This window comes from Eublepharis macularius, chromosome 2 (assembly GCF_028583425.1).
Source record: "Eublepharis macularius isolate TG4126 chromosome 2, MPM_Emac_v1.0, whole genome shotgun sequence".
NCBI classification, from domain to species: Eukaryota; Metazoa; Chordata; class Lepidosauria; order Squamata; family Eublepharidae; genus Eublepharis; species Eublepharis macularius.
This window is the reverse complement of record NC_072791.1, coordinates 2940862-3085040: the sequence shown is the minus strand read 5'-3', so window position 1 is coordinate 3085040 and position 144179 is coordinate 2940862.

The window sequence follows — 144179 nt, the reverse complement described above, 5'->3', positions numbered from 1 at the left end:
ACCAGTTGAAAAACCACTTTTAGGATTAGAAGAGGTGTGACAGTGGCGTCACAGGCACAAACCAATAGGCAGACCACAGTCCATTTCCCCCCTGTTCAGATGGAACAACGTTAACCACCTGTAGAACTGGATAATATTTTTTCAGCGCTGCTTGCCCCATAAAATAAAAACAAACAAGCGTTCTTGTGTGTCTTGGAGACAGCCTTTGTGTTCTCCAGTTCCCTTCTCCTTCCTTAACATGCCTTTGCCCTTGATGAAAAGGATTCCTTGACAGAAACTTCCTAGATTTGGAAGAACTTGCCCAGCCGTGACCCATCTATTTGCAGAAATGTTTAAAATGATTGCTGCCCTTTGCTTAAAGGGCTCAGCGGGCACAACGAAATCCAGTGATCTGTAGATTCCTCTTCAGTAGACACCTGTCTCATTGCTGCTTCCACATGCATGCCCTGGGCCACTTGTTCTTACTCTCCCATGCACTGATTTCCACCCCCTCCCCTTACAAACCTGCCATTAAACTCAGCATTTGAGGGAGGACTTTTTTTCCCTTTTTCTTTTGCATGATTTGTCACTGCTGGGGTGGAAATCTAACATGAAATCTTGTGTCACTGTGTTGGGTTTCTAGTGAGATGGACCTCAAAGAGCGGATGTGTCACAGGGGCTGAAAGTAACTGACAAGCTGGACCTGTGAATTTGCCTTCTGGAAAGCAGCGTGGAAAAACCCGGGAAGAAAAGAGCAATTGACTGAGTGACACAAAATGGTTTTGCTGCCAAAAAACACTGGAGCGGCCAACTCAGGTGGCTGCGTTCCAAACTGTTGTCCTACACACCTGAGTGCTCCGGAAAACAAATTCATGAAGCCGAGATTTAGAGGAGCACAAATAAATAACGGATTGGATGAGTTTAAAGCGAGGCTGCTAATTCAGATGGCTAGTTGTCCAAAAAACCCAAAAATCACATCTTAAAATTAGTCTTAGATGCTCTCGATCTAATGCTAGTTTTCTTTTTAAAAATAAAAATTTTCTAAGGAATTACACCAGATTATTGACTATTTCCTCTTCCTGTATAAGCCAGAAGCCCTCTAGTGGTGAAGTCTGAGTTGTACACAGTGTCCAAAGCCATCAGGCCAAGTTCTTCACTTTCTCCACTTTCGGGGTGATTCCTGAGGCCGAGGTTGGTGGTTTATGTGTTGTCTGAACTACAGCAGCTTGGGTTAGGGACTTGCCCGAATCGCTAGTGTAGAAATGCTCACATTTTTCTCTTTTAGTCATTTTTCTCTTTTAGTCACTTGTTCATGCAAGAAATCATATATACATATACTGTGTACACAAGATGCAAGATGCACAAAAAGAAAGTATACCCTTGGATTCTACAGACCTGTTGGTCTCCTCTGGCCCAGGTTCCCTTTGATGGGTGTAGGCTGTTCCATTGGCAAACAGGCCTCTTAGCGGAAGGTTCCTTGCACCAAAAAAAGTGCCGCTGCTGGCAGAACGGAGCAACAGGATCCAGTCCACTTTATGTAAATGATATAAGCAAATTCTGAAGGGAGCTTTGAGTCTAGTTGGTCCCTAAGGCACTACTGGACGTGAATCTTGCTCTTATAGCTCAAATAGGCCCTACTCATTCCTAACAATGGATTTGCCGTTAATTTTTATTTTATTTATTTTTTCAATTTATATACCACCCATCCCCAGGGGCTCTGGGCGGTGAACAGTTAAAATCGATAAAAACAAAAACTAAAATCAATATACAAATAATAAAACAAATTAACAAGGTGCAGTGTTGGGGAGAACCTTCCCCACCCCAAAGGTGGGAGGCCGACATGGCACTGCCCCCTTCAGTCACCAAACGCCTGGTGGAACAGCTTTGTCTTACAGGCCCGGCGGAACGATAATATGTAATAATAACTGCGCTTCTATACTGCTCTTCTAGACAGATTAGTGCCTCACCCAGAGCAGTGAACAAGTTAGCATTATCATTATCCCCACAATACAGCTGGGGAGTTGGGGCCAAGAGGAGGGGCTTGCCCATGGCCACCTACTGAGCTCATGGCAGTAGTGGGATTCGAACCGGTAGAGTGCTGATTCAAAGCCAAACCACTTAACCACTGTGCTACAGCAGCCTTTAAAGCTAAACCTAGTTTTCCTAGGTACAGAAAGGCTTCCAGACACTGGTTATGGCTAAAAGAAGGGCCAGTTGCCCCCTATTTCCTCTTGTCTGCTTACAGGAGAAGAAATCCAGTTCATGGGTCCTGCAGGTGACTAAAAGGGAGAATGACGGAACACATGAAGCGCATCAGTGCACAGAGAGTGTATCAAAGAGAAGGATGTGGAAATCCAATGCCCGAGAGATAAGCAAGTGGAATTCCAGGACTGCATGGGGCATTTTTCAGCAATGCCAATGAAAACACTGCGTTGAAGGGGGGAAAGGGGAGGCAATTCAAGGTGGCTGTCGCTCCGAAATATGGACCCCCAGGCACACACATTTAGAATTCTTTTAAATTCTTTTTGCCTGTGTTGAAGAAGTCCAAATTCTTACCACTTGAATAAAAAAAAAATAGAGTTGGCCCTTTCACTGAATTTCAGTCAACAGTGTTATTTGTTTTATGGCTGTCATTGTCAGTGTTTCACCGTTTTCAAATTGACTGTAATGTCTCCTGATCTGTTAAATTGTACCACCTCCTCTGGTGTTAACAGGACGAGTCTGCTACTAAGGAATTCTGTTTCCTGGAAAGGGACGCCTGGTTTGCTTTCCTACATTCAGACTCACAGGGACAGTCTTGGGGGCAGACAGGGGAGTTCTGTGTGTGCATTGCAATGGGCCCAATGTGAAGGATTCTAAGAGTTTCTCTGCACAAAACACCTCAGTGCATGTTTGCCAAGTGTACGGAGACACAATGTTAGCTGGGAAGTGTAGTTTTAAAAGACAGAGCCGGCAGAGATCACTCCTCAGAGGGTTTATTAATTTCATCTTTGCCTCCCCAAAGGCTCTGTCAATTTCACCTCTCCAGTCTAAAACTGGGTGGGATCACAATCAGAGGGCAATGAGGAATGGAAATGGGCTGTAGCTGCTTTCCAGAGCTGGGCTTGGACCTGGAGTTTCCCTTCTGGCATTTCCCAGCCCCTTCACACAGCTCCAGTGTATAGCAAAGCCTTTGCCCTGCTGCTGGCTCTGTCTTTTTAAACTACCCTTCCCGGCTACCATTGCATCTCCTGACACATGTTCTTCACGTGTCAAATGTCTCCTGCAGAGAGACTCTAAGCCAAATCTCCCAAGAACATTGCTAAGAATATTGACCTTGGTGCAGAATGGAGTTTCATGGCTCTGGAGCCAGCTGTTCTTTTCTCTTGCCAGGTGAAATTTGGACCTCAGTGATCCAGAGACAAGAAGGCAGGCTGGGGCCAGAGTTCATCCAGGCTAATGCATTGAATGTGCCCTCCTGGCTCCTCTTGCTCTCCTGTTAACCCGAAGAAGGGCCTGAAGTTGTGTAGCAATTATGCCTGGCCTGGAGAAACTCTGAATTGTTTTGGCTTGAGTCCACTTGGACTCTTCTCCAGACTGCATCTGTCAAAATAATGATGGCAGCCCAAATTAAAGAGGACAGAGTAACCATAGGGGAGGGGGCACTCCTAGCCATGAAGTAGTAAGGGGGGGGGGGTGAGATCAAACTTCTGAACTTGGAGGATTTTAAGATAAAGAGTTTCTGTGGGCACTCCAGAGTCCAGCATAGACGTGAAAGCTGATCTTGGCGGAGCAGTCAAGAGCCTAGGGGTTATAGTGGATCCAGAAGCGCTGCTAGAGAAGCAAGTGAATGCAGCTGCTAAAAGGGTTTTCTCCCAACTCAGACTAGCCTGGAAGACGTCCCGTACCTTGACACAGCTGATCTGGCCACCTGGATTCACACCACTGTAACATGGAGACTAGACTACTGTAATGCACTCTACGTAGGTCTCCCCTAGGAGTCAGCTTGGAGACACCTCAGCTTGATTCTATCAGGAGCTAGAATTGCTCCTCCTCACGGGCAAAACCAACAGCTGCCTGCCTGCATGCTTTTCTCTGTGGTAGAATCATAAAACCATAGCATTGGAAGGGACCTCCAGGGTTATCTAGTCCAACCCCCTGCACAATGCAGGAGACTCACAGCTACCTCCCCCCCCCACCCCCGGTGACCCTCCTGTGGAGGTCAGGGAAGCTCCCACTCTCGCGGCTTTCTGCAAACAGCACAGCACTGAGTTATTCAGGAGGGGTTTTTAACTCAGGTCTGTGCTGTAAAAAATGCCTCAAAGAGAGGCTTTGATAAAGGCTCAGGGATTGTAGACTGTACAATTGTTTATTCTCTGTTTAGATAGGCTCCTCCTGGGTGGTTTCAATGTTGTTAAATATGCTGTTTAATTACTTATGTTTTGTTTCAGCATTTTCATCTCTATATCCAGATTTATGCTTGCCTTCAGATTTCGGCAATGCATATTCCATTGCGTTGTTCGTCGAATGTCCTAGCTGTTGATCGTATTTACCTGCACCGTCTAATCCGCCTGGCATCTCAGTAAGAAAGGTGGACTATAACTAACTAGCTAGATAACAAAGGAAGGGAAGGGAAGGGAAGGGAAGGGAAGGGAAGGGAAGGGAAGGGAAAGGAAAGAAAGAAAGAAAGAAAGAAAGAAAGAAAGAAAGAAAGAAAGAAAGAAAGAAAGAAAGAAAGAAAGAAAGAAAGAAAGAAAGAAAGAAAGAAAGAAAGAAAGAAAGAAAGAAAGGACGGAAGGACGGAAGGACGGAAGGACGGAAGGACGGAAGGACGGAAGGACGGAAGGAGATCATTAGGGATGGTCCTTTTGGAACATTAGCCTCTTGGGTTCTTCAAGAAATAGCACATTATCTTGTGCTCTCCCTGTCGGACTCCTTGTGTTAGAGACTAGCTAATAATAATAAATGCACTTATATACCACTCTTCTATACAGATTAGTGTCCCACTCAGAGCAGTGAACAAGTCAGCGTTATTATTATCCCCACAATACAGCAGTGGCTGAGAGGAATGGCTTTCCCAAGGCCACCTACTGAGCTTGTGGCAGTTGTGGGATTTGAACCACACAGCGCAACCACTTAACCACTATGCTACAGCTAGTAACAATACTTAGCATTTGGATAGCATTTTTGAAGTCCAAAGAAACCTTGTGTACATTATCTTGCTGCCATCTCCACAACAGTCCTGTAAGGCAGACCAGTATTTATCCCCCCACATTGCAGTCGAGGCTGAGAGAGTTGCTTGCCTAAATCTCACCGAGAGAGTTCATGGCAAAGGGAACGTTTGAACCGGGAGCCTCCCAGATCACAGCTAATGCCCCTAGCCACTGCGCAGCACCCAAAGGTTTGGCCTGGCTGACTCCAAGCATTTCAGGACTGCCTTGGCTTTCTCTTGGCTAGCTGCTGCCATGTTGGTTTTAAAAAGAGACTATATAAATGTGCAGTGTGCATATGGTGCGAATGGGCAGGAGGGAGCTTGGAGCTGTTTCCTATTTGCTCACAGCTTAGTCTCACCTGGGACATCTCCTGCACAGCAGGGGGGAGAAGAAGAGAGACCATCAAGGTCTGCCCCCGCGCCTGCTGCTGTGTGTAACAACTGCAGCCATAGCTCTGCAAAGGCTTTGATACATCCATAGCCTTGAGATCTCGGTGAGCTGAGATGGCCTTCTCGGTTCCTCCATGGCAGCTTTGCTCATCCGAACAGGGTCTCCTGCAGGTGCCAGCCTGCACATGGGCAAAATCAACAGCTGCCTGTACACGGGCTTCCTCTGTGGTGGCCCCTTCCCTGTGGAACGGCCTGCCTGAGGAGGTCAGGAGAGCCCCCACGCTCCTGGCTTTCTGCAAACAAAGCAAAACCAAATTGTGACACTGAGAGATCTCTGTCTTTTGGCGCTACACCTCTGAAGATGCCAGCCACAGCTGCTGGCGAAACGTCAGGAACTACAATGCCAAGACCACGGCAATACAGCCCGGAAAATCCACAACAACCATCAAAACCGAATTATTCAAAAAGGCCTTTTACTCAGATAGGAGGGCTGTATTGTAGAGAGGGGGTCTCAGAGCCAAGCTACAAGTGATGCCTTACAGACATTGGACACTTGTCAGCTTCCCTCAAGTTTTGATGGGAAATGTAGGCATCCTGGTCTTGCAGCTGTAATGGACAGCCAAGCTGTAAAACCAGGATGCCTACATTTCCCATCAAAACTTGAGGGAAGCTGACAAGTGTCCAACCTGTGTAAGGCGTCACTTGTAGCTTGGCTCTAAGATGCTTTGCTAATGAGTTAGGGACCACAGACTTCACCACTACGTTGCCTTACCTACTGCCTGTTGTCTTAAATACGTGCTCCTATGAGCTACCTGTGCTTCATGTGGTCTAATGTCAGCCCTAGAACTGCTGATGTTCTGTTTCAGCATTTCCTCAACTTTGTACTGAATTTTTACTAACGCTCTGTCTTTGCAAAATGGTGTTTATTTACCCTATGTCATTGTTTATGGAAATGTCCTTCAAATTGACTGTACGAATCTCACGCTGTGTGATCCACCTTGAGTCTCAATGAGAAAGGCAAACTATAAATGACATAAACAAACAAACAAATAAATAAAATTCAAGGACAGGACTTTTTCCTCCAGGCCTGTTGGCAAGTACCTGGTAACCTGATGAACAGTGCGGTGCTAAAATCATTTCCCAGAGTAAGCTTCATTGAATAAGCAAGTGTAGAATTCTTTTATAGGATTTCTCTCTAAAGTAGCTGCATTTCTCCCTCCATGGGCATCTTCGTCCAAACTCTGTATCAAACACCCTTGTGTGAACGTTTCCCTTTCTTTAAAAGGTAGTCACGAGAGACTGCAAAGATGAATTGTGTTTGGCAGGCAGGGAGGTGGGACTGCACTCGCTCCCTTTGGATTCTTCCCCAGATCAGAATCCTTGCCTGCAAGCTGCTTTTTCACCCATGAAGGAGAGAGAGAGAGACTTCCCCATATTTGCTTCCCCCCCACAAACACACCGGAGAATCTGAACTAAAACATAACAGAAACGGAAAGCGCTGAGCTGCCTCTCCCTGCCTGCCCATCTTCCATTCACACTGATAGCCTGCTGAAGATGTTTTGGGTTAAGCAACTGCAGAGGGAAGACGAATTGAACTCTGTTTAATATTTAGCCTTTGCCCTGTCTGGGAGACCATCAAACTAGCAATGCAATAACCACTAGGATACACTCCCCCCCCCAAGCCTCAGCTCTGTGTAAATCAGACTTTTGCTGCCAGCCTTTGAAAGAGAAATCTATTCAAACCTTTAAAATGAATCAAAACCCATCTTCAGAAAGAGTCCAGTAGCACCTTTAAGACTAACCAACTTTATTGTAGCATAAGCTTTCGAGAATCACAGTTCTCTTCGTCAGATGTGATTCTCGAAAGCTTATGCTACAATAAAGTTGGTTAGTCTTAAAGGTGCTACTGGACCCGTTTTGATTTTGCTACTACAGACTAACACGGCTAACTCCTCTGCATCTAAAACCCATCTTGTTTCTTTCGCTCTATATTCTTTTCGGAATGTTTTGGTGGGGGAATTATCCTGTAACCAACTCAGGCCACAGGAAGCTTCCTGTTTTTAGGTGATCACCGTCATCTTGGTTTCCTTGGGCAGGCAGGGAAGAAAATGATTTGCACTGCAATCTCATGCATGTTTACTCAGGAGCAAGCCCCAGTGACTTCTCAGGAGCATGCTCCCTAAAGAGTGAGCTGAGGATTGCAGCACACTTACTTCCCGTACACACTTTGGTCAAAGGAGTAACACAAGCGACTGGTTTCTCCATTTTTATTTTGTGTTTCCATCCATGTTCCTTGGAGCTTTACTTTTGATCTTCAGGTCATTGTTCTTGGCCACCATGTTCTTCTGCCCTTGCACGCGTGCTTCTTCGATGCCGTCCAGTTCATCGGGATGACAGTAGTCCTGTCCATCAAGTGTCTATGGATCTACCAACAACTTGTCATTTACTAGGACTGGCTCTCCGACTTGGGAGGTTTCTTTTCACATCGTTGCATGTTAACCCTGTGGAATTTCGCCCTGGCCTTCTGGAGATGATTGCTGGGTGGGAACTTTGAATGGCCATTTGTCTTCACCGGAGCTTTGTTCAGAAGATGCCTCTGTTTGTTGACTCTGAGATGCCAGAAGCGTACCTGTCTTCACGTTCATCCAGGTTCCTTGCTCCGAGGAGACAACGGCGTATATCTGCGCAGGTCCGTCTTCCATGTCTGGAGAGTCGATGCTCAGCAGAGTAGCTTCACTCAGCCGGCTACACACCAGCTTCTCAAGATCATCGGGATTTGGGAGTTCTTCTTCCGTAGGTTGCACTGTGATGAGCTGGGACCTGTCCTCCTGATCTTGCTGACTGCCCCGTCGAGATTCCTCACCGGAAGGTTTTGCTACATCTGCTTCCACGTCCTGCTGGAAACACTGATTCATGCCGGCACGGGCACCGTCCATCCCAGTAGGTGTGGAGGCTTCTGCTGCCGTCCCGGACTCTCCCACAGCCTTTCCACACTCCTTGGGAACTGAGATTTCACTTGTCTGCTGCCTGTGGCTTACCAATAGTTTGCCGGTCTTTCTGTTCATCCAGATTCCATCTTCGAAGGAAATCATGCTGTACGTCTGCTGGACTTTATCATCCCCTTCTGTGTACAGTGACGAGCCCTCAGATGAAAGATTGCTTTCGAGCTCATCGGGCCACTTGGCAGGGAGGTTGTCATCTACAGCTTGCAGGCTGCCCCGTCGGGATTCCTGCCCCACGCTCTTCGGGGACTCTTGCCCGCCCGCCTGTTGGCTGCCCCTTCGGGATCCCTGCTGCAGAAGCTCTTGCGTCTCCAGCGTCTCTTCATCTCCACCACGACTCGAGGGCTCTTTCTCTTCAGCACGCTCTGCTTCGGCTGTTTGTAAATTACAGATGGTAGACAAGATGGACATGGTCGAGAAGCTAGACAAGGCATCCAGATCGAAGAGGAATTCTGCACCGTAGACGTCGCCGCACTGAGAGCACTTGTGCACATCTGGCTCCGTGTGGCTTTGCTTGTGGACTCTGAGAGCCAGCTTTAGCCTGTTTGTTTTGCACCGCTGAAGAAAGCTTTCGTCTGTCTGTTGGCTGATGCATCTCTTGATCTTTTGGCTCTTTGAGGCAAAATACTGGAGCCAACTTTGATCCGTCTGCTGGCACTGGTTCCTCACCACTCGGCCTGTTTTCCGGCTTACCCAGGTATCTTCCTCCGCACCACCTGTCTTCTCGGAAGCTTTTCGGTCTAGCTTAGCTGACTCACTTCCGACCTCGGATGGGAGTCGGGAGTCTCGGGACCCATTTTCTTCTGCTGCCTTGGACCTCAGTGATTGCTGGCTGCTTCTTTGAGAGCCGTGTCCAATTAACTCCTGGCTGCTACGCTGAGATCCTTGACCATCTGTTTGCTCAGTTCCACGACCAGAATCTTGCCGCAGGTCCACCAAACTACCTTTCGTGCTTTCAACAACATCCGTCTGCTGACTCCGCTCTGCCAGTTCTTTCTTGATGCTGTCAGCGCTGTCTGTCTGTTGGGCCTGGTCAGTTTTACTTCTCCTTTTTTTCCGGTGCTGTTCTGGTTTTCGTTCTTCCGGCGGCTGGATATTTTGCCAGGATTGCTCTGCTTCCGGATACTGGATGCCGTGCTGTGCATCTTTCATGGGCTCCTGCTCCGTCTTCGCATCACTTTCTTCATCCTCAGTTGTGTCTGACTCTTCAGTTCTGCTGATCTCTGAGTCTGGATTGTAAAAATGCAGAACATCTGAGAGGTTTTTGTATTCCCAGATGAGGCTTGTCTGTTGGGCTTTGCATTTCATTTCTTTGCCTGTTCTTTGGCTGCTCCAATAGGGCTCTTCTTCAGTAGACCTGTATTCCTCAAGGGAAGATTTCTGGTTTGCCAGGGGAGGCTGCTCCGAGGTTTGCTGGCTGCTCCTGCGAACTTCGTATCGTCCCAGCTGTTGCTGGCTGCTGGGCTGGGATCCCTTCCCCACCAGCTGTTTACTACCGTGGCGTGATTCTCTTTCCTTTCCTGTTTCTCCTGAAGAAGTGACCTCATCGGCTGTAGAAAATTCTGACTCTCCACCTCTGTCAGCCTGAGGATCTTGCCTAAATGAACACAGGAAGTCTGAAAGCGTTCTCGGCCCCCAAGTGAGGCTGGTCTGCTGAGCTTTGCTCTTCATTTCCCTGCCCGTTCTTTGGTTGACCCAAGTTAGATCCTCCTCAGCAGCCGTTCCATTGGAGAGACGCACGCGGGAGTACTTTGGGCTTAATGCAGATGGCTGCTCACTGGATCGCTGGCTGCTCCGTCGAGATCCGGATCTCTCTTTGTGTTCTTGGCTACTGTGTTTCGATCCCTTCCCCTCCAGTTGTTTACTGCCATGGCGTGACCCTTGCCCTGTGTATCTTTCGTTTTCTGTTTCTCCAGAAGAAGTGAGTTCTTTTTCGGTAGTAGAGAATTCAGACTCCTTGTCTTTGCTTGGGGTGGATTCTTCACTAGAAGGACACAGTATCTCCGAAAGGGTCTTCCGTTCCCATATGAAGCTCGTTTGCTGACTCCTACATTTCATCACTTTCCCCGTCCTTTGGCTCACCCAAGTGGCCTCCTTCGCGTCAGCGTCATTTATGGACTGCGTCCGAGAAGGCTTCTGGCTCAGCAGAGGCTGTTGGCCACCAGGTTGCTGACTGCTCCGGCGAGATTCTTGGCCTAGAAGTCTCTGGCTGCTTCGGCGGGAAGGCTTCCTGAGAGAAGTGGCGCTACCCTTGACGCTGCCCGAAAGATCTGCCTGCTGGCCTTCATCCCTCCATTCTTTTCTCCGGAAAATGCTTGTTTTGCTCTCAGTTTTCAGGGTCTGGTCTGGCAAGTCTTTGATGGCAGTGGATTTCTTGGGGCTTTCGGGCTCCATGGCGGGGCCATTGTCCCCGCCTTCCTGGTGCTGGAGCGTATCCAGGGCGCCCTCCTCCCCTATTTCAGCGCTGCATTTCTGTTCCCCGAAACTAAGCAGCGGCTCGCTCGCTTCACGGCTTTCCAGGATCATTTGATCAAGGGTGGGCTCTGGGTCATCATCCATGGTTCCTTTGTTTTGTTAAAACCTGGAGGCGCAGTTCTTTGACCCGCTCTGGAGAAGAGTGGAGGAAATGTCTTCCCTTTTGTCCTGTGCTCTTGTTTGAGGCTGAATCCACGACTCCTTCGAAGACAGGAGATCTGCCTCCACTCCTGCGTATGATTTCACCGTTTCCTTTACCCTTCCGTTCTCTGTTCTCATGAGGGCCACAGCTTATATGGAGGCTGAGTCATTGTCCAAAGGGGCAGGTGTCTTCTTTTTACTGACAGCCAGCTGGAAACATGGCCATGAGTTGGAAACAGGGAGCCCTGGTGCTCTGGACTTCTCCTGTCCTGGTGATTGTCTCTCTGGTCTTACTCCAACTGACATTCTGTTCTAGAAACTCCCAAAGAGCGTCATGGAATTTCTATGACCTCATAATGTCTTCTGACATGGATTTGACATCTGGAAAGGTGTTGCTCCTGTCTGCTAACAGAGGGGGAAACTATAGAGCACGTGTGTTTTTAGCTGCCCATATGATAAGGAAGCACATGAAGAGATGATCACACCGTTATTAGGTAAAATCTCTGGTCGCACTGAAAAAGTTAGACTTGATTATCTCCTATCTGATAAGAATGCCAAGCTTACATAACAGGAAGCTAGATATTGCTTGGTGATATTCAGGTCTTGGAAACTATATTGTATTGTAACTAGATCTTAATTTTAAATTGGTTTATTTGCTCCATTGAATTTTCTTTTTGGTGTAAAACAGAGAGCCAGTTTGGTGTAGAGGTTAAGAGCAGCAGGATTCTAATCTGGAGAGCCAGGTTTGATCCCCCACTCCTCCACTTGAAGCCAGCTGGGTGACCTTGGGTCAGTCACAGCTCTCTCAGAGCTCTCTCAGCCCCACCCACTTCACAGAGTGATTGTTATGGAGATAATAACAACACACTTTGTAAACTGCTCTGAGTGGGTGTTAAGTTGTCCAGAAGGGCATTATATAAATTGAATGTTGTTGTTGTTATTATCATCATTATTAAATATGTTATATGATCAGTCAAATGACTGTAAATAAAAAGAATCAAATTGATGCTGATATGACAACTAATATTCACCGGAGGAGGACTTGAAGCAGGGCTTCGGACCTGGATCTTCTTCAAACGATACAGAACTGTGATCCATCTTATACATGCAAAATATTGCTGCTATTACTTTTTGAATGAGAAAAGAGTCCAGTAGCACCTTTAAGACTAACTAACTTTACTGTAGCATAAGCTTTTGAGAACCACAGTTCTCTTCAACAGATGCAAAATACTAAAGTCCAGTAGCACCTTTAAGACTAACCAACTTTATTGTAGCATAAGCTTTTGAGAACCACAGCTCTCTTTGTCAGATGCAGCTCTCTTTGTCAGACTCTTTACTATTTTTCTACTACAGACTAACACGGCTAACTTCTCTGGATATTTGAATTAGAGAATGCTAGGCTGTACCATCCAAAATGGCTCCAGGTGCTCCTGTGCCAATTTCAGCAGTATGACATGCAGAAATTCAACAGATAAACATCTGAAAGAGTTTGATGAATTTCTGCTTTTCCCACTAGTGACAAATGCACAAGTTCTGGGGTTCCGTTGGGGAAGGAGAGAGGCCAACAGCCTCATATCCAGGTTTTCAGATCACATGGGATGATATTTCTGCCTTTTCACCATGTCTTACACAGTGACTATCATGGCATTTTTTCTGGGAAAAGAGGTGGTGGAACTCAGTGGGTTGCCCTCAGAGAAAATGGTCACATGGCTGGTGGCCCCGCCCCCTGATCTCCAGACAGAGGGGAGTTTAGATAGCCCTTCACGCCGCTGAGCGGCGCAGAGGGCAATCGAAACTCCCCTCTGTCTGGAGATCAGGGGGCGGGGCCACCAGCCATGTGATCATTTTCAAGAGGTTCCGGAACTCTGTTACCCCCTGTTCCCCCTGAAAAAAAGCCCTGGTCATGGTAATGAATTCTATGGGTCGGTGTTACAGTGATGCATGCTGGAAGTACAAGCCCCTGGCTTTTAAGAAGGGGCATGGCTATTGGAAGGTTGCTTATGCCGTAGCTATTCTTCAGCAGAGGGCATGGGTCGGTAATGGGGCATATGGTTTCCTTGCAGGAAATTCCCAGTTAGATTCCTGGCCTCTCCAGGTAAAAGGATATTCAGGTGCAACGGTGGGAATTCCTCTGCCAGAGTCCCTGGAAAGTTTCTGTCATTCAGGAGAGACAATTGCAAGCTACGTGGATTAATGGTCAGAAGTCACATAAAGTCATAGGGGGGGGCAGAGAGTGCCCTCAAGACATAGCTGACTTAAGGCAACCCCTACTGGGGTTTTCATGGCAAGAGACTGATAGAGGTGGTTTGCCATTGCCTGCCTCTGCAACCCTGGTCTCTCTTGGAGGTCTCCCATCCAATTACTAACCAAGGCCGACCCAGCTTAGTTTCCGACATTTAATATTGGGGGCTTGCCTGTACTATCCAGGTCAGGGAATAATAACAACAACAATAACAACAACAGCAACATTCGATTTATATACCACCCTTCAGGACAACTTAATGCCCACTCAGAGCAGTTTTCAAAGTATGTTATCATTATCCCCAGAACAAAACACCTGGTGAGGTGGGTGGGGCTGAGAGAGCTCTGAGAGAGCTGTGACCGATCCAAGGTCACCCAGCTGGCTTCAAGTGGAGGAGTGGGGTATCAAACCCAGCTCTCCAGATTAGAGTCCTGCCGCTCTTAACCACTATACCAAACTGGATCTCTCAATCGTTTACAAAGTGTGTTAGTATTATCCCTACAACAATTACCCTGTGAGGTGGGTGGGGCTGAGAAAGCTCTGAGAGAGCTGTGACTTGCCCAAGGTTACCCAGCTGGCTTCAAGTGGAGGAGTCAGGAATCAAACCCAGCTCTCCAGATTAGAGTCCGGCACCCTTAACTGCTACACCAAACTGGAATAAAGTCATATAAAGCATATATAACGTGACTACGCAGTGACCACGTCTACCCATTTTTGTTTTTAAAGAACCTGGATCCATTTATTTTGTTTCCTGAACTGGAATATAGTTTGTGTTCATACGCCAGCTTACAATATAAAAAACTCCTCCTAGCCTCTCGTCACTTCTTTCGCTATCGTGAAACGAGTGAAAAATACGGTGGGCGATTGGAACTCTGGGCTCAATGAGAGGCCGCACCGAGACATGAGCGAAAGGATCCTTCTGCTCCCCCATGCTCCCCAAAGGCTTTGTATCTGGGCCCCAACGCGGGAGTATTCCTGCCAAATTATTAGCTACCTCCAAGCGGCACTCCCCTTTCCCTGCAAGCACTCTCTTATTATGCCAGGCCCCGGAATGAGCGGATCTGCATGAACCGAACCCTTGGAAATGGCGAGGAATAGGGCCATCAGTGAGCGGGCAGGCAGCTCAGCATTGCTCATTAGCTGAACCGTGACAGGTGAGAAGGGACGGCCTCATTCCCCCCTCCAGGGCATGCGCGTGGGCTGCTGGCCTGTTTGCAGGAAGAGACCAATGCCTCAATGAGCAATTCATCAGAACGCTATCTGTTCTGCAAATGACGGCCGCACCAGGGAAGGCAGTAAGGGTTTTTTTCCTAGGGTCATGGGGGAAGCTGGTACTCTAATCATGCTAATAGGAAGATGGTACTTTCCTCTGAAATATCTTGTCGAGGATAACTCTTCCAGGAAACTTTTCATAATCCTTTCAGTCCCAAGTCAAAGTGAGCTGTAATGCCAGAGAGCCCACCCTCCAAAGTAGCCATTTTCTCCAGGGGAACTGGTCTCTGTCATCTGGAGATCAGTTGTAATTCCAGGAGATTTCCATCTACCACCTGGAGGCTAGCAGAACCAAATAAACAACATGCGATGGACTAACGAAACACAATGCAAAGTCTGCTTGTAACAGTGCTTGATTTTCTAATACAGAAATGTAGATGTGGTGATGGTAGAGAGTGCCCTCAAGTTATAGCTGACTTATGGCGACCCCTGGTGGGGTTTTCATGGCAAGAGACTGACAGAGGTTGTTTGCCATTGCCTGTCTCTGTAACTGAAGGTCTCCCCTCTAGACATGAGCACAAATCAAAATACAAATCAAATTTCATGATGAATCGGGATGATTTGTGTTTCGCGGAATGCGTTTCATGGGGCCGCAATTTTCACGAAATCCACAACTCTCGGGGACGTTTCATTCGATTCGTGAATGATTCGCGATGCCAGACAGGCTGGAGCTGATCCATTGATTCCCTAGGCAACATAGGCTCGGAATGTCTGCAGACCTTTTGTTGCCATTGGAAACCCCAATCTTAGCCCACATAACCTTGATAGGCAGCTCTCCCTGCCAAGTGGAGAGCTTCCATTCTGCCCTATACAGCAAGGGGCAGGGGGGTTAATCCCCTAAGCAACTGAGGAGATGGGCCTTCTGTAGCCATGAGAACACCAATCTCATCCCGCCAAACCAGATGGAGGAGATCTGTCTGCCAACCAGAGACCTCCTACTCTGCTCTATGTGAGCATTTCTTATATAAGGCACACTTCTCTGCCTCGTGCCTTTCAGTTCCAGTAAACAGAGGTAGAGGGAGGACCTGTTGCCAGGATTTGGAGTGAGACAGTGGAATCGGGAGGTTTGGGCTGGATTTGCTGCTGCTTTAAAAGAGACTGAAAAGCCTCTTTCTTAGGGCCAAGCTACACATGACGAATGACACTTGAACGGCAAGTGTATTTCTCCCTGTTCACTTGCCCTCCACTCAATCCACTGGCCGTTCAAGTGTCATTCGTCATGTGTAGCTTGGCCCTTATTTTCAGCTCTTGGCCTTGCTGGGAAGGTCATTGGGTGAGGATGCCTTCTTTTCTCCACCCCACCCAACCCCAGTGTAGGGGCATCGCCTGGCTCTGGGGCCTAGCTTGACTGAGGCCTACCTTTTTTTTCCCTTTAATTTTTTTGCTTATATTCTTATTTAGAGCATTTGTTCTTGCTGGTTTATTGGGTGACGGTGGGTGGAGGAGAGCCTGCTGAAGTCTCCCTGCGAGTTTGGCATCTCTGGGTATGAAGGGGGCCATTGAAGTGCCCTGGGTTCTGACGAATCACGAAACTAACAAATCATTTCACGAAATGGGACAATTTCCTGAAAGTTCATGATTTGTGATTCGTGGAATGTGAGGAAACACGAAACACTCGTTTTGGTTTTCCCCCCGTTTCATGCCCATCTCTACTCCCATCCAATTACTAACCAAGGTCGACCCTGCGTAGCTTTGGAGATCTGACGAGATCAGGCTCACCTTGGCTACCCAGGTAAGGTCAAAGGTACAGGCAGACATAACCACAAACCAGAATAATACAAAATACACAGAAAATATTCTCTCCTCAATATCAGTCTTCAGTCTTCAGTCCTTGTGTTGATGAAAACACATCCTACGCACATCTGGTTTTGCCATGTGTTTCAATGCCTTCCTCAGAGTCGCCTTTCACAGGTTGCCTGTGCACAGCAAACCTACGACTTCTTCGCCTGCTTGTAAATTGTTTAGAGCTGTTTGGCCTCTCCTCTCCTTTCATGCAGCACAGTCGATAGCACGGTGTTTATTTGGTACTTCTAACGTTCACACCATGATCCAGTTGTACATAACCACCTGGTAGCTGGTAGCTGGTGTTGCGTATAGGGAGAAATGGTCCTTCAGATATGCAGGCCCCAGGCTGTGTAGGATTTTATCCTGCTTGGAGTGACACAATAGCTTGAATTGATCCTGCTTAAGGACGGAAAAAGAAAAGCAAGAGCCTGAACTCACACGAATGCCAAGGGGAACCTAACCCTGCTGTACCAACCCTAGCAGGTGTCTGGAGAGGTGGCATATCAGTTTTCTTAAATAAATAAACACCCAGCTGTAGAAGTCAGCAAATGCAGTGACATCCCTGGCTGCAGCTGTGTGTGTGCTGTGGGGCATTGCCATCTGCCATATGTCCAGGGATATGAAAGGCACATCCAGGATGGCCCATGGGTAGCACTCACACACCTTACCTGCTGCAGCAGCCCTTGAGAAAACAAAATGCTGCTGGCTTGGCAGACGGGACCTATGCAAGGCACACACAGACCTCCAGTTTCAAGAGTCCACGAGCTCTGGTATGTGCCATGCATAAGGGCCTAAAGTGGATGAAAAATGAGACAGATCCGGTATGATAATTCCAGGGAAGCTGAAGACAAGCTCTCCCTTCCTAACTAGTGCATTGACCTTTCAGTGCCCCGCGGTCGCATTAAGAATCTCAAAGCCATTTGCCTTTCACTTAGAAAAGCACTTTCCGTTTCAAGGATATGGTAATTGAGGGCACCACGCACCCCTGATTTATTCCAATTTGTCGTCTCTGAGGGTTCAGTGGAGAGACCATTCCGAATGGGTGACAGGGCCTGAACTTGCAGAGTTTAAAAGAGCCATGGGCACTGCTGCTTTTTTAACAGAAGTTTGAGGCCTAGGCAATGGTTCTGAGAATATGCATAAGCCGGGAAACTTACTGAGGAGGGATTCTTTGTTCAGTGGATGATGGCTGGCTTTGCACAGAGATGATCTCCAGTTCAATCCCTGGCCCCCTTCTAATTAAGAGTGCCCTGTCCTGGATAGCCCAAGCAAGCCTGATCTCACCAGATCTCAGAAGCTAAGCAGGGTCTGCTTTGGTTAGTAATCAGATGGGAGACCTCCAACAAAGACCGGGGCTGTGGAGTCAGGCAATGGCAAACCACCTCTGTTAGTCTTTTGCCATGAAAACCTCACTAGAGGTCACCATAAGTCAGTTATTACTTGATGGCATTCTCGACCACCACTAATTAAGAGTATTATTTATTTATTCATTTATTTAGTCTGTCTTTCTCACTCAGCTTTTCTGAGGAAGCTTTTTTCCCTCTTGGTTTTCGTTTCTCACTCAGGGCCAAGCTACACATGACGAATGACACTTGAACGGCAAGTGGATTGAGTGGAGGGCAAGTGAACTGGGAGAAATACACTTGCTGTTCAAGTGTCATTCGTCATGTGTAGCTTGGCCCTGAGACTCAAGGCAGATTACACAATGTGAGATTAGTACAATCAGCATCAAGGAAATTTATTATAGTATAGTAGTAGTAGTAGTAGTAGTAGTAGTAGTAGTAGTAGTAGTAATAATACATTAGATTTATATACTGCCCTTCAGGACAACTTAATGCCCACTCAGAGCGGTTTACAAAGTATGTCATTATTATCTCCACAACAAAACACCCTGTGAGGTGGGTGGGGCTGAGAGAGCTCCGAGAGAGCTGTGACTAGCCCAAGGTCACCCAGTTGGCTTCAAGTGGAATCAAACCCAGCTCTCCAGATCAGAGTCCCATGCTCTTAACCACTACACCAAACTGGCTCTCCATAGAGAATCAATGACATTTTCCATACAGAATCAATGATATTTCCATAAATAATGCCGTAGGCAACTAGAGACAAGCTTACAGGGACATAGCATTAGCAAGAATCCAATAGAATCCAGTAGAAGAAATGCTGAAATGGAACATAATCAATTCTTGGACTGACACTAGACAACATGAAGCACAGGTAGTATATAGGAGTACATATTTAAAGCAATAGATAATATGTGGTGAGGTCTATGGTCCCTAACTCATTAGCGAAGCATCTGAGACCCCATCCCTATAATACAACCCTCCGATTTGAGTAAAAATCCATTTTCAATAATCCATTTTGCTTCGTTTGCAGAAAGCCAGGAGCGTGGGGGCTCTCCTGACCTCCTCAGGCAGGCCGTTCCACAGGGTAGGGGCCACCACAGAGAATGCCCATGTACGGGCTGCTGTTGATTTCACCCATGTGCAGCCTGGCACCTGCAGGAGACCCTGTTCAGATGAGTGAAGCTGCCTTGGAGGGACATAGGGAGGGAGGTGGTCCTGTAGGTATGCTATACCAACGCCATGAAAAGCTTTGTATGTAATAACCAGTACCTTGAACTGAGCACGGTAACTGATAGGTAGCCAATGGAGTGACTGCAGGATGGGGGTGGTGTTCATGCTCCTGCTCGCTCCTGATAACAGTCAAGCTGCAGCATTTTGCACCCATTGGAGCCTCCTAGTTAACTTAGACAGGGGACCTATGCATAGTGCATTATGTCATTGTCACGGTAGACTAGGATTGTCAATTTTGGGTTGAGACATTTCTGGAGATGTAGGGGTGTACCTTGGAGAGGGTGGGATTTGGGGAAGGAGATTAGAGGGGATATAATGCCACAGAGCCCACCTTCCAAACCAACCATTTCCTCTGTAGTCTGGAAATCAGTTGTAATTCTGGGAAATGCCCAGGCCCCAACTGGAGGTTGGCAACCCAACAGTACACGCAGTCTGAGACATCTCAATGGCTGCTATTTATTTATCAAACTCTTTCAAAGATCTGGTAGAAGAACATGTAGGAAAAACAATATCTCGGCTTTGTGTTCTGTCCTGCTCACGCTGAGATGAAAGCTGTGGTGGGGCTACTTCCTGGGGAAGATGCGCTCGGCATCAATCAAAGCACAGCAAAACTAAGGTTAAAAGGATGGAAATCCATAACACTTCTGTGAAGGATGCATCGGCCCTGAAAGACACTGCTGAAGAGGCACAGCCAAAAGCCTTTGAAAGAGCAGGGCTGGGGAAACGTCGCGAAGAGCCGCTGCCGCCGAGTGCCCTTCAGCTGATTCATTTGCTTCATTTCGAGTCTGCCTTCTCTCCCAGAGGTCCGAGTGGCAAAGGACGTTCCTGAGCACGGACGAGGAAACCAGGCCCTCGGGATGTATCTCAGGAGACCTCTTCTGTCACCAGCCAACTAACCGGCTGGTTCCCAGAGGCAGCACACCGATGATGATGATGATGATGATGATGATGATGATGATGATGATGATGATGATGATCTGAATCACCACCTTGGGGTCGGGTGGCGGTTTTCCGGTCTGGTTTGGCTAGCAATCCTGGAGGTGTTTCGCCATCTTCAGGGCATGGAGCAGGGGTCACTGGGGCAGTCGCGGGGGGGGGGAGGTAGTTGTGAATCTCCTGCAGTGTGCAGGGGGTTGGACTAGATGACCCTAGGACCCTATGATTCTATGAAGAAGTGAGCTGTGGCTCACGAAAGCTCCTACCCTGCCACTAATTTTGTTAGTCTTATAGGTGCTACTGGACTCTTGCTGTTTTCCACTGCTACAGACTAACATAGCTACCCATCTTGATGATGATGATGATGTGTGTGTTACGTGCCATCAAGTCACCTCTGACCGATGGCGACCCTATGTCAGATGCGCCCTGCTTATCTGCCATGTGTGCCTATGATTCTCTATACTGTATTCTGGGCCTCTGAGAATACGTAAAGAACTATCTGTGTAGCTGTCTAACTGTGTAGCCATGAGTAGCTTATCTTGCAGGTGGCTGCTTTCGCTTTCTCGACAGGTATGGGAAAGTGTCCTTGAAGTGCCGGCCAGAGATGTATCTCCGATACATGAAATGAGCTCATCCTTGTCTTCCCCTCCCCTACCCCCTCCAACCTCCTAGGCCCTGCATGCCTAAATGCTAACGGTCCTTATCCCAGGACGGGAACCTTGCCCTATGATTAACATTGCTTTCCCCCTTTCCGTCACTTCTGCCAATGCTGTCGTCTGAGTGCACTGATACGGATGGATCTCTAATAAAGAAACTTTAACTGGACTCTTGAACTGTCTGCAGTGAAGTAACTAGGGATCTAACTGGCACAGCCTGACACCCTATGAATAAAAGACCTCCAAAACATCCTATCCTTAACAGACTTGCTCAGATCCTGCAAACGGGAAGATGTGGCTTCTTTTATTAAGTCCAGCCATCTTGTTTTGGGTCTTCCTCTTTTCCTACTGCCGTCGACTTTTCCTAGCATTATTGACTTTTCCAGAGAATCTTGTCTTCTCATGATGTGACCAAAGTACGATAGCCTCAGTTTTGTCATTTTAGCTTCTAGGGAGAATATAACAACAACAACAACAACAACAACAACAACAACAACAACAACAACAACAACAACAACAACTGTGCTTATATACCACTCTTCTAGAGAGAGCAGTGCGTCACTCAGAGCGGTGAACAAAGTCAGTGTTGTTGTTATTCCTACAATACAGCTGGGGAGCTGAGGCTGAGAGGACGGGCTGACCCAAGGCCACCTGCAGAGTTCATGGCAGGAGGGGAATTAGAACCAGCAGAGTGCTGACTCGCAACCCAACCACTTACTCACTATGCCACAGTCATAGATCCAGAGGAGTTAGCCATGTTAGTCTGTAGTAGCAAAATAGAAAAGAGTCCAGTAGCACCTTTAAGACTAAGATGCAAGCTGACAAAGAGAACTGTGATTCTTGAAAGCTTATGCTACAGTAAAGTTGGTTAGTCTTAAAGGTGCTACTGGGCTCTTTTCTATTTCGCTATGCCACAGCAGCTCTCACTACAACAAAGGTACCAAAGGCATGCAGCCACGTGGCACACCTGGCTGCCTCTTTGCCACAAGGGTCACCAGGTTGTCAAGTGGCTTGGCGCTCACCTGTTGGGTTGCCAGGCCAACAGACAACTCATGTTGGTGGAATGAGGCACACCTGAGCTGGCTGGGGAGGCAGCCAGGTTGGCCAGTGGGGAGTATGCCTGGGCCTACCAGCGGGGGGGGGGGACACCGGGGCTGGCCAGCCTGGGGCACCAAAGCCCCACAGGTTGGCCTTGTGGTCTCCGCAGCCTGAACAACAGCGCTGGGGCCCTGCAATGGGCAGAGGCGCATTTTGTTCTCATCTGCCAATGTCTTTTGAACCCCATTGGCCAGTATGGCCAGCTCTGACCAAGAAGGGCCTCTGGACCTCTTGGACAGAGAGGGGGGAAATGAGCAGACTAGAAAGGATGGCTTAACTGATTTTTAACTGTGTAGGGCTTAGCTGTGATCCACCCCAGAGTCATTTAGCTTGGGGTGGACCAAACTGCCCTAAGGGTCTCCCTGGAAGACTTCCGTGGGTGCAAAAAGTGTTGAACACTTTGTTCAATGTCACTCCCTTTCTTCTGTCACTCCATTGGCTTCACATCAGTTACCAGGCTCAGTTCAAAGTCATTGCGATCTCATTCAAAGCCCTTCAGGGACTTGGCCCCTCCTATCTGCACAGATCGCCTCTCCCCGTGTTTTAACGTAGCCACTTCACTCATCTGAACAGGGCCCTCCTCTGCTTGCAGCCAGCTGGGAGACCTGGGGTCAGTCACAGCTCTCTCAGAGCTCTCTCAGCCCCTGCCCACCTCACAGGGTGATTGTTGTGGGGATAATAATGACATACTTTGTAAACCATGCTGAGTGGGTATTAAGTTGTCCTGAAGGGCGACATATCAATTGACTGTTATTGTTATTGTTATTGTTATTGTTATTGTTATTGTTATTGTTATTGTTATTGTTATTGTTATTGTTATTGTTATTGTTATTGTTATTGTTATTGTTATTGTTATTGTTATTGTTATTGTTATTGTGCATCACTCCTGGAAGTGACATCATTGTACTGTCCATAGGAGCATTCCTGTGCTCTGTGCAGGGCCGATTCGGCCACTTTGGGGCAAAAATTGGTCCTGAACGAAGCGCAGGAGTGCTTCCTCAGACAGTGCAATGACATCACTTCCAGGAGTGACATCATCACCTGGGAGCACATGACATGCATGTTCTTGGGGTGCCTGCTGGTGGCAAGCGACCTCCGGGGGCTTGCCACCTCACACCGATCACTATGCGGATTGGTGGGCAAGGGTGCAAACCCCTGGGATTTTACCACCATCGGTGGGCACCTGGGAGCCCTACCCTGGTGCCTTTGCCTCACTTGCTGGCCAGAAGAGTAGGGGCAGGGGGCTGGGAGCAGGGGATCCCCCCTCTCCAGTGGAAAACAGCCACTCTAGCACTCATCAAAGGAGACAAATGTTGCTGGCCTTTATTTCCTTTGGAATTCTTAACAAAGATGTTGCGGGCAAGGATCCTGCTGAGGCCGCAGTGCTGAGCCGTTCTCCAGTTCTCTGGTAATAGAAGTTGGCACCATCAGGAAACATTTTCACATTTCCAGCGCGTCTCATTCTGCAGGCCCTGTGTAGACATGGGACCTTGCCAGGGAGGAAAGTTCCTCGGAGAAGAAGTTACAACGTGTCGCTAGGCCTCCCCTGTTGATTCTGCCGTGCATCAAACCGCCAGGGCCCTTGGAGATTTGCCATGTGGATGGCTTTGCTCTTTGCATAACTACACACTAGCAGCAGCCATATGGCACTTGACATCTGAAGGCCTTAATTGACAATTATTGGAAAGGTTGTTTGAGAAATAAAAGATTTTCACAGCTCTGGGTTCTCCCAGGAAATGATTCACTTCCAAGAAGCAACTGTGCTGTTGAACAACTTGTGGCTCTGCTACATTTTAAAATACAGTTTATGCTCCCATCAGTCAAAAAGCCTTTGCTAGTCGTTTGCAAAAGTACACAATGGAGCCTTGAGCTTACCGTTTTCTAGAGGTGTTTCAAGCTAACTTCCAGCCCTGTGATGGGACTGAAACAATTTTGGTCGTGCTGGACCAGGCGAGACACCAGCCAAGTATCCCCCTATTGGTTCGTTAGGCTTTTATTCTCACCGGAATTGCCGAGCGACGCCTGGCAACTGGCAGGAAGGCTGGGAGCAGGACACGGGAGAGGGGGGAGCAACATTACCAACGTCACTCCATCAATTCTGGGTAAAACCATAGAATTTCCAGTGACCCCTAGAACAGTTTGGAGGTCACTCATTCATAGGGTCACCGGAAGCCAGAAGAATCTTGATGGCCTGTAACACACGCAACCTGACGCTCAGACATTGTTTGATTTATGTATTTTTTTATATTATGGTTTTATTCTTGAGGATTTGGTTTGGAATCGAGAATTTGGCCTTAGGTGTTGGGTGGTGAGGGGAGCGGCCTAAAATAACAACATTTGAAAATTGAACTGACCGGGTTGGATGCAGACTAAAAATTTCCAGTGGCAGACTGGAATTTGCCTGCCTCCCCGCTCCTAGTGTACCTTCAGGTTCTCCATGAAATGCTGCTCCTGGAGGATAGCGGACACAGAGGAACAGCATGGCGGGGTTGGGGGAGTCTGTCGTGGGAAGGGGAAATCAGAAATTGTCGATTTCCTCTGATTCCAAACCACCATATGCACAATGTCCACGTTCTCCTGAATTGGCTATCCCCTACACTCATATTGATTGTGTGTGTTATGTGCCGTCAAGTTGCCTCCGACCTATGGAGAACCTATGAATGAGAGACCTCCAAAACATCCTATCATTAACAGACTTGTTCAGATCTTGCAAACTAGAGAATGTGGCCATCTCGTTTTAGGTCTTCCTCTTTTCCTGCTGCCTTCCACTTTTCCTAGCATTATTGACGTTTCCAGAGAATCTTGTCTTCTCATGATGTACCAAAGTACAATAGCCTCAGTTTTGTCCTTTCAGCTTCTAGGGAGAATTCAGGCTTGATGTGATCGAGAACCCACTTATTTGTCTTTTTGGCTGTCCATGGTATCCGCAAAACTCTCCTCCAGCACAACATTTCAAATTAATCCATTTTCTTCCTGTCAGCTTTATTCACAGTCCAACATAGTAATGGGGAATACCATTGTTTGGATTATCTTGATCTTGGTTCCCAGAGAGAGATCTGTATCTTTAAGGATCTTCTCTAGCTCCCTCACAGCTGCTCTTCCAAGCCTCAATCTTCTTCTGATTTCTTGATATTGATTATCTGTTCACAGTTTAAAAGCAAGCAGTGATTTGAATATATTTGCATTTGTGCAGTGGGCTGATTGTCACTGCTGCCACCTGCTCAAAACTTATTGGATGGATGGGGTAAATGGGAACTGAAGTTTTCTTGGTTTTCCAGTTCAATTTGGGAATCCATGAAAATTATCATTCCCATTGATCTTTTGTGCGTATGTGTGCACACGTTGTGTAAGTGTCCTGTCAACAACTTGCAAAACCACTATGCATTTTTCAGCTTTTGATAAGGATCTTGAAAAATCTTGCAAAAAAAAAAGATCTTGCGAACACTTTCAGTTTGCACCTGAGAGGTATTCATCTATCACTTCTGAGTTGGCTTCAATATGCAAGTGACATTCAGATCTCGGTTTCTCCTTGTCATTTGAATCAGATCAGATTAAGAATAGACCACCTTAACTTCTGCTTATAGCCACAAATACAGGCCTTTTTCTTTCTTTTTTTTGCATGGGTGAGTTTTGCTGCTTCTGGCCCCCTACCTCTTTGGGTTTTCTTCTGAATTCTGGCTGCTTAATTCCCTGTTCAGATTTAAAGGTGGCGTTTCAAGGGTTCTCTTCCAAATTTTCTGCAGAAAAATTGAAAACTGGTGCTTTGCCATCTTTTGGGCATAGAGCAAGAGTCACTAGGGGTGTAGGGGGGAGGTAGTTGTGAATTTCCTGCATTGTGCAGGGGGTTGGACTAGATGACCTCGGAGATCCCTTCCAACCCTATGAGTCTATGAAATTTGAAAGAAAACCCGAAGAGGTATGGGGCCAGAAGTTGCAAAAATTGCCCATGCAAAAAAACTGGAGAGCTGGTAACGGGTAACCCAGTATTGACAAAATGGAGATACTCTTGGTATGTGGCAGATATTAGACCACGTAGAAGGGGCTGGCCTTGTATTAACTGGGGTGGCACTCACCCTTAACAATCAGGTCTGCAGCTTGGGCATGCTACTATATCCCAAACCCATTCTGCAGCTGGACATCCAAGGGTATCTGTTGTGTGTTGCACCTTTCACCAGCTTCAGTGACTCCTTCTGACCGGAAAGGAGGACCACAGTTAACTGTACTCTCTGATTTCATTAACATGTAACTGTTGTCATGTGTTCATATGTACGGCTGCCTTTGATGAGTCCATGGGAGCTCTGGGAGGGACAGAACTAGGGCAGCCGTTCTAATGATAAGCCCTGGAGATGGGTTGCTGGGCTTTTTTTTTTTTTAAAAAAAATACATTTAATGTTAATAATTTTAAACTTTTTAAAAATTGCTCCCAATGGTTCATTTTACTGTTCGGTTGGTTTTGTGCTAGTCTCGTTTTTCAAACCAGCTCTTATGTAAGGTTAATAGATGATTTTACGTAATTTATTAATTTTCGGGTAGCCATCTCAGAAGGAGGGGTGATGAAGTGGGATATAAATATTTTAAATGAAATAAAGCTATTTCTCCCCAAACGACTAACCATTTGTCTCTATGCATAATTCTTCGGCTTTGATCCAGAACAGTGCAATCCTAGGAACGCTTTCTTGGGATTAAGCCCCATTGAAGGGCCCTGAGTCGGGCTCTGAGTAGACCTGCTCTCCCCAGTTCAGTTCCAACCCTTTCCTGGGCTCACGGGCGGTCCTTGCTTCCCCTCTTAAGGAATTCTGTCTGTTCGAACTAAATGGCAGATAACATAAGACAGTATTTCTTTGGGCTTTGATAGAAATCCTGCTTGGTAAGGAATACACGGATCGAATGCCTCCTACACGTCCTGCCCCAGAGCGGGTATCCTGAAGCAGCAGCAAAGGGGCGGGAACTTCTTTACAACTTCCATTTTTTCAATCACACCTTTTTTAAAAATAAAAAAAATCACACATGGGGAGAAATTTACACAACCACTCCTACCCATCCAAATGCACATGTTATGTTGAGCCTGGCCAGTGGCTAAAACTGACATCTTTTATTTAGTGGTTGTGGTTTGGTGCCAGGAGGTTGGGGGATTTGAAACTAAATAAACAAATCCTACACCAGTGATTCTGGCCCATCCTGACACTTTAGGAAGATATGATCGTCAGTGCATGTTCCGAAGGGTGCTGCAAGCGTGCCTTTCTGGACAAGTGCTTTTCTGCGGTACATGCATTTGCTTCATTCACACATTATGTTTTTAGGCATACATTTAAAACACCGTACATGCAAATGCCAGGATTTTATTAAGTGCTTTTGGGGAGGGGCTTGGCACATCTTTTTTTGCTTACTATCCAGGGCTTTTTTTCTGGGGAAAGAGGTGGTGGAACTCAGTGGTGTAGTGTGGGTTGCCAGCTCCTGGGACCGCGCGATGATGTCACTTATGGGAAGTGACCTCATCGTACAGGCGCCCAGGGCAACCCAAGTCTGGCCCTTTGCAAGCGCGCACTGCATGCATGCGCTCCCAGAGCTGCGTGATGATGTCACGAAGTGACATCATCATGCAGGGTGGACCGCGCTGCCGGTGTGGCAAGCCAGGTGCCCCGGCGCGCTGTGGAGTTGGAGGAGGCAACGCAGGGGGCTGGGAAGCCGCCTGCGCCATTTGCTTGCCCCACGAATGGTGCGGGTGGCCTCCCAGTCCCCCGTGCTGCAGGACAGGGGGTGCGTGGGAAGCCGGCTGACCCCTGTCCTGTGGGGCAGGCGAAAGGCAGCATGGGGGGCTGGGAGGCCACCCGTGCTGCCGCCCGCGTGCTCCCAGTGGCTGGCAGCTGCGCCCAGCACCCCCTCCTTGGCGGCACCGGGGGCAGACGACCTCCCCTGCCCCCCTCAATCCGGCCCTGCACACAGGGCATGGTCGCCCCCCAGGAATGCTCCTGCAATTCGGGCCTGATCACCGCCCTGTTCCTTACCTGGCATCAATGTCATTGTTGTTGTTGTTATTTACTATATTTATATCCCACCCTCCCCGCAAGCGGGCTCAGGCCAGATCACAACAAAAGATAAAATATACGAAGATAAAATCACAATCAATCAACACAGCTTCTATGTTCCCTCTAAGCGGTGCAGTGTTGTGAGCCAGAAATCTACTTCGTGCGCAACAACTTGAAAGTTTTGGGCACACCTTTTCCAAAACCAGAATCCATTCGATTAAAAGACTTTTGAATTAGATTGCCTGAGGCATTGGTATTGGGTGCCATCCATATGTTGATGACGCCCACTTATGCATGCGGTTCTCGAAAGCTTATGTCTCAGTACAGTTGGTTGGTCTTAAAGGTGCTATTGGACTTTTTACTATTTTGCAACTACAGGCTAACACGGCTGACTCCTCCGGATATTAAAGAGTGCATCTGTAATATACGGAATCTGTAATATATGGAAGGCTTCTCCGGCTCCTGTACCTGCAGCAGAGATGATGTTCGGCTGCCCATCGCCGCCGCCTCCTCCAGCTCTCGGTGTGGGGAAGGAGAGGCCACTCAGCGGGCCCACAGAGAGGCCACATGGGTGCCCACCCTCTGCTGCTGCCTCCTCCACCTCCTGGCACCGGGATGGAGAAGCCGTTCGGTGGGCCCCGCAGCCGCCTCCTTCCAGCTCCAGGTGCTGAGAGGTGCTGGAACAGCATCCCGCCACATTCCGGCAGAAAAAAAGCCCTGCTGAAAACACATCCATGGAGGAAACCTAGAAAAACTGCATGTAGCTTGTAGTCTGTAGTGCCTGTGAATGCATCTGCTTTTGACGCATGCAGGACCCAAGTGTGGTGTGTGTGTGTTGGGGCCAGTTGTCTTGGGGCCAGTCTCTCTCACAGCCTAATCTCAACTCTCACAGGGTTGTTGTTTGTGACAATTTCATTGCTCCTTCATATCCTGACACCTTTCTTTTCTTCACCCCACCCACCTGATTAGTATATAAAGGCCCAGGGATCCCCACTCCTCCTTATATCTGAAGATTGAGCGCTTTGACTCTCAAATGCTTATATCCTCGAAATCTAAAAGAGATCGTTCCCAGGAACAAAGTCCATTGGAATGATTTTCTGCGTAAACTGATTTGAATGGGGTTGGAAAGAACGTCCTTCAGGTTCATGTTTCCAAAGTCTTTCTAACTAAGCAATGTGGCTCAAATAAGAGATGTGCACCCTCGTGAAATACAGAAGGAAAAGATTTGCGATTTGGAACAATTCACTGACCTGCACCGATCTGCACTGTTCTGCCTGTGGAACGGGCTGCAATGCCGCTCACTGCTAAAGGCCTGCCTGCAAGACCTGGGAAAGTTTCCTCAGTGAAAAGCCCCTGAAGGTATGAAAAAAAATGTACAGAATTGGCTCTTTATTCTGCAATTAGCTTGCCATCTCTCAGCGGTAAGATGAAGGCTCCCCAAACGCATGCTCTCCTCTTACTTGTGACGCTTTGGTGAGATCGCCCTCTGTGATCTCCAGGTTTTCATCTCTGAAGAACAAAAGGAAGAGATAAGAGCTTCATGGCCAAAGAGACTCCTGTGATTCATTCCTTTCCTTGTAGCTCTTGCAAATAAAAATAAATCACAGCGGACAGACCCACACATGGAAATTGTCTTCCATCCAAAAACAAATGTCTTTCTTTAGATGCCTGCAACTCAGGCATAGAAGGAGGTTCTGTTCGTTTGTGATTTCACGGAGGTTGACAGCTCCAGGTTGTGAAATTCCTGGAGATTTGGGGGGGGGGTGGAGCCTGGGAAGAGCAGATTGAGGGAAGCTCAGTGGCATATAATGCCACACCGTCTGCCTTCCAAAGCAGCCATTTTCTCCCAGGGAGCTGCTATCTGTAGTCTAGAGATCAGCTGTAATTCTAGGAGATCTCCTGGCCCCACCTGGAGGTTGGCAACCATAGCATCCACCCTCGAGCTGCCCCTGCCTGCCTAAGAGGAGTAGGCATATTAGATGTGGGAGCTGGCAGCAGAGGCCATACACACATGTTCAGGGAAGAGAGGCGAACTCTTTGCTTGAGTCTGCCACGAGAGAGGGAAAATGGGGCTAGATATTACAGTTGCCAAACTCCAGACGGTACAACCTGTTGGAAGGTGGGAAAGCACACACGTAGGAAGGCAAAAATAAATCAAAGAAAAGAAAAAGCAATGAAGGTCAAAGTGAAGGTATATATTGAGTATATTAAGAGTACAGAATTCACATAACCTTCTATACATACACTTACACTACATGGACCATTATACACCAATAAACAATTCACTGAAAAATCTTTGTGCGATCATTAATTATTAACAAGGAAGTTCAACAGGTACAGTAAAGAACTCAAGCTGAGAAGACATCCAATAGGTAAGCTTCCAATTCAACAGGTGCAGCAAGAAACGCCAACTGGGAAGGCCTCCAACAGGTAAGCGTCCACAGTATAATACAATCTGAGACAAGGTAAGTACTATATTTTTATATTTATATGTTCATGTCCTTTACAATAAGTTTCTTTCTTCCTTTTAAGGTGGTACCGGTGGAGTCAGGGTCTCAGAAGATGCTCCCTTATAACATACAGGGCCGGCAGGATATCTGATGTTTTGTTAATGTAACCCCCTCAGGGGTGAAAACTTGATCCACCGTGCAAACATTCCAGGAAAGAAATCCTACATCACCATGAGACAGCGAATCAAACGCGACGTCCTAGCCAGATGGTGGCTGGAGATCTCCCAGAATTACACCTGATCTTCAGGTCATAGAGATCAATTCCCCAGGAGAAAATGGCTGTTTTGGAAGGTGGCCTGTATTATACTCCTCTCCATTCCCTCTCCAAACTCTGCCCTCCCACGGCTCCACCTTCAAAATCTCCAGGAATTTCCCAACCCAGAGCTGGCAACCCTACATACTGTCTGCCATGATGAACAGAGGCAAATTTCTGGATTTCGTAACTTCTGGAAAGCAAACAGGCTGTCGCTGAGAGAGATTTGGGTTCATTCAACACAGAAGGCTCCAAACTCAGTTTCAGGTCGTTCAACACACCAACTCCCTGCCTCCAGCTTCAGTGTCTTGTTCCCAGATCCAGTGAGGTCCTCACTAGCCCTTTTCATGGTACAGTGAACACACACACACCCTGCCTAAATGTGCATGCACCAGTCTGTAAGAAAGAGCCAACATGCATTCACTTCCCAATGAAACGAAGGACCAACACCTGGCTCAACGTGGGGTTTGTTGCTCAACTGTATGTGAGTTGAATGTCACACGAGAATTATTCAATGCATGAACAGTGAACAATCAAGTGTACCCTGTAGAAGGATTGTATGTGTATTCGCTGTATCTTGTGAACAGGGCTGCTAAAATCAATCAACAGCAGCCTATGAAGTTCACGTGAATTGCCTGGGGACTGATTTCTACTTGTAAAGACAATTTCATGTAGTGGCTAAGAGTGGCAGGACTAGAGTCTGGAGAGCCAGTTTTGATTCCCCACTCCTCCACGTGAAGCCAGCTGGGTGACCTTAGGTCAGTCACAGCTCCTTCAGAGCTCTCTCAGCCCCACCCACCTAACAAGAGTCTAGTAGCACCTTTAAGACTAACCAACTTTATTGTAGCATAAGCTTTCGAGAATCACAGTTCTCTTCGTCAGATGCATCTGGCGAAGAGAACTGTGATTCTCGAAAGCTTATGCTACAATAAAGTTGGTTGGTCTTAAAGGTGCTACTGGACTCTTTTTGATTTTGCTACTACAGACTAACACGGCTAACTCTTCTGCATCTGCCACCTAACAAGGTGATTGTTGTGGGGATAATAATGACATACTTTGTAAACTGCTCTGAGTGGATGTTAAGTTGTCCTAAAGGGCAGTATGTAAATACAATGTTGTTGTTGTTGTTATTTTAGTTATTCTGATAATTAAAATGCACTTGAATCCAAAGTCACCTGAATCTGCCTTCGAGTCAGTCCAGACCCTTGGTCTGCTCTAGCTGGCAGTGGCTCTCTTGAGTCTCAGAGTCTCTCTACATGAGACACCTGACATGTGAAGAACACATGTCAGGTGATTCAATGTTAGCTGGGAAGGGTAGTTTAAAAAGACAGAGCCGGCGGCAGGGCAAAGGCTTTGCTGTACACTGGAGCTGCGTGAGGGGGCTGTGCAATGCCAGAAGGAAAACTTCAGCCTATTCTAACCTTTCCAGGTCCAAGCCCGGCTCTGGAAGGCAGCTCCAGCCCATTTCCATTCTTTGGTGCCCTCCGGTTGCCACCCCACACAGTTTTAGACTGGAGAGGTGAAATTGACAGAACCTTCTGAGAGGTGAAGATGAAATTAACAAACCCTCTGAGGAGCGATCTCCGCCAGCTGTCTTTTTAAACGACGCTTCCCAGCTAACATTGGGTCTCTATATTAGACGAACATGTGCCGAAGGCGTCTCGTGTAGAGATTTTTTACATCATCTGCTACTACACTTTTTAAAAAAGGAAAAACTGAGGATTGGACATGAGACCTTCTATATACAAAGCAGATACTGTTCCACTGAGCCATCACTCTATTGGAGGTCATTTTCTCTCTCATGACCCCCTGACCATTGTTTCCACGGTAGCAATAAAGTCCATCCAGATTTAAAAACCCCTTTGTCCCCCTCCCACCCTATCTCCAACATGTGGAATATATTTTCTTTGAAAAAACTGGAGTAAAATGCCACTGGCAGCAACTCTGAAAATAAGGTTCATATAAACTGAATGCAGTGGTTCGTTCTGACATATAAATTTCCATTTAGCTTCTATAAAATTTCTCCCAGAATGCTTTCCCTATCTCTTTTTTAAAGTAGATGAACAATGACCCTGGACAATTTCAGGGGACAAGCAAATGATACCCATCTTTTGTCAATGATTTTTATGTAAACCCGGCAGATTGAACTTCTATTTTATTGTAGTATTTATTTCCCAAGACTTTGCAAAATAATTATTCTTAGGTTTGCCCATCAGTTTCTCATAAAACATATAATTATGCCTTAAGGAAGCCAGTTAGCAGCTGAAAAGCTTTTACAACAATCATAAAAGGAACACAGAGCTGCTCTTCGTAAAGAGCAAATCACCGTTAAAATAACAGAACACGATGGCTGGAATATTGAACTCATTGTGTATTTACCAAGTTAGAATAGTTTGTAGAATATTCAGTCTGCTTCCGAAAGCTGGAATCCGTGCCACTCAATGCGCTCGGCCTCCTGCTCTTCCCACATTAGTAGTTTGCAGCCGCAATGAATTTTGCAGTCTGTAAAGGACAAATGAAATGTCATTTACTTCCTCCACCTTTGCAGAGCCATAAAAATGAAAAGACCCTTTGGTGACACTATCCAAGCTGCTGGCTGTGAGTTTGCAAAGGCTGAGAAACTATTGAGCTGTCTGGGAGCTTCTGATGGAGCGGAACCTTCCCAGACACATGTGCTCCTTCCTCAGCAGCCTCGGTAGTTCTGGGCAACCCATCACTTTTAGACATCATCATCATTGCAAATTTTAACATGGGTCCGCTTTAAAAGTAGAATGTGTTTGGATCTGTTTGAAAAGCACTGGTACAGTTTACACAAGACATAATAGAACCGGGCACTTGAAACACACTGAATTTCTGAAAATTGATCAAGCAGATATCCTGGAGTAGGACCAGGGCTTTTTTTCAGCAGGAACGCGGTGGAACGGAGTTCCAGCACCTCTCGAAAATGGTCACATGGCCGGTGGCTCCACCCCCTGATCTCTGCTGGAGCGGCGCAGAGGGCAATCTAAACTCCCCTCTGTCTGGAGATCAGGGGGCGGGGCCACTGGCCATGGGACCATTTCCGCCAAGGGTGATTTAAACTTTAAAAAACTCCCCCCTTGTTTCAGCTGGCCCAAAGTGACGTCATTGTGCGGTCTTGAGTTCCACCACTGAGTTCCACCACCTCTTTTCCCAGAAAAAAAGCCCTGAGAAGGACCTAATCTTCCTGGGAAATCTTGCTCTAACGGATTCTCTCCCTGCTCCCGCAAACTCTCAAAGGGCACCTTTGGTTCTGTTTCCTGCCAATGCCGAGGAATCTAGACCACACAGACGCACACACACACACCCTCCCAGGAGGGGCATCATGTTCCATGTGGAGTTCTGTTTCTGACCTAGAAAATGCCCACCAGTGGAAAGCAGCGTCCTTCCTGAAACTCCCACTCAAGGATCTTGTCGTTTTATTGATTTGATTTCTATTCTGCTCTGCCCACAAGGGGGCTCAGAGTGGATCACAGCATTTTAAAATATACAATAAATTTGCAGCAATATAAACTGAGCCAGTTTGGTGTAGTGGTTAAGAGCAGCAGGACTCTAATCTGGAGGACAGGGTTTGATTCCCCACTCCTCCATGTGAAGCCAGCTGGGTGACCTTGGCTCAGTCACAGCTCTCTCAGAGCTCTCTCAGCCCCACCCACCTCACAGGGTGTTTTGTTGTGGGGATAATAAATGTAATAATAATAGCTCTGTGTGGGTGTTAAGTTGTTCTGAAAGGCGGTATATAAATCGATTGTTATTGCTATTGCTATTGCTATTGCTATTGTTATTGCTATTGTTAACAATAACAACATCACATCAATTATAAAACAGCCACACACATTTTGCCCTACCACGTCAGTCTACATAGCCCGCAGAGCGGGGTGGCCAGTCATACATGTTTACAGAACCCAAGGGGGGGGGTCTATACTCTCCCCTCTTGGCAGGAGGCCAGTAATACCTCAGGTGGCCCATCCGCCTCAACCACCAAATGCCTGGCGGAACATCTCTGCCTTGCAGGCCCAATGGAAGGATAGCAGATCCGAATGGGCCCATGTTGACACAGACAGAGAGTTCCACCGAGAAAGCCCTGGCCGTGGCTGAGGCAAGGCGAACCTCCTTCCGGTCTGGGATCAACGTTTTCCCATTGAGTCCAGTTCCAAAGGGCCATTCTGCACCGTCGTCATGCATGAAGAAGTCTGTCTATTTATCTGTCCTGAACTTCGTGCCTGAAGCCATTTTCTTTGCCAGGCCCTTCTGTCCAATGCTTTTGAAAAGGAAAGGCCAGCCAGCATAAGGCAGTGGACAGAGACCCAGGCTCAAGTCCCAGGCTGCCATAAAGCTCACTGGACCTTAAGTCAACCAAGGTTGTTGTAGATAAAATGGGGAGAAAGCCATGTCTGCTGCTACCCTGCACCCCTTGGAGACAGGGTAAGAGAAAAAGCTTCTTTGTCCTTTGTCTGTTCTCTCATGATGTAGCTCCATGGCTACCGTCCATGTTGTGCCTGAAACAGCGAGCCCCTTTGCTCCCTTCCCAAGTAGACACAAAGGGCCGGAGTGAAGCGAGTGGTCTATAGAACTTGAATTGCAATGATAGGAGAGAGAACAAAATGCCCAAAATGGTTCCCTCTGGCTCCTCCCTTGAGCAGCAGAGTTTTTAGAGCAATTATGACATCAGAACATCATTGTACCTAATTACAATATGATTGGTTCATAGTTTATGTTGCAATTAGAAATTTTAGTCTGCCTGTCAATTTCTTTTTAGTGCATTTTACACTGCCCATGTGTGATCCTACAGAATAAGTCATTTTCTGAATGTGTTACTTTTCAAGAATTCCTTTCTGCCTGAATATATCTGGCAAATACACAATGTTAGATGTATTGTCGAAGGCTTTCACGGCCGGAGAACGATGGTTGTTGTGGGTTTTCCGGGCTGTATTGCCGTGGTCTTGGCATTGTAGTTCCTGACGTTTCGCCAGCAGCTGTGGCTGGCATCTTCAGAGGTGTAGCACCAAAAGACAGAGATCTCTCAGTGTCACAGTGTGGAAAAGAGAAGAGATGTAGGTCATTTGTATCTACTCAGGAGGGGTGGGGTTGAGCTGAGTCATCCTGTAAGAGTTTCCCAGGGTGTGGAATGCTAATGGCGGGAGGCTTCACTGTATCCTGAGGAGGTACAGGCTAACACAATGTTAGCCTGTACCGTTATCTCTGAGACAGCTCTGAATTCTTGCTTCCAGCACTCAGTGTAACTAAAACACAGCTTCTCAAAGTAACTAAGCAATTGTGTATTGCTTATAGCAGACATATAAGAAATCATTGCTTGTATTAGGTCTACCAGCATTCAATTAATTGTTAACTTTGATGGGAAGGGCAAGAGGAGGGGGGAAAGGAAGTTTTTCTGAATCCAGCCCCAAATTTAGAAAGAGTGCAGTGACATGGCCGGACTCTGCTGCTGTATCTCCTTAAGGCCTCCCCGCTTCCTTTACTGTAAGACTTTGGCAAAACTAAGGATCAGGCCCAGCCCCTCCCCCCTCCCCCTTCCCGAGCAGCCAGCTAATCGATGGCTTTCTCTGGAAAGCTGACACAGTAAATGATCTTTAGAATTGTTTATAATTTAGTTTGGGTTATTAAATGTGTATATATAGTTACGTTTTTTTTAAAAGCGTGCAATTTTCCCATTGTGCTTTATGAACCGTGCACCCTTTCCTTTGAGACGGCGCCTAGCATAAGTGAATTGCTGATTGGATAAACACATTAGCGCCTGGACACCGCCCCCCCCCCTGCAATCTTGCCACCTGTTTAATAAAACTGCAAAGATTGTCACATTTCTGTATGGAAAGGACACCGAAAGGAGTGGCGTTCCAGCACTAAGTCTTTGAGAGAGGGGGCAGCTTTGGTAGACCTCGACGCATCCGAAGGGAGGAACCAGGGCTTGGGCTGCTGCTGGCATCAAATCAATAGGTGGCATCTTAGGGCCAAGCTACAAGTGACGAATGACCCTTGAACAGCAAGTGTATTTCTCCCTGTTCACTTGCCCGCCACTCAATCCACTTGCCGTTCAAGTGTCATTCGTCACTTGTAGCTTGGCCCTAAGTGACGCCTGACACAGCCTGGACACTTGTCAGCTTCCCTCAAGTTTTGATGGGAAATGTAGGCATCCTGGTCTTGCAGCTGTAATGGAGAGCCAAGCTGCAAGACCAGGACGGCTACATTTCCCATCAAAACTTGAGGGAAGCTGACAAGTGTCCAGGCTGTGTCAGGCGTCACTTGTAGCTTGGCTCTTAGGGACCAAGTCAAGCTCCAAGGTGCCACTGGACCCAAATCTTGCTGCTCTACTGCAGACCAACGTGGCTACCTCCCTGAAACTATCTTTAATGTGTCAACACAGTCAGCTTTCCTGTTAAGAAGGAAGCCTGCACTCTTCCCCCTGCCCCCCCCGTGTTTTGGTCCCCTCCCTGATCCTTTCCCTCTGGCCTTCTTCTCTCCCCCTTCCTCATCTTGATCATCTCCAGCTGAATCACTCTTTCCCCCAGCTGCTGCTTGGCTTGGCTTGTGGCCACCATATTTCTTGTTCCCTCTTTCCCTGCTTCTTCGTAAGGATAAACAAAGGTTCTCAGTGGTCTTCTGTGAATTCTCTCTCTCCTGCGTTCAGCTCTTCTCCTGCCTTCGGTTAAACTTGAAGAATTTTTAAGAAATAACTTGCTGCAGTGTTCGGCAGGTCTTACAGATTACTGATGCACCTTAGGAGCACAGCACAGAAAGGAATTTTCATGTAACTGTAGGATTCTTTCTCTCTCTCTCTCTCTTTTCTTTTTTTGCACTGTGATCGCGCCTTGGCTGGCAACTATATGGAGACTGGGGTGGGGGTAGGGATTTACCAAAATGGCAAAATGGAAGTGATTCCAAGATCACTTCCGGCTGCATAACGAGGGTTGCCAGCCCCCAGCTGCAGCCTGGCAATCTCCCAGAAATATCATTGATCTCCAGGCAACAGAGCTCAGTTCCCCTGAAAAAAATGACTGCATGGAGGGTGGACTCAATAGCATCATACCCCTCTATCTCCGGGAATTTTCCAACCCAGAGCGTGCAGCCCTATGCATCACCATAACTGGAAGGGACATCACTGTTGAACTCTAGGATTGCCCCGAAATCTAGAATTCCTCCCTCCCATTTTCCTCCAATACCCCATTGAGTGGCAGCAGGGCATCGAGGCAGAGGGCAGGGCAGGAGGTGGGCAATCTGTTTTCAGAAGAAGCTCAGGGTAAGAGTTGGTCAGGCCCAAAGGGGGAACGAAATCACACACCAGCTAAGGAAAGCCCAGGTGCTCTCCAGTGCGCCTCCTGATCCTCCACTGGCGATGACTGCTGTAGTAGCTGTGAAAACCCTTTTCAGTTGAAAGAGGGCAGCCAATAACGAGCCCTCCCTTGCCAAGGCCCCACCCACTTTCTGAAAACCTCAGCAGGCACCAGGGTAAGGAGTGGGAGGCAACACGTTGGGGACCCCTGCAATTTAGAATCTGAGGGCCAAGCTACACGTGACGAATGACACTTGAACGGCAAGTGGATTGAGCGGAGGGCAAGTGAACAGGGAGAAACACACTTGCCGTTCAAGTGTCATTCGTCATGTGTAGCTTGGCCCTCAGTCCTCGGTTAGACATCCAGAGGAGTTAGCTGTGTTAGTGTCATGTGTGCCAGCATTCCTGCCATGATTGTATTCTGCATTTTATAATGGTCAGTGCTGTGTTTTGTACTGGTCAATGCTATTTGCCAGAATTATATGATGTATTCTGTGTAGATCTGTGTAGGTCATCTGGGAGTGTCTTAACCTCTGATATTACGCGCAGGAGAGCCAGTGGGGCCCCTCCATTATCTGTTGCAAATATGTCCTTTCGCTTCTTCCAGCAAGTGTCCTTGAGGGGAGCTGCTAGCAGCGGACACTGTAACTTTCCCAGAGACCGGGATATTTTCCTTTGTTCTTCATGTAGTCTAAACTAATCTCTTCCCACGCAACCTCTTTGAGGTTTCGCGCCAAAATGTCAACGGACCCAGGGAGGATGGGAAGTTTCCCTATAATTAGTAATGCCTTTGTTTGAATTGTCACTTCTGCCAATTTCCGCACCTTTGAGTGAACACCTGGACTGTATGGATCTCAATAAAGCTACTTCAACTGGAACACCTGCGTGTTAACTGTGGGGGGCTTCAGGGACCTGACTGCCAGGGACTGACAGTTAGTCTGTAATAGCAAAATAGTAGAGAGTCCAGTAGCACCTTTAAGACAAACCAACTTTATTGTAGCATAAGCATCTGACGAAGAGGGCTGTGGCTCTCAAAAGCTTATGCTACAATAAAGTTGGGTCGTCTTAAAGGTGCCACTAGACTCTCTGCTACAGTCCTTGGTTAGGGCTCTGGCTTAGTGGCAAGCAGAAGGTCCCAGGTTCATATCCCAGAATTTCCAGTTAAAGGATCTTGTATGACAGGTGTTGGCACCCTGCCCTCCCCTGTCTGAGACTCTGGAGAGCAGCTGTCTGTCAGGTCTGTTGGCCACTGTCCCTCCATATTGTTCCCCAGCTTAAGATATGTTGCAATAGCCTCATGTACCTGTTCCCTTTTTGCTTTCCAGATTCCAGGACGGGCGAGCCCTTATCTCGGATGGCTCGCCGCAGTGGCCTTGGGACAGCTCCTTCTCTTCCCACTACTGATTGTGTTCGTCTGGGAGAGCCGGAGGGGTGGGAGACATGGGGAAAGGTTGATATAATGTATCATGTACTCAATGCGTCATTCTTAACAAGAGACCTGTGCACAGCCAGACGCCTTTAATTGCTTCTGTGTAACCTATGGACATACGTATGGCGATGCCTGTGATCTCTCAATAAAAATTCATTGACTCAAGAGAGCTTGGATTTCTTGCTGCAAGGGTGGGGAGTCACCTTCAATGTATCCAGACTTCCATAGACTGACACTGTCACTCAGCGCAAGCCATAGGTAGTGAGATGGACCAATGGTCTGTCTCGGTACGGCAGCTTTATGTGATAGATTAACTAGCAACAGAGACTGCAAACTAAGGCTGTAGGACCCAGGGCTCCCAAGAGCCACAAGGTACAAAGATTCCCTCTCGTCCTCCCCCATTTGTCCCCCCAAATAGGAGAGGGGTCTCCTTGTGAGTTGGGAGGATTACAGTGCAATCAATGGGCTTAGAGAGGAGTAACTCTGGTTAGGATTGCTCTATTAGTGTACAAGGAGAAGCAGTGAGAGGGGATAACTAGCAGCATCTCCCCTTATGCCTACACGGATAGTTCCCTCAGGGCCAAGCTACAAGTGACGAATGGCACTTGAACGGCAAGTGGATTGAGTGGAGGGCAAGTGAACAGGGAAACACACTTGCTGTTCAAGTGTCATTCGTCATGTGTAGCTTGGCCCTCAGAGGACGCTCAGTTAAACAGGCAGATGTTCGACAGGAACGGTTTTTGTTAAAGAAGCAGCAAAAGAGCAATGGCACACAAGATACACGCGGCATACACACAGAGCTAACTGAGAAATCAGTGAGGAAGAGGGACAGAGATTCAAGGTGGGGTTATATTTGCCAGTCTAGGAGAGGAGGGTGTCCTAAAAAGGGGGGAGCAAAAGACCAGCGGGGCCTGATCGTTGATCCGGTCCCACACAGAATGCCCTCCCGTCTTTCCCGCTGGTCTCTCGAAGCAGAGAGGGAGCTCACCCCTTGCCCCATTCGTCATCCTGCCTTCTGTTTAGTCCTTCCCTGAAGTATATAAAGTGCTCATACATGAGCTATTGGGATTATTTGCAAAATAGAATTAAGACACCAGGCAAGATTTATTTGGTAAATTAGTTGTCGGTCCACTGAGAAAGAAGGTCGCGCACTTCATTAAAATAGATTAATGTAGAACAACTGCTATCCATTACGGCGGGGTGTCTGCCTGGGCCGCCCCGCTGATTGCGAAGACACCCCTGCTGCGCGTTTGGCTGGCGGGGCACAACAAAGGTGGCTTTCAAAACCCTGCACTCTGCAAGCCGGAACGTGACAGGAAATACATTCTATTTAACCACTCCAACTGTTGATAAATTAGTTCTTGTTTGGAATTGGCATCCTGTCAGGCAGCTGAGAGCCTCCCAGAAGCCAAATCGCTCCCTGCGGAGTGGGCAGCAAGCGGGAGTCCTCTTGCAGTGCCACTGAACATTCCAGCCCAGCTCCATCACAGAGCTCTTCCCCTCTGCATCCTGGGGACGCTGCACTGGGACAGGTGTAGCTTGGCGCAGGGAACAGCTTCTAGGAGGGATGGCCACAAGGGAGGGAAGGGCTTCCTAGCACCTTTCTACCTCCCTTTAAGCTCCAGGGATGAGGAAGCAAGCTGAGTTCTGACTTACGTGGCTTGGTTTTTCTCCCTACCGATCTGTGTACAAGTAGGATCCCGAGTTCCTTGGGTGTAGATCCGGAGGAGATAGCCATGTTAGTCTGTAGGCTCAAAATAGTAAAGAGTCCAGTAGCATCTTTAAGACTAACCAACTTTATTGTAGCATAAGCTTTTGAGAAACACAGATCTCTTCGTCAGATGCACCTGATGATAACAGCAGTTCTCGAAAGCTTATGCTACAATAAAGTTGGTTAGTCTTAAAGGTGCTACTGGAGTTCCTTGGGAGCTGTAGCTCACTTTAGCTAGCGCCAGGTGGCAGACCTGCAAAAAAAACACAGGGTGACAAACCCCCATGCTTTCTGAGTCCCTCCCCTCGGATTATTTGTCTCATCAAAATTTACTGACAGAAAGAAAATAGAAAGCAGCACACAGAAACATTCCTAAATCTTCCAAGAGGTTGGGAGGAACTTCGGCACTGAGCTTAGTGTCATGCAAGGTGGTGATGGAGAAGTTTTCTTTACTTGGTTAGAGGTTCTGAGAAGGGCTTATTATCCAGTCATTTATAACCAACTTAATGCAGTAGCATTCCTGATCCAATTTGGCATTGAATAACTTTTCTAGCCTAAGTTACCTTCTAGCATAAGCTTAACTTGTTTGTCAAGCGTACCGTTACTCTCTTTCCACACCCAGTAAAATCAAGTCAGCATTCTTCAAGGTTATCACTAAAGCACATTCAACAAGGAGGGAGTGTATCAGTAAGTGTCAGTAGCTTTCCATCCTTTCTCCCCTCATAGTATTATAAACAGGCTCCCCCAAACAACAGATAATCCTTAATGCATCTTGTGATCAACTGTTAAGATTGTCACCTGCTGACGGCAGCAAGAGTAATGTTGGAAGTCAGAAAGAAGTCCGTACCTGATGGAATGGAAGAATAAGCTACATGCATATGCGTCAACTGCAAAATTAACATCTTACAGACCCAACAGGCCAATTTCAGAATTTCAAGAAAAATGGAAAGTATTTTTGATGACATACTTGAAAATTAAGAATAATTAAGAACAATTATTATTAGACATGAAGACAGATGGAAAGATATTTAAATAGAAATGAAAAATTAAGAACATATATAAGCAAGTTCTATATAGGTATATGATTTAATTGATGACAATATTATTTAAAGGATAGTAGTTTATTCATTGTGGTTTTTTTTAATATTATCCAGATGATGTGTTTAGGTTTTTATGTATGATCTAGATGATTATTGATGACTGTAGTAGTGGAAGTAGTAGTGAAAGAGCAGCTGTGAGGGAGCTAGATAAGGTCCTTAAAGATGTCTCTCTGAGAACCAAGATCAAGATAATCCAACTATGCTATTCCCCATTGCTATGTATGGAAGTGAATGTTGGACAGTGAACAAAAGCTGACAGGAAGAAAACGGATTCATCTGAAATGTGGTGCTGGAGGAGAGTTTTGTGGATACCATGGACAGCCAAAAAGACAAGTAAGTGGGTTCTAGATCAAATCAAGCCTGAATTCTCCCTAGAAGCTAAAATGACAAAACTGAGGCTATCATACTTTGATCACATCATGAGAAGACAAGATTCTCTGGAAAAGTCAATAATTCTGGGAAAAGTGGAAGGCAGTAGGAAGAGAGGAAGACCTAAAATGAGATGACTGGACTCAATAAAAGAAGCCACGTCCTCCAGTTTGCAGGATCTGAGCAAGTCTGTTAATGATAAGACATTTCGGAGGTCTTTTCTTCTTAGGGTCGCCAGAGGTCAGAGGTGACTTGACAGCACATCACACAGACACACACACAGAGTAGTGGGTGATAGTACAGGTATGATTTAGATGATTGTATGATTGTGTCAAATCTCAGAAGCTAAGCAGGGTCAGCCTTGGTCAGTAATTGGATGGGAGGCCTCCAACGGAGACCAGGGTTGCAGAGGCAGGCGATGGCAAACCACCTCTGTGACTCTCTTGCCATGAAATCCCCGCCAGCGGGCGCCATAAATCAGCTATGACTTGAAGGCACTCTCCACCACATGATTGTAGCCTATGTCTTTATGTGTTTGAATTTATTAATTGAAATACATTTAAAAAAAAAAAAGATTGTCACTTGCCTCCCTTTACCTGAAGAGGACTAAGAAACCAAAGTCACTCCCGGTTCCTCTGATCTCTCCTCCAGCAACTAAACAAAACAACCCACTTTCCCGCAACTGTCACCAGTACTCTGAATCTCTGGCCATAGCATCTTCAGCAGGATCCATTTGTCCTCAATAAACCTCTGAAGTAGGTTGGGATGAGAGAACAAAAGAGGTGCAAGAATTACGGAAGGACCTTTTTGTGACCAACTAGAGATTTGAGCCCTGATCTTCTAGACACCAGGCAACTAAGACCCAGTTTGGTGTAGTGGTTAAGAGCGCGGGACTCTAGTCTGGAGAGCTGGGTTCAATTCCCCACTCCTCCACTTGAAGCCAGCTGGGTGACCTTGGGCTAGTCACAGCTCTCTCAGAGCTCTCTCAGCCACACCCACCTCACAGGGTGATTATTGTTGTGGGGATAATAATGACATAGTTTATAAACTGTTCTGAGTGGGCATTAAGTCGTCCTGAAGGGCGGTATATAAATTGAATGTTATTATTATTAACACTCTAACCTCCACAACACATCATGTCTCCAAGAAATTACATGAAACTGATTTGTTTAAGAGGGCATGTGAAGGTGGATGACGCATAGCAGAGCTTTTTGACCTGGTTTCTTGAACGGCAATCACTTTGACAACAATTAATGGAGCCGAGCTGTAGGACGCAGCCCAGTGAGCATAACAAGCGCCGCTGCCTGAATTAATTCCGAGAATCCTGATTAAGAAGAACGTCTGTAGGGATTTTAGGGGAACCTTTTAAAAAAGATCAACAACCGCTCCTTGTGCCCCCCCCCCAACCTTTAGGCTGAAGAGGTCAGTATGTCTTCCATTGTACTGGTATTCTGCACACAAGGCGGAATTGAATTATTCACTCCCGGAAGCGACATCGTCACGCTGGCCATGGGAGCACTCCCGCGCTCTGGGCAGGGCCGATTAGGCTTGCCTCCTCCTGCCAATCACTGGTGGATTGATTGATTGACTGATTGTTGTTGTGGGTTTTCCGGGCTGTATTGCCGTGGTCTTGGCATTGTAGTTCCTGACATTTTGCCAGCAGCTGTGACTGGCATCTTCAGATGTGTAGCACCAAAAGACAGAGATCTCTCAGTGACACAGTGTGGAAAAGATGTTGGCAGGTATCTCTGTCTTTTGGTGCTACACCTCTGAAGATGCCAGCCACAGCTGCTGGCAAAATGTCAGGAACTACAATGCCAAGACCACGGCAATACAGCCCGGAAAACCCACAACAACCATCGTTCTCCGGCCATGAAAGCTTTCGACAATACATTGATTGATTGATTGTTTAGATGTTTAGCCTGCCCTCCCCGCAAGCAAGCTCAGGGCGGGTTACAATCATAAATAAGTTACAATAGACAAAACCAACAAAATAACATCTCAGTGCAAACGTGAATATCCACATTCCAGATGGGGCACCCTTCCCCCTTCCCCTGCCCACCCTACACAAGGTAAGAAAAGGGTGGAGGCGTGGGTTGGTGAAACTCTAACTCCTCAGGCATGGGGGGGCAGATTGGCAGGAAGGGGGCAAACCTCTGGGAGTCTGCCTGCCCACAGCGGGCACTAGAACTTCCCAATAAAGCTTTTTCCAAACCAGGGGAGTCTTTTGAGGAAATTCTTGGCAGATCCTTACAGAATCATAGAATTGTAGGGTTGGAAGGGACCTCCAGGGTCATCTAGTCCAACCCCTGCACAATGCAGGAAATTCACAACTACCTCCCCCCCCCCGCCACACACACACATTGACCCCTGCCCCATGCCCAGAAGGTGGCAAAACATCATTAGGATCCCTCACCAAACTGGCCTGGGGGAAATTGCTTTACCCTGGGCATGTAAGAAGGGGGAATGAGAACTAGGCACTGATGTAACCCTTCCTGCCCTCCCTCTCATGATCTGACCAGGTTCACAGAATCAGCCTTGCTGTCAGATGTCCGTCTAGCCTCTGCTTAAAAACCTCCAAAGAAGGAGAGCCCACCACCTCCCGAGGAAGCCTGTTCCACTGAGGACCACTCTAACTTTTGTTCCTCCCCTCCATGCACTGACCCCATGTTTCATTATTTTCTGCTTCTTCATATGGAATTTCTGTTGTATAATGTGCACATTTCCAATTTTTATTTATTTGTAAAAATATTTGCATGCCTGCCTTCCTCCAGACAACTGAGCCCTGGGCAGGTAACAGAAATGAAACCATTCGAAGTGCCGAATAAATAAAACGATCAAAACAGGAAGTCAACTATCAAAACTGTTCAGTAAAAGCACAGTTAGCAGAACCCCCCATGCCCAAGAGGTGCCATACGACTCTAACCCCCTGCTAGGGCTGCCAAGGGGCCACGAGAACTAAGCACTGATGCAACCCTTCCTGCCCTCCCTCTCATGCTCTGCCCAGGTTCACAGAATCAGCATTGCTGTCAGGTGGCCATCTGGCCTCTGCTTAAAAACCTCCAAAGAAGGAGAGCCCACCACCTCCCGAGGAAGCCTGTTCCACTGAGGACCACTCTAACTTTTGTTCCTCCCCTCCATGCACTGACCCCATGTTTCATTATTTTCTGCTTCTTCATATGGAATTTCTGTTGTATAATGTGCACATTTCCAATTTTTATTTATTTGTAAAAATATTTGCATGCCTGCCTTCCTCCAGACAACTGAGCCCTGGGCAGGTAACAGAAATGAAACCATTTGAAGTGCCGAATAAATAAAACGATCAAAACAGGAAGTCAACTATCAAAACTGTTCAGTAAAAGCACAGTTAGCAGAACCCCCCATGCCCAAGAGGTGCCATACGACTCTAACCCCCTGCTAGGGCTGCCAAGGGGCCATGAGGACGAAGCACTGATGCAACCCTTCCTGCCCTTCCTCTCATGATCTGCCCAGGTTGTCTTCTTGATCTCCCTCTCTTGATCTTCTGAGGCTTGTGCGTGAAGTTTGAGTAGACTGCCTTAACCCAGCTGGCAGAGTATAGGGACTTGGCAACCCTACGGCCACCACTCACTTGGCCGACAGAGGGGAAAAGGCATTCCAGGACACACACCCAGCACAGCTCGATGATGTCACTTCCAGGAGTGACATCATCGCTTTAGCCCTGGGAGCGCTTCAGCACTTCGCACTAGGACAATTTGGGCCCCAAATGGGCCGATTCCTTAAGAATAAGCCTGGCAGGAAGCACGGGAGCAATCCCAGGACCTGCATGAAGTGACGTCATTGTGCTGCCCCTGGAGCCTGCGTGCACTCTGCGCATGCCTGAGGACACCCAAAAGCTGAGTGCCACCTCCCCTCACCGGGAGGGCAAGGGGACCCCCCAACCCTATTTGAGGACTACGACTTTACTATTGAAAGGGCACTCGGATGACTGGGTCACATCTGGAACACAGCAGCCCGCTCCAGGGACTTAATTTCTGTTTACCGAACCTTGCCACGGAGGAAGCCCTTCTGAGGCCAGCCAGAGAGACTGGTCAGTCCTTGTGAGGCCCAGATAAAATCAAGATTTCCCCCTTCAATGACTTCCCTAGAGGATTGCTGCATTTCAAGACTCCAGCCTGGGGAAAATCTGCAGAGGCCTATAGGACAAATCCAGCTATTTTCTGCATAAGGCATAAAAACAGCGTTACCAGACTCCAAACTCCAGTGGAAGCTTTTTTGTCTGCCCTGCGACTGCTGCTCGTTCAACTTTTCTGCTTCCTAGAGTTCTCCTGCAAAAAGCAATACTTTATGGAGCATCTTTAAGTTCTGAAACAGCCTTGAAGCTCTGCAGACATGAATTATCTGCATCAGAACTGACTTCAGGGGTTCCTACGCCGAGCGAGACCTCTCACCAGTCCTGTGTCTTCGACAGTCAAGAGAAACTACACAGCAACCAGCCTCCACAGCTGCTCAAGGAATTCCCGTGAGTGATGTGTGGCTTACCAAAAATTGCATTCCTGTATTTCTTTTCTCTCTGGGTTTGCATTGGGACTGTGTTCGCTACCTTCCCTCACTGAATATAGGTATTGCATTGCACTCCCTTACTCCTTCTGTTTCGTCTCTAACCTTTTCCCCAAATTGCTTTCTGTCACTGTTTTCTCCTTCCACCCTTTCCTTTTCTCTTCCCCTGTTCCTCAAAACTCAGAGAAAGCCTATGGAGCTTGGAACATCCCTAATTGGAACCAGTTATTGTTGTTTATGGATGTGTCTTTTTAAAAAAAATTACGCCTAAGCTAACTATCCTGTTTTTGAATTCCTGTTTTTGAATGCTGTTTTTGAACTCTGTTTTTGAATTATGCCTAAGTGAACTATCATACGATGATAGCTCCAGAGGAATTATCCAGAAGATATCCAGAGGAGATGCATGATGATGCATCTGACAAAGAGAGCTGTGGTTCTCAAAAGCTTATGCTACAGATGCATCTGACGAAGAGAGCTGTGGTTCTCAAGAGCTTATGCTACAGATGCATCTGACGAAGAGAGCTGTGGTTCTCGAAAGCTTATGCTACAGATGCATCTGACAAAGAGAGCTGTGGTTCTCGAAAGCTTATGCTACAGATGCATCTGACGAAGAGAGCTGTGGTTCTCGAAAGCTTATGCTACACAAGTATCTGACAAAGAGAGCTGTGGTTCTCGAAAGCTTATGCTACAGATGCATCTGATGAAGGCTGTGGTTCTCGAAAGCTTATGCTACAGATGCATCTGACGAAGAGAGCTGTGGTTCTCGAAAGCTTATGCTACAGATGCATCTGACGAAGAGAGCTGTGGTTCTCGAAAGCTTATGCTACAGATGCATCTGATGAAGAGAGCTGTGTTTCTCGAAAGCTTATGCTACAGATGCATCTGATGAAGAGAGCTGTGGTTCTCGAAAGCTTATGCTACAGATGAATCTTACAAAGACAGCGGTGGTTCTTGAAAGCTTATGGTACAGATGCATCTGACAAAGACAGAGGTGGTTTTCGAAAGCTTATGCTACAGATGCATCTGATGAAAACAGCTGTGGTTCTTGAAAGCTTATGCTAAAATAAAGTTGGTTGATCTTAAAGGTGCTACTGGACTCTTTACTATCATATGATGGAACATCAAGGTTCTGGGGAACCCCAACAAGCACTAATAAATATTAAATATCTTTAAAAGGCAACATGCTTGCATTGCCGAACGGCTCATCCTTCTGGGAACTCCAGCAAGGCTAGGGGAGTTGCAATTCCAACACATAAAAATCCCCACTTGAATGGATCCCAGAGCAGTCACTGAAGGGAGAAGTACTTTTCTTTTGTGGTTGTTGTGGGTTTTCCGGGCTGTATTGCCGTGGTCTTGGCATTGTAGTTCCTGACGTTTCGCCAGCAGCTGTGGCTGGCATCTTCAGAGGTGTAGCACCAAAAGACAGAGATCTCTCAGTGTCACAGTGTGGAAAAGATGTAGGTCATTTGTATCTACTCAGGAGGGGTGGGGTTGAGCTGAGTCATCCTGTAAGAGTTTCCCAGGGTGTGGAATGCTAATGGCGGGAGGCTTCACTGTATCCTGAGGAGGTTCTTTTGCATATGGATGGGTGCTTGATGTGCTAATCTTCTCTGCAGGGCTATTGTCGGGTGTGGAGTGTTTTGTTAGCCTGGTGTTTTTCAGAACTGGAAACCATGCTCTGTTCATTCTTAAGGTTTCTTCTTTCCTGTTGAAGTTTCGCTTATGCTTGTGAATTTCAATGGCTTCCCTGTGCAGTCTGACAAAGTAGTTGGAAGTGTTGTCCAGTATTTTGGTGTCCTGGAATAAGATACTGTGCCCTGTTTGAGTTAGGCTATGTTCAGCCACTGCTGATTTTTCAGGTTGTCCAAGTCTGCAGTGTCTTTCATGTTCTTTTATTCTTGTCTGGATGCTACGCTTTGTGGTCCCAATGTAAACTTGTCCACAGCTGCAGGGTATATGGTATACTCCTGCAGAGGTGAGGGGGTCTCTACTGTCTTTTGCTGATCGTAGCATCTGTTGTATTTTTCGGGTGGGTCTGAATACTGCTTGAAGGTTATGCTTTTTCATAAGCTTTCCCATCTGATCAGTAATTCCTTTGATATATGGCAAAAACACTTTTCCTGTAGGAGACTGTTTTTCCTTGGTTGTTTGATTCATCCTGGGTTTGGTTGCTCTTCGGATTTCATTTCTGGAGTAGCCATTTGCCTGAAGTGCGTGGTTTAGATGATTAATTTCCTCATTGAGAAAGTGCGGCTCACATATCCGTCTTGCACGATCCACTAATGTTTTCATTATGCCTCTTTTCTGTCGGGGGTGGTGATTGGAGTTTTTGTGTAAGTACCGATCAGTGTGAGTTGGTTTCCTGTAGACCTTGTGACCTAACTGAAAGTTTGCTTTGCGGATGACCAAGGTATCCAGGAATGGGAGTTTTCCCTCGATTTCTTTCTCCATTGTGAATTGTATGTTCAGGTGGATGTTGTTGAGATGATTCAAAACCCCCATCAATTCTTCCTCCCCATGGCTCCAAATGATAAATGTATCATCCACAAACCGGAACCATACACTAGGTTTGTGGGGTGCTGATTCTAGAGCTATTTTTTCAAAATGTTCCATGTAGAAGTTTGCTATAACTGGGCTGAGTGGGCTCCTTTTCTTCTGTTTAAACAGGAACAACTCACATTTGTGCTGAACAACATCTGTGCACCTATTATAGACAACCCTTCTTTTTTTCACTCTGTTATGGCAGCTCTCAGAGAACTTCTGATCATAGGCAGGGGCTATAATAGAGTAATGGACCCTCTTTTAGGCAAAAGTGGTAGGAGTTTCTGTACCTCAAGCCGATGGAGAGTATCTCTACATGAGATGCCTCGGTGCATATTCGTCAAGTGTAGGGAGATGCAATGTTAGCCAGGAAGCATAGTTTAAAAAGACACAGCCTGCAGAAGTCGCTCCTCAGAAGGTTTGTTAATTTCATCTTCGCCTCGCTGAAGGCTCTGTCAGTTGCATCTCTCCAGTCTAAAATTGTGTGGGATGGCAACCAGAGGGCAGCGAGGAATAGAAATGGGCTGGAGCTGCCTTCCAGAGCTGGGCTTGGACCTGGGGAGGTTCTAATGGGCTGAAGTTTCCTTTCTGGCATTTCACAGCCCCTTCACAAAGCTCCAGTGTATAGCAAAGCCTTTGCCCTGCCGCCAGCTCTGTCTTTTTAAACTACCCTTCCCAGCTACTATTGCATCATCCGACACGTGTCTTCTTTACCTGTCAAATGTTTCATGCAGAGAGACTCCTAGATCTGTCCTGCAAGGCGATACGCTTGACACAAGTTTGTATGGTGCATGGTACTTACTATATCTCTCAGTAGGACTTTTTTCTTGTCTTTGCTCCTCTGCTACCAAAAGCACTTTCTTGCTGTATCGGCATCTGTGTGATTTCTGACCACTCCCCTGTTTCATTGATAGTTTGTCTGGGAGATACTGAAAAGAAACTTGCCTTATGGAGATGAAACACATCCCTGCTCCACAACGAGGCCTTTAAAATGGAATGTATGTCATATATGCCAATATTAGGCACAAGGTCACCTGGCCCATTTTGTGAGATACTCTTAAAGCATACCTCAGAGACGTTATCATTGCATGCCTCTTGCAAAAAAAGTCAACTTGTTGAAAAGCTGAATAAACTAGCCACTAAACTACAAGATGCCACAATCAATTTTAATTCTGATCCTACTTCTGAGAACTACAATAACATGATGAAACCCAGACATGAAATTAACAAACTGCTTTCACTGCAAACTGAATTTGTGTTGCCCTGTATTAAATAAAATTATTGGGAGTCAGGAGAAAAAACTGGCAACCTGCTGGCTTTTAAAATAAGGCAAATATGTACCCGTAACTATATTGCAGCAGTTAAAGATAAGCAAGGACAGGTTCATGTCTCTCCAAAAATCAATTAATAACCAATTCAGAAAGTCTTATTCAGCTCTTTATTCTACAAGCCTTGTAGCTTCTGCAGAGGCAGTTCCAAAGTTTCTGAGCAAGATACACCTACCAGCTTTAGGCAAGCAACTTCAGGAACTTCTGGCAGCTCCTCTAACATAACAACAACAACAACATTTATATACTGCCTTTCAGGACAACTTAATGCCCACTCAGAGTGGTTTACAAAGTATGTCATTATTATCCCCACAACAAAACACCCTGTGAGGTGGGTGGGGCTGAGAGAGCTCCTAGAAGCTGTGACTGGCCCAAGATCACCCAGCTGGCTTCAAGCGGAGGAGTGGGGAATCAAACCCGGCTCTCCAGATGAGAGTCCTGCTGCTCTTAACCACTACACCAAACTGGCTCAGATTTTGAGATTGCAACGAGGATCCAAAATATGAAAAGTGGCAAAGCTCAGGGGCCTGGTGAGGAATCCCGTGAAATGGTATTAAGCTCCCAGCAATGAATTTGTGCCCCTCTTAGTTTGGATTTCAGGAGATGCAGAAGATTCTGGTATTCTGCCAAAGTCAACGCATGAAGCATCCATGACACTTCTGCGCAAACCAGGAGAAGACCCTCGCTCAGTTGGGTCCATATTACTGCCTCTCCCACCCCCACCCCCCCATCCTCAGTCCCTCCTGACTCTCTGCTCTTAGCCGCCTGAGTAGATGGAGCTATTACTTGGTTACATGTTAGGGAATTGTGTGTGTGTGTTGGGGGGGTGGGGTAGTAGGTTACAGGGAGTTTGTTATATTCACTTTCTTATGTGGAAAAACAATAAAAAAACCTATTGGGGAATGTGAAAATACACAGTAACTGGAATAGTAGATGTAATCTTCAGTTTAATATTGATGAACTCTGATTAAGATATGTTTTGTGCACTCCGTATTTTAATAACTCTTGTAGTGCAAAATCTTACTGTTCCTTGGACCCCGTTATCCCCCGTTCTTTTTTCTGTACCCCTCTTTGTTTTGGAAAAAAAACAGCAACACTTATTGGGGGAAAATAGAGATACACGGACAGGACTGGAAGAAGAGGATGTTCATAGATCTTTAAACGTGTGTTCCATTACCGGGCCACCCGACCTGCGGTGCACTCTGAATTAATATCATCATCTAATCAAATATCTAAGTATGTCCCCATATGCATATTTAAATATGTGGCCTGGGGCCACACTGGCAGAAAGGAGAGAGTTCTACAAACTTGGGGGATCCCCCGCAGGTTTGCGAAAATAATCTGAAAGCATTAAAAAAATACATTGGGGAGATTAAATCCCACCCCCACCCCTAAAAACAAGTGTTTTGTCTGAACTTGTAGCGCAATGCACCTGCCCCCTCCTCCATCGGCAGCAAAGTCAGGAACTGTGCATGGCCGGGTGGTGGTGGCCGTGGGAGAGGGGGGCTGAAAATGGAAGTGACGTGGCTCTCTTGTGACATATGAGAGGCCCTGCTTTAAGCTGCTATCAAGCCTGCGAAAGCAGGGAGGGCGGAATATAAATATAATAAATTAAATTAAATTAAATTATGTACATCCAGCTTCTCTCTCCTAGCACCCCTGACAAGGAGGGAAAAAACTCCTTTCTGTGGTTTCTTCTTTTCTGTGGTTTCTTAGTTGCCTAACAAAATCCTGGTATATTTATTGCATACCTTTTAATGGAACAGTCTGTTCCCCCCTCTGATATTTGTGTGAGTTGGTTTAATCTCATGGGGTACAGTCCTTGCTCAGTTAGTTCTGTTTGTTTGTTAGAATAATAGACGAAATGCATTCCCTTGTCCTGAAAGCAGTTGCTCCCGTCCCTCTATCTCCTTGCAAATAAATGGATATTGTTTTGAACACAACTGTCTGTGCTGTGTGAATCTAACAGCAGGAACGTGACGGAGTACCCTATTTCGGATCTGCAAGCATCACAAAAACTGTTACAAATCACGTTCAGGAATGAGCAAAAGTTCCCTTCTTTTTGCATGCATTAATATTTTTTGTCAATGGCTTCAATTGCTTTGCTGTTGCTTTTATTGATTCCTTTGTATTGTGCACACAAGTTTTATGTTTATATATGCCATTGATACAATTTGCAAATACAACATACATCATTTGTATCTATCAATAAAGAACTACGGGCTCTATTTGCAAAGCCAACTGAAACAAGGATTTCTGGATTAAAACAGCAGGGATGAGGTCTGTGAAAGCCACCCTTGAACCTCCTGAATGGCTACATCCTTCCTCTGGTTTGGTACAGCCATAAACTGTGACTTTTAACAGGGTCAAATGACAATTTAGCAACTACCATATAATAAAGAGAGGTTTGGCGTATTCTTCTGCCAAAAATGTCTTCCTCTTCTGAGACTTTAAGGTGGCACTTAGAACAGGGGGGAATTATTCGTGCATTAAAAATCTATCTCCTGCCCATTTAATGGCTCCACTTAGCACTGACCCCATAAATTTGCCTGAAAGCAGGGAGTCTGGCCACTGAGAGATGCCACCTTTCTGATGAGATGCCGCTTGCTAGTCGTTTTGCTTTATCACAGATGTTCAAAGGTTAAGGATCTTCACATCGACAGGAGATGGCTCCAGCCTCAACGCCAGTTTTCGTTCCCTCTAAGGGCTATCAACAGAAAGAGCAGGCGAGGAATGGAATGGGGATCTCTTGCAAGACTGCCACTAAAGGAGGGTTGCCACTCCCCTACTGGGGGCGAGGGATCCCCCACTCCCACCCGCTTACCTGGCTGGTGGAAGAGGCACGAGCGTCCCCGGGCATGCTCTTGGGTGGCATGGCGCATTCCCACGGACCCGATCCGGCCTGATTTAGCCTGAATCAGCCCAGATCAAGTGCTCCAGAGTGCAGGAATGCTCCCACACTCCACAGTGTCCCATTCCAGGCTGATTTGGGCCTGATCTGGTCTGATTTGGGCCCAAATTGGCCCAGATCAGGGTGCTGGGGAGCACGGGAGTGTTCCAGTGCTCCACAATTGGCCTGAAGCCAGCCTGATTCAGGCCTGATCTAGCCCAATTCAGGTTGATTCAGTCCCCCCGCGGAGAGTGGGAGTGCTCTTGGGGGTGGCCGTGGCCCACACGATGATGAAACAACAACAACAACCAATTATGATGGGGCAGGTAGGTACCAAGTCCCCCACCTCCCACCAGGAGACAGGGGGGCCTGGCAACCCATCACTAAAGTAATATTGGAAACGATACTGGGGACCCCTTCTCAGCTGAATGATGCATCTGACAAAGAGAGCTGTGGTTCTCGAAAGCTGTCGATGCATCTGACAAAGAGAGCTGTGGTTCTCGAAAGCTTCTGCTACAGTAAAGTTGGTTAGTCTTAAAGGTGCTACTGGACTCTGTACTATTTTGCTGCTACAGACTAACACGGCTAACTCCTCTGGGTTGATGAGACTGGAGTTGCAATCCAAGCAAGATTTAAAGGCAAATTTGGGAGACTCCTGATTTAGTATCGGAGGAATTTGGAGGGAAGTGAAAAGATTTTTGGAAAGGCCAGGAATACATCCCTCCTTTTGTTAAAAGACCGAAGCGAACCCGGCATGTGTTCTTGATCAGGTTGCCTTGCAACCTCTCTTACAGAAGCTGAGTTTTTATTTCATCTTTATTTCATCTAAAAGTAGCCGCATCGCTCTCAGAAGCAAGAAGTTAAAATGTGAACTCAAAAAGTCTGCTTTTCCCTTGTGGAGCACAGTCTTGTCCTTTTGACCTTGGCAGAAGTCCTCCCTGAGCAGAAAGAGAAAAGAGGAAGCCGAGGACAACGCACCTCTCCAGTTCTATTTAGAGAAATGCTTCAGTGAGCAAGGCGGGGCAGTGAACAACAGCCTTGCCTGACCCCTGGGCATGCAGAAGCAGAGCATGGCAAAAAATGGAGGGGGGGGGACAGGGAGGGGGATTATTTCCTACCGAAAGATGCTGAGCAGAGAATTAGTGGGAGCTTCTCTGGCTCCCACCTGGGGAAACAGCCAACAGATTCTGTCTAAGACATATCTCAGGAAGATGAAATGTTAGAGATTTATCCAACAGCTTTGCTAAGGGAACCTACTTCTACTGCAAGAGAATTTTGCTCTGGAAGAAGGCGCTTGGAGCAAAGGAAGGCAGCACTTTGAGTGGAGGGCAGCAGAGTGCTGGTTATAAACCCTGACATTTATAAAGAAATCCAGTTAGAAGATTAGATGCAGGAATCAAATGGGCAACCAATGAAGAAGATAAACGCACTGAGGTTAATATGAGTTCGGTGCGTTGTGCAAACCACATGTTTGCTTGGTGGTGGTTGTTGATGTTTTCCCTGACAAATGTTAAAGCGAGGAGACATGAGCCTCGACAGTTCAGTGCTGCACTCCACAACTTAATTAATGAAGCCCTGCTCATTGGCAAACTGGGTGTCACCAGCTGAGGTGCATAGCATCCAGGATTTGTCCTCATTACGGAAGTGCTTGACAGTCGTGCTTGCTAAAACACATTGTTCATGTCCATCTGCATATCATTTTATTTCAGTAGAAAAGAAGGAAGTCAAAACTCCAGAGACAGAGAACGCATGCGGTCCGGGGGCTTCTTTTCTGATATATGTCTGCAGAAGATGGTTACCGTTGCAAGGGTGAAAATGTATCTCTGAAAAAACAATCGCCCCTTGCCCCCCACCAAAATGTTACTAACTATGGTGACTCCTAGATTAGAATTACTCACTCAACTTGTTTGGCACTACAGTTACCATGAAGCTCCTTGCTGCAATAACATGCCAGAAAATCAGACATTATTTAAAGGTGTACAGACAAAAGCGTTCTTTTTTTTCACCTGGGAGGACCACTCCAAACACACAAACCTCAAGAAAGATGTCTTTTCCACAGAGAAGGCGTGAAGCTGAGTTTCTGCCTCCCTGGTACGAGCAGCAGATTGCCTGATTCAACAGACCCACTTCAGGTGTTATGATGTTGTCAGTCCTTGGCAAGTAAATCCCCAAGTTCTCCCCAGCAATCACACAGGTGCTTTGGTTGAAGTAACTTTTATTAGAGATCTATCAGGTTCAAGGTGCTCAGACAGTGGAATTGGCAGAAGTGACGTATTGAGGGAAATCATGGTTAGTTATAGGTTAATGTTCCGCCCCCAGGTTAGTAGCCCATTGAAATTCTGGTGCCAGAGACAAAAAGTATCAGAGTTTAGACTAGGATAGGCAACAATAGCAAGTTGGGGATGAAATCATCTCTGTTCTCAGGGAAGATACAATTTAGATTAGCTGCATCTGGCCTCAAGGCCATTGGCTACAGAAGTGGAAGTGTTTAACTTCAAAGAGGAGATAACACACTGAACTTCCAAATAACAGGTACTAGTCAGAACTCTCCATAGGGTCCGAGGATTAATAGGTTGCACATAACAAACCCGTGGCATGTACTGCAGGCAGGCACACATGACATATGTCTCAGTAGGATTTGTTGTGATTGTTTTTTACAACTTTCTCACTGATTTACCTGGTTTTGCTGTTCCAGCCTTATCCCAACTATGAAAATTTTGGCTCGAAGGTAAAGCCACCACCCCACTCTTGCCTACATTTTAAAGCCCCCCCCCCCATTACACTGCTTGGGAGGACTTAGGGAGTGGCAACAAAGGGAACGTAAAGTCAGTCTAATTTTGAAATGGAACCTAGTTCTGTCAGGCAATCTTTGTGGAAGCCTGAGAGGGTCTGGGTCTGTGTGGGCGAGAGAGTAATTCTGTTTTTTTGTGAGTGGAGAAGTTTGTGGAAAATAAGTCTTTGTAACTGAGTCTGTTTATTTCCTTTAGAGGAAGGAAAATGTGTGTGTGTGTGTGTATATATATATATATATATATATATATATATATATATATATATATATCTGTATATAGATTCAGGGCCAAGCTACACATGACGAAAGACACTTGCCTGGCAAGTGGATTGAGTGGAGGGCAAGTGAACAGGGAGAAATACACTTGCTGTTCAAGTGTCATTCGTCATGTGTAGCTTGGCCCATAGATATAGATATAGATATAGATATAGATATAGATATAGATATAGATATAGATATAGATATAGATATAGATATAGATATAGATATAGATATAGATATAGATATAGATATAGATCAGAACATGCACAGACTTCAGATCTTTTACTCTTTACAGATACTTAAAAGTCTTCTGTTTTGAAGCTTTGGTATAGTATATTTCCTTTTAGTATTCTCTGTCCCTTTTGGAGTTAGGAATTCTGGTACCCACTTTCTAGTGCCCCAGTCCCCTTCTCTTCACACACCAATGCTTTCCTTCGGTAGAATATGAAACCTATTGCACTCTCTCTACATGAAATCCCAGGCCCTTACTACTATTGTGGCCATGGGAAAAACTGTCGTTGGAATGGCAGAAGTCAGTAACTTGTCTTACAATGGCCCTGTCCTCTTTTTGAAATGCTCAGCAGGCCCCAAGGGAACAACTAGTCCGTTTGGTGTAAGAGTGGCAGGACTCTAATCTGGGTCCTTTTCACACTGCTTACCTGCTCCCGGAACGATGCGAAATATCGCGCAAAACACGCAGAAGATAGCATCTTCTCGTGAGAGCCGAGCTTGATTCCTCACTCCTCTGCTTGAAGCCCTTTGGGTGACCTTGGGTGAGTCACAGCTCTTTCAGAGCTCTCTCAGCCCCTCCCACCTCACAGGATGACTGTTGTGAGGATAATAATAACACACTTTGTAAACTGCTCTGAGTGGGCATTAAATTGTCCTAAAGGGTGGTATATAAATCGAATGTTATTATTATTATTATTACTGGCAAGCAGCATGTTGCTTACCTGCTCCATGTTGGGGAAATCTGGACTAGATGGGCTTGATTCATCAAGACTTCTGAATTTACTTAGGTAACAACTACCTGCCAGCACAGCAGATAGAAGACTAAATATTTGCCTGGCTGATAAGATACCCCATCTTCCTGCATCCAGCCTTCTCCCAAACATGGTCTTAGGACTTTCCCTCTATATCCTTGGGAGAATGTTGGACACTTCTGTGCCTATAAGTTCTTTCTCCGCTCCACAAGCCAGGAATATTCCCAGCAGTTTTGGTTAATTTAATCATCTCGGATGCCTGAGAGCAAGATTTATTAAAAAGTGATTTGAAAGATACAGTCTTGCCTGTCTTCAAATGGCAGCTACCATGCAGCCGTGTAATAACCAGACGTCAACACATCTGCCTTCCCGAGCACATTCATCTGGAGTGGGTGAGTAGCTCTTAGTTATCGTGATTAGTTTCATCGCCGTTAATTGATCAAGCTCCCAGGCAGAGATGCCAGTCGGCAAATCAGCCTCGGATCCATTGGAAATATAGGCTCTGTTGGCTTCTTTCCCAATAACTCAATTACATGTATTTAGGTTTGAAACCTCAATGGTTGAAGAGGAGCTGCAAATCTCACAGCTGAGCTAAAAGCCCTCCCAGTTCATGGGGAACATACTGTGTTGTGTTAAAAACGTTTTCCTCTTTTGGCTATTTCTCTCTCTCTCTTGTTTCTTTGCTTTCTGTGTGACCCTCAGTTAGCCAGATCTGATCGGCCTTGTTCACGATGCAAGCCCTGATTGGTTTGTGTGACAAATAGGAAGCCCCACAGTCCCAGGGCCTCTGCAAAAATAACCAATGTATTGTGGGTTTTTTTAGGGGCCAGAAAACGATGTTTGTCTGATGAAACATACAAAGAGCAGTAGTTAAGAGGGGGAAAGGGTGTAACAGAAAAAAGACATAGGGAGAGAGCAATACCTAACAGCGTGGAAGCAAAGGCAAATTCACTGAAAGCATTTGGGACCAAGAAGAGATTGGGTTGCCAGCGCTCCCTGGAGCTCTTCTTTTGTGCATGCACGCCTGGCCTCGGAGAGATGGTGCCACTTCTGGAAGTGATGTTATCGCACCGGCCACGGGAGAGTTCACTGGGCTTCAGCACCATGTGAAGTGCGGAAGCACTCCCGAAGCAACAAGATCACTTCCAGAAGTGACGTTGTTGTGCCCCACCAGGAGTGCGGGCACTGCATATTTGCCCAGATTGCTGCACAGGGGCAAACCATCAAGAGTTTGCCTGCACCTGGGAACCTTAGGGAGGGAGGAGCCTCTGACATCTTTTCTGGCAATTCTTTTCCCTTTCCTGTTTCAGGTACCTTTTAAAGCTTGGGTATAGCCAGAGGTGTAAGGCCTTGGGAATCAGAAGAATGGCGAGAATCCCTTGCCTATTGATAAATCTTTAATGGAGGGGCCATGTGGTCACTAGGTGGCTTGTGGTGCATTCCACTGTATCTGTTGAGCTGCTACTCTCTGAGTCTCTCTACATGAGATGCCACAGTGCCTGTTCATCAAGTGTAGGGAGATGCAATGTTAGCCGGGAAGCATAGTTTACAAAGACAGAGCTGGTGGAGATCGTTCCTCAGAGGGTTTGTTCATTTCATCTTCGAGTCCGGGAAGGCTCTGTCAATTTCACCTCTCTAAAACTTGGTGGGATCTCAACCAGAGGGCAGTGAGGAATGGAAATGGGCTGGAGCTGCCTTCCAGAGCCAGGCTTGGACCTGATGAGGTTCTAATGGGCTGAAGTTTCTCTTCTGGCATTTCACAGCCCCTTTACTCAGCTCCAGTGTATAGCAAAGCCTTTGCCCTGCTGCCAGCTCTGTCTTTTAAAACTACCCTTCCCAGCTACCATTACATCTCCCGACACATGTTTTTCACATGTCAGATGTATTGTGTAGAGAGACTCTCTGAGAAATTCCTTCCAATGAGCTTGTGACCTGGGAAGGAATAGTAGATTGTGTTTCTCCCACTGAAACATCCCACCAAAGAAAGCAACCATAGTGTCAGTGTAAGCAAGTGGGCTTGAATGGAATTTGACCAGATCTTTGCTTGTGAGCCGCCTCATCTATAGATCTTTGGTGCTGGCCAGAGGCGGTGCCACTAACACATGCCACGGGCAGCACATGAAGCGCACAGCATAAAGGACAAGGGCCGTTACAGTGAAGAAAAGGATACAACTATCTGGTTAGATACAACAGTGCGCAGGGTATGGAACTGATGTTAATCTGTCATAAATAAGAATGGTTTTGTGGTTATTGAACAACTTTTTTTGTTTTGACTTTTCTTTTAAATGAATACAAAGTACTAAAAGTAAAAAAAAAATATAATAAGGATCAGTCTAAAATGTGTAATCTAGAAGGCTTTAGACATCTATTACAAGACCAATTTACTGTATTTGAACAGAAGATAAGCCTAAAATTATATAATACAAAAACTGAATTGGAAAATAGATTGATTACTTTAGGAAAATGATTGGCTAACTTAAGAGAGCTCAACAGACAAAAATGTTATACAGGAGATGCAGAACATGGAGCTGGACGTGGTAAAACAGGTGCAAGAGTAAAATACGTAGATTTTTTTTAAAAAAACAGGAAGAGAATAGCAAGCAGATTCAAAATGTAGAAGTTAAAATAGAGGCGTTAGAACATAAGAATAAACAGCATAATCTGAAAATTAGAAGACGGAAAGGAAGCTGGAGAAAACTTAGCAGCATTTCTTGCCTTGCTACTGGGGTCGCATTTTAGTGAAAGACCCTTAATTGAACATGCATATAGGAAAGGATCTATCCATTTAAATGTTAAAAATCATGATAGCGATATAATTGTTATCTTTCAGAGTACCTGTGAAGAATCAGTTGCCGAAAGCAGTAAGAAACTCAAGCAGGCTAACAACAGAAAATCAAGAATTACAGTTTCTCCGACCTACCGAGCTCGGTGATACAGAAAAGACATGAATTAAAATTCCTAACTAAGAAGCTTTAATCACAAGGCATTTGCTATAGATGGAGAGTTCCATTTAAACTAATGATTCAGCTTGAAGGGAAGTGGAAAGTCAAAAGAAGTAGACAGAAGGCTGTGAATCTTTTTAAAGCAAATTAAATTGCAGGAATTGGAAGTGATAGCATTAATTGGCAATTAATGAGGCTAAGCCTGTTGAAAATAGTTATCAAATAGAGTTTCAAGAAGTAGCCTCTTTTGATACCTTTGAGGTCACCTGTATCAACTGGCTTTATTGGGAACTTAAAGAGAAAATGTGTCACTACAGTGTAAGTTTATCTCCAAAGTTCGTGAGGAGCCGTCATGTATGCCAGCATCCATGCCATTGTTGTGTTATATGCCATTGTTGTGTTCTGCCAGCATCCATGCCATTGTTATGTTCTGCATTTTATACTAAGCATGATATAAGCATCCATGCTATTGTTATGTTCAGCATCCATGCCATTATTGTGTTCTGCATCTTACATTGAATCTTAAACTCATACTGATATAATGCTAAGGTTAACGACTGTATCTTATGCATTTTATATAAGTCACCTGAAGGTGTCTAGACAGCTAATACTAATTTCCAGAGGAGCAAGTGGCCTCTTTGTTATCTCTAAGAAATATGCGCCTTCACTTTTGAGTGGCCTTGGGCAAAAGCTGCAGCTGTGTGCTGAAATGTATCTTTTCACAGGAGGGAATGATTCCACTCTGTACTTTGTCTAGACTAAATTACTTTTTCCCCATGTAACTTTTTGGGTTTTCGTGCATGAATGCAAACGGTGGGAAACCGCCCCCTATATCAGTAGTCCTATTTAGGGGTGTGCAAGCCAAAAATTTTCGGCTATAGCCGAAAGTAGAAAGCCGAAAGAAGATTCTCTATCGTTAAAGCCGAAAGCCGAAACAAGAATCTCTTTCGGCTTTCGGCTTTCGGGATTCTTTCGGCATTATTTCGGCATTCTTTCGGCTTTTTTCTAAGGGAAAATGCCTCCGTCTTCCAGGACGCCTGGAGGAGGCATTTTCCCACCGAATAAGCCCAAAATTGGTGGGGACCTTCCTCTAACCCTTCTCTAACAACCACCCAAGTTTCAGACAGATTGGACTTTGGGGGGCCATGTTATGGCCCCCCAAAGCAGGTCCCCCCATCCTCCCATAAGAAAGCGAAGGAGCAGCATATTGTTAGCATGCTGCTGCTAATCTTTCTTCATTATTTCCTATGGGGAAAAAATGAAGAGGCAGGCTTCCTTTGCCAGGGGTGGCATTTTGCATGCAAAATGCCCCCCAGCCCTCAGGGGCCCTTCTCCCACCCCTCCTCCCACCCCCCACCAAGGCTCAGCCTGCTCCCACTTGGGGGGGCCATTTCATGGCCTCCCCAAGTAGGTGCTCTAATCTCTACCACTGACAGCTGGGGGAGGCTTGTGTTGCCAGGGGTGGCATTTTGCATGCAAAATGCCCCCCAATCCTCTGGGGCCCTTCTCCCACCCCTCCTCCCACCCCCCACCAAGGCTCAGCCTGCTCCCACTTGGGGGGGCATTTCATGGCCTCCCCAAGTAGGTGCTCTGCTCTCATCTCTACCACTGACAGCTGGGAGAGGCTTGTGTTGCCAGGGGTGGCATTTTGCATGCAAAATGCCCCCCAGCCCTCTGGGGCCCTTCTCCCACCCTTCCTCCCACCCCCCACCAAGGCTCAGACTGCTCCCACTTGGGGGGGCCATTTCATGGCCTCCCCAAGTAGGTCCTCTCAGCCCCTAAAGTCCACCCCTTACAGCCCCACACAAACCCAATTCCCCCCCAGCTGCCACACACAGACCCAAATCCCCACATTAGCCCCTCACAGACCCAAATCCACCCCCACCTGCCCCACACCCATAACCCCAGGAACAGGCTGGCAAAGGCCAGCCCTCTCCCTTTGTTCCCTATGCTGGGAACTTCTAAACTCTCTTTCCCTGGGCAATTCTGCACAGCCCAGGGGTGCCACAATGGTGGGCACACTTCTGAGTGCCAGCTGGTCCCTGTGAAAGAGCACCTGAACCACAGACACCCTCCCTCAAATTCCCCCACCACCTACAGAGATGGCTGGCCAGCCAGCCCCATTGTTCCCTATGATGGGAACCAACTGCACAACAAAGAATAAAACAAGAACAACACAAAATAAAGTTTTAAAAAAATTATTTTCTCCCTTCCAAAGTACAAGTAGGCAAAGCATTATGACACATTACACCAGCAGTCCCCCACACAGAAAAATTAAAACAAAACTCACTTAACATCAGAGAATCACAAAACACGATTCCTGTCAAAAACACTTTATTTCTTGAACAGCTTTAGGTTACACAGCAGGGGGGAACACCAAAGGGCATGGCAGCACTATCTTACACAAAAATAACACAACTCACTTAACATCAGAGAATCACAAAAGCACAATTCATGTCAAAAACACTTTATTTCTTGAACAGCTTTAGGCTACACAGCAGGGGGGGAACACCAAAGGGCATGGAAGCAGTATCTTACACAAAAATAACACAACTCACTTCACATTAAAGAATCACCCCAAAAAATTGCTGTCAAAAGCACTTTATTTCTGTAACTGCTTTAGGTTACACAGTAGGAAGGCACCACAGAGCAGGAAAGCAGTGTACTACACAAAAATAACACAACTCACTTCACATCAGAGAATCACACAAACACAATTGCTGTCAAAAACGGTGAAGTGGGTTGTATCATTTTTTGTAGTACATTGCTATCATGCCCTGTTGTGCCCTCCTACTGTGTAACCTAAAGCTGTTCAAGAAATAAAGTGTTTTTGCCAGGAATTGTGTTTTTGTGATTCTCTGATGTTAAGTGAGTTGTGTTATTTTTGTGTAAGATAGTGCTGCCATGCCCTTTGGTGTTCCCCCCTGCTGTGTAACCTAAAGCTGTTCAAGAAATAAAGTGTTTTTGACAGGAATCATGCTTTGTGATTCTCTGATGTTAAGTGAGTTGTGTTATTTTTCTGTGTGGGGGACTGCTGGTGTAATGTGTCATAATGCTTTGCCTACTTGTACTTTGGAAGGGAGAAAATAATTTTTTAAAAACTTTATTTTGTGTTGTTCTTGTTTTATTCTTTGTTGTGCAGTTGGTTCCCATCATAGGGAACAATGGGGCTGGCTGGCCAGCCATCTCTGTAGGTGGTGGGGGAATTTGAGGGAGGGTGTCTGTGGTTCAGGTGCTCTTTCACAGGGACCAGCTGGCACTCAGAAGTGTGCCCACCATTGTGGCACCCCTGGGCTGTGCAGAATTGCCCAGGGAAAGAGAGTTTAGAAGTTCCCAGCATAGGGAACAAAGGGAGAGGGCTGGCCTTTGCCAGCCTGTTCCTGGGGTTATGGGTGTGGGGCAGGTGGGGGTGGATTTGGGTCTGTGAGGGGCTAATGTGGGGATTTGGGTCTGTGTGTGGCAGCTGGGGGGGAATTGGGTTTGTGTGGGGCTGTAAGGGGTGGACTTTAGGGGCTGAGAGGACCTACTTGGGGAGGCCATGAAATGGCCCCCCCAAGTGGGAGCAGTCTGAGCCTTGGTGGGGGGTGGGAGGAAGGGTGGGAGAAGGGCCCCAGAGGGCTGGGGGGCATTTTGCATGCAAAATGCCACCCCTGGCAACACAAGCCTCCCCCAGCTGTCAGTGGTAGAGATTAGAGCACCTACTTGGGGAGGCCATGAAATGGCCCCCCCAAGTGGGAGCAGGCTGAGCCTTGGTGGGGGGTGGGAGGAGGGGTGGGAGAAGGGCCCCTGAGGGTGAGGGGGCATTTTGCATGCAAAATGCCACCCCTGGCAAAGGAAGCCTGCCTCTTCATTTTTTCCCCATAGGAAATAATGAAGAAGATTAGCAGCAGCATGCTAACAATATGCTGCTCCTTCGCTTTCTTATGGGAGGATGGGGGGACCTGCTTTGGGGGGCCATAACATGGCCCCCCAAAGTCCAATCTGTCTGAAACTTGGGTGGTTGTTAGAGAAGGGTTAGAGGAAGGTCCCCACCAATTTTGGGCTTATTCGGTGGGAAAATGCCTCCCCCAGACGTCCGGGAAGACGGAGGCATTTTCCCATTGAAAAGCCGAAAGAAAGCCGAAAGAATCCCGAAACGTTTCGGCTTTTTTCTTTCGGCTACCCGAAACGTTTCGGCATTCCCCGAAACGTTTCGGCATTCCCCGAAAGAAGCCGAAACACTTTTATTTCGGCATTCTTTCGGCATTCTGAATGCCGAAACGCACATCCCTAGTCCTATTGTTTGAATAATCACTTCTGCCAACTTCTACCTACGAGTGCACACCTGAACTGGATAGATCTCTAAATAAAGTTTCTTCAACCAATGCACCTGCCTGCTTGCTGTGAGGGGCTTGGGGATCTAACTGCCAGGGACTGACACCTTAGGACTGACAGGAGCCTTTTTACCACCTCCCCCTTTGTGTTTTCTAAAACAATACGTGTAAAAGTAATTTGGATTGGTGCATGTTTGTGAGTAATGGGGGGGGGGAGTCATGACTTGGTAAAGTGTAATGTCTCTTAACATCAATGGGTTGAATAAACCTCTGAAGAGGAAGATTGTTTCTAAAAATAAAAAGAATTATGATATTGTCATGTTGCAAGAAAGCCATATATGGAATTACTAGTTTATATATTTAAAAGGGCTGAGATTAGGAGAAGTATATACATCTTCAAGGGAAGAAAAAAAAAGATTTTAATTCTAAATGTAACTTTCAGCTTAATGAATGTAGGAAAGAAAAGACTGGATGTTTCATGATGGTAGTTTTAAGAGTTATTTAACAGGAGCCTGAGGACTTTGGCCTTATTCAGAAGAGAATTCAAGCATGGAGTTATGCACATGAGTAACCCTATGCCCTTTAAAAGAGTTTACTTTCAGCAATGCTTGGATCCTCTGACCTCACAACACATGGCATATACAGAAATCACTTTTGTGTAGGTAGTGATGTGAAACCCAAGGATGATTTTATTTTTGTGTGTGTGCATGTCTTCATGTTCTAGATGTAGATTTCTCAGATCGTCTTGCAGGACATTGCAATTACATAAGATTTTCATGGATGTTACAGCCCAATAAAGGAGCTCTCATAGCTGAATCAAAAAGAGTCCAGTAGCACCTTTAAGACTAACCAATTTTATTGTAGCATAAGCTTTCGAGAATCAAGTTCTCTTCGTCAGATGCCTGATACATAGCTGAAAACTCTTTTAATAGCATTAATAACATTCAATTTATATACAGCCCTTCAGGATAACTTAACACCCACTCAGAGTGGTTTACAAAGTATGTCATTATTATCCCCACAACAAAACCCCCTGTGAGGTGGGTGGGGCTGAGAGAGCTCTGAGAGAGCTGAGACTGACTTAAGGTCACCCAGCTGGCTTCAAGTAGAGGAGTGGGGAATCAAACCCAGTTCTCCAGATTAGAGGCCCATGCTCCTGACCAAACTGGCTCTCTTCTTTTACTTCTTTAACAAAGAAAGCTCCTACTGAGCTACCTTTTGTTTAGAAGTTGTCCTGACATTATTTTACCTCCTTCACCCCTGATTCAGTTAAATATTCAAATGTATTTGAATATTTGCACACATTTCCTAGTTAAAAGTTTGTAACACTCCTTTCAGTGACTCCATTGTCCAAATGCAATAGCAGAAAGCTGAAGCTGCTGTATATTAACTCACAGGTTGGTCTCTAATACAGATTTTGTGAGCATTAAACACAGTTTAATATTCATTTATGCTCCAAATACAAAGTTGGAGCAATTTTTCAAAAAAAAAAATTGAGGAACTGCAATAAGTGAGATAATCTTAGCTAGAGATTTCAGTGTGGGCATGGATGTGAATATAGATCGAAGCACCATAGATTTTTTTTTAAAAACAAATATTCTGCCAAAAATCCTACCGAATAAGATAGAAATTCTTCAGCTTTTATATGCCTGTAGATTTTGTAACTCAACAAAGAGGGATTACCCATTCTCTTCAAGTGCTCCAAATAGTTTAAGTTGACTTTATGTTTTACGCTTCCTATTTCTTGTGCAAGATGTACACAGCATGGAATCATATTATGTGACCGTGTACCTTTTCCAGGAATTGTTAATTTGGGTCAGCATAAATTGGTGATGTAACAATATGATTTTGACATATGTGAATATTCAAAACAGAATATATGGGAGTATTTTGAGTCTTGTAATTCTGATTAAGTTGATTCCCAACTGTGTGGGACACCTGTAATGATTTGATAAGAGGTATTGTTGTTTAAATTAAATCTCAAGAAAGGAAATTAAGGGAGAAAACTAAAATTGAATTACTTATGTTAGTGAACTCATTAGAGAAGCTACACGAGGCAACATCCAATGAGGAAATTAAGCAAAAATTAAGAACTTGCAAAGAACTATTAGATTTATTGAATACATGGGAAATCAACAAAGCCATATGTTACACAAAACAACTTTATTTTGAAAAAGGCAATAAAGCTGACAGATTGCTTGCATATTATTTAGCTCAAAAAAGAAATGACAGATGATCCCACCAGCTCAGTTTGATAATGAGCGACGGTTGACACATAGTGAAAAGGAGACTCAAGAGGAGTCTTCATGAGGTATTACCAGCCACTGTATAGATCTCATGAACCCTGTGTGAGTAAAATACAAATGGCAATAAACTTTCTGATGAAGATCGGGATGTGTTGAATCTTCTTATATTTCCTCATGAAGTTTAGGATACTATTGAACATCTAAAAGTGAATAGGCCCCCATGGCCTGACACCTGAATTCTATAAGTCTGTTTCCTAATTGGTCTGTTAACTAAATCATTTAATGATTTTATGCAGGTGGATAGAGTACCAGATATGTGGCGTGAAGCAAAGGTGATATTAATACAAAAGTCAAATAGGGATCCATCCAAACCAAGTTCCTACAGGCCAATTTCTGATCAGTCAGAATTTATCAAAGGAAGATATTTATCTCAGTACAAGGTGAGAAATTTCAGCCATGAATAAGGAGGAAGAATAGAGGAAGAATATTAATTTTTTTATCAATGCCAAAAAAGCGTTTGATTAAGTCAAAAGGGAATGTGTATCACAAACATTACAGTTGATAAATCTTGGTAATTTGTTTTTGGTAATTTCTTTGGTAATTTGTAAATATGGTAGTTTATGATCAGTCTAAAGTATTTCTAAAAATAAATGGGTTGTTATCGGTATAGATGCAGGCACTAGGCAAAGATGTCTTCTTTTGATTTTACTCTTTGCCATCTGTTTAAAACCTCTTGTCATGTTTGAATGTGCCCATTCGTCCATGCCAGTATTCTGTGCATGGTCCAGAGTTACTTTGGTGCTGTAACTGGTTTTATGTCATAACTGATAAGTACATTCCTTAACTTGCAATAACCACTTTTGTTTTCTCAGGCTCACAGGAAGCTGCAGGCAATCTGTTCTATTGATATGGGGTAGACTGACTTTGAGTGTCTGAAGTGTTGCATTATTCGGTATCTTGTCTGTCTAGTGTGGGAACTTCAGAAATGTTTCCCAGACTAATTCTGTACTCCTCTAGGGGGGAGGAGGTTGGTTGATTATATTGTCCTGTAATAGCCTGAAGCTTTATTCCTTTCAATGAGAAGTCACCAGGCGCATCTGCCTTTTTCTTCACGTACTCCTATGGACCTGTGTATATGGAAAAGATTGAATTCCTGAATAAAGATCATTTAGCCAAGGACATGTGTCATGCTGAAGTGATCCAGGGATCTATCTGCCATAACCTGACATCCATAGTCTGACACCTGTAGCCAAGGATATAAGAAGAGAGACAGCCATAAATGTTGTTGTGCTTGATATTAATTCTAAGATCACTATGTATATTGATGTTATACTGTTAACTCTTACAAATTCACTTAGGTCTTTTACAAAGAATAAAGGATATGGGAGGACTTTCAAGACCAATTTTTTCATGTATTACTTTGCACAGTTACACAATTATACAAGTGTTACACAATTTTAAAAGTTGACAATGAGGAAATTGAAATTTGTCAAGATTTTCAAGATTTTCTATTCCTTGGCTCAATCATCAACCAAAAGGGAGACTGCAATGAAGAAATCAGAAGAAGATTGAGACTTGGAAGAGCAGCTGTGAGGGAGCAAGAGAAGATCCTTAAAGATAAAGATGTCTCTCTGGGAACCAAGATCAAGATAATCCAAACTGTGGGATTCCCCATTACTATGTTGGACTGTGAATAAAGCTGACAGGAAGAAAATGGATTCATTTGAAATGTGGTTCTGGAGGAGAGTTTTGCGGATACCATGGACAGCCAAAAAGACCAATAAGTGGGTGCTAGATCAAATCAAGCCTGACTTCTCCCTAGAAGCTGAAATGACAAAACTGAGGCTATCGTACTTTGGTCACATCACAAGAAGACAAGTTTCTCTGGAAAAGTCAATAATTCTATGAAAAGTTGAAGGTGGTAGGAAGAGAGGAAGACCTAAAATTAGATTGCTTGACTCATTCAAAGAAGCCATGTCCTCCAGTTTGCAGGATCTGAGCAAGTCTGTTAATGAGAGGACGTTTTGAAGTCTTTCTCATAGGGTTGCCATAGGTCAGTGTCTACTTGACAGCACATAACACGCACATACTTTACAGCCATGCTAAAATCCTTTTATAAATGAACTTGGATAAATTGCTCTATGGTACATACTAAAACAGGATAGCTATACGAAACCCTTACCTTTTGGTCCTTAGTATCCATCAGATTATAAACAGAATGTAAACAATTCCTTCCAGCATTCTACTCCAATATTAGAAGAGGGTTTTTTTAGAATTTGGTGCAGCGCTGTAGGCAAAGAGTGGTTATTAGTCCTCCTATTTCCCCCTCGTCAATCTTTTTTTTTTCCCTGCGTATGCACACTCCCGCACCCAATGCACTGACGTCACTTCTAGAAGTGATGTCATCACACGTAGGGACAGGAGCCCAAGTGTGCAAAAGTGTACAAGATCATCTCAGTAGATGCAATAGCTCCCCACCACACACACACTAGTTGCCAGGGAGACCTGGCAAAACCACTTGACAGAGAACTGCTGTAGCACAGTGATTAAGTGTCTGGCCTCCAAGCCAGCACTCTGCTGGTTCAACTCCCACTACGGCCATGAACTCTGAAAATAGCCTTGGATAAGCCCCTCTTCTCAGACCCAGCTCCCCAGCTATACTGTAGGGATAATAATAACAACAACTTTGTTCACTACTCTGATGGAACAACCATCTGTCCAAAAGGGCAGTATATATGCATACCATTGCTATTGTTATTTTTGTTATCATTACTGAGCAAAATGGGAATTGTTTAATGTTTTCTAGTTTAGTCAGTAGGGAACCCAATTTAAAATGGCTTCAATACTTTCAAAATGGCAAAGAGTCCAGTAGATCCCTTAAGACTAACCAACTTTACTGTAGCATAAGCTTTCGAGAACCACAGTTCTCTTCGTCAGATGCATGTGGTTCTTGAAAGCTTATGCTAAAGTAACATTGGTTAGTCTTAAAGGTGCTACTGGACTCTTTGCCATTTTGCTACTACAGACTAACACAGCTAACTTCTCTGCATTAATACTTTCAGTTATGGAACAGCCTCAGGTCAACCGCGAGTAGAATTAACATCTTTTTAAAAAACTGACTTGGAAAGTAAGGAATCCAGGGGTCTTATCTCAGTGATTTATGACATTTTGATAAAAGGCTTGAATGTGGATTTTGCTTGGTTCAACAAGTTTTACAGGAAACATTTCCGACCTGCAGTGGCAATTTATTTTTATTTCATACACTACTTCTGCTACCAACACTTACTTAAAAGAGGATTATTTTAAGGTGATATATCAATAGTATTTAACTTCCCATAGGTTAAATTGAATTTTTAAGACTAAACGATAATGTTTGTTGCAAGTGTGGCTTTCACATTGCTGATTTTGAACATATGTGGTAGAGATGTATAGCAGTAATGCTCTTTTGAGAAAAGTTATATATGAGATAAATTGAATGTAGGCTGTAAGTTACTTGAGGATCCTAATATATAACTTCTAATTGTTTTGAATGACCAAGTTTCTGCTAAGTATAGAAGTAGGGTACAATATATGCCTACTGTAGCCGAGATATTCATTGCTAGTTATTGGAAATCTCCTCAAGAACTGAATATCAAAATTAGATTAAAAAATGTTGGCGGCCGATGAAATTACTCAAACGGATAGAATTGGTACAACTGAGAGATGGGTGTGCAACCCCCCCCCCCTTTTTGTGAGTGGCAATCTTTTATACATTTTAGAGTAAAAAAGTGTATCTCACTTTTGATTTATACAATTGTGCAACATTTTTGTAAGGCTGAACTCTTTGAGTAAAATGTAAGGAGTAACCATAGGAAAATTGTCACCAAGCGCTCTCACATACACTGGATAATACACTCTCAATACACTATAGCGATGATTTGCAAATGGATTTTCCCATTTCACACAGGAAAATGTATCAAAGCATCTTAAGATCAGTACCAATTGTCAGGCAGGAAGGTTAGCGATGAATATTTTAAATCTATAAGGAGAGGTTAAGGAGGCCAGAGTACCGAAAATAAGGGAGGTTTTGGTGAAAGGTACGGGATCAGTAAATGAGAATTGAATGTATTTTATTTGTGTTCGTTTGTTTATTGGCAGTCTGTTTCGCTGAGCCTTGTAAATGTAATGCTTTGAATTATCGCATCTTCTGTTGGACTCATTGAAAATGTGTCTTATTAATTTATATTTTCCCTGGCGTATAGATAATGTAATATGATAGGGTTACTGTTCCCCTCAGAAGGGTGGGGGATCCCCTCCTCCCCTCCTGCACTCCATCATTTCTCATAGGACCATGGGGGGGGGGAGGCACAGAAATAGGCCAAGACCACCCCAGCGTGCACTCCTGCACGTCCCAAAACACTTCTGTATAGCGCCAGGAACGATGTTATTCCCAGGGCGATGCAGAAGTGCAGGATTGTGCCAGGGGCCGATTTGATAAATATCACCCCCACTCTAGACATCACCCCCAAACTCTAGATAGCATGTGCATGAGGTGACTGCTCCAGTCACAACCCCCTCCCCGCGACCCCCTCCAGCCCCCACTTTGAGCCCCAGGGGACCTGGCTACCCTATATTTTGACAATTTATTATTAATTGCTTAGATGCCTCACTGGAGAAGAAACCCCCAAATTAGAAGGTTTTTAAAGATGAAATAGCGATGTCCGTGCGTCTGCTGAAAGAGATGATCCAATTCCCACATGGACCTTTCCTTGGTGAATTACTGGAAAATATTAATATCGTTCGACAGAAAACGCTGCGCTGCTAGCAAAAGGCTTTCACTTGAGGGACATTTCTTCAAGGACAGAAAAGCTGTACACGAAAGGCGTACAGAATATATCATCTGGGGAAGAGAAAGAGAGAGACTCCCCCGCAGTACAAATCTCGGACAGTCCCTTCCTCGCGATGCTACTTCTGCTGCACCAACCTGAAGCTTTAATGTGGGTCTCCAAGGCCCGAACAAGAATGACATTCCAGAGGTAGGTCAAATACTCCAGATATTTCTCTCTGCATCGTACTGCTTTCTTGCAGAGAGCAACCAGGCACTGCAGTGCCCTGGTCTGTTGGCCAGACCTTGCATCGGTTAGTGGAATCCATTCTTACCGGATGAGGGATTCTCAGTTCTCTTCAGGTTTCGGTCTGTAACCCTGGGAAGATAAGGAAGCTCTGTGGTGCAGGCTCTTCCTTGAATTTTGAGCTTTCCTTTCAAGAAACAAAGGAAAACATTCACGCAGCTTTCTGTCCAGCTGCTCAATAAGAACTAAAACTGTTCCCACCTTCCAGCATCCGGACCAATAAATGCAAACGTTGGAAATGATTGACGCCTGCGCCTTGATGCAGTTGACATTAATTATTATGATTAATTTCCATTGGAATCGGTAAAAAGCTGGTTAGCTGTGACTGATATATTTATTTGTATTTATTTTATTTTGCACATTTTGATACTGCCTTTCCACCCAACTCAGGGTCCCCAAATTCCCGCTGCTTTCAACACACGCAGCTGTGTGAAACGGGGCTTGGCTCTTGTGGATTAGGGCCTCCTGAACCCTGAGCAAGGAAAACAGTGCCTGGCCCACCCATCCCTCATTGATGCAAGACGGGGGAGGCAGTGTCTGGTAGTGCTGGCAGATCCCTTGTGCATGAAAGAGGGGGACAGAGGGGCCATAGGGGGCACGACAGGAGAACTTACACGTCACATGTTCGCAGTGCATTTGCTTCCTAACCCCCAAGTGGTGATCGGCATTACCCTGGGTGTGTAAGAAGGGGGCAGGAGGACTAAGCACTGATGTAACCCTTCCTGCCCTCCCGCTCATAATCTGCCATATATCTATAATAATAAAAATATTAGTGTGTCCATCCATCCCCGTGCCCATCTTCCTGTTTTTGGCAGACACATGTCATCTGAAAATAAACTCAGGGTCTCAAAATTGTCCACCAACTCCAGTACAGTTGTGGGAGCTGCCATGTGATGGAAGGAAAGGGACTGTAATCTGGAGAGCTGGGTTTGATTCCCCACTCCTCCATTTGAAGCCAGCCAGGTGACCTTGGCTCAGTCACAGCTCTCTCAGAGCCCTCTCAGCCCCACCCACCTTACAGGGGGATTGTTGTGGGGACAATGATAACATACTTTGAAAACCACCCTGAGTGGGTGTTACGTTGTCCTGAAGGGCAGTATATAAATGAATGTTGTTGTTTTTATTGTTATTGTTGTTGTTACTTACAATAAGATAGGGAGATGAAAGCAGCACAAGGAAGCAGGGAGTAAAATCTCCCCTCTGTTACAAAACAAAGAACTTCCCTTGCCTACCAGAGCCACTGTTGTGCAGTGAGTAGGAGCAAGAAGACCTAAGTTCGAATTCCACTTCCGCCATGGAAGCTTCCTTGAAAACCTTGGGCCAGTCACACCAACCTCACAGGGTTGCTGTTATGAGGATCAAATGGAGGGTAGAGGGTCTATGTAGCCAGTCTGGGTACCCACTGGGGAAAAAGGCGAGGTATGGCATATGTTAAATCTAATTTTGCCTACAGTTTGCTGGAAAAGGATGTCTCTCACTGTTGCTTCATCAGCTGTTGGGAAGATGACTTGCAGCTCTGCTCCCATTTGGAGAATGGTCCGCACCCTGAAAAAGAAGTTATATGATTACTGTACCAGTTGGACTACCTACCTATTATGGTTATGAATTACCTGTTATGGTTATGAATCTGTGATACTTGATTATGTAATAGTACGTGGATGCTATTGATACTGGATTATAATAATTTTTGTATAACTTTTGTATGTGTTTGATACACTTCAGCACTGTGTCTGCACTTTATATATAATCAAAAATTCTTTGATAAAAATTACTAAATATCTTAGAGGAATTGTATTTCCTTTTTGCCTCCTATAGCAGTTGGTTAGTTTGTGCTTCGGTGGAGGCGCCCCGGTTGGATCAGTCATCAGCTGTTGCTGCCAGTCTTTTGGCAGGAGGCAGAACTGCTCGTTCAGGTTTCAGATTTCCCTTAATTGTTGTGATAGCAGTGAGCTACGGGGCTGGCAAGTGGACCAAGCCCCTGGTTGATAATATGCTCTTGACAAAGGCCTTTGGGGTGTATCTTTCCCCGCCTGCCCTCCCTGTTTCTTTGCCTGAATAAACACAAGGCTAAACCAGTCCAAGGTCTTTTGCAAAGGAAGTCAGTAACAATCTGTAAAGATTTGGGGCAAAGTATTTGTGGGGGGAGACAATTGGGAAAGTGTTCACCAAATGAGAACGAGGGACCGAAATTTGACCATCTGAGACATCCTGCAGCTTGCCTTCTCCTTCTGCTGGACTTGTCAGTTTCGAGGGAGGCCAGAGCCAGGCTGTCACTTAACACCCCGAACCTGTCAGTGTGACATGTCCACAGAATCACCCGCAGCTTCGTCTCTTCCACTGCCTGCCGGGAGTTCTTTCCTGATATTTGTCAGTCCTTCGATGTTTCAAGAGCCACCATAATGATGCTTGGGGGGCCAGAGGGGGTCATTTCTTGCCCCCACCCTAAGATCAGGCTCCAAGTAATGTTGGGGAAAAGAGAGTTAAAGTAGCTTAAATTCAGAGTTGCAATGGATCTTGTATCAATAGAGAGATGCTTTGCTTGCTTTTAAAATATTTACTTCTAAAGGGAAAAGGTGCACGGAGTTCCTACAAAACAAAGAATTCTGTTCCCTACATCTTTACAGTATGGAGTATAAACTTAAACTGAGTGAGTAATGGAGATTCTTGTCTTTCTTCTTGACCTTCAGAAAGGAAGTCACCTGACCTATGGACCATTAACAGTTTACAAACACTTCTCAGATTCCCGGGCTTTGAATCAGACAAGACGATTGGCTCTCTGCCAGGTTCTCTTCCAGGTCCAGGGGGGGTTTTGTAGCCACGGGCACTCCAATCTCATCCCTGCATACCCTGATAGGCAGCTCTGACGGCCAAACACAGACCTCCTGCATTGCTCAATGGGACCTGTGCTTATAAATAGCCGTGGGCTCCCAGGCTGGGTTTCACTTTCAGCGAGCAGTGGAGTGGGACAGAGCTCTTGCTTGCCCCTTGCTAGCCTTTGGGGAGAGAGACTGAGAGTATAATTGAGCTTGGATTTTTGTGGGAGTTTCCTGGGGGCCTCGGATTGGAGAGGGTATAACTTCAAAATCCCTTTTGCAATCTTGTCCAAACTTGGGTGATAGCTGTAGGAGAGCCTGCAAAAGACTCCCGGGGAATATGGGCTCTCTAAGTGCCATGGGGGCCATTCTGTGCCCCACGAACCACAAACCGGTTCGGCAACAGAAAATGTTCATTGCAGTTTGCGACTTCGGGATCGTTGTCGGCACCGAACTGCGAACCGCTGGTTCGTTAATTTTTTTTGGTTCGTGCCCATGTCTAGTAATAATCTGAAAGAAAACCTCCCATCTCGCTCAGATAATTGGTTTGAAAGTCCCACTTTCCTTCTTTTCTTCTTCTTTCTCTATCCCCTTTTCTTGAGGTAGCTGCTATCCCAACACAGGCAGGCAGGAAGGAGGTGCCGAGACTGATAAAGATTCAATAGCTTTCTATTTGCCTGATCTGGCAACTGGTCCAGGCAGAGGACAGCAGTGACGTACCAGCCAGGTGACACAACCCACTCTGAAACCAGCCTGGATCAAATAGGACCGCGCAGCTCGTGCAAAATCTACCAGGCAAGAAATGCTTGGCTTAGAACTCAGCCGAGGAGCGTCGTCCTGTCTGAAGTTGCGCCAGGACCCGAGAGCATTGAAGCCAGCTTCAATGAACCTCCAAATCCAATTGATCTCTACCTCAAAGTGAAGATCGCTGTGGTTTTGACAAAAGGGAGCATGGCGTGAGTTAATGGGGTACAGATATGCACAAAGGCTGCAGATGTCGGGAGACATTCTGGTGCCCATTCCGGGTGATCAAAGGCACAGCGGAGATAGACTTGAAAGGCTACAACACATCGGAATGCTGCTCACCTCTGGAATATTAGCTGCCAAAAACCCCCTCAGTTGTAATCTGGGGGCTTTAGCTCACACAGCCCCATTAGAAAATATGCCAAGAAAAGTGCAACCCACGGATGCACAGCAGGGCAATCCTGTCTTCCGGAGTGTTCAGCTTCAACTACCTCTTATCCCTAACCGAGCAGAAGCTCTCAGAGGGAGGAATGGATTTCCAGTGCCCTAGACCGCAGGGCTCATTTCCAGTTCCTTACCTCCAGCAGAGAGACTGCTGAATTGCAACTCATAACGAAGCTCCAGACCCTCCTGGATTGAATGGAGACCTAGGCTTCCTGTCTCATTACCAATGCTGATTTGTCCGCACTCACCACCACCCTTCTGCATACCCCACCCAATCCAATCATGCCTGCTATTGTCATTCACTGGCTAGATGGCCATCTGACAGCAATGCTGATTCTGTGAACCTGGGCAGATCATGAGGGGGAGGGCAGAATGGATTGCATCAGTGTTTAGTTCCTGTGGCCCCCTTCTTACGCATCCAGGGTAATGCCGATCACCAGGTCAAGAAGCAGTCTTTCCCCAGGCCCGTTTGGCTAGGGATTTTGATGGTATTTTGCCATCTTCTGGGTATGGAGCAGGGGTCACTGTGAGTATGGGGAGGAGGCAGTTGTGAATTTCCTGTACTGTGCAGGGGGTTGGACTAGATGACCAGGAGGTACCTTCCAACCCTATGATTCTATTGTAATTCACTTGCTATTGGCATTCAACATATGAAATCAGTCCACCCTCCAAGATATAAGGACAGCTGGACTCACATTCTAGCTGTATCGAAAGAAGTGAGTTGTGACTCTCGAAAGCTCACACCCTACCATAAATGTTGCTAGTCTTATATACGTACTACTGGACTCTTGCTCTTTTCATTGCTACAGACAGACTAACATGGCTACACAGCTTGATTTACCTCCAGGGGCTCCTTTCCACACTGAATTCCTTGCCAAAGACATTGAGGTGGATCCAAAATGAGGATCTTGCAAGGTCCATGTAAAGATCCACAATTTCCCTAATATTCCCTTCCCCCCCACAGTCGTCTCAGATCCCTGGTTCATATGCAGTAACAACCCCGTCAGTCACAGACTGCAGTGAGGAACTTGGAGGTTCCATTTAGCTACGGTAGCCATGTGTCAAGGCCATCAGCTCTTCAGATATCAGCCCACAAAACAGCAGTAAGCCAACTGGATAAATCCATGGAGAGAAGTTTGATCTGAGGCCTAGTAGCCGTGAGAACTGAGCAGAACTTGCGTGCTCTGAGAAAGATGCTGGAAGACAAGCCAATTGACGATGGTGGCCTTCTCACAAGCCCCCTTTGCTTTCACTGTTGTACCAGCACTGAAAACAGGACGCTGCCCCAGGGAACTGCCTCATTCAGGGAAAGCCCCTTTGTTCTTCTTCTTGTTTGTTTCTCTGTGCCTAAAGCTGAGCATGTCCCAATACAGGCCACTGACCAGCACTGGAATCCCTGGAGAAGACCTCACTAGAGTTCAACTGGGAGCCAACAGCAAATGCACCAAACCTTTCCATTTGCCTACATCTGTTAATGCAATTATGGCCGTTTCCAGACGGCTCCCCGCCTCGCGAAACGTCGCGCGTCGTCGCGCGTCGTTGCGCAGAAAACGCGAAATATCGCGTTTTCTCGCGCGAGTTTTGCGCGACGTCGCGCAAAACTCACGCGAGAAAACGCGATATTTCGCGTTTTCTGCGCAACGACGCGCGACGACGCGCGACGTTTCGCGAGGCAGGGGGCCGTCTGGAAACGGCCTATGTGTTTTGTGTCAAGCACTCTCTGGTTGCCCATTGCCTGCAAATTGCGTTGATGGGTCTGCGTGAACCGCAAACAACTCCTAAATCTCTCTTGTTGTTCAAGCGGCAGAGGAACTGAAGAGCCTCATTAGCAAAGAAGTACATATTGTCAGGTCCAGTATATATCTTAACTATACTGACTCCATTTTCTAATGCTTTTAGTGTTTAAGTGTTTTCTCCTCAGGTGCACCAGTTCCCAGGCAGCATTCCCACCAGAGGACTGTTTTGTCTAACACCGTTCCACCAGGCATTGGCCTTGAAGGAGAGCAGCTTCCCAGGACTGAAAGATGTTGTTTTGAGAACTGTGGGGGGAGGCTGTTCCAGATGGGTATTGTTACTCTGTATCCTATGCTTGCTCTTCATTGGTAACAATGATCATGTACCATCCTGAGTCTCCTATTCAGGACAGTGGACTATAATGGACCTTTTCTGCAATAAAACTTCCTTTGCTAGACATTGGACTTATTCTTGCTTCTAAAGGGAATCTTGCAGAGAGTACCTTATCTAGCCACAGTCTGACATTTTGTTACCAATCATGTCTGCGTCGGGCCCAGCGGAATCCAAGGTTGTCCCGGACAGGGATCCTTTGTTTGATCCGTATGCGTCTCCCGACAATCAACCGGTGCAAACCCAAGACTCCCAGGAGCTGGGAGCAACCGGGAACGGAACCGGAGCCTCCACTTCTACCCTGCCTCTCATCGACTTCAGTACTCGAAACGAGACCGAAAGCAATCTCGGGGCAAGGCCGAAAGCAACCGCTCTCCCCTTGATCTCGGTGCCCACCCCGTCGGAGTGGGGAGCCAGACCCCGAGAAACCAGAGAGCGCCGGGCAGGTGGACTCCATCCACGAGTCTCGATGGACGGGCGCCGAAGCCTAGAAACCGTCCCGGAACTAGATAGCAGCCAACCATGGCGATATTGGAACAGGACGTTTGAGCAGATGGAGGGGGACACGTCTCGCCGAGGCGCCCTGAGTTGGGATTATTCCGAACTTGCCCCGTGGAAGGAGCCAACGGAAGTCCCTGAACCAAGTTGGGAGCAGATACGAGGTCGCACCTATGCGGTAGATACCAGCATCTCGGCCGTGACGGGTATGGCCAAGGGAATTCTAGCCGCGAGGTCGCGAATAGTTCAAGGGGACCCTCCTCCGTGGGGCCCTTTCTCCCCGGTGAGTACAGCGAATGAAGGTTCCCTGAGCGAACAACCAGGGCCAAGTCGTATACAACAATTAGAAGCTAAGCTGATGGATATGGAAGAAAGCTTGGCTCACGCCATTCATTTAATTTCCTCAATGGGGGCAGGGGAAAGACTGTCTCCTGAAGAGATGGCGATACAGATAGCTACCCTTCAAAGTGTCATCTCCTATCCGATGGAGGAAGTTCAGCAGCGGTCGTCGCCTACCGGCGGGGGGGGGCACCTATCCTGGCGAATCGGGAGAACAACCCAAGGAACTTCCCCCTCAGCGGGAAACTCCACCGAGAAGGGACCACCCGGTTGTGCCATCCGGTGAGACTCCCATCGAACCTCCTATCACGGGAGGGGATGTGCCGCCAGACGAGACCCCCGTTGAGAGGCCTACGGAAGGGGAGGAAAAGCCAAGTGATACACCGGTGATACCCCCCCATACTTCCCCGAAAACGGTCCGGCCGGACCAAGCGGGAGCACCCGTGGCTCCATCGGGGGGGGGAGCCCCTGGTCAACCGCGCGAAACTGTTCCCGTCGGGCAACCTCCGGGAGATGGTCTACCAGCGCCAAAAGGCCAGCCGACGCTTCCCAGAACAACAACGCCCGGAGGGGCAAGCCCGCGCGGCCTTCCACCCATTCGGCCTTCGCCGCTGCGGCCCCTTCCGCTTCGACCACAACTAACCCCGCCGCTGCAGCCGATACGTTTGCCACTGGAACAACCCGTAAGACCGCCTCCGACCCAACCGATGGGACCTACACCACTGCGACCTACACCCATCCTCTCCCACCCCAACGAACAGTCCCCCTTCATAGTACAGGTCGACGCCAGCGATACGGCGATAGGGGGGGTTTTGCTGCAGAAGGGGGAGGATGGGAAATTGCGGCCTTGTGCATTCTTGTCTAGAAAGTTCTCAGAGGCAGAAAGGAATTGGAATGTGTGGGAGAAGGAGGCCTTTGCAGTGAAAGCAGCTCTCACTAACTGGAGGCATTGGCTGGAGGGGGCGAGATACCCTTTCGAGGTCTGGACAGATCATAAAAATTTGGAGGCCCTCCGAAGCCCCCGCAGACTGAATGCCAAGCAATTGCGGTGGGCGGAATTCTTTTCCAAATTCATGTTGGATTCATGTTGGTACCATCCATTTGTTCAAAAATTACTGGATTTTGTAATTCCCGAGTTGGTAAGACTAGTCCATTGACTAGAGCTGGGGCTATGATATCTCTTGAGCAACCCGAGTCAATAAGAGCTTGCACCCGAATGTGCATTTTTCTCTCTGGGAGAGAAATCACACTCCCCTTAACAGAATTGCTAAAAACCAAAGAGAACGGGGACCAAGCCAAAAAACCCTCTGCTAAACTACAATGGACCCCCGATTGCCAAACGGCCTTCGAATGCCTTAAAAAGCAATTTGTAACGGAACCCATCCTCTCCCACCCCAACGAACAGTCCCCCTTCATAGTACAGGTCGACGCCAGCGATACGGCGATAGGGGGGGTTTTGCTGCAGAAGGGGGAGGATGGGAAATTGCGGCCTTGTGCATTCTTGTCTAGAAAGTTCTCAGAGGCAGAAAGGAATTGGAATGTGTGGGAGAAGGAGGCCTTTGCAGTGAAAGCAGCTCTCACTAACTGGAGGCATTGGCTGGAGGGGGCGAGATACCCTTTCGAGGTCTGGACAGATCATAAAAATTTGGAGGCCCTCCGAAGCCCCCGCAGACTGAATGCCAAGCAATTGCGGTGGGCGGAATTCTTTTCCAAATTCAACTTCACCCTCAATTATCTCCCGGGCAAAACTAATTTTTTGGCGGACGCCCTGTCGCGCATGCCCCAACATAAGAGCAAGCGGGCGGAGACTGTCGACACGGTCTTCTCGCCTAAGCAACTTGGGGGCGTGGTGACTACTCGCAGCCGCGCTAAGCAGCCCCTCCCGGCCGACCAAGAATGGAAATCGAAACTTAAAACTGAAGTGGAGAAGGAGGGGAATAAAGCTCCGCGAAACAAACTAACCCAATCCCCACAGGGGGATTGGCTAGCTGGGAGCAAGTTTTATGTCCCGGACAGCCTTAAGTTGGAAATCTTGCAGCGCTGTCATGATGCTCCCACTGCTGGACATTATGGGTATCTGAAAACTTTACACCTAGTTCAAAGACAATTCTGGTGGCCGGGCATGCGCAAAGACATTTCCCAATACGTTAGTTCCTGCCCTGTTTGCCTCAGCGCTAAAACCAGAAAAGGGAAACCTCCGGGTCTCCTGCAACCATTGGAAACACCGAACAGGCCCTGGGAAGTAATCTCCATGGACTTTATCACTGACCTGCCTCTTTCAAAAGGACATAATTGTATTTTAGTTGTGGTAGATCTGTTCTCCAAACAAGCCCATTTTATCCCCTGTACTACTATACCCTCCGCTCGAAAACTAGCGGATCTGTTTCTAAAACACATCGTAAAATTACATTCTTTTCCGTCCAAGGTGATTTCGGATCGCGGCGGACAGTTCGTTGCCAACTTCTGGCGGGAGCTTTTGAAAATGTTGAATATTGAACAAGGTATCAGTTCAAGCCACCACCCACAAACCGACGGGCAATCCGAAAAAACAAACCAAATATTAGAACAGTTCCTTCGTTGCTACATCAATTTTCAACAAGATAACTGGGTGGACCTTCTCCCTCTAGCTGAATTCTCCTATAACAACAGTGTACACGCTTCAACGGGAGAAGCCCCCTTCAAAATTGTATATGGGACTCACTTCAATCCCTTCCCTTTGGACGCACCCCCTCTCCATTCCTCTAAATTGCCAGATGTATCCTCATGGTGGGGGGAGGCGGTGCAGCAATGGACTATCATTAAGAGACACCTTGAAAAAGCCAAACTGGATTACAAAAAGTACGCAGATCGCCATCGTGTGGCCGAATGGGAATTACAACCAGGAGACCATGTGTATATTTCCACAAAGAACCTAAAGCTAGCTCAGACAAGCCGCAAACTCGCTCTGAAATTCTTAGGACCTTTTCCTGTGCGCAAGGTAATAAATAAAGTGACTGTTGCTGTAACATTGCCCAAGAACCTTCGCCATGTGCATGATACGTTCCATGTCAGCCTTTTGAAGAAAGCTCCCACCGACAACAAATGGCATATCAAAGCTCCACCCATTCCAACTTTAATTGACGACCAAATACACTATGAAGTACAACAAATTTTGGACTCTAAAATCAAGAGAAATCAGCTTTTTTACCTCATTAGGTGGAAGGACTTTGATTCTGGTTACGATGAATGGGTGAACTCTGCACATGTTCATGCTCCTAGATTGACCAAAGCTTTTCATACTCGCTACCCATATAAACCAGGGGGGGATCTATTTTAAGGGGGGCAGAAATGTCAGGTCCAGTATATATCTTAACTATACTGACTCCATTTTCTAATGCTTTTAGTGTTTAAGTGTTTTCTCCTCAGGTGCACCAGTTCCCAGGCAGCATTCCCACCAGAGGACTGTTTTGTCTAACACCGTTCCACCAGGCATTGGCCTTGAAGGAGAGCAGCTTCCCAGGACTGAAAGATGTTGTTTTGAGAACTGTGGGGGGAGGCTGTTCCAGATGGGTATTGTTACTCTGTATCCTATGCTTGCTCTTCATTGGTAACAATGATCATGTACCATCCTGAGTCTCCTATTCAGGACAGTGGACTATAATGGACCTTTTCTGCAATAAAACTTCCTTTGCTAGACATTGGACTTATTCTTGCTTCTAAAGGGAATCTTGCAGAGAGTACCTTATCTAGCCACAGTCTGACACATATTACCCCGGAGTTTTAACCTGGATAATGAATTCCTTTGGAATTTAGTCTTCGGTAATCAAGTTGAGAGAAAGCAAGGTTGGTGTGTGGGTGTCATTCTTTATTTATATATTGGGGAAATATACCCTTCCCACACACACATACCCTTTGGTCTTCTATGGGATCCTCAAGGCAGCTTGCAAAGAAATTCAAAACAATGCAAAGCAATGAGTGGCAGTGGGCGGGGTGGGGGGGAGACCTAAAAAGTAAGCAAAATAAATTACATGAGCCAAAACAACAAACCAATTATCAGCCATCAAGTCAATTCCTTTCCTAACCCATTTTGCGAACCCCAAAGCTCTCATTTAAAAGGACTGGTAATGACCACTGATTGAGAGACTGCCAGGAGAGAATCTCTTGAAGAAAGTCACATGCTTTCTTCCAACTCAGTCTGCCCTGGAAAATGGCCCCCTACTTTGACACGGCTGATCTGGCCACCTGGATCCACACCATGGTAGCACTGAGACTAGACTACTGTAATGCACTCTACGTAGGTCTCCCCTAGAAGTCAACTCGGAGAGTCCAGTTGGAGCAGATTGCCACTAAACATGGGCACGAACCAGAAAAGAACGAACCTCAGACTCATACGGAACTGGCCCCGTTACGAACCAGTTCGTGGTTCATGGGGTTTAAATGCCCCTTTCTGGCAGGGAAAGGGGCGTTTAATCATTTAAAGGGCCCTTTCCTGCAGCTTGCAAGGGGCAGGATCCTTTGAACTATCAGCTGGCAGGTAGGGGAACCCCCCTCGCCGCCTTCCAGCTGATAGTTTAAAGGGACGTGCTGCTGCAGCCAAACTCAAGCCCCCAGCCCTAACCCCCAGCCCCAGCCCCCAGCCCCAGCCCCAGCCCCTCACTTACCTTCCTTCTGATGCTGGGATGGTGGAGGCCTCCTTCGCTGCCCTGCAGGCCCGCACAGCAGAGGAGAAGGCCAAAAAACGCCCTTTCCGTCCCTCAAATGGCAGCTGCGGCTGCCACTTGAGGGGCAGAAAGGCCATTTTTGACCTCCTCCGCTGACTTGCGCACCCACAGGGCAGCAGAGGAGGCCTCCACCATCCCAGCATCAGAAGGAAGATAAGTGGGGGGCTGGGGCTTGGGAGGGGGTTGAGGGGCTGAAGCTGGGGGTTGGGCTGTTTAAAGGGCCCTGCCACTTACAAGCAGCAGGAGAGTTTAAATGGCCATTTCCCCCAGAGAAATGGCCATTTAAACTAGCCCTTTAATCCGAACCAAACGGACCAGTAGTCCAGTTTGTGGAAGTTCGTGGAAACGAGCGTCCATAAACCCTGGTTCGCGAACCCCAATCCGGGCTGGTTCATGGGGTTTTTTGGTCCATATTTAGGTTCGTGCCCATCTCTAATCGCCACAGCTCGGTTATTATCAGGAGCTAGACGGAGCATGCGCATTACTCCCATTCTGCAGCCACTCCACTATCTTCCCATTAGTTCCTGGTTTTAGCTCTCACATTCAAAGCCATTAATGGCCTTGTCTCTCTCCCTGTGCTCTGACATGACCGCTTTGCTTATCTGAACAGGGCCTTTTACACGGTCTTTTACCCCGTGTAAAATGAGCAAAATGGATAACTGCAGATACATGTGCATTCTTTGCTGTGGCCCCACCTTATGGAATGGACCTGAGGTGGTCAGGAAAACTCTCACTCTCGTGGCTTTCTTCAAACTGCGGAAAATTGAATTATTCAGGAGGGTTTTTTTTTTTAAGCAGCCTGGAGGGTTTTACTGTAAGGAAATGGTTCAAAGAGATGCATTAGTAAAGAGACAGGGACTATACATCATACTGCTCTATACTGTCTGTTCCTGTAAGTATGTTCCTACTGGGTAATTTAATAGGTCGTGTTTAATTACTTATGCTTTGTTTCAACCTTGTTTTAACTCTAAACTTGATTTCTGCTTCTTGCCAAATTTCTCTTGCTTTGTTTATTTAACGTCCCAGTTGTTAGTTTTATTGACTTATCCTGTGTATACTTCCTTGAGTCTCAGTGAGAAAGGCAGAATATAATAAGATAACATAAATAAACTAATAATAAAATAATATAAATAAAAATAACATAACGTAACATAAATAAAAATAAAATAAAATCTATTTGTGAGCCCCCCTTACTTGTGGCTATTTGCCCTGTCTCTGACACAGACTGGGAAACACAGAAGAAGATGACTGGGTGGGAGCTGCACATAAACTTCTCAGACCATTCACAACAATGATACGTAGGGGTCCCAGTCCACTGGTAGGGGAGTAGGGGAGGGAATCCCCCCCTCCACTCCTGTTACTCATCCCCACTCAGATTGGCAGCTGGAGAAAAATTTCAAAAATCCTCCAGCATCGTATGCAGCATTACATCACTTCATAGGGTAGTTCTAGGAATCGCCAGAAACTCTTTGGTTTTACTGTAGTTTCCAGTGATTCCTAGAGCTACCTAAGTCACTTCCACGAGGCTCCAGGAAACCACAAACCCCACCATAAGTTCCTGGGAGGCGATAAATAACTGTACAAGACTGGAATCAATTCCTATCTTGACTGTTAGGCCATGTGACACCTAAAGAAGCTTACAAATAAGAACAGTCAATAAACGATGAGCCAGGAAAATTTGATTTTTTTTGTCCAGCCATGAATTCTCGAGTGGGCCTCAAGCCAGTCAGTTTTACTCTGCCTCAGTTTCCCCTGAAGAGCCATCTCATTGGGTGCATTGCAAGAGGGAATGAGATAATTGTTCTAAAGCACTTAGAGAAATAGGACTTCCGGTTTGGGATTCATGGAGGTCTAACGCAGCTCCATTTGCGGAGCTGACCGGATTGCCGTTTTAACCGGCCGGAGGGGTGAAAATAACCCGCGGCCGACTGCTCTCAGGTGGGGAGCAGGCAAAGAACGCTCAAGACCCTAGGGTGAGCTAGATCTCGGACGAGGGGGGGCTCTACACAAGGAGTCTCCCCCCCGATCCTTGAGGTCCCACCTTGCGACGGGTCGGCTATAATCTCTGCGGCAATTTTGGGGCCAATTCGGCTGGCATAAGACCTACATACCCAAGCTTCGATCGGGGAGGGAAGTCGAGAGGAGAATTTAAGATCGAAACAGCGATTACGACCCGAGAAAGTTGAAGAGAAGGTAAAGATCGCTATCTCTTGAAACGGGACAGATTGACAAAAACAGAGAGGAAAGAAAGTAGATTTTTAAACTGCAACAGACTAGTGAAAAGGAGGTGAAGACTCGGCAGGAGTTGTATTTTAAAAGAGACTAAGTTTAAAGAAGTTATTACAAAAATCGGACTATTGTTTTGAATACCTGTGGTTTTGGAGCTGTGGGAAAAAGACACCATCGCGAGACCGGCTGTGGGAAGACGGGAGACAGGAAGTGCGTAACAACAATAGAGTGGCTGGAGGGAAGCGGCCCTTGCCAAGGGACAGGAAGTGGGGAATCGCCATTTTTGAAAGTGGAAGGGTCGTGGCTTCAGCGGAAGAGGAAGTAGGCCATCTTGGATTATAATAACATAGAGAAACCATAGAGAAAAGACGCCCGACATTTTGGATATAAAAAATTAATTTTGGCAAAGATTGAGACATTTGAAAAAAAGGAAAACGTTTAATTATACGCCACGGAGCTGAGGAAGAGAGCAGATTCGTGGGAGCGAGCTAAAGCAAGCCCCACGATGTCGAAAAAAGAGTGGCAATCGGCAATAGAAAATTTGGACAAAAAACTTATAGACATGATGAAAGAACTTAAGGACACGAAATTGGAGCTTATTAAAGAGGTCAAAGAAGTTACACAGACAGTAAAGTCGGAGCTGTCAGAAGTGAAAAAAGGCGTGGAAACGATTAGCAGTGAATTACAAGGAACGAAACAGAGAGTCAAAACAGTAGAAGACGCGATGGAGAATTTAATAGAAACGCAACAAACAGAGATGAGATTGGTAAAGGGGAGGATGTCAGTTGCAGAAACTAAACACATGGAGAAGCAGCTTCGTTTTCGTGGTCTGCCAGAAGTTGAAGGGAAGTCAGCGCAAGAACAGATGACTGAGGTGTTGGCTGAATACCTGGGGAAGGAGGAGGAGGAAATTGTGGCTATCCTAGATGTGGCGTATCGTGTGAACTCGAGAATTGCAACCCAGAGGAAACTACCAAGGGATGTGATCGTGCAGTTTACAACTAGAAATATGAAAGAGAGGATTGTGACAAAACAATTTCAAGATCCATTGGAGATTGATGGCAAGACGATTATCATAATGAAGGAATTGCCCAGATCAGTGTTACTGGACAGGAAAAAATATAGAGTGTTAATTCAGACTTTGAAGGACATGAACATTAGGTACAGATGGGAGTTACCGGAAGGAGTGTCCTTTGAGTTTGGAGGGGCAAAAAAGCGTATCAGATCTGAGCGGGAGATGGAGAGATTTATTAAGGACAATGAAAAAGACTTACCAACAAAACCATGAATATGGAGTGTAAAGTATTATCTTGGAATGTAAATGGACTAAACTCACCGAATAAGAGAAAAAATATTTTTCATTGGCTACTAAAACAAAAATGTGATATTGTTTGTTTGCAGGAGACCCATATTAGAAAACAGGATGTAAAATATTTAAAATCTGGAAAATTGGGCAAAGAATTTGTAGCGGCTTCCAACAAGAAAAAAAGAGGAGTGGTGTTGTATATAAAAGAGGAGCTGCAGCCAAAATTTGTTATGAGAGATGTGGAAGCTAGATTTGTAGCAGTGGAATGTAATTGGAACTTAAAGAGAGTGTTGGTAGTCGGACTTTATGCACCTAACGGTGCAAAGGAAAGCTTCTTTGAGGACTTAAGGAAGCACTTAGACGATCTTGTATATGACCAGATAATTCTTGCTGGAGATTTCAATGGAGTGACAGATTTGGAACTAGACAAAAAGACTACAAAAGCACAAAAGAAAAGAGGACTATTGCCAAAGCTTTTTTTTGAGTTGATTCAACAAGAGACTCTCGAAGACGTATGGAGGAGAGAATATCCTAAAACCAGACAGTTTACTTTTTATTCTGCAAGGCATCTTACATTATCAAGAATTGATATGATCTGGGCCTCAAAGGACTTAGCGTTATGGACTAAGGAGGTAGAAATAATGCCGATGGTAGGCTCAGATCACAACCCAATTATGTGGAAATTTGGAAAAAGGAGAAAAAGGAAAGCCTGGAGAATAAATGAGGACTTGTTACAGGAAAGTGAGAATATGGAAACATTGAGAAGAGAGACTAAGTTTTTTATACAATACAACGTGAATAAAGAAGTACCAACCAATAAAGTTTGGGACGCGTATAAGGCGGTTGTAAGGGGCATATTAATGGACTTAAATGGTAGAGCAAGGAAAAATAAAGAGGAGAAAAGACAAGAGATTGAGGAGAAAATAAAGGCCAAAGAAGTACAGTTAAAAAAGAGACCAGGGAAAAAGAAAATACATCAGGAAATCAAAATTCTTCAAGAACAGTTAACAGCAATGAGTAATAAAGAATTGGAGTGGAACCTTAAAAGACTGAATCAAAAAGCTTTTGAGGGTGCTAATAAACCTGGGAAATATTTGGCATGGCAATTAAAGAAGAAAAGGGAAAAGAAAATAATAAATAAAATTTGTGAAGAAAACAAAACGTATTTGGAGCAGACTACCATTAGCAGAGCCTTTTATAAATTTTACGCTAAGCTGTATAATAAAAAAGAAGTAAACAAAGAATCAATAGCATCATATTTGGAGAAAACCAAACTTCCAGAGATCTCGGAAGCTTGGAGAAATAAGTTGAACAGCGAAGTAACTGACGAGGAAATAAGTATGGCAATACAATCCGCAAATCTAGGAAAGGCGCCAGGGCCAGATGGACTTACGGCTAAATTTTATAAGACAATGGCCAACGAACTGGCACCATTCCTAAAAGAGGTGATGAACGGAGTTTTTAGGGATCAAAGAATTCCAGACACTTGGAGCGAAGCGAATATATCACTGATCCCAAAAGAGGGCCAAGATCTGACTAGCGTGAAAAATTACAGGCCTATATCGTTACTTAACAATGATTATAAAATTTTTGCAAAGATATTGGCGGAGAGATTGAAGGGGTGGCTCTCGGAAGTTATAGAGGAAGAACAAGCAGGTTTTTTGCCGGACAGACAAATAAGAGACAATTTAAGGACAGTGATCAATGCTATTGAATACTATGACAAGCGTTGCGATAAAGAGGTTGGTTTCTTCTTTGTAGACGCTGAAAAAGCGTTTGACAATTTAAACTGGGATTTTTTGTTTGCCACTATGGAAAAGCTACAATTGGGAGAAAGATTCATCAGAGCAATTAAAGAAATATATAGGGACCAGACTGCAGCAATTGTAGTGAATGATGAACTGACCAAGAAATTGACGATTAGTAAAGGAACAAGACAAGGTTGCCCGTTATCTCCATTGTTGTTCATATTAGTATTGGAGATTCTGATGATACAAATACGACAAGACGAGGAAATACGAGGAATAAAAATAAAGGACTATTCATACAAGGTTAGAGCATTTGCAGATGACATAATGTTAATTGTAGAAGATCCATTGGAGAACATGCCAAAAGTGATAGATAAGATTAAGGAGTTTGGTGACTTGGCAGGTTTCTTCATTAATAAAAAGAAGTCAAAGATACTATGTAAAAACATGACTAAGCAGAAACAACAATTGTTAATGGAAACAACGGACTGTGAAGTAACTAGTAAGGTGAAATATTTGGGAGTTGAGCTGACTGCAAAAAATATAGATTTGTTCAAGAATAATTATGAAAAATTATGGACTCAGATAGAGAGAGACTTGATCAAATGGAATAGACTGAATTTGTCATGGTTGGGCAGGATTGCAGCAGTTAAGATGAATGTGTTACCAAGAGTAATGTTTTTGTTACAGACAATACCAATCATCAGAGACTCTAAACAATTTGAAAAATGGCAGAGGAAAATATCAGATTTTGTTTGGGCAGGCAAGAAGCCTCGAGTGAAAGTAAAAGTTCTACAAGATGCAAAGGAGAGAGGCGGAATGCAACTGCCCAATCTGAGACTTTACCATGATGCAATCTGCCTAGTTTGGCTAAAAGAGTGGATGACTTTAAAGAATAAGAAACTATTAGCCCTAGAGGGATATAAAAAAATTTTTGGATGGCACGCATACCTATGGCATGACAAAGTAAAGGTCAACTCGATGTTCCTGCATCATTTTGTAAGGAGAAGTCTATATACAATCTGGAAGAAGTACAGAACTTACCTACAAGAAGGAACCCCCTTGTGGGTGGTTCCATATGAGGTGATAGATCCGAGAGCTGTGGATAATGAACAACAATGTTTAACGTACAAAGAAATAAATAAGATTGAAGTATCTAAACTTAGAATAAAGACGCAAGAGGAACTATCACCTAACTATGATTGGTTCCAGTATAGACAGATTAGAGACTTATACAACTCGGACTTTGCAAAAGGGGGCATACGAACAGAGAACTCGGAACTAGAGCAGACCCTTCTTAAAGAAGACAAGAAAAGAATATCCAAGGTATACCAAGTACTGTTGAAATGGTATACTGAGGATGAGATAGTTAAAACACAGATGGTGAAATGGGCTATAAATTTCAATAAAGAAATAACAATGGAGGCATGGGAATACTTGTGGAAAACTACAATGAAGACAACGACATGCATTAATATTAAAGAGAACATTTTCAAAATGATCTATCGTTGGTACATGACACCAAAGAAGATTGCGCTAGGGAACTTGAATACTTCTAATAAATGCTGGAAATGTAAGAAACATGAGGGCTCCCTCTATCATATGTGGTGGTCGTGTGAGGTAGCTAGGCAGTTCTGGGGGGAAATAATAAGAGAAATGAGTGAAATTTTACAGTTTCAAATAAATAAGAACCCAGAACTCCTGCTGCTAAACTTGGGAATGGAGGGAATTCCAGCCCATCATAGGACGTTGATTTTTTATATGACTGCAGCAGCTAGACTTTTGTATGCGCAGAAATGGAAAGTACAAGAAGTGCCAACTATTGAAGATTGGATCTACAAATTGCTGTATATGGCTGAAATGGACAAGATGACAAGAAAACTGAGAGATCTGGACTCAGGGCAGTTTAACACAGACTGGGAGAAGCTGAAACAATATCTGGAGAAGAAATGGGAGGTGGGAGGAAAACTGTGGCAGTTTGAGAACTACTGAAGTATAATAAAAGTATAAAAGAGAGGGGTGACTTTACCGGGGGAGGAAGAGAAATGTGAATTTATAAGCAGTTAGATTAATTGATTGAGATATATATAGATATGTATAGGTTAACTGATAGAATATTGATAGAGAATAATTAATGATAAGGTTTAAACATGAGGATTGAGTAAATAACAATATTTTCTTTTTTTGATAAGATTTATATGCACCAAACTGAATGTACAGAAGAGTTAAATTGATTGATTATGCGAGGAGTTATATAGAATTACCATAAAAAGTTGAAATGAGTAATATATAGAGAACAAATCAAATTGTTTGATTTAAATGTGGGAAATTTTTATGGTTTATGATATATAGGTTTATATAGAAATACTCAAAACTGGAAAATGGGATAAATTGTTTATCTAAAGACGTATAGTTTGGGTGTATAAGAAGTAAAGGAGTTAAAGATGTACTGCTTAATATAATGGAGACTGTATATCTGTTTTAGACAGAGGAATTTAATAGAAGTAAGGGAAAAGGGACAGAGGGTGGGAAAGCTGTTGGAAGTCAACAAAAGGGGGGGGAAAGGGAGGGGGTTAGAAACGAAAAATTAGGGGAAAATTGACTGTAATGTAAAAATAAAAATGTTCTAACCCAATAAAAAAATTTTCAAAAAAAAAATAAAATAAAGCACTTAGAGAAATAATAAAAAGCACTCCTTGTACATCTCTCTTAGCTTTGCGTCATGTTTTTTAATCAATGGAATCACCCACTTGTAATTAACTTGGCAACAGCGGCCTTGTCAACTGACCTTTCTGTTTGATGGAAGAATTATAATTACTCTGTCACTTCGGTCTGGTTTAACAAACAACCAGAAAATGTTCTTTAATAAGCTGCCACGTTGAGATGGCAGTTTATGGCAGTTTAAAAGAATGTTTAATCTGAGTTAATTAATCCAGTCTAATCTACCAGAACTAATGAAAACTTCCAGTTACACTGGTAGGTTGTGGCCACTGGACTCAACAACACGGTAACATTACAAGCTGCAAGAGGGGAAGGAAAGCAGAGGGCCGTTGATTTTGATATTGTCTTATTGGGTTCTGAAGGCAAGTGCAAAGAATGTTTTACAACAGCTAACAATCTTTACAAAAACTGTAGAGTCAATAATCAGTGAAGTAAATAAGGTTTACCGAATGGCAAACATTTAACCATTCCTCTTTTGTTTTGAGCCTTCGCTGGAAACTTTAACTTTGTACTGAATATATAATGACAAGAGAGTTATACAGATTTATGTTCAACCCTCCTTCTCTCACCCAAAAGAGAGCCAGTTTGGTGTAGTGATTGAGTGATTTTGTCCATGCTATTGTTCATTGCTGTGATGTATTGAAGTATTGAAGTTGGGATGAACATATGTACTGTCACATTGGTGTATCTATTCATATGGTGACCATCCAGAATTAACTGTGCCCAGGAAGAAGTATCATCTATACGAAACGGGAATTGTATAAGATGCTCGCATAATCCCGTCGGCACGTTTGGATTTTACTACAATTTGGACTGGGGTCATCTCTTATCCCATATTGTGACTCTATGTTCAGCCCCTGTGTGGGTTTTCATGTTATTCCCTTTTTGGACATCATTATTCCATGATTAATTGGACACGAGAAACATAAGTTCTTATTGTATTTATTATATTTATTGTTCTGTATCTTTGCACTTTGCACATTGGCACTTTTGCACTATAAAATGAAAATGAATTGTTATTAACTGTTGATTCCCGGAATCGTTGTTTGTTTGTAGTGATTGAGAGCGGCAGGACTCTAATCTGGAGAGCCGGGTTTGATTCCCCACTCCTCCACTTGTAGCCAGCTGGGTGACCTTGGGCCAGTCACAGCTTTTACGGGCTCTCTCAGCCCCACCCACCTCACAAGGTGTTTTGTTGTGGGGATAATAGTAACATACTTTGTAAACCACTCTGAGTGGGCATTAAGTTGTCCTGAAGGGTGGTGTATAAATTGAATGTTGTTGTTGTTGTTGTTGTTGTTGTTGTTGTTAAAACTCAAGGAGTTTCAAACTCATTGCAAAAAAAAAAATGTCCACAATCTTTTAAGCAGACCATTTCACTTTCTTTTGAAAACTGGATAGTTTGGAAGTTTAAGTTATTTTTTCAGGCTTCTACAAAGGATTGCAATGACCATTTTTGCCACAGACGGAAGATCTAATAACACACTGAGATGTAAAGGAATAACGTACTCCCTTTCAAGACCGTCCTCCCCAAACAACTGTTGGAGTTTTTGATTGTTTAGAGCCGACCCTTTGATTAATTTCTAATATGACTTTCTTCCAATAATCTTGGCTGAGGCTGAAGGAACAAAGCCACTACTTTTGCAAGACATCCCCTAAAACCTGCCCACAATCACGATAGCCTGCCTTCTGTATTCTGTCTAATCTGTGAGAGGTGAAGTAGCATAGATACTTTCTAATGGCCCTCTTCTAGGTTCATGCAATGTTGGTCATTGCCTGCTCCTGTATCTGACATGTTTTCCCATTTGTTCTATGGAAAGGGGTTGTACTGCATGGAGGATTTCACCACGGCTTCCCTATACTGCAGACCTCTGGCTGTCCTTCCATGCTGTTTCCAGGAGCCTCCTATCCCTGGGATATTGTGCTGGATCACAGGATGGCAGGTGGGATACGTCTGTTCCTTTGGGGGTTAACGGTTGCCCCAGATTGTTTTTGTGGTGTTGAAAAGTGATTGTATTTGACAGTAGAAGTCACTGTGGGTAACAGCACACATTGTACATTGCCACAAGTCCTGCAAACATAAACACACACATGATTATGTCGTGTGGTGTATGCTTGTACCCCATATGAACCTTCAGTAACTAGTAGCAGTTGTGTGTCTTTCATAAATTTACAAAAGTTGAAAACAGTGACCTCTAAGCGGGCTCCAGTGACTCCAATGGGACTGTGGGCCAAGCTACAAGTGACGAATGACACTTGAACGGCAAGTGTATTCCTCCCAGTTCACTTGCCCTCCACTCAATCCACTTGCCGTTCAAGTGTCATTCGTCACTTGTAGCTTGGCCCTGTGTGACTCCTTGAAGGCAGCCTGACTGGCCCACGTGGTATCTCTGCACTCCAACCTACTTGGCCGGAAGTAAACATGGCTGGGCTGGAAGAGGCATCAGGATGTCACCGGGGTGGGTTGTCAAAAGATACCGACCCACAACTGAGGGGGCAAGAACATCCAACATCAGGCAATTGGTGGTCTCGAAGCAGGCCTGTCTGATATCGGATATAACAGGCATACCAGATATACTGGATAATATGCATATTAGCTAGTCCTATGGTGTTAAAGGGCCCAGACCTCTCAACGCTTTTTACAGTCTATACCAATGCAAGAAACGATTCCCTTAAGAACAGGCATATTCCACATTAGAAAAAAAAGGTCTTGTCTTGGAGATGAAGTGGACTGTGATCTCCCTGACTTATTACTTACTATGTAACTCTTTTACTTTATAGTAAAGAGTCGAGTAGCACCTTTAAGACTAGCCAACTTTATTGTAGCATAAGCTTTTGAGAACCACAGCTCTCTTCATCAGATGCATGGAGGGTATGAAGAAACTGGCCGGAGATATATAGGTGGTGAGGGGAGGGGGGAGAGGGTGCAGGGAGTGAGGGCCATGTAAATGCAAATCAGTTACAAAAAAGTCATGAAAGAGGTGGATTGTGCAATCCAGGCTGGGTGTGACCCCTTCCCTCCATTGCAGAATCTGAATGGAATGCCTGACAGGCAGTTACTTCTGGTAATGAGATAACCATCCAGAGTCTCTATTCAATCCAAGTCTGACTGAGTCAAAATAACATATGAATTCCAATTCAGCAGCTTCCCGTTGGATTTTGTTTTTTCATGCTACAATAAAGTTGGTTAGTCTTAAAGGTGCTACTGGACTCTTTACTATCTTGCATCTGACGAACAGAGCCATGTTAGTCTGTAGTAGCAAAACAGTAAAGAGTCCAGTAGCACCTTTAAGACTAACCAACTTTATTGTAGCATAATCTTTTGAGAACCACAGCTCTCTTCATCAAATGCATCATCAGCTTTCAAGAACCACAGCTCTCTTCGTCAGATGCATCTGACGATGCATCTGAGGAAGAGAGCTGTGGTTCTCAAAAGCTTATGCTACAATAAAGCTGGTTAGTCTAAACGTGCTTCGGGACTTTACTATTTTGCAACTACAGACTAACATGGCTAACTCCTCTGGACCTTTTATTTTAGTGATGGATTGTGTGGCTCTCCAGTGAATGAAGGACAACACAATGCACAAGTCCAGCAATGGGTGCTTGCATTACCATTGGGGACTAATAGGCGAAAGTGGGCTTTCTATCAAGGTGGCATGCACAAGTGGAGGGAAACACAAGCACTTTCAGGCAAGGGGCAGTAGGGGGAACACAGAGATACCGCCTGATGAAGGATGGCTGGACGAGGCTCCCTGGGATCTGCAATATCTGGCTGAGCCATTGAGGGCAGACGCTGCCACTGGCAAGAGGGAAGCCCCCATAGACCAGGCAGAGCACCCCAGTCCCCAAGGAGGCTGACTCGAGAGAGGCACCAAGAGTTAGACCTCCGAGGCTGCTGGACAGAGAGGACCACGAAGGGGAAGAGAGCATGCTGATGTGAGGAACTTTCCCGGGGCCAGGATAGCTGGCAGGGATAGGCTTGGAAAGGAGGAGTTCATGGAGAAGCAGCCAAGGAGAAAACACAGGAGCCACCCTGAAGAATGGAAGGTGAGTCTCCGTTGTGTATGTGACACAAACAACTTGGTATTTTTGTTTCTAAGGAAAGAGCTGAGGGTCAAGCTACAAGTGACGAATGACACTTGAACGGCAAGTGTATTTCTCCTTGTTCACTTGCCCTCCACTCAATCCACTTGCCATTCAAGTGTCATTCGTCACTTGTAGCTTGGCCCTGAGATGACTTTGTACACTAACCCTTAACACGGTGTGGTGTACAAAGTTACAGAAGTACAAAGTTTTAGCAAGAAAACTGCCCTGATGTTCAAGTGAAAGTGTTAAATTTAAGTCTATTGGTAGATTCTACCTCTAACAAAAGGTAATCATTTGATCTTCTCTTTGAGAAGGAGGTTGTTATGATTGCTCTATTTTTGTGATCATGATCGTCGTTGCTATAAGCAGATTTCAAATCAGCTCTTGATCCTGTATGTATTTTTTCCTCCCTGCGGAGAAATGCCCTCCTCCCTAGAATGCACCCCTGTAATCCGACCTTTGCATTACACTGTATCCCTGTCACAGGAAGCCCTCTGTAAATTGGAAGCTGTCAGGAGTGACAAGAATTGGGAACGATGCATCCAGGCCCCAAACGCAGAGCATGCACGCTCATAGTTATGTAAATGGTGCATTGCAGACTATAGTTTGACAATAGGTATTATCATTTTTTTATATAAATTCTAACATAGTACATCCATGTTCAGCCTCAATTTCTGCTTCCAAAAATCGAGAAAAGGTTTCCAAGCACTTGCCAAAGCAAGCATCTGCTATCTGTCTTCTCTCAAACGATGCCACTTCGCTCAGAGAGCTTAGCTACCTGCCAAACTTTGTTTATCCAAGTTTTAATAGTCAGGTGGTTTCTAGGGGGCTTGCCTTTTTTGTTTATTTGTTTGCATGCACCATTTTAGCTGGAGCAAGCACATGCGGAATTGTTTTCCTTTGTATTTTGTAACACGCCCCTGTAGAAAACCTACAAAGAGAATTCTGTGAGCTCTTCAAATTTTAAGACCAATTGTGCCGCTAGCTTCCAAAGCAATTTTCTCCCGAAAGTTTGGCATAACAAAACGTGGCCACTGCATGTGCTTGAGACCCCTTGAGAAGGCTCCATATTTCCAGCCTGTGGAAGTCAGCATTAAAAAAATTGTTTTTAAGTTCCAGGGACCCAAATGTTTCATGTTGATGCAGGTCGCACCAGCGTTCAGTTTCTCTATAGGAGGGAGGGAAGCTGTACTTGGGAGCACTTCTAAGGGTCGGCTCTGAAGGCCTTAGGATAGCAACTAACCTCCACTCTAGCGTTATGCCAAATAGTCCCATGTACATGGAAACCATACTTGAAAACACCCCATGTTGATGCATATCATAGAATTCATTAGCCTGACACTCACAAGCAATTGTTATAATTTATTACTTTTTATGGTACAGTATTTTAATCTAGAATTTTCTGTAAATGACAAACTACAATCTTTATCTTCTGTATTTGAATTCAATAAAGCTATTTATTTTTTAAAAAAATGACTGGCATGTGAGACAGCCAGTCTGCAATGATCATCTCATCTCCATGGCAGGCCTGGGTGACTGGCCCTCCTCCTGTTGCAGGGGCTTTACCATCCCCAAGCTGCTGCATATGATGATGATGATGATGATGATGATGATGATGATGATGATGATGATGATGATGATTATAACGGTGCTTCTATACTGCTCTTCTAGACAAATTAGTGCGTCACCCAGAGCGATGAACAAGTTAGTGTTATTATTATCTCCACAATCCAGCTGGGGAGCTGGGGCCAAGAGAAGTGGCTTCCCCAAGGCCATCTACTGAGCTCATGGCAGTCATGGGATTCGAACCAGTAGAGTGCTGATTCACAGCCAAACCACTACGATTACGATTACGATTACGATTACGATTACGATTACGATTACGATTACGATTACGATTACGATTACGATTACGATTACGATTACGATTACGATTACGATTACGATTACGATTACGATTACGATTACGATTACGATTACGATAATTTCACTTGCATTTGTGGCAGCAGTGAGTCTTCAAGGCTGAATTGGGAGGGAAAAAATGGCCTTAGAAAAGCCCCCACCACCCCAAAGGAAGGAAGGAAGGAGGGGAGGGAGGGAGGGAGAGAGGCAGCCAGGCTGTCAGCCTACCAGCCTGCCATATGTGGGCCCTGCCTCCCAAAGGATGTCTACTTACATACAAGTCAGAGATTGCCTGCCCAAATCATACAAATGAGACAGCCATGCATGTAGATCAAGATGGGTAGCTGTGTTAGTCTGTCTGATTATGCACATAATATTTATAGCAGTGAAAAAGAGCAAGAGTCCAGTTGCACCTATAAGACGAACAAAATTTGTGGTAGGGTAAGAGCTTTCCTGAGCCACAGCTCACTGCATGCTGTCCTTTTGAGGGTCTCCAGTGAAGAACAAAAATGGAGAGGAAAAAAACTTAGAAACTGTCCAGTCACCTGTAGACAAAGAGAAGTATCAAAAAGGGGGGGGGGGAACCCACATTACTCCTGATTCTATCATCAAGACAAATATATTGCCCCCTCCCCCAGTGTCCTTCCAAGCATGCAGAGTCACTTTATTCCAACCCTAAGGCAACTTCCAAGGTAATGAACTTGGGCCCACTTCATCAGATGCATGAATATTTCATTGATGGGAACCAGTACAGCTGTCAGCTACCCATTCATTGAGCAATAACTGTTTTATGGTTGCTGTGGATTTTCCGGGCTGTTTTAGTAGGACATAGAGTGTTTAACATTATATCTTGAAATGGGGGTAGCGTTAAATAATCCATATTTATGCTCTTCCATGATACTTGAATGGTGTAAGAAAAGTACCTTTGGCACATCTCAGAGGTTGCTATTAATATGCATTTGCCATTGATACAGTTGATTTCATTCCATACAAATAAATTAACTAGACAATCTCTGGACAAAGATCTCAGAGGTTGCTATTAATATGCATTTGCCATTGATACAGTTGATTTCATTCCATACAAATAAATTAACTAGACGATCTCTGGACAAAGATCATTTTAAAACTTGTCTCTTATTTCTAACACTGTGGTGATACAAAGATTAGGTTCCAAAGTAGGTAATATGACGGCAAATACTTTAATACTTTATTAACATTACTTTGCATTTACATAGTAGGTTTTAACTTCATTACTATGAATCCGCTGGAAAATACATTTTAACTAGAGGCACAATAATGCAATGCTCAGGCATGCTCGAACACCAGCCAGTTCAGCTCGTACCCTATGCACCAGTTGCAAACAGAGATTTGATTTTTTTTTAACGATTGTTTTGATTGTTTGGAGATCTGTTCATGGGTGTTCAGTAGGTTGTTTATTCCCTCCTATCCATTCAGTACAATGCCAAGAGTTTTTTGCACAGGTGCCTTTTCACACAGTCCAATCTTGTTCTACTACCTGCCCTCCCCATCCTTCCTGCTCCATCCAGAAGGCAATTCTTTCAACAGACAATTAGATCACTCCCAAATTCGATAAATCAGTCATCAATAAATGCTGTGTTTGTAACCCCCATGAGCTATTGGTTTAGCCCAGCAGGGTAGAGCTATTATCTGGACCCAAGCAGCTGAGAAAAAGACAGGCTGCTGGGAGCTCGATAGCAATTTGCATGCTCTTATCACCTTGAATAAGGTTATCAGAAATACGTTATATGTGAACAATAGTAACTAAAAGCGGAGCATGTGTATTATAATTCGTCGGTATTATTACTAGAATCATATTATTGCGGGGATGCAATTCCCAAGGAGAGGACAGAAGCTTGGGTTCCAGTCGCTTCATAACTGGAAAATAGTAAAGAGTCCAGTAGCACCTTTAAGACTAACCAACTTTATTGTAGCATAAGCTTTCGAGAACCACAGCTCTCTTCGTCAGAAGCTTATGCTACAATAAAGTTGGTTGGTCTTAAAGGTGCTACTGGACTCTTTACTATTTTGCAACTACAGACTATCACAGCTAACTCCTCTGGATTGGAAGGATTGTGGCAAAGGACGGTGTTACTTGGTAGTATCTGAAAAGCTGAACTTGCTTATTTTGAGTGGTTTTCAAAGACGTTGTTGGCTGAAAGTTTCTGTTTTTGTTGCACTTATGAGTTTGGTCAAAGGAAAGAAAAAAATAGTTGTGTTGTTCTAATTGTTAAACGGTTTGGTGAAAAAGAAAAAAAAATCCTAACTTACAATTGTGTGAAAGTTTGCTTCCTAAATTAGCCCCATAGAATGCATACGAAAGAAGTTATATGTTTCAATAACATCTTTCCCCTTGGTGTTTCTCCGAGTAGTCCATAGTTACATGGCCTCCGATCAATTGGAATCAGCAGTATCTTTGTGCATGCGCAGTTTTGGAGAAACCTGATGCTGACTGGTACAATAGGTGTTTGCAGCTCCTTAGCACCAACCAAAAATATCTGATCACCACTTCTGAACATGGTAAGTTTGACAATCTAATGTGTTTGCAACACAATTCACAGCCTCTGTCAGTCCCTGGCAGTTGGGTCCCTTCATGTTCTCCACAGTTAACACACAGGTGTTCCAGTAGAAGCAACTTTATTAGAGATCCATACAGGCCAAGGTGTTCACACAAAGGTAGCAATTGGCAGAAGTGACAATTCAAACAAAGGCATTACTAATTATAGGGGAACTTCCTACCCTTTGGGTCCGTTGACATTCTGGCATGAAAACCCCAAAGAGTTACATGGGAACTGATTCGTTTAGACTAGACAGAGTACAAAGTGAAATTATCCCAGTCTTTGGGAAAAGATACCTCGCTCGCTGCTCACAGCTCGCCTCCAAGGACACTTGCGAGAAAAGTGAAAGTAAATATTTTCAACAGATAACAGAGAGGCCCCACTGGCTCGCCTGCATTTTATGTTAGCAGTTAAGACACTCTCAGGTGACCTATACAGTATACAGAATATAACTTTGGCAAACAATTATGATCAGCACAAAATGCATAACACAATATTGACAGGTATGCTGGCATACGTGAGAGCGTCCCAACTAATGCTGTATTTGGGAAATTCAGCTCTCCCACAACGAAACAGAACTTATTTTTTGCCATGCATTAAAAACAGTGGTAGGAATTTGATGGAATATTTACCTACATGAACAACTGATGCTGTTGTTCAAGAGTATTTGCATTAGAGAAGCTGTTTCTATGTCTTTCATCCAGTTAACTGATAATGCTGCAATGTTTTTCTTGCTGTACTCCCAGTTGTTTGTGAGAAATCAAATGTTAGTGATCATAAATGGAAAGGAACCAGGTTTTGAGATGTATCATAAAACACACAGTCCCTGGTCAGTGAAGTCTGACATTTGCTACTCGACCAACGTGAGCCAGGCATTGTCAACTGTTGTCACTTGAGACATGTGCAGGGGGAACGGGGATCTCTCTGCATCTTCGGGAGTTGCGCTCTTAGGTTTGCTTGAAATAAAAATTGGAAAACCAACTCAATGTGATTTTCTTTATTGCATCTTTTCCTCTCCATTTCCTTTGCTCATTGTGCTTATTAAATCTTTAAAAAGGTATTTTAAATTAATTTACGGAGCTGTGTGAACATTGGTTTTAAAAAAATCAGTTGAATTGAGCTTCTCTTTGTGGGAAAAAAACATGCTCATTCTTGCTTGAAAGAAGTAGATTATAAAAACCATAACCCATAAAACAATCACTATCTTGCCTTTGATGCTTTTTAAGCCCATCCCTGAGTTAATGTGATAGAATTCAGGGCTTAATTTTTAATAAATATGCATTGAAATCCAGAACACTTACCCAACAGACGTACTTAGTGTATGCTACCCGAGAGTGCGGGGCGAGTTTGTCAAAGGGATAATTCACCCTTGACAGCAAACACAAAACCTATTGTTAAGAAAAACTATTGTCCAGGAGATTAAGCCCTGAAAAAAAGATGGCAGGACTTGGCTGTTGGCAGCGGAATAGTACTCTAGGGCAAGAGAAAGTTCCAAACCGTGTCCCTTAGAATAAGGAGAAACTCAAACGCTGACATTCACAACCACCCTGGTTTGTTCCAAAATCGCATGCTCAAAATTGGGTGCTATTTGTCGCAACCTGCCATGCTCAACTTTACTAGGATTGTCGCCTAAAATTATGTTGTAATTATAGCTCCTGGCTGAGGCCCTACTTATGCTCTAAAACCATGCAAAGGAAGTTTGTTCTCTCTGTTATCTGTTATCTGCTGCTTCCAGAGCCTGGGAAGAGGTGCTGATGACCTTGAGACTCGTAGACATCAGTTCTTTCCTTCTCTTTTCGTTTCCTTGCTTACAGGCTTCCTGCCAGGTTTAGGGGGCAGTTATCTGGGGGTGGAGGGAAGGGGGGATTGGAAGCCCGCACTTTTAAAAACTTATAAAGATCTGGTGCTTGCATGTAACCATCATTCCCAGCAAAGATGGCATAAGTGTATGATTCTGGCAGCTTATCAATAAAGAACTTTTATTCCTGCAGTGAAGTCACCTGAGAGTTGCTTGGTGTCCTTACACAAAAGTCTTTGTCGTGGGCTGCCGACGCATCTACCCCCCCCCCTTTGAAGCAAGAAGAAGTTAGCCAGTCGCCTTTTGGGACTAAGCAGGAATTTTCTGCCCTTCCTACAATTGGCCACCTAGGGGTCTTTGATCACTCGCTTCATGTTCGTCTTTGGGGGTGCTATAACTAGGCCTGGTGTTTTGACTTTTTAGCCCATCCCTCAAGATGGCAAAAAATAGAGTTGCCAGTCCCCCTCAGGAGGTGAGAGATCCCCCACTCCCACCTTCCACCCCCTGCACCCGCTGGCCTGGCCAGCGGGTGACGAGATTGCACCTCCCGGGGTGTGCTCCCGGGCTGAGCAGTGTGCATCTGCATGCCTCAGTGGCCCAATCTGGGCCCAGTTGAGGGCCAAATTGGCCTGGACTGGTCCCCGCAGAGCATGGGAGTGCTCCCAGGGAGGCCCACAGCCTGCACAATGATGTCACTTCCTAGAAGTGACATCATCATGCAGGCCATGAGCATCCACATGCTCAAAGCGCACACGTGGCCAGAGAAGACAAGGTAGGTGCCAGGCCTCCCACCTCCCTCCTGAGGGGCAGAGGGACCTGGCAACCCTACAGAAAGTGATGATGTATGACCCAGAAGTGAAAAGAGCTCTGACTCTCAAAAGTTCACACCTTGGAAATCTAGTTGGTCTTTAAGGTGCTACTGGACCCAAAACTCGTTCTTCTATTACAGACCCACACCTGAAACTATCCATGTTGCCGATGTCACATGCCCTCCTTGTCCCCGCCCCCAGCCCTCCCTTTGGTGACTGACATGAACCCTTTCTTGGTTGGGAATCCCACACTTCCCCAAGATGTATGGCCTGCTTACTTCTGTCTGCAAAATCAAAAGGTCAAAGTTCCAATCCTACAGAGTAACCCTGAGCAAGGTAGTGGAGGATGGGGGGGGGCAATATTTTTATTTATTTTATATCATTTTTGCCCTGCCTTTTTCCCCAACCTGAAGCAACTCACATAATTCTCCTCTTCTCCATTTTATCCTAACAAAAACCTTGTGAGGTAGATTAGGCTGAGAGTAGGTTAGGCTGAGAATGTGCAACTGGCCCAAAGTCACCCAGCAAGCTTCCACAACATCAGGGGATTCGAACCCGCGTCTCCTGGATCTTAGTCCTGCACTACACTGGCTGGGGCCCTGGCACAGAGGCTGGGGAAATACAAGCCCTAGGCTTTCCCAGATTTTACCATAGAGTCAATGTTGCTGAATCTCCACGTAAAGATTACAAAGATGACTGAGGTAAATTTGGCCGGAGCAGTGGTTTAGGTTAAAGCCAAGGATCAAGGAAATACCGCACAAGGATGAAGAACATTTTGTTGATTAAAATTTGTGCATAAAAGATTATATTTGGAAATTATACAAAAGGAATAGATAATCAAAAGAGCTTTCGGCTGAACATTAGGAAGAACTTCCTGACAGTGAGAGCGGTCCCTCAGTGGAACAGGCTTCCTTGGGAGGAGGGGGGGCTCTCCTCCTTTGGAGGTTTTAAAGCAGAGGCTAGGTGGCCATCAGACAGCAATGCTGATTCTGTGGACTTGGGCAGATCATGAGATGGAGGGCAGGAAGGGTTACATCAGGGCTTAGTTCTCGTGGCCCCTTGGAATCATAGTATCATAGGGTTGGATGGGACCACTAGGGTCATCTAGTCCAACCCCCGAAACAATGCAAGAAATTCACACCTCCCCCCCCCCTGACTGCCCCAGTGACCCCTGCTCCATGCCCAGAAGATGGCAAAACACCTTCAGGATCCCTAGCCAAACTGGCCTGTGGAAAATTGCTACCTGACCTCAACGTGTGTGTGTGTGTGGTGGGGAGGTATATGTGAATTTCCTGCATTGCGCAGGGGGTTGAACTAGATGACCTTATACATGTCTTCCAACTCATTGCTTCTATGATTCTAAAACAATAAATACATAATGCGAGACCTAATATTTATCCTAATGTCTTCCTTATCTAAGCCATGATGGTACCTTGCAGTAGTAACACAGCAATTTTAGTCAGTAACAAGTATCACAGTCTGAGATTAAAAAACCAGTTAAAATTCCAAAGGGCTTCAAAGAGTTCCTGCAGAAGAAGGTATAGCTAAAAGCAGAAGCTATGAGCAACAGCTAAGAGCAAAATCAATAACTGGCTTTTCCATTTTAAAGGCCTAGCAACCTGGAAAGATCTCTCCAGGAACAATCAGTGCTCCGCAGTAACACACGAGTTAATGTTCCACAGCTACGGTCAACTCACACAATGCTGGGCTGCAGAAGCCTAAGCAACTGGTTTGCTTGGGCTTTGCTCCCTCCTTTGAAGAGGCCTCGTGAACAACACCTGTATGGCAAAGCAGTCTTTGGAGAAATGTCCTCTGCATGGTATCGGTTCCCCATAGTTCATACAGACTCTGCCCAAGGTGGGCCTGATTCTTGTGACCAAACAGGTCAGTTTCTTTAAAGATCCCGTTTCTCACAGGTTCTTCTCAAGAACATGAGAAGATCCTTGCAGGGTGAAACCCCAAACCCTGTCCAGCTCCAAGCAACTGTCAATCACAAACTTCATGGTGGACAACTCTGCCCCGTCTGTTTCAGATGTTGCCTCAAAGGAGCCTGCCGTTTTGCTTCCTCTATCAGAACGTCCCTCTGTCCCCCTCTCCAGATCCTGGGGCAACTAAGCACCACCCCAGAACTCAGTCCACAGCCCCACAGGATCCACCTCCAATGAGCAAGAGCTGCAGAGGCAGAGGGCTCATGTGGCACAGCGCCAGGTTGGCAGCCTGTGTGCCAGCTGCGGAGCCAGTTCTCTGCAGGATTGTGGCCCAATGAATAGCTCCTGAGTGTAGCGGGAAACCTCTTCTGGGATCGGGTCCCAGCAGCAGAGTTCGGTTCTTGCTAGGGTAGCCCCTCACCAAAGGCTTGGGATGGAATAAAGCCTGCCTGCTCTTTCCCTATTGCTGGTCTAAGTATCTGGCTGAAAGTGATGCACACAGCACCGAAAAGTTCTTACCCAAAGCTGGTAATTTTATTTTAAAAGCATAAGAGAGAATATAAGCAGTTGGGCAAGGCACCAGACCTGGGCCCAGCCCACTGACCACTAGAGCGCTATAGAGACAGATACAGAATACAAGTTAGCATGCAAGGCACAACAATTTTATAAGATAACTACAAAAAACTTTTCCCCCATACCTGTGTGTACCTGATGAGAAAAAATTAATAGAGAAGTTGTTACATTGTATAGAAAGGGACAGACTTACCTCAATTCTGAATTTAGAAAACAACAAAACTTTTGTAGACAGATGGAAAGATATATATCTTAAGCTGAATTTGACAACCAAGTATATTATTTTATGAAACTTATATTAGTTATTATATTGGATGTATAATCAAGTTATATAAGAATATCACTTTGCAGTATTTTTGCATCACTCCCTTGTGTAAATAATTGAAAATTCTTAATAAAAATATTTTTTTAAAAAAGATAACTACAAAAAACTTTTTCCCCATTCCAGAGCTCTGGGACCCCTCCGTTGCACAGCTGAGAGACTTAGCCAGCCTCTGCAGGTTGGCAAGTGAAGGGTACCGAGTGCTTGGTTCGTCCCTCTTTTATAGGGAGATATCAGAGTCTTGCTTCATTAACATCCTAATCAATTACATTGTCTTTGTTCTTGAAAAACAGTTCCGTTGAGGGTCTTTCATGTAAACACAAATCTACACATCCTTTACCTCTAAGATAGACTGCATCTTTGATATGCATTTGGCTACATTGTAAATTACAAAGGAATGTTCACACCACACTCACTATAGGTTTGGGATACCCTGTTCTCCCCAGAGATAAGCTGTTTGCTGTTTGCCCCAGTCTTCATCACCTTTGCTCTTTTGGTGATTTATGTGCAAAAGGCCGGAGGACTCTTCAAAGGTCCCAAACAATTAACAACTTTTATGGCCTTATCTGTTCCCTGTCACAGAGGGTAAAATCTTCCCAGGAAATGCAACTTTATTCTGCAGAGAGAGAGAGAGAGAGAGAGAGAGAGAGAGAGAGAGAGAGAGAGAGAGAGAGCGCTTTTGGAAGGTTTCTTTTTCCCAAACTATAGCTGGTTCTCTATTTCTAACAGAGGCCAAAAAAGGCCTGGTTCCGACCCACTAACAAACTTCTGACGACACTGAGGAGATTCTGGAAATGGCAGGGGAGCGGAGGCTCAAAGGCGCAGCATCTGTTTCGCACGCAGAAGGTCCCCGTTTCTGTCCCCAGCGTCTCTCGCTAAAAGGAAGAGGCAGGAGGTGGTGTGAAAGGCCTCTTCCTGAGACCCCGGAGAGCTGCAGCAAGCCAGACTGGACAACACTGACCTAGATGGAACAATGATCTTATTTGGTAGAAGGCAACTCCGTGTGTGTTCGCTTGGGCTGCAGAGAAGAGGTGATGCACCAGCTCTCTTCCCCACTCCTCTTTGCAGTGCAGAGATTTAAAGTGTTGCATCTGGCAGAGAAAGGGGCTCTCTTTGGCAACGCAGAGATTAAAAATAAGGCTTGTGCCCTGGCCCAGCTTGGACAGAAGGGAAGAGCTGCCTTCCGCAACTCCGCTGGGTAGCTAGTGATTTTGCTGGCGGGGCAGAGTGGATAGGAAGTTGACTCTCAGCTGATTACCGCACCAGCAGCAAATGGACTTCTGACCAATAGGCAGCTGCAAACTTGTTTGGCAGCTGTTTGAGTTTCTTGATGCAATGGGATATTCTTGAGCGGCTTTCGGTTTGTTTGTAAGCTAAGAACAATGTAAGAGAGTCTGCTGAATGGGTTCGCTGAGAAATTCACAGCATTTCTAATCATGGCTAACAGCCATAGATAGACATGTCCTTTCTTAATAACAACAACAATAACAACTGCAGCTATATACCACTCTTCTAGACAGTGTAAAGCCCCACTCAGAACTGTGAACAAACTCGGTGTTATTATTATCCCCTCAATACAGCAGGGGATGAGATGAGTGGTTTCCCCAAGGCCACCTGCAGAGTTTGTGTTGGTCCTGGGATTCCAACCAGCAGAGTGCTGATTCGCAGCCCAACCACTTGACCACGTTGCTACAGCAGCTCCCTTTAATGATAACTGTACTTCTATACTGCACTTCTGGACAGATTTGTGGCCCACTCAGAGCAGTGAACAAAGTCACTGTTATTATTATCCTCACAATGCATCTGGGGAGCTGGGCTGAGAGGAGTGGCTTGCCCAAGGCCACCTGCAGAGTCCATGGCAGTGGTGGGAATAGAACCAGCGGAGTGCTGATTCACAGTCCAACCACTTAACCACTATGCTACCGTAGCTGCTCTTAAAGTCATGTTAAGCTAGTAGCCATCTGCATATCTTGTACCAGACATAAGGTAAGGACTCAGATGGCAAATAGGATCAAGGGCTGAACTGCTGGGATGGCCAGAGAGTGTCACCAGAAACTGTTTTCTGCGATGATCGGCAATAGCATTCGGAAGCCAATCGATAGCCTAACTTCTCCTTCAAGCTTCTATTCACTCTTTAATGGAGCTGTCAGAGTTACATGTTTGCCAAGGAAATTCCCAATGAAAGTTGTCCTCTGACAGAATTTTGATAAGGGCCATTTTTCTTTTTATTTGAATCTTGCGATCACCGAAGAAAGGAAACCAAATTGATTTGCACAAAAGGTTTATAAAGATTGTAATTCTCTCTCTTCAAATAAGCAGACATGGTCTCTTAACGAAAGGAGAAATTTATCGACATCAATTAAGATGCGGAAAGAAGGAAGGTGCTGAATGGAAATTGGTTGGGAAACGGCCACTGAATTAGGATCGGATGACCGCCTGGAACTGAAGCTCCACAGAGCTCCAGAGCTCACACAGAACTCTATTCTAGAGCAGGAGAAGAACTCAATCCTTTTGTTCCTTTCATGGTTTGAAACAGTCTCTGGCTGTTTCTACAGGCCCTTAAAGGGACGCTACGCTACCGGAATGCTGGTGACGTCTCCATTTGCAAAACGGATGTGGGCCGTTTGGCTTCTGTTTTTTCAGTGCCTTTTCTGGGACCGCGGAAAGTGCGCTCCCAAAAAAGGTGCCGCAAAAACGGAAACCAGGTGGCCTGCAACCATTTTGCAAATAGAGACATCTGGTGTATTGTCGAAGGCTTTCACGGCCGGAGAACGATGGTTGTTGTGGGTTTTCCGGGCTGTATTGCCGTGGTCTTGGCATTGTAGTTCCTGACGTTTCGCCAGCAGCTGTGGCTGGCATCTTCAGAGGTGTAGCACCAAAAGACAGAGATCTCTCAGTGTCACACTCTCAGTGTCACACTGAGAGATCTCTGTCATTTGGTGCTACACCTCTGAAGATGCCAGCCACAGCTGCTGGCGAAACGTCAGAAACTACAATGCCAAGACCACGGCAAGAGACATCTGGATTTATGGAGAAAAGCTGCCAGCGTTCAGTGAGTAGGCCGACCCTTTAAGGGGGTGTGGAAACTGCCTATATGTTCTTACAAGGGAATGGAAGCTGGACCATGAAGGAGAGGCACGAATCTCCCTTAGTCACACATCTAGGCATTCAGCAGACCCATTCGGTTTTGGGTAGCAACTTGGTTGCTACCCGATTGTGGCACGGGAACCATTTTTGCCCTCATTTCCCTCTCAGAAATGATCGGGCTAGGAAAGAAGAGTTTTTGTTTTGCCTACTTCACCTCATTCTGGTCCTGTGAGGTATTTAAGCAGGCCTCACCCCACAGAATTGGTGAGACTGTAACTTGGGATTGACAAGATTTGTGCTGATTAAGAGTTCATACTTGAAGATTTAAGATTAAGAGTTCATACTTTAAGATTTGTGCTGATTAAGAGTTCATACTTTAAGGTAAACTGATAAACTCCCTGAGGCAACCTGATGGGGAAGGCACCAAACCTGTCACTCATTTGGCTAGTCCCAGGGAGAGAAACTCCTCAATGCTCGACAACATTACTTGTACCCTTTCACTACTAGCTGGGAGGAGGATGGAGTTACCACAGAATCCTAGAGTTGGAAGGGGCCCTACAAACCAGCTAATCCAAGATCCTGTCCAATGCAGGGATTGCCTAAATCTTCTCCAACAAGGATTTGTCCAGCTGCTCATTGAAGACTGCCAATGGCGGGGGGGGGGACCCACCACATCCCTACAGAAGAGTTCTGTGTGATTGAAAAGCTCCCGTGCAACATTGTAAACTATGGATGATCCCTGCCCAGAAAAGATGCTTCTCAGCAGGGGCATGACATTAATTGTATTTCTTACATTTGTTCAATATTCATATTTTAAGCACCTAAGTAAAAATATGATACTAAAAACAAGATCTTTATTTGCATGCTTGCAAGCTTTAAACACCGCTAGAAATTTGCAGGGAGGGGGGTTCACGACAAGGAATTTCCCCTGTGTGTCAAAATGGCTAGCTATGGAAACGCGACTTATGGCTGGCTGCCTCCTGTAGTTTGAATGTGTAGCTTTGGTTCAGTTTAATTCTTGTATTTATTCATTTTAACGTTTGTACCATGCAAACCATGCATTTCTCCCCAAAGAGACCCAAAGCAGCTAACAGTAATAAAGGAACAATATAAATAAACCAACCAACCAACAAAAGAACAAACTACGGCTGTTTCCACACGGCCAATCATTCCCACACTTTGCCTGCTTTCTGTGTGTGTTTTGTGAGTCACTCCAAAAACGCAGCCCTCCACACACACTCCCCAAAAGCGCTACCTTGCGATTTGGGAGGGGAGGTTGAGCACTTTCTTCATCGTTGCCCGCCTCCCTTTCATTTTTCTTTTTTTTGCTCTGCACATGCACGATTGCATGCTGAGAGCTTTGGAGGAGGAGCTGGGCTATGACTAAATGATTCCTTGGAGCACTTTAACCAGTCACACGCCCAAGGGCACAGAAGAAATGCTCCATCAGCCCACAGCAAAAGTAAAAAAACAGGGAAAGTGCAGTCCCAGAAAAGGCGCTGAAAAAACGGAAACCAAGCAGACTGCAAGCGTTATGCAAACAGAGACGTCTGGAATCATGGGGGGGGGGACCTCCAGTGTTCCGAGAGTGGGCTTTTCCTATAAGGACATATGGAAACAGCCCATATCTTGGGCCAAACCTGGAATCAGTGGCTGTCTGTTATGAAGGCACAAGTTATTGTTTGTTATCAAGGAGCAGGTAAAGCCCCAAAACAAACATTTGGGAGCAAGATGCTGAGGCGCTGCTAGCCTGCTGCCATCTTTTCTGCTTCTGACCAGGCAGTAGGTGATGCCAACACAGGCTACTGGCTTTAGCTCTTGCTCTTTAGCTCATGCCTCTGGCTATATTCAATTTTATATCCGCAACAGGAAAGGTGCTGCTCAGCAAAGATGTCACAGATGGCAATGACGTTCCTCCCAGACTTTCCCTCCTGGCTTTTGATGAGCCTCTCCTACCTGACAGGGTCCATATAACTATGGAACCACACTGGTGCCTCACAAGAGGTCTTTGACTCCATGAGCTCTGCTGTTCAGCACATCCGTCCAGCACGCTTTTGCCAGCTGCAGCTGCCTGGATGTTTCTGGGAAGCTTCCAAACAGAACATGTAGGCCATAGCCACCCCCTCTTCTCTGCCCCCAGCCATCTGGCATCCAGGGAAAACTTGCTTCTGGTTCATGGCTCTGCCAGTGTTGGCTGGTCTTGGAAGTCAACCAAACCGTGTGCTCTCCAGAGACTCTGCCCCTCCCCAAGGATGCCTGTCTTGAGTGGCACCTTGCTGCTGACGAAGCACTGGGAGGTTATGACTGTAAAATGTGCCTGTCTCCCTTTGTCGAGAAAAGCAGTGTCCAGTGTCAGGTGTCCTGTCCAGAAAAGCCCACCAGCCTTCTCACGTTCCCACCTATTCCTGCTCCCAACATCCCTGGTGCTCTCAGGAGGCTTCTTGGCTGCATCAAGTACTGTAGGCCTGGAGCACCCACTATCCTTCACTATTCTAAGCAGGACCTCTGTACTGGTGGGGCACTGCTAGTAGGGTTAACAGTCCCCTGGTGGTACCGGGGGATCCCCCGCTCCCACCTTCTACCCCCCACCACCACTCACCTGATTGGCAGGGGGAAAGGTGCAGGAACAGGTCTCCTGGGTGCACTCCCAGGGAAGCACAATGACATCACTTCCTGGGATGACATCATCGCAATGCCCCGAGAGCACTCCTGTGCTTCTCAGCGGGTCGTTTGGGGCTCAAATCAGCCCGCTGTGAAGTGCGTGTGCACTCCTGCACCTGCGCAATGATGTCACCCAGAAGTGATGTCACCGGAAGTGCAAGAAAGAGAAGGTGAGTGCCAGGTTCCCCCCCCCTCTTTCCACCCGAAGGAGAAGGGTAAGGGGACCAGGCAACTTTAATTGCTTGGCATAAGACTGATCTTGAGGCTCAAGGGCCCAGGCAAGATCAAGCAACTGGCTTATTAAACAAGAACAAGAGAATAATCAAACTGGTGGAGAAAAAACTGGTGGAGAAAATTTTAAACTCAGAATGTTCCCGACAACCAGAGCAAAAATGATAGCCAAAGAAATGAGTAAGAATACTGTAAAGTCTCTTTAAGCCAGTTTACTTAGTAAATTCTCTTTTAGAGCCAGTTTGGTGTAGCAATTAAGAGTGGCAGGCCTCTTATCTGGAGAACTGGGTTTGATTACCCACTCCTCCATGTGAAGCCAGCTGGGTGACCTTGGGGTTAGTCACAGCTCTCTCAGAGCTCTCTCAGCCCCACCCACCTCACAAGGCGATTGTTGTGGGGATAATAATAGCATACTTTGTAAACCTCTCTGAGTGGGTGTTAAGTCATCTTGAAGGGCGCTATATAAATCAAATATTGTTGTTGTTATAACATGGCTACCTCACTTTACCTCAGGACCTGGCAGTCTCAGGGCAGACTCATTTTCCGTGGATTAGGAATCATCTCCTACGGATAGGTGCCTCTCTGCCAAGCTGTACAACGCCCCTCCTTGGGAGCTCCTTCTATTAACTTTCCCAAGGCCCTCTGCAGTCATTTGTCTGTATTTTCCTTCCAATACCACCAGGCCCAATCTTGGGCTCCGAGTAAGGTTGCCATCCTCCATGTGGGGTGTGACGTTCTCCCAGAATTAAAGACGATCTCCAGACTACAGAGATTAGTTTCCTGGGAGAAAATGGCCACTTCAGAGGGTGGCCTCCATGCAGGCTTCCCAGGTGCCAGCCGGTGGCAGGCAAACTCCCAGAGATTTGTCACCATGCCCACCAATTGCCGGCGATCAGAGGGAACTGGCAAGCGGCCCAGCGATTGTATATGACTGGCAGGCAACCTGGGCAAATGCACAGCTCTTGCATTCCCAGAGGGCTTGATGATGTCACTTCCGGAAGTGATGTCATTGCACTGGCTGTGGGAGTGCTCCCGAGCTTTGCATTGGGGCCGTTTTTGGCCACAAACAGAAAGCACAAAGCACGGGAGCACTTCCAGGACCATCATGATGATGTCACCTCTGGAAGTGACATCATCATGCCGAGGCCATGACCATATGCACACTTTGCTTGCATGCAAAGAGAAAAGCTCCAGGAAGTACCAGTCCCACCCTCCTGCCAGTTGCCTAGGAGATCTGGCAACCATGACCTCACCTCCTTGCTGATCTTTTTCATTGGTGGGTATTTGGGAAACATATTGGGCTGCCAGACTGAGCCTGGCAACCAACAGGATGGTTGGGGCAGGGACATGGGGGGATATGTGATATTGGCAACATCCGCAACATCACTTTTGACAGTTAGAGGAACTACCACAACTTTATGGTAAAACTCTATGGTTTTATCATAAAGTTTCTGATGATTCCTAGAGCTACCCGTTATCACTTCCAGATTGTACTCAGAAGTGATGTACTGGCCCAGAGGCTTAAGCTTTATTTTTCTGCCATTGCTGCTCGCAACAGTTGTGGGCAACATACAACCATAACAGGAGGCTGGGAAAGCCTAGGATCGAAGGACTTGTCTTCAGGTTGAATTCATTTCAGATGCTTTCAGGTACCTCTGAGGTACTTTGAGGAAGAGAAAGTGCTTTACCAATGATTTTCTTAACATGACAAGGGTACACATGGCTCCCATTTGGACTTTTGTGGGTCTGTCTGCCATTTTGATTCTCATTCAGTTTATAATTGGTTTTGTTTTCTCCCAGAACAAAAAGTTTGAATTGGCACGGCCATGCATGAAATTATTTCTTTTCGGGCACAGAATGCTTCCAGTTGACATCAAGAGAAGATATTACTTGTATAATGGCAGCAAACTGTGTGAAATTAAAGTCTTTCAACTCCAGCTGCCGTGCCGCCCGGGCTTCAAGCTTCTGGTCACAATGACCTCCCAGAATGGGAGCCAGGGAGGGCCAGCTGCCTCTGCCATGAGCAGAGAGGGCTCTGGATGATTGTCGAGGTGTGCAAAAGGCTCACGGAGTCCTGCTTGCTCCTCTCCTCCTCACGGGGCCAACTGAGCTCACAGAATCCGGAGATGTGCTTTGGGTCCCTTTGGATTGCTTTAAATCATTCCTTAGGGACCAGACTGGGAGGGTTGCTGTTGGAGAACAGTGATCGTTGGCGTGGGATTTGACCTGTGGCGTGTTGCAGAAGTCTCAGTCTTATTCTCATGCCATATAATCTCTGCACCAAACCTTTAGGAGAAATCATTTGTGGTTTGGGAGTTGAGTGTCATCAATATGCAGATGATACCTAGCTCTGTATTTCTTTGCCTAGACTGCCCAGTGCTATTGTATGTCACAGTGCATACTTCTGAACCTTCATTGGCTACCTAGCAGTTAACGTGCTCAGTTCAAGGTATTGGTTATCACATGCGAAGCTCTTCACGGCCTTGGTCCAGCATACCTACGAGACTGCCTCCCTCCCCATGTTCCTTCACAGCAGCTTCGCTCATCCAAACAGGGTCTCTTGCAAGTGCCACCCTGCACATGGGCAAAATCAACAGCAACCCGTACACGAGCTTTCTCTGTGGTGGCCCCTACCCTGTGGAGTGGCCTGCCTGAGAAGGCCAGGAGAGCCCCCACTCTCCTAGCTTTCCAGAAACAATGCAAAACTGAATTATTCAAAAACAATTCCCAGATGCTTCGCTAAGGAGTTAGACACCGTAGACTTCACTACTATGTCACCTTACATACTGTTGCTTTAAATATGTGCTCCTATGAGCTACCTGCACTTCTAATGTCAGCTGTAGAATTGCTTATGTTCTTTCAGCTAATGCTATGACTTGTAAACTTCCATTTATTTACCCTATGACATTGTTTTTGAAATTATCCTTGACACTGACTGCACTAATCTCACACTGTTTAATCCACCTTGAGTCTCATTGAGAAAGGAGGATTGTAAATGCCATTAATAATAATAATAATAATAATAATAATAATAATAATAATAATAATAATGCAAGTTGAAACTGAATCTTGACAAGACAGAAGTGATGCTGGTCAAGAAGGCTGAGGTCTTGGAGGACATTGCGCTTCCCACATTTGATGGGGTTCATCTGACTCTCATTGACTCAGTTAAGAAGACTCTAGAAGTCATACTGGTCCCGTCATTACTTACTTATTTGTTTAAAACATTTTTATGCCACCTTTCCACCCAGGTCATAGTCTCAAATGGGGTGAACAGTCAAAACTTGAAAACAAATTTTAGAATGCATCAGTGTAAAAACAATAAAAACAATTCAACAAAGCACAAACACAGAGACACAGACAGATGAAGACATAAAGAGGAATGAGGGTCAGTGAGGGTCAGTGAGGGAATACCGAACAAAATTGAAAAGACTTTGACCACTGGAGGAAGACAGTGATAGAGGGGGGACAAACAAAAGCTGGTAAATTGGTGACAACTAGAGGTGGGAAAGAACCAGGACAATTCTGAACTGCACGGTTCATGGTTCATCACGTTTCACAAACCACGAACTTTCATGAACTTGCCCCGGTTCACGAACCGGTTTGTTTGGTTTGTGAAAACGTCACTTCTGGGGCAGCAGAAGGCCTGCAGAAAGCTCCTCACCCTGTTGCCTAGGAAACTGATTGATTGGCACCAGGCTGTTTGCAGAGACGAACCAAAGGGACAAGAGACACCATATTCATCATTGTATTTTTATGGCATGATCACTATATCTAATTCTCAATGTGGTCCAGAGACTGGAGCCATGAACAGACAAGAGAGATCTTTCTATAATCCTGAGAAAAGCTCCAGGTTTGCAGAAAAATGTGGAATGTAAAAATAAAATATATGTAAAAATAAATATTGGAAGGTAACTCCTCCTGAAAATAGAAGAAGCACCTGTACTTTTATGAAATGAATGTTCTCTGCAGTGACCATTGTGAGGGTTGCCAGGCAACCTCAGCAGTATTGCCAGCCTTCAAGCCTTGGTTCCTGTCAGTTAAAGGCAGGGGGAGGGATCAGGGCCCTTTCTAGGGCTATTTTGGCCTTTGAGGGAGGATTCATTGGAACTAGAACTGGCAGGAACTACTAGCAGTCCCAGCTGTTCACTACTATTTAACAGCAGCCACTACACGAAAGATTATGTGGTGTAGTACCTGACTAGGTTCTGAGAGATCCAGGTTTGAATCACCAAGCTCACTGGGTGATCTTGGACTAGTTATACATACTCCATCTAACTTACCTCACAGAGCTGTTGTGAGGATAAAATGGAGGACAGGAGCATGATGTAAGCTGATTTATGTCCCCATTTGGGGATATAAAGTGGGGGTATAATGAAGTAAATAAATAATGAATGGAGCTGAGGACAGAGGGCAGATAAAAGATAGGTTGACTGGAGGGTGGGAAGGAGAAAAGGTAGCATGGAAAGGGGAGAGGATATGGGGGTCGCCAGGATGAGAGACAGAGGAAATAGTATGGGGGTATAGGGTATATAGTAGGAAATGAGAAGCCCCCACACGTCTTAGTGGGTCCCCACATGTTGTTTGTCCGGGGTCTGAGTCCCAGCCCCCAGACTTGCCAGGAGGGAGCAGTGGGAGGCAACCGGGAGGCAGTGGCCCTGCCACCCCAGCCAGCAACCAGGTCCAGAACCTGCCCACTCCAGGGGGAAGAGGCGAAAGGCCCAAGCCTCAGAGGGCTGGGGGGAACAGGGGGAGACCAGCCAGTCCCACCCTCCAGGGGGAAGAGAGGGGGCTAAGCAGGACAGAGGCAAAGGACCAAGGCAGGGGGAACAGGGACCCAGCAACAGCCCAAACAGAGCCCGAAGCAGCCACTACAGCCCAGAGCCACACCCCGGCTAGAGGACAGCAGCCTGGCTCAGGAGTTGCTGGGAGCCAAGCCCCTCCAGGTGGAGCGGCCACAGGCATTCTGGGGGAGGAGATGGGCAGCCCTGCCCGGCATCAAGGAGCAGGCAGCCCAGAGGCTGGCCAGGGCAATTCCTCGCGAGCAAGGCCAGGCAGGCTCAGCAGCACAGAAGCCGGCTGGGGCAGCTCCTCATGAGCAAGGCCGAGGAGACCTCAGCTGGGGATGGCTCGCATTCAACCCCACCCTGCCAGCAAGGCAAGGAAGCCAGGAAGGGATTAGTGGTAGGAGGGAAACACCTGAGGGAAGGCACATCTGGGCCAAGTCAGGAGAGGGGACAAGCCTAGAAGGAGGGCGGGTGGGGAAAGGAAACCATATATAAGGTGGCTAGGAAGAGCCCTGAGGTGGTGGGTGTGAGTAAGGAGTGATGGTGTGGAGTGAGAGCAGAGCAGTGTGAGAGTGGAGGCTTGGAGGAGAGTTCTGGGAGGAGGAGATGATGGAGGACGCAGAGGGTAAGCAGGCCAGGTTGAGCAGGCCAGCGAGTGGACTGAGAGGGAGTCTGGGTGATGTATACCGCCCCTCCTTCCACAGAGCAGGGTCCTGCAGCATCCCTGGTGCCCCTCTGATGTCAGGGCTGGCCCAGCTGGGGCCCTGCCCAGCGGTGGCAGTGACAAGCCCTGACATTGTTTTTTAATGTCTGTAATCCAATTTCTGCATTCTTTGTGTGAATGTCTTATACTATTGCATTGCATTGTTTTTGAATTTAAGTGCATTGTAATCCAGTTTTATTATGATGTTTATTGTGTGTTACACTGTCCAAATCACTTAGCTAAATTTTGTAATTTTCACTGCCCCTCAGTGAGAAAGGTGGACTAAATCACCAAGGCTAGTCGTCCTGGCCCTCAGTACAGGTGAACTGCAGTTACCTCGGCAGCAGGAGGGAGGCAGAGAGGGCTTGCTACCGGCTGGAAGTCTTCAGGAAGGAGATGAATAAAATGTAAAATGTATGCTTTGACACTGGAGAGGTCAACCGATTCCATGGGTCCTATAATTCGGTGACTCTTTTTAGAGATGATCCTCAGTTTGATAAAATCTAGACACTGTCTTTTGACTGGGGGCAATGTGGGAGGGGCAGAGAGGTTTCTTAATTTCCATTTTCCAATCAAGAATCCTTTTATCAAACTGCCTTTATCACCACTAGGGAAAAGAGCAGTTAGCTAACCCTATGCATTGCCCTGTTGTTGTTCCTTAGAGGTGTGGTCTAGCAGATGGAACGGCGAGATAGAAAATCTAGACTGATCCCCCCCCTTATCCTCGCCCCCAAACACACAGTGCAGTGAGGCTGCAGTCTTAAGAACTTTTCCCCAATAGTAAATCTCACTGAATAATCCTAAACAGGTCTATTCAGGATCGCTGCTTGAGCACGGCTGCCAAACCTTCCGCTATGGCAGGAGGTCTCCTGTTGGCAGTCCTCTTTTCCCAAGAGGAAATGGGAGAAAACAAAACAGCAACATTTCCGATATCATTGTGTCATTTCTGTGGAAATCTAGGAAGTGACATAGGCTAGCTCTACGAATTGCCAGAAACTCTATGGTAAAACCATAGAGTTTCTGGCAATTCCTAGAGATACTTTATTTATTTATTCATTTATTTACTTTAGGTCACTTCAAGGGTTTTCGACATAGTGACATCAGCAACATCGCCAGCATCACACTCCTCCATGTCCAACCCCAATCCTGCCACAAGTTATTGAGTAGGGTTGCCAGGACCCCTTAACCTCCCAGCAAGAGGGGAGGGGCAGCACTTACTTCCCTTTTCTTCTTAACCACATTAGCTCCTGGCGCAGCATAATGACATCACTTCTGGGAGCAACATCATCGTGCAGGACGCAGGAGTGCTCCCTGGCTTCATACTGGGCCAATTTGGGCCCTCGAATGGGCCAAATCAGCCTAGTGCAAAGCCCAGGAGCACTCCCGGTGCAGTGTGATGACATGACTTCCTGGAGTGACGTCACACCGTGCTAGGAGTGAGCCTCGGGAGAGCCGTTCCCATGTTTTTCCCCCACCAGCCAGGTGATTGGTGGTGGTAAGAGCTTACTGGGAGCAGGAGATCCTCTGCTCCCACTAGGGGATCGGCCAGTTTGGTGTAGTGGTTAAGAGTGCGGGACTCTAATCTGGAGAGCCGGGTTTGTTTCTCCACTCCTCCGCCTGAAGCCAGCTGAGTGACCTTGGGTCAGTCACAGCTCTCTCAGAGTTCTCTCAGCCCCATCCACCTCACGGGGTGATATTGCTGTGGGGATAATAATAACACACTTTATAAACCACTCTGAGTGGGTGTTAAGTCATCCTGAAGGGCGGTATATAAATCAAATGTTGTTGTTGTTGTTGTTGTTGTTGTTGTTGTTGTTGTTGTTGTTGTTGTTGTTGTTGTTGTTGTTGTTGTTGTTGTTGTTGTTGTTGTTGTTGTTGTTGAGCCTGGAAACCCTATGATTGCCAGTTTTGGGCCCGTGTCTCTCTCTCAGCCCAGACTATCTCACAGGGCTACTTAAAGGATAAAATGGAGGAATCAAAACTCTTGAGCTCCTTGGAAGAAGAGCTGGATAAAAATGCGATAGGCTCACCAAATTCTTTGAATGTCATGAAAGCGTAAGTAGTTATATATCCTGCCATATTTTGGTCTAGGCAGAGGCAGCCTTTCCACTTGTAGCTGTAGATGTGGAAGAAAAAACAGTTCTCCAGGAAAATATCCAGGCCTCGGTTTCCCAAGAGACTCCAGTTCAACTAACAAAAAGCATTTCGCGTAGCTAATTTGGAGCAATGGATTCATAAATTACTCTAATTAAGTATCTAATGCAATCTGATTCAAAACAGAAAAAATGAGGCAATCTGTCAATGCAGGCCTCAAAGGGCTTGGCATTGCTGGAGGCAATCTTTGTCCTGGAGAGATCTGAGAGGCGTGGAAGAGGCAACAGGTAAGAAGGGGGCAGGCACCCCATGGAGATCCTCAAAGAAGGGCAGGGGGAACCTGTTCCAAAAAAGCTTCCACAAAGAACCTTTTAATGTAGAGGATATCACCACGGCAACCAGAATCCAGTACGACCCAGTGGAGGGCTGTAAATATCAAAGCAAGCTGGCAAATGGAGCCACATATTTTCTCTCATTTAAATTTATAAAGGGAGTTCTTGTTTGATTGCCTCAGATTTAAAGTCCCATCTCGTGCCCGTGCTCTTTTGGTGTGGCAAAGTATTCCATTTGAATATTACCTCTGGCATAAGCTTGCTTGGTGAAGCGCTGAAGGAAGTCTCCATTCCCTTAGGCTCTGCAATCCATTCGGAACAAGTGGCATTCTGACGGCTCCCTTCAGCTAACATTGGTGTTTTCCTCTGTCAAAAGGACCTTTCCTTTCATGGAAGCCAGCAGTGAACACTCCTTCCCTCAGTGATCCTTCCTGCCTGCCTTATGTTTTCATTACTATTTTTCTGTGTTCTAAAGTACGTGTTTTAATTTTGGTTTTAATGGTTTTTGTGATGTGTTTTTATGATGTTTATTGTTTTTATGATGTTTTATGATGTTTATTTAGCAGTTTGCTACCTTTGCGTCCCTGATGGGATTAGTTCCCAGGTTCAATTCCTGACACCTCTAGTTAAAGGGATCAGGAAGCAGGTGATGTGAAAGGCCTCTGCCCGGGATCCTGGAGCACCGCTGCAATATTGACCTTGATGGACCAATGGTCTGATTCAGTCTAAGGTAGCTCCATGCATGATGGAGCAGAAAGACAGATGTCATGCTTGCACTTAGAGGGACCTTAGGGAGCAGGGGCACCTTTCACACAGGTGCTCCCCTTTTTGCCCACCATTATCAGCTGCCCCAAGTCCCTTTTTACACAAAGCTAAGGGGTACTGTTTCTTTAATTCACATCCTCAGTCCCTTCTAAGGTTGACAGGAAGTGCTCCCCCCTATGGGCAGGGATTTAGTGCTGGTGACTGTGACATCAGCTGTGTTGTCATATCACTTCTTGTAAAAAACTGGAAGTGACATAGGATAGCTCTAGGAATCAGCTGAAACTCTATGGTAAAACCATAGAGTTTCCAGCGTTTCCTGGAACTACCTATGTCACTTCCATTTTTTTTACTGGATATGACGTGACACAAGATGAGACACTGTGGTTTTTAAAAATGTTCTCCCGCCACTGCTCTGAGAGGTGGTGGATAATGGGAGCAGTGGGGGATCCTCTCTCCCCACTGAGGGAATAATGAGAGGCTGACTGCTGGTCCCGGCTCCCCTAGGGAGCAGCTCAGGCTCAGTTTGGTCTCGGTTTTAAAATCTGTCAATGATGCCTTCATGCTTTATGCAAAATAAATGATGCAAAACTGAATTATTCAGGAGGACTTTATTTACATAGATTGGAGGGCTGTGCAGTAAGGAAAGTGTTTGGAAAGATGTTCTGGTAAAGGGTCAGGGACTGTAGACTATACTACTGGGTAATGTCTGTGGATGTAGATATGATCTTATTGAGTAGTTTCCTTATTGTTTAACAGGTCATGTGAAATTACTTATATTTTGTTTCAGCATTGTTTCAGCTCGTGTAAGATGTCTTGTGTAGAGAGATTCTCACTCATCTCAGAGAGCTGTAACTGGCACTTCTTTCAGACCAGCTTAAGAACAGCCCAAAGGCCTGGATGTGTGCTTGCCTCACAACAGTCACAGAAGGAGGCCAACTCTGCCGTGGATGAAGCTCCAGTCTTCCAGAAGCGCTACATTTAGTGTTTACTGCAATAGACACCCTCAGATGTGATAGCAGCCTGCAGCAGCAGGGCCAAGAAGGGAGGAAGGAAGAGCCTGCGATCTACACAGCTGGGACTTTAGGCTGCAATCAGAGTCGTGATGGAGGAGGGGAAGGGGAGGGCCCAGGCCGAAATGAGGGTGCAGAGACAGGACACTGGAGGGTGAGGCTGGAGGCACAGCTAGTCACAGGATGAGTCTGCCCCAAAAAGGCTGGGATGAGAACGCAGGCAAGGAGCAGGACAGCAGGCAGACATGGAAGGCGTGCAAATGACAGAAGGGAGGGAGGCAGGGAGGGAGACCAAGGAGTCTGCAGGCGAACGTTGGCTACTGCCCAGGGGCACAGACTGGAGCTGCCAACAGTTAGCTGACTCATGCTCCCGCACAAGGAACAGCAGCCCTGTTGCCAGCTGAGCAGCAGTCATGAGCAGCAGAAAAGAGCAAGAATCCAGGTGCACCTCTAAGACTAACAGAATTTGTGATCCACAGCTCACTTATTATGCAAGTGATAATGTTTCTCTCTGGCATGAAGAGCTTTGCCTGACATTTTTGGCAGAGGAAAACTTCCATCACTCAGAAAGGAGTCCATACTGAGGTTCTGGTAAAGGACAGATTTATTTAAACCTAATCAGTAATTATTGTTATGGTGGAAAGTGCCATAAAGTAATAGCTGAATTTTGGCGACCCCTGGTGGGGTTTACATGTCAAGAGACTAACAGAGGTGGTTTGCCATTGCCTGCCTCTGCAACCCTGGTCTTGGTTGGAGGTCTCCCATCCAATTACAAACCAAGGCCAACCCTGCTTAGCTTCTGAGATCTGGGCCGTTTCCAGATGGCTCACCTTCTGCCGCTCCATGCTGCAACGTCGCGGCTCGTCCTGGGGCGAATGCGAAATATCGCGTGAGTTTTGTGCGATGTTGTGCAAAACTCACGCGAGAAAACGCGATATTTCGCGTTTTCCCCGGCATGAGCCACGACGTTGCGGCATGGAGCAGCAGAAGGTGAGCCATCTGGAAACGGCCCTGATGAAATACTTCTATATGTGGTGGTGGAGAATGCCCTCAAGTCGGAGTTGACTTATGGCGACCCCTGGTGGGGTTTTCATGGCAAGAGACTAACAGAGGTGGTTTGCCATTGCCTGCCTCTACAACTCTGGTCTTCATCGGAGGTCTCCCATTTATTTATTTACTTATGTATGTATGTATGTATGTATGTATGTATGTATGTATGTATTTATTTATTTATTTATTTATTTATTTATAGTCTGCCTTTCTCATTGAGACTCAAGGCGGATTACACAGTACGAGATTAGTGCAATCAGTATCAAGTACATTTCAATACAGTATCAAGGACATTTCATAAACAATGCTATAGTGTAAATAGATTCATGTTTAAAAGACAAAATATTAGCAAGAATCCAATACAGAGTAGAAAAAATACTGAAGCAGAACATAATTAATTCTAGGACTGACATTAGCCAACATGGAGCACGGGTGGTACATAGGAGTACATGTTTAAAGCAGTAGATAATATGTAAGGCAACATAGCGATAAAGTCTCTGGTCCCTAACTCATTAGCGAAGCATCTTCCCTACAATGCAGCCCTCCCATTTGAGTAAAAAGCCTTTTTGAATAGTTCAGTTTTGCATCGTTTACAAAAGGCCAGGAGAGTGGGGGCTCTCCTGACCTCCTCAGGCAGGCCGTTCCACAGGGAAGGAGCCACCACAGAGGAATCCCTTGTATGGGCTGCTGCTGACTTCACCTGTGTGCAGCCTGGCACCTGCAGGAGACCCTGTTCAGATGAGTGAAGCTGCCGTGGAGGAACATAGGGAGGGAGGCGGTCCCGTAGGTATGCCGGGCCAAAGCCATGAAAAGCTTTGTTTGAACTGAGCACAGTAACCGATGGGTAGTCAATGGAACGACTGTAGGATGGGAGTGAAGTTCATGCTCCCAAGGCTGACCTTGCTTAGCTTCCAGGTTGGGGCTAACAAGGCTATCCAGTTATAAGAAAAGAATTATTCACAATATTCCTACTACAACTGCCACTGCTGCTGCTGCTGCTGCTAGTGCTATTAATAATAATAATAGTATGCCCAATATCATGGTAGAAGCTGTACAAAGTAAAAATTCCCATCCTTACCTACAGCTTAGAGTCTAACAAAACAAGACACAAAATGGTCAGGGAAGACATCAGTTAAATAAATACAGTATTCAAGAGAATTTGAAAACTGCCATTAGCAGAGACAGTCACACTTCCTAATGAATTGTAATGGGTTTGAAAGATGATTATTAATTAGCTGGAATGATTTAATCTGTGAACAGCCCCAGTGCCCACAGAGCGAGCAGCTCCAGAGGCAAAAGAAGACCCTGGAAACAGAGAGAGAGAGAGAGAGAGAGAGAGAGAGAGAGAGAGAGGAACAGCATGAGAGGCACATACAGAATATGGTTATGAGCTGTTGCCAATATTTGGAGGGCAGTAGGATACATGCTTCATTTGCACTCTTTTATTTTTGCAGTCATCATTGGAGCAGCAGAAGGCAAATCACTGATCTAACTCCTGTGGATCCCTTCTGCTAGTAGTGGTATTTTCCTCCAACTGTAGGAGCCTTACCCTGAGATGACCGAATGCTTGCATCTTGTTGAGGGGGAAACATTGGACACAGATTTTTTTTTTAATGTACAGATGTAGCTGAAAATATACAAAACGCTACTAGAGGTGAACATATAGTATATTGTCTTTCCAAAATATACCTTAATTACTTTTTGTAAATCTATATACATTATTCTTAATTATAGTGCAAGATTTCTTTTTTATATGCTTCCTTCTGATTTATTCCTATTCCAAAAGATAATAAATGGATGCTGGTCCCCCCCCCCGCCCCCCAAAAAGGTTCTGGTTAGTATTGTTTCCCACTCTAGATCTTTCTATAAGGTGTTATTTTCTTCCAGTATTGGACTATAAATACTTGCTGTTCTCAGAGCATTTCTTAACAACAATAACAACATTTGATTTATATACCGCCCGTCAGGACAACTTAACACCCACTCAGAGTGGTTTATAAAGTAACAACATACTTTGTAAACCGCTGAGAGGTCTGAGAAGCTGTGACTGACTCAAGGTCCCCCAGCTGGCTTCTGGTGGATGAGTGGGGAATCAAACCCGGCTCTCCAGATTAGAGTCCCACCACTCAACCACTACACCAAACTGGCTCAGATTCATATCTTTATTATCAGACTCATATCTTTATTTTATTTTCTAAAGCACCCCAGAAAAACCACTACAGGGTCAGAAATAATTTGCCTTTTAACTATTTCATCATGTTCTTAAAAATTTCTTGCCAGAATATTTGCCACCAACTAAGGAAGAATGAGCCAATACGTTTCTTGAAATTCCACCAAATGTTTGAAACCTTTGATGTCATTATAGCATTCTTGGGGGAGGGGGTATAATACTACCTTTATATTACTTTTATCCAGGGGGGTCATTACGTAGAAAAAGAGCTGGAGGAACTCATTTGCAGAACTCATTAGCATAAGTCATTAGCATATGCCACGCCTCTTGCCATCACCAGAAGTGTGTCGTTAGTATAACTGATTTGCATATGCCATCCCCCACCCCGACATCACCTATCCTGGCTGTTTTGGACCCAACCCTGGCCATTCAGGGCTGAAATTGGGCCCAAAATGGTGAAAAGGGGCTGAAAATGGCTGAAAAGGGGCCCCAAATGGTCAGGATCGGGCTGCTGATGAATGAGAGAGTGATCCACCACACGTCAGAGGCCCAATCCGGGTTGTTTCGGCCGCAATCCAGGCAGAAAAGCCTAAAATGGCTGAGAGTCAGGTGGGCGAGGCCACCTGACATGTAACCTCTTTGGGGAACTGCCGGAACTGCGTTCCTGTGTGTTCCCCCTCGAAATGAGCCCTGCTTTTATCCTTTCTCTAATGTCGATGCTTAATGTCACGGGATGTTGTCAAATAAGACAGCAGTGGCTTTAAGAAAAAAGATTGTTTTGTCTCTGGGAGGAGATGATACACACCTGGAATATGGTATGTGACAGAAGGGTAGAGTACAAAATGGGGCAGGGTAGATGGAAGAAATCCCACACAGAGAGGCCAGGGGCAGAAGGAGTAACATGCATTGGTGGATCTGGGAGTTAGGAGGATTTTTCTTGCGCCAAGACTCAGTTAGGCTTTTAGATGGACAAATGGAGGTCCTCATTGAGTTCACCCTCCTCGTGTCTCCCTGTGATGTGTTTTGCACGTCTTTGAGCCAAGCTAGAAGTGACGAATTGCACTTGAATGGCAAGTGAACAGACAGACGTGTATTCCTCCCTGTTCACTTGAGCTCCACTTGATCTCTATGTGATCGAGTGGAGTGCAAGTGATCAGGGAGGAACACACGTGAGTCTGTTCACTTGCCATTCATGTGTAATTTGTCACTTCTAGCTTGGCTCTTTGGTGCACTCTCTCCCATCTTGAACATCTCAACGCTTACGGAATGGGGGGGGGCAAGCCTTGCATGCAATCTTTCCATATAGAGTCATAGAGGGAGTTGTGAGAATAAAAAAGAAAGAGGAAGAGAGAGAGTACAACATTTTGAAACCTCCCTCGAGCAAAGAAGAAACCACAAGGCAGCATAACACGCTGTCAGGTACGTCTGTCGCTGCCACCCGTCTTGGGGAGGATTCCGAGAGGGCTCTTGCCTGTTGCTCTGTCTCAAGGGATCCCAGTGGATGAAGGACTAGCTGGAGCATTGCTTGGAAGAGGCTTCAGAGTTCTGTCTTACTTAAAGGCTCTGGAGGCCGTTGAAAGTAAGTCGGGCAAGTTTCCCATGTTGCCTGTGTGGTTTTCCGGAGGAGGAAATCCGCTTGGTTGGAGAGTGCTCTGAGAGTGTGGAGGTGTCCCCTGCTACGGGAGGATGACAAGTCCTGGATGGAAGACTTCTGAGCCGGGCGGGGGGACGGGGGACTTTGCTTCCTGAAGACAAGAACACCCTCATGTTGCAAAGTGGTGGCAGTTTGTAATGAAGCACTGGGGCCCTGCCAGGCTGTGATCTCGCAAGAACTTCTGCGTTTGACTCCCCTCCACAATCAAACTGCTATAAATGCAAGCAGTTGGGATTATGGGCTACAATCTTCCTTAATATTTCTATTTGCAAAACTGTAGCTGCTGGCGCCAGTGAGCCTCCTGACTCTTAGTTATGCTATGTTATAATGGAGATCCCTTAAGGCAGACCAAGAGGGCATCCATGGTGCGAGGGGAGTAGGGTTCCCAGTCTTCCAGTGGGATTCAAGGATCCCCTGGCCCCAGCCTTTGTCCACCACTACCGCTCACCTGGCCAGCAGCAGGGAAAGCTCGGGGAATAGGCCTAGGAACTCCGGAGGGCACTCCTTTTCACATTGGGAATGACGTCATTCCTGGAGCAATAAGGGAAAGCCCCCACATGGGGCTAATTTGAGGAAAATCGGCCCCCAGAGTAAGTTTCCTCCCCATTGTGCCCCACAACCCCCCTATCCCCTGGGGTTGGGCTTGAGGAGGATCATGGGGAGGCTAGAAAGGTAAGTAATGGGTTCCTTGCCTCCTGCTGGGAAGACAGGGGGACCTGGTAACCTGCTTCCATTTCATCTGCTCAACAACCCTGTGAGGTAGGTTAGGTTGAGTATGTGTCTGGTCCAAGGTCTCCGAGTGAGCTTCCATGGCAGAGTAAGAATCGAACCTGGGTGCCCAGATCCTAGTCTGTCACCCTACCCCTACATTGGCTCTTTTGCTTTCTGGAAGTAAGTTCTACTAAATGCAGGGTACTTACTTCACAGAATCTCAGAATCACAGAGTTGGAAGTGGCCATACAGACCTTCTAGTCCAACCCCCTGCCCAGTGCAGGATCAGCCTAAAGCATCCCTGACAAAGATTCATCCAGCCTCTTCTTGAAAACTGCCAGTGAAGGGGAGCTCACCACCTCCCTAGGCAGCTGATTCCACTTTTGAACTACTCTGATCGTGAAAAAGTTCTTCCTGATATCCAGCCGGTACTTTTGTGCATGTAATTTAAGCCCATTGCTTCAGGTCCTATCCTCTGCTGCCAACTGGAACAGCTCCTTGCCCTCCTCCAAATGACAGCCTTTCAAATATTTAAAGAGAGCAATCATGTCCCCCCTCAACCTCCTCTTCTCCAAACTAAACATTCCCAAGGCCCTCAGCCTTTCATCATAGAGCTCAGTCTCCAGACCCCTGATCATCCTCGTCGCTCTCCTCTGCACCCTCTCGATTTTGTCCACGTCCTTTTTGAAGTGAGGCCTCCAGAACTGCACACAGTACTCCAGGTGTGGCCTGAGCAAGGCAGTATAGAGAGGGGCTATGACCTCCTGCGATTTCGACGCTATGGCCCCTTTGATACAACCCAGGATTGAATTAGCCTTTTTTGCTGCCACATCACACTTACTGCTCATATTTAGTTTACAGTCCACTCTTACTCCAAGATCTCTTTTGCATATACTACTACCCAGAAGTGTATCCCCCATCCAGTATTTGTGCTTTGCATTTTTGTGGCCCAGATGAAATACTGTGCTCTTATCTATGTAGAATTGCATCCTGTTCACAACCGCCCACTTCTCCAGAGTATTCAGGTCTTGTTGAATTTTCACTCTATCTTCTTGGGTGTTTGCTACTCCTCCCAATTTGGTATCATCAGCAAGTTTAACGAGTAGCCCACTGACCCCTTCATCCAGATCATTGATAAAAATATTGAAAAGTACCGGGCCCAAAAGCGAGCCCTGTGGCACCCCACTGGACACCTCCCTCCAACCTAATGAAACACCGTTGACCACCACTCTTTGGGTGTGATCCTCTAACCAGTTCCCTGTCCACCTAACTGTCCTATAGTCCACTCCACAGTCTTCCAGTTTACCCATTAGAATGTCATGGGGGACCTTATCAAAAGCTTTACTGAAATCTAGGTAAATCACATCAACAGAGTTCCCCCGATCCAGTAAGCTGGTCACTCAATCAAAGAAGGAAACCAGGTGGGTCTGACAAGATCTGTTGGGGACAAAACCATGCTGACTTCCCCGGATCACTAAGTAATCACTAAGCAATTACTCGCTTCTGAGTAAACATGCGTAGGATTATAATGTGGCACAGCTTCCTCTTTGGAATTGCTTCCTCCGAGCCTAGCCTTGTGCATGATTACCCAGAAGGAAGTCCAGCCCAGCACAAAGGAGTTACTCTGAAGTAAGCTCACTCTCTCCAAGGCTTTTGCTTCTAGGAAGCTTTTCCTTGCCTCCCAGCCTGCTCAGAGGTTTCAGCTACCCAAAGGAGCTAACATTAGCCGTGCGCAGTGACAGTGGGACTGTTTTTTTTTTCTTTCTTGATTCAAGGTTACAATTTCAATGGTTTTTGATTTTTGGAACATTTTGATTTGACTTCTCTTTTTTATTCCTACACGCTTCATTCAAACTAAGCAAAGGGACTTGACAAAGGGAGTAAAAATCAAACTACTCCAGGAGCTATTTTATAGCCCATGTGATGTATCAGGTGAACTGCTTCTTATTTATATTTTTAGTTGTGGGGGGAGGGGGTGCCATTGAGTTGCAGCCAACTTACGCCAATCCTGTAAGGTTTTCAAGGCAGGAGATGCTCAGAGGCAGCTTGCCATTGCCTTCCTCCACATAGCAACCCTGGACTTCCTTGGTGAAGTCCAGGGTTCCCTCTGAACCCTCTCCCATCCAAGTGCTAACCAGGGCTGTCCCACCTTGGCTTCCAAGCTCTGACAAGCTCTGGGCCAAGCTACACATGACGAATGACACTGAACGGCAAGTGTATTTCTCCCTGTTCACTTGCCCTCCACTCAATCCACTTGCCGTTCAAGTGTCATTCGTCATTAGGGGTGTGCAAGCCAAAAATTTTCGGCTATAGCCGAAAGTAGAAAGCCGAAAGAAGATTCTCTATCGTTAAAGCCGAAAGCCGAAACAAGAATCTCTTTCGGCTTTCGGCTTTCGGGATTCTTTCGGCATTATTTCGGCATTCTTTCAGCTTTTTTCTAAGGGAAAATGCCTCCGTCTTCCAGGACGCCTGGAGGAGGCATTTTCCCACCGAATAAGCCCAAAATTGGTGGAGACCTTCCTCTAACCCTTCTCTAACAACCACCCAAGTTTCAGACAGATTGGACTTTGGGGGGCCATGTTATGGCCCCCCAAAGCAGGTCCCCCCATCCTCCCATAAGAAAGCGAAGGAGCAGCATATTGTTAGCATGCTGCTGCTAATCTTTCTTCATTATTTCCTATGGGGAAAAAATGAAGAAGCAGGCTTCCTTTGCCAGGGGTGGCATTTTGCATGCAAAATGCCCCCTCACCCTCAGGGGCCCTTCTCCCACCCCTCCTCCCACCCCCCACCAAGGCTCAGCCTGCTCCCACTTGGGGGGGCCATTTCATGGCCTCCCCAAGTAGGTGCTCTGCTCTCATCTCTACCACTGACAGCTGGGGAAGGCTTGTCTTGCCAGGGGTGGCATTTTGCATGCAAAATGCCCCCCAGCCCTCTGGGGCCCTTCTCCCACCCTTCCTCCCACCCCCCACCAAGGCTCAGACTGCTCCCACTTGGGGGGGCATTTCATGGCCTCCCCAAGTAGGTCCTCTCAGCCCCTAAAGTCCACCCCTTACAGCCCCACACAAACCCAATTCCCCCCCAGCTGCCACACACAGACCCAAATCCCCACATTAGCCCCTCACAGACCCAAATCCACCCCCACCTGCCCCACACCCATAACCACAGGAACAGGCTGGCAAAGGCCAGCCCTCTCCCTTTGTTCCCTATGCTGGGAACTTCTAAACTCTCTTTCCCTGGGCAATTCTGCACAGCCCAGGGGTGCCACAATGGTGGGCACACTTCTGAGTGCCAGCTGGTCCCTGTGAAAGAGCACCTGAACCACAGACACCCTCCCTCAAATTCCCCCACCACCTACAGAGATGGCTGGCCAGCCAGCCCCATTGTTCCCTATGATGGGAACCAACTGCACAACAAAGAATAAAACAAGAACAACACAAAATAAAGTTTTAAAAAAATTATTTTCTCCCTTCCAAAGTACAAGTAGGCAAAGCGTTATGACACATTACACCAGCAGTCCCCCACACAGAAAAATTAAAACAAAACTCACAACATCAGAGAATCACAAAACACGATTCCTGTCAAAAACACTTTATTTCTTGAACAGCTTTAGGTTACACAGCAGGGGGGAACACCAAAGGGCATGGCAGCACTATCTTACACAAAAATAACACAACTCACTTAACATCAGAGAATCACAAAAGCACAATTCCTGTCAAAAACACTTTATTTCTTGAACAGCTTTAGGCTACACAGCAGGGGGGGGACACCAAAGGGCATGGAAGCAGTATCTTACACAAAAATAACACAACTCACTTCACATTAAAGAATCACCCCAAAAATTGCTGTCAAAAGCACTTTATTTCTGTAACTGCTTTAGGTTACACAGTAGGAAGGCACCACAGAGCAGGAAAGCAGTGTACTACACAAAAATAACACAACTCACTTCACATCAGAGAATCACACAAACACAATTGCTGTCAAAAACAGTGAAGTGGGTTGTATCATTTTTTGTAGTACATTGCTATCATGCCCTGTTGTGCCCTCCTACTGTGTAACCTAAAACTGTTCAAGAAATAAAGTGTTTTTGCCAGGAATTGTGTTTTTGTGATTCTCTGATGTTAAGTGAGTTGTGTTATTTTTGTGTAAGATAGTGCTGCCATGCCCTTTGGTGTTCCCCCCTGCTGTGTAACCTAAAGCTGTTCAAGAAATAAAGTGTTTTTGACAGGAATTGTGTTTTTGTGATTCTCTGATGTTAAGTGAGTTGTGTTATTTTTCTGTGTGGGGGACTGTTGGTGTAATGTGTCATAATGCTTTGCCTACTTGTACTTTGGAAGGGAGAAAAAAAAATTTAAAACTTTATTTTGTGTTGTTCTTGTTTTATTCTTTGTTGTGCAGTTGGTTCCCATCATAGGGAACAATGGGGCTGGCTGGCCAGCCATCTCTGTAGGTGGTGGGGGAATTTGAGGGAGGGTGTCTGTGGTTCAGGTGCTCTTTCACAGGGACCAGCTGGCACTCAGAAGTGTGCCCACCATTGTGGCACCCCTGGGCTGTGCAGAATTGCCCAGGGAAAGAGAGTTTAGAAGTTCCCAGCATAGGGAACAAAGGGAGAGGGCTGGCCTTTGCCAGCCTGTTCCTGGGGTTATGGGTGTGGGGCAGGTGGGGGTGGATTTGGGTCTGTGAGGGGCTAATGTGGGGATTTGGGTCTGTGTGTGGCAGCTGGGGGGGAATTGGGTTTGTGTGGGGCTGTAAGGGGTGGACTTTAGGGGCTGAGAGGACCTACTTGGGGAGGCCATGAAATGCCCCCCCCAAGTAGGAGCAGTCTGAGCCTTGGTGGGGGGTGGGAGGAAGGGTGAGAGAAGGGCCCCAGAGGGCTGGGGGGCATTTTGTATGCAAAATGCCACCCCTAGCAAGACAAGCCTTCCCCAGCTGTCAGTGGTAGAGAAAAGAGCACCTACTTGGGGAGGCCATGAAATGGCCCCCCCAAGTGGGAGCAGTCTGAGCCTGGGTGGGGGGTGGGAGGAGGGGTGGGAGAAGGGCCCCTGAGGGTGAGGGGGCATTTTGCATGCAAAATGCCACCCCTGGCAACACAAGCCTCCCCCAGCTGTCAGTGGTAGAGATTAGAGCACCTACTTGGGGAGGCCATGAAATGGCCCCCCCCAAGTGGGAGCAGGCTGAGCCTTGGTGGGGGGTGGGAGGAGGGGTGGGAGAAGGGCCCCTGAGGGTGAGGGGGCATTTTGCATGCAAAATGCCACCCCTGGCAAAGGAAGCCTGCTTCTTCATTTTTTCCCCATAGGAAATAATGAAGAAAGATTAGCAGCAGCATGCTAACAATATGCTGCTCCTTCGCTTTCTTATGGGAGGATGGGGGGACCTGATTTGGGGGGCCATAACATGGCCCCCCCAAAGTCCAATCTGTCTGAAACTTGGTTGGTTGTTAGAGAAGGGTTAGAGGAAGGTCCCCACCAATTTTGGGCTTATTCGGTGGGAAAATGCCTCCCCCAGACGTCCGGGAAGACGGAGGCATTTTCCCATTGAAAAGCCGAAAGAAAGCCGAAAGAATCCCGAAACGTTTCGGCTTTTTTCTTTCGGCTACCCGAAACGTTTCGGCATTCCCCGAAACGTTTCGGCATTCCCCGAAAGAAGCCGAAACACTTTTATTTCGGCATTCTTTCGGCATTCTGAATGCCGAAACGCACATCCCTATTCGTCATGTGTAGCTTGGCCCTCTGTCGGTAGCACTAGAAAAGAGCAAGTCCAGGAGTACCTATGAGACTAACGAAATTTCGGGTAGGGTAGGAGCTTTCGTGAATCATAGATCCAGAGAAGTTAGCCGTGTCAGTCTGTAGTTGCAAAATAGTAAAGACTCCAGTAGAACCTTTTAAACTAACCAACTTTATTGTAGCATGAGCTTTCGAGAACCATAGCACTCTTCATCAAATGCATGCATCAGGGGACCAACTTTGTTGCATCACTTGGCCATCTCTTTTATGCATCCTGGGGGATGCACTAAAGGGGGTAACTAAAGGGAGAGCCAGTTTGGTGTAGTGGTTAAGAGCAGCAGGACTCTAATCTGGAGAGCCGGGTTTGATTCCCTACTCCTCCGCTTGAAGCCAGCTGGGTGACCTTGGGCTAGTCACAGCTCTCTGGAGCTCTCTCAGCCCCACCCACCTCACAGGGTGTTTTGTTGTGGGGATAATCATGACATACTTTGTAAACCACTCTGAGTGGGCATTAAGTTGTCCTGAAGGGTGGTATATAAATCAAATGTTGTTGTCGTTGTTGTTGTTGTTGTTATTATTATTAATTTAAGCCCTGCCTTCAATTTTCTTTTTCTTTCTTTCTTTCTTTCTTTCTTTCTTTCTTTCTTTCTTTCTTTCTTTCTTTCTTTCTTTCTTTCTTTCTTTCTTTCTTTCTTTCTTTCTTTCACTTACAGTCTGCCTTTCTCACTGAGACTCAAGGCGGATTACACAGTGCAAGATTAGTACAACATATAACTACCCAGTAGGATCATACTTGAAGCACAGGTAGCACATAGAAGCAGATACTTAAGGCAACAGATAGTACTGAGATCTTCACAAATAGCCCCTTCCCTAAAAATCATTTTTAAGAATCCAGCTGTTTCCCATCACCATTTAGGTACAGGCAGAAGTTTTCATCCAGATTAATTTGCTGCTATTCCATCTTGGGCTGGAATGCTAGACAGAAAATTAGCCTCTTACGGCCTATCCCAACAATTATTGCTCTGTATGGGTTAACTTATGATGACCAAGCAAAAAGCTTTATTAAGCAGAGAATACTTGAGTTTGAGAGGCAACATGATGTAGACACCATAAATAGACTAACACCTATGTCATGCCTTATCTCTTCAGCCTGGCAAACCATGAACTCAAGAAACTTCATGTTAACGCGATGGGAGTCTTTGCCCTCCGCTGTACTTGAAGGCAGATACAAAACAATTCCGATAGAAGAACTCCTGTGATGATGGGGAAACAGAATCATTAAAACATGTTATTTTTTAGTGCAAGATGTACAACCAGATATGAGAAGTTCATACAATGCCTATACTTTCAGTGTACCCGAGAAGACAAAGAGCTCTTCTTCGCTTGAAGACGCTCTCGGATAAGATACACGATGTAACATATAAGGTTGCTAAATTCAGATGGTTGGCAATGAAGAGCGGGAGACATTAGGAAAACTAAAGGGAATTTTCCTATTCTGTTTTTATGCTGTATTAGGTTTTAACTAATTTTAAGGTGATATTTTACTATAACGGTTTACTGACCTACTTACCCATATGCTTTACTATTTATTGTATTACGCGTGCTGGTCTATGACTGTAATAATAACTTGGTTGATTAATTTGCTGGAATTAGAATTTTTCCTGTGGGGTGACTATGAACGTGCTTCTTTCATCTGTTTCTCTCCTCCTTTCTCTTTGTTGGCTGAGGAGCAAGCTAAAACGGCATCCTAACTTCTTGGCCACTCTAGAAATCACAGCTTGTTGGTTTCTGTGTCCTTTTTCCTAGAGCAGTCCAACCTACTTCTAGTCGGGCTTTGACAGCTGCAAAGCTGATTCAATAAAGTTAGGCAGGACTCTGTGATCCTGGCAGTCAGACTCCAGACCTGATCTGGGATTGGGGGAGGCTTCCTTTGTCCCCTCTTGGGGTGGACTTACCTTGCACTCCCGAGGTCTCCTTTGGGGGACGCGTATGTAACAGCTGTTTACTGTGGTATATAAAGTTATGTATGGAAATAGCCTGTAAGAAATGACATTGTTCTGTTCCACAGGACCTCTTGTGAGAAAAGGAAGTACTGTGTTGCTGGTTTTATTTAGGTCTGTGTGTAATTATATGAGATAATTGGATATTGATTATTTGTGATTTTCTCAGTCCTGGGCGGGTCCCCGCTTTCTGTCAGTTATAGTTTTCCGGGACTAGCCATTCTTTGTTGATTTCATGACAGGTGATCAGCTTGCTATTCCTGTCGACTGCCACGATCAGTGGGCACCGGGGCAAACTGTCAGGAGTTTGCCTGCCAGCGGTGAGCACCCGAGAACCCTATGCCAGAGGCATGAGGGTTCAGCTTGTCAGGTCCAGTGTATATCTAAACTGTACTGACTCCATTTTCTAATGCTTCTAGTGTTTAAGTGCTTTCTTCCCAGGTGCATCAGTTCCCAGGCAGCATTCCCACTGGAGGAGACTGTTTTGTCTAACACCGTTCCACCAAGCATTGGCCTTGAAGGAGAGCAGCTTCCCAGGACTGAGAGATGTTGTTTTGAGAACTGTGGGGGGAGGCTAATCCAGATGGGTATTGTTACTCTGTACCTCATGCTTTGCCCTTCATTGGTAACAATGATCATGTACCATCCTGAGTCTCCAATTCAGGACAGTGGACTATAATGGACCTTTTCTGCAGTAAAGTTTCCTTATTCAAACAATGGACTTGTGTTTGCTTCTAAAGGGAACCCTGTAGTGAGAGCCTTATCTAGCCACAGTCTGACATTTTGTTACCAATCATGCCTGAGTCGGGCCCAGCGGAATCCAAGGTAGTCCCGGACAGGGATCCTTTGTTTGATCCGTATGCGTCCCCCGACAGTCAAACAGCGCAACCCCAAGAATCTCAGGTGCCAGCCGGGGCTGGTGCTTCGACGTCTACACCGCCTCTCATCGACCTCAGCAGTGAGGGGACAAGGCCGACGGCTACAGCTCTTCCCTTGCTCTCGCTACCCACCCCGTCGGAGTGGGGAGCCCGACCCCGAGAAACGCGGGAGCGCCGGGCAGGAGGGCTACATCCAAGAGTTTCGATGGACGGGCGCCGAAGCCTAGAGACGGTCCCTGAGCTGGACAGCAGCCAACCGTGGCTATTTTGGAACCGGACAACCGAACGGACGGACGGGAACACATCTCACCGCGGTGCCTTGAGTTGGGATTATTCGGAACTTGCCCCGTGGAAAGAGCCAACGGAAGTTCCTGAACAAAGCTGGGTGCAAATGCAAAGTCGTACCCATGCTGTAGATTCCGGCATCTCGGCAGTGACGGGCCTAGCCAAAGGAATTCTAGCAGCGAGATCGCGAGTCGATCAAGGAGATCCTCCGCCTTGGGGGCCGTTTTCCCCGGTGAGTACAACTGAGGGAGGTTCCGTGGTGGGGCAACCGGGTCCTAGCCGAATGCAACAGTTGGAAGCTAGGCTGATTGATATGGAGGAAAGTTTGGCCCATGCCATTCACCTAATCTCAGCAATGGGGGCAGGAGAGAGAATCTCACCTGAAGAAATGGCGATACAAATTGCCACCCTCCAAAGTGTCATGGCCTATCCAGTGGAGGACGACCCGCAGCAGCCGCTACCTTCGGGAGAGGAGGAATCCTACCCTGAAGAACCGGGAGAATCGCCCGCGGAACGCCCTAGACTAGACGAAACTCCGCCGAGCGGGGATACTCCAGCTGAGGTACCCGGAGAGACTCCGACGGAACCCCCTAAATCGGACGGGGATCCGTCTCCCAAGGAGACTCCAGCGGAGAAGCCTAGAGAAGGAGAAGAAGGGCCAACCCGTCCAACCGAGACGACAGTGATACACCCTCCCGCTTCTCCAACAACAGTTCGGCTGGGTCAGACGGAAGAACTCCCGGCCCCTTCTGGGGAGGAATTGCCGCAACGACCGCTAGAAGTGGTTCCTATTCAGCAAACCCCGAGGGAAGGTCTACCGGCGCCACAAGACCAGCCTGTGCGTCCCAGAGACACGACGCCGGCAGGGGCAAGCCCGCGCGGCCCACCACCCATCAAGCCTTCGCCGCTGCGGCCCCTTCCGCTTCGACCGCAACTTACCCCGTTGCAGCAACCGATACGTTTGCCACTGGAGCAGCCCGTAAGACCACCTCCGAACCAACCGGTGGGGCCTACACCACTACGACCCCACCAACCCACCCCTCAGCGGCCGATCATTACTCCGCTGCACCGACCACCTCCACCTCAACCGCTATTGCCAGCACCTCCGGTTCTACCACCTCCAGCCCGACCAAGATTGCAACCGCCTGCCCGACCACGGCTGCAGCCACCGGCCCAGCCGAGGGCACCACCGCCGGCCCAGCCGAGGGCACCAGCGCCAGCCCAGCCGAGGCCGCCACCCCAGGCTCAGCCGGTGATACCGCCGCCAGCGCAACCAGCACCGCTACCACAACCGGGTCCCCCCGTACCTCAAGTGCCATTGATGCTTCCGACGGACTTCTACCCAGCACCGGCCCCGCGGCAAGACCTCCCGATGGGCTGGGTAAAACTGGAAGCTACTTTTGATGGAGACCCCTCCAAATTGGGATTTTTCCTAGTGCAAGTCGTGCAATTCTTCAACCGGTGGGGACACCTCTTCGGCAGCGAGGCCAGTCAAATTGAACATCTTGGCTCCCGCTTACAAGGCAAGGCAGCGGACTGGTATGTAGGACTATACAATATCGGGGCCCCGGAACTCGATACTCTCCAGGGGTTGGTGGATGCTATTCGAGCGCAATATGAAGACCCCTTAGAGGAAACCAGGGCCCGAACAGAATTGCAAGCCATTAAACAGGGCAGCATGCCGGCGAGAGACTATATTACGAAATTCCGACAATTGGCTGCCAAATGCCCTAGGTGTGAGGAATCCACCAAAATCATTCTGTTCAAGCAAGGGCTAAACCCGAGACTCCTGGACAGAGCCCTTATGCAGGACAATCCCCCTACGTTGTTAGGTTGGATCCAACTTGCATGCGAAGTTGAAAATCGCATTTTGGAAGTCCGTTTGGTTGAACAACAACAACAAACGGGACAAAGAAGACCCTTGACTCTACAGAAGGGAGGACGGGGAGCGGGGTATGCCACCCGTGGAGCGAGAGATGCTAGATGGCAACAGGGGCGGTGTTTGCAATGCGGACAAGCCGGTCACTTTGCAGCACAATGCCCCTATCGGCCCATGCAAAGACCTCCACTTCAACTACGGCGTCCAACCCTTGCCCCATTTCCTACTCTCCAACGCCCGGTTCCCGCGCCCCGCGCGAACAGAGGCCGCGGCGCTTCCCAAAGGCCCGCCTCAGAGAGAGGACTGGAAGCGGAAGAAGTTATGGAATACGACCCCGCTTCCCCAAACGCAGAAGTCAATCCAGAAAGCCCCCAGTCGGGAAACGAGATGGATCTGTCGTAAAAGGGCCCAAACGACAGATCCACCCCAAGCCCGTCCCTGCACGGAATCGGCCACCTGGGTCCATCTTATTCATGCCAGTGACTCTAATCAACCCAGAGAGAAAAATGCACATCCGAGTGCAAGCCCTTATTGACTCGGGCTGTTCGAGAGACATCATCGCCCCAGCTCTAGTCAATGGACTAGTTTTACCAACTAGGGAATTACAAAATCCAGTAATTTTTGAACAAATGGATGGCACCAATATGAACCCTGTTACTACTGAAACCATCCCAGTGATCACAGGCATGGGGCAACATTGGGAAAAGAGATCCTTTGTCATCAGCTCCACTGCCAAATACCCGTTAATTCTAGGCAGCAAGTGGCTATGTGATCACAATCCCTACATAGACTGGGCCCAAGGATGCATCACTTTCAGTCATGCCAACTGCAAAAATCACCGTTGGAATCAAAACTGGGGCAATAATCCAACTCACACTGAAAAGGCCCTTCTCACTCAAGAAGAAATCAACCAAATACCCGAACCGTATTGGCCTTTTCTAAACGCTTTTTCCGAGGAGGAAGCCGATACTCTACCCCCGCACCGACGAACGGACTGTGCGGTGGAAATTTTACCTGGAGCCTCACTGCCCAAAGGTCGACTCTATCCCATGAGTCTCCATGAACGAGAGGAGCTCCGGAAATTCATCGACACCAACCTCCAACGAGGGTTCATCCGACCAGCCAACAGCCCCCACGCTGCTCCGGTCCTCTTTGTGAAGAAGAAGGATGGGGGACTACGACTGTGTACGGACTTTAGAGGACTTAATGCAGTGTCCACCAACAACGCCTATCCTATACCGCTCATCCGAGACCTTCTCAACGTCGTGGCCCAAGGTAAGATCTTTACAAAATTAGACTTAAAAGATGCTTACTTCCACATCCGTATCAAGGCAGGGGATGAGTGGAAAACCGCGTTTAATACGCCCCTCGGACAATATGAATACCTAGTTATGCCTTTTGGATTGACGGGAGCCCCGTCTGTGTTTATGTCCATGATAAACGAAGTTCTGCACGAATTTCTGTACAAAGGGGTGGTGGTGTACCTTGATGATGTCTTAATTTATTCGGACACAGAGGAAGAGCATATTCAAATAGTACAAAAGGTCCTGGCCACCTTGATGAAAAATAAACTGCCCATCAAGTTGTCTAAATGTGAATTCCATAAGACCGAACTCACTTACCTTGGTTATTGCATCTCCCAAGAGGGTTTAAAAATGGATCCAACCAAAATACAAGCGATTCAAGAGTGGCAAACACCCACAACCCGTAAGGAACTACAATCCTTCCTGGGTTTTGCCAACTTCTATAGAGACTTTATAGCAAATTTCGCCCAAATCACGCTCCCCTTGACAGAATTGTTGAAAACAAAAGATAAAGGGGACCAAGCGAAAAAACCCTCCTCCAAACTTCAATGGACCTCCGATTGCCAGACTGCTTTCGAATGCCTGAAAAAGCAATTTGTAACGGAACCCATCCTCTCCCACCCCAACGAACAGTCCCCTTTCATAGTGCAAGTCGACGCCAGCGATATGGCAATAGGGGGGGTTTTACTGCAGAAAGGGGAGGATGGGAAGTTGCGGCCTTGTGCGTTCTTGTCTAGAAAATTTTCGGAGGCGGAAAGGAATTGGAATGTGTGGGAGAAGGAGGCTTTTGCAGTAAAAGCAGCTCTCACTAGTTGGAGACACTGGCTGGAGGGAGCGCGATACCCCTTCGAGGTCTGGACAGATCATAAAAATCTGGAGGCCCTCCGGAGCCCACGCAGACTGAATGCCAAGCAATTGCGTTGGGCGGAATTCTTTTCCAAATTCAACTTCACTCTAAATTATCTCCCGGGCAAAACTAACTTTTTGGCGGACGCCCTATCGCGCATGCCCCAACACAGGAGCAAACGGGAGGAGACTGTCGACACGGTCTTCTCGCCTACGCAACTTGGGGGCGTGGTGACTACTCGCAGCCGAGCCAAACAGCCCCTCCCGGCCAACCAGGAGTGGAAATCGAAACTTAAAACTGAGGTGGAAAAGGAGGGGGATAAAGCTCCACAACACAAACTAGTCCAATCCCCACAGGGGGATTGGCTAGCTGGGAGCAAGTTTTACGTCCCAGACAGCCTCCGGCTGGAGGTCTTGCAGCGCTGTCATGATGCCCCCACTGCTGGTCATTATGGGTATCTGAAAACACTGCATCTTATCCAAAGGCAGTTCTGGTGGCCGGGCATGCGCAAAGACATTTCCCAATATGTTAGTTCCTGCCCCATTTGCCTCAGCGCCAAAACCAGAAAAGGAAAACCTCCGGGTCTCCTGCAACCCTTAGAAACACCCAACAGACCTTGGGAAATAATATCCATGGACTTTATCACTGATCTACCTATCTCAAAAGGACATAATTGCATTTTAGTCGTGGTAGATCTGTTCTCTAAACCAGCTCATTTTATTCCCTGTACTGCTATACCCACCGCTCGAAAACTAGCCGATTTATTTTTAAAACACATCGTAAAATTACATTCTTTTCCGTCCAAGGTGATTTCGGATCGCGGCGGACAGTTCGTTGCCAACTTCTGGCGGGAGCTTTTGAGAATGTTAAATATTGAGCAAGGCATCAGCTCAAGCCACCACCCACAAACCGACGGACAATCCGAAAAAACAAACCAGATACTAGAACAGTTTCTCCGTTGCTACATTAATTTCCAACAAGATAATTGGGTGGACCTTCTCCCTCTGGCCGAATTCTCATATAACAACAGTGTACACGCTTCAACTGGAGAGGCCCCTTTCAAAATTGTCTATGGAGCTCACTTCAATCCCTTCCCGTTGGACGCTCCCCCTCTCCATTCCTCTAATTTGCCAGATGTATCTTCGTGGTGGGGGGAGGCGGCGCAACAGTGGACTCTTATTAAGAAACATCTTGAAAAAGCCAAACTGGATTACAAAAAGTACGCAGATCGCCATCGTGTGGCCGAATGGGATTTACAACCTGGAGATCATGTGTATATTTCCACAAAGAACCTGAAACTAGCTCAGACAAGCCGCAAACTCGCTCTAAAATTCCTGGGACCTTTCCCTGTGCGCAAAGTAATAAATAAAGTGACTGTTGCTGTAACTTTGCCCAAGAACTTGCGCCATGTTCATGATACGTTCCATGTCAGTCTTTTAAAGAGAGCTCCCACCGACGACAAATGGCACATCAAAGCTCCACCCATTCCAACTTTAATTGACGACCAAATACACTATGAGGTACAACAAATTTTGGACTCTAAACTCAAACGAAATCAGCTTTTTTACCTCATTAGATGGAAGGACTTTGATTCTGGTTACGATGAGTGGGTGAACTCTGTACATGTTCATGCTCCTAGATTAACCAAAGCTTTTCATACTCGCTACCCATATAAACCAGGGGGGGATCTGTTTTAAGGGGGGCAGAATGTCAGGTCCAGTGTATATCTAAACTGTACTGACTCCATTTTCTAATGCTTCTAGTGTTTAAGTGCTTTCTTCCCAGGTGCATCAGTTCCCAGGCAGCATTCCCACTGGAGGAGACTGTTTTGTCTAACACCGTTCCACCAAGCATTGGCCTTGAAGGAGAGCAGCTTCCCAGGACTGAGAGATGTTGTTTTGAGAACTGTGGGGGGAGGCTAATCCAGATGGGTATTGTTACTCTGTACCTCATGCTTTGCCCTTCATTGGTAACAATGATCATGTACCATCCTGAGTCTCCAATTCAGGACAGTGGACTATAATGGACCTTTTCTGCAGTAAAGTTTCCTTATTCAAACAATGGACTTGTGTTTGCTTCTAAAGGGAACCCTGTAGTGAGAGCCTTATCTAGCCACAGTCTGACACAGCTCAGCTTGTTCCTGGCCACCAGTGGTCTTCCAGGGCTCTTCAAGACGCTTCCCAGAACGTTACGGGGCCAGCCCACCTCCACCTCTGCTAGTGGACCATGTTTGCAGAAAAGGGTTTCTGACTAAGAGGTCTAGCAGCTGGGCAGGGCCTGCATTACCTTGTGGACTTCTCCCACTCCCTCAGTGCCAGCAAAAGTAAAAGTAAAAATAATGCAAAATAATACAAAACCAGGGAATATATGCAAATAAATTTGCCTTGTATGTAGGCTGTAAGTTTTTGGCAAGGAATCAAGATTGCCTGTGTTTTTGAACACCCCCGGCTCGGTTAGAATGAAAGAGGGCAGCTTGCAACCCACAAAGGACTCTCCCTGCACCTTTCATCTTCTGAGAAGTGCTCTGGACAGGACAGAGATGTTTCACAGCCCTCTTTTGAAGTTCACAAGTGCACAGAGGCAAGTCTGTTTTTGCAAACTGGCGACTGCATTTCCCGAGTGGAGAGGCTGACTGTGCAGCCCATTCTACCCAGAGGCATCTTGTCACCATCCCTGAAAGCTCTTCCAAACCATCAAGTGGAATTCTTATTAAATTGTCAGGGATCTTTGTGCCGGAGCCAGACTTTCCATATTTCACGCCTGCCGTTCCTTTTCTGCATGCAGCCAAGAACCCGGGCGCCATAAACCAGAAACGACAGGACAGGATAATAGAGCCCTGCTGGTACGGGCGTTCATCTTCAGACTTAACCGCTGCTTTCTTGTTTATTACATGGCATTCTGCCCTTCCTCTAAGCCACTCACAGTAGCTTTGTAGCTTCACAACAACCCATTAAAGTAGGTAAGACCAGGGCTTTTTTTCAGCTGGAATGCAGGGGAACGGAGTTCCGGAACCTCTTGAAAATGGTCACATGGCCGGTGGCCCCGCCCCCTGATCTCCAGACAGAGGGGGGTTTAGATTATCAATCTCAATGCCCCTCCGTCTGGAGATCAGGGGGCGGGGCCACCGGCCATGTGACCATTTTCACCAAGGGCGATTTAAACTTTCAAAAACTCCCCCCTTGTTCCAGCTGACCCAAAGTGACGTCATTGTGCGGTCCTGAGCTCCACCACTGAGTTCTACCACCTCTTTTCCCAGGAAAAAAAGCCCTGGATAAGACTTAGTGGCAGTCAGTTTCTTATTTTGCTCTTTATGGACTGAAACCCAGATTTGCATGCTAGAAACCCAAGACTTTATTTATTTATTTAAAACATTTCTATGCCAGCTTCCTCACAATTCATGGTCCCCAAGACAGCAAACGTTAAACCCAAACAGTAAAACCTTTCAGGCATTCAAAAACACATAAAATACAGATATATAAAACGTAATTAAAACAATTAAATGAAACGTAATATAAACACACATAAAATATAAATGCATTAAAACACACAGAGAGGAGGGCTAATAAGAGTGAGTGAAGGAACACCAAACTGAACAGGAAAACCTTCACCTTCTGGCGGAAGACAACATTTGTGCAATCTCAGCATACGCCAACCGGTTCCCAAAGTTGGTCCAGGCAAAGGGCTTGGTCGTTGCTGGCCTGTACCATTTTGGACTGTGGGTGGGGCAATGACAGAATGGCAGGGCCAAGCCATCCAGGGGACTACTTGGGGGGACACTTTGCCAGCCTGGAAGAGTGATTTGGGCCTGGTTGGCAGCGGTGCACACCCGGGAGATGATGGGTACCCTTTGCTTGGGGTGACAAAATACCTCAAACTTGTCACACAAAACTACAGAAACTGAGCATGCCAAGGAGAAAGTTAGGCTGTAACCTTGCCCTTTGGCATCTAGATCTCTGCATGCA